The 144179-nt window shown below is 43.2% G+C and overlaps 3 protein-coding genes across 4 annotated transcripts; 2 read left to right on the plus strand and 1 right to left on the minus strand.

The window, feature by feature from the left end:
* Positions 1-7817: 7817 nt before the first annotated feature.
* LOC106585529 (frizzled-10) lies at positions 7818-13469 on the plus strand. The gene has a single exon (XM_014171840.3). The coding sequence runs from the start codon at positions 8887-8889 to the stop codon at positions 10621-10623; it is 1737 nt and encodes a 578-aa protein (XP_014027315.1). The 5' UTR covers positions 7818-8886; the 3' UTR covers positions 10624-13469.
* Positions 13470-41380: 27911 nt separating this feature from the next.
* piwil1 (piwi-like RNA-mediated gene silencing 1) lies at positions 41381-53697 on the plus strand. Of its 2 annotated transcripts, none has more exons than XM_014171837.3 (21): positions 41381-41585; positions 42219-42302; positions 42481-42580; positions 42744-42872; positions 43042-43256; positions 43680-43801; positions 43971-44051; positions 44155-44352; positions 48733-48841; positions 48929-49055; positions 49174-49291; positions 49366-49480; positions 49647-49834; positions 49969-50041; positions 50156-50356; positions 50473-50576; positions 50720-50790; positions 50993-51146; positions 51251-51376; positions 51466-51613; positions 51780-53697. In XM_014171837.3, the coding sequence occupies exons 2-21, from the start codon at positions 42234-42236 to the stop codon at positions 51894-51896; spliced, it is 2565 nt and encodes an 854-aa protein (XP_014027312.3). In that variant the 5' UTR covers positions 41381-41585; positions 42219-42233; the 3' UTR covers positions 51897-53697. The 2 variants fall into 2 exon arrangements, with proteins under 2 accessions (XP_014027312.3, XP_014027311.3); XM_014171836.3 differs by having other exon boundaries at positions 41381-41581.
* Positions 53698-54299: 602 nt separating this feature from the next.
* On the minus strand, positions 54300-110407 carry LOC106585527 (RIMS-binding protein 2). Its single transcript, XM_082968595.1, has 19 exons — positions 110290-110407; positions 106904-107008; positions 105853-105903; positions 101635-101845; positions 100671-100825; positions 100087-100166; positions 99291-99400; positions 83422-84489; positions 73014-73165; positions 72058-72717; positions 71708-71848; positions 69611-69763; positions 65629-65749; positions 63421-63620; positions 63062-63230; positions 62311-62414; positions 61037-61108; positions 60672-60815; positions 54300-56853 (listed from the first exon to the last, which is right to left on the minus strand). Exons 2-19 carry the CDS (start codon positions 107003-107005, stop codon positions 56659-56661), a joined length of 3888 nt encoding a protein of 1295 aa, XP_082824721.1. The 5' UTR covers positions 107006-107008; positions 110290-110407; the 3' UTR covers positions 54300-56658.
* Positions 110408-144179: the final 33772 nt, after the last annotated feature.

Below are 144179 nucleotides of genomic sequence, written 5' to 3' on the forward strand. Positions count from 1 at the left end.
TTCTATTAAGGTATCTTTACTTTTACTTAAGTATGACAACTGAGTACTTTTTCCACCACCTCTTTAATCATCCACCAACACAGTGGACACATACCACCATTGGGTTGGTTTTCCACTATGGGCTGTTCGACTCGCTGCATCCATGACACCACTGCACCAGTAGACTAGATTATATAACGATGGCTGCTTGTGACTGAGATTAGAGCAGCCTTTCATGGAGCTGAGCGAAGAGGAAGAGTGGAAAAACTTGCCCTCATTAATAAGTAATTTTTATTGAACTATTAAAACCATATGTGCAAAGAATCCTGGGGGCTTTGATGTTTTGCAGGGCTTTTAAATAATTAATTGCCGGATTCATAGGCATTTCCTCAAAACGTCTGACCCTTTACTAAAACTGATGCTCTTATTAAAGTGCTTGCACTTCAAATGGGAAAGAAAAAGGAATATTCTTGCAGACATTTATGGAATATTCTTAGTAAACTGGGCTACGGTTTCCCACTTATTGTTCTACCATCTAAAGTATATTCCTCTACATTTTCTGTTGTCATTCACACACTCTGGGTTGGACAGAAGCAATATTTGACCACCTTTCCGGAATAAACTTTTTTTTTAATAAGTTAATTATTACTTATGACTGACACGAAGTAATAACGGCCATTTATATTACAAACACCTGAGCCTTATTGGTAAAATATCCCCTGTACTATCTAACAACATACAGTGGGGTCTGAAATTATTGACACTGTTGATAAAGATGAGAAAAAGTTACTGTATAAAATACATCATTCAAATACCGAGCTTTATTGTATGCTAAAAAAAAATTGGGAAATGTATTTTATTTTATACTAATACAATTGTTCAGAGAGATTTTTTTCAAAATATTTTTTTTTAATAGTAAAAAATAATTCTCAAAAAGGTAAGAGTCAAAATTATTGACACCCCTGTTTTCAATACTTTTCAATGCCTCACTATGCGAGGATAACGGCATTGAGCCTTTTTCTAAAATGTTTTATAAGTTGGAGAACACATTGGGAGGGATCTTAGACCATCACTCCATACAGAATCCTGCCAGATTCTTCATATCCTTCGTCTGTGCTCATGGACTGCAGTCTTCAATTCAAACCACAGGTTTTCAATGGGTTTCAAGTCTGAAGACTGAGATGGCCATTGTAAAATGTTGATTTTGTGGCCAATAAACCATTTCTTTGTGGATTTTGATGTGTGCTTGTGGTTGTTGTCTTGCTGGAAGATCCACGTGTGGCTAAGTTTTAGGCTCCTGGCAACCAGGTTTTTGGCTAAAATATCCTAGTACTGGGTAAAGTTCATTATGCCGTTGACCTTAACAACGACTCCAGGGCAAGGGGAAGCAAAATAGCACCATAACATCAAAGATCCACCACCCTATTTTACAGTAGGTACAATATGGGGTGCTTTTCTGCTACTCAATTCTAATTTTGACCCCAAACCCTGGTGTGCATGGCCACCAGGGTTTCATTTCATCCAACAAATGTAAACGCCTGGAGTTTGCTAAACAGCATTGGCACTTGGATTGGAAACAGTGCTTTGGCCACGCACATCAGTGGTGGGTTTGGCGTCGAAATGAGAACGCATGAGCAGAAAAGAGCCCCATACCTACTGTAAAATATGGTGGTGAATCTTTGATGAACCTGGTTACCTCTGCCAGGAGGGTGAAAATTGGCCGCATGTGAATCTTCAAGCAAGACTACAACCCCAAGCACACATAAAATATCCCCAAATAAATGGTTAATTGGCCACAAAATCCAAATTTTACAATGACCATCTTAGTCTCGACACTTGAAACGCATTGAAAGCCAGTGGTTTGAATTGAAGAGGGCAGTCCATAAGTGCAGACAAAGGATATCAAGGATCTGAAAAGATTCTGTATGGAGGAATGGTCTCAAATCCCTCACAATGTGTTCTCCAACTCATAAAACATTTTAGAAAAATGCCGTTATCCTCGCCATGGTAGGTATTGAAATGTATTAAAAACAGGGGTGTCAATCCCCTAACTTTTTGAGAAAAATAAATATTACTTATTAAACAAAATCTCTTTATCTGAGCAATTGTATTAGTATATATAATACAATTTCCCCCAAAAATGTGCATACAATATAGCTCAGTATTTAAAAAAGAAAATGTATACAGAAATCTTGGCTCATTTATCAGGGTGTCAATAATTTCAGACCCCACTGTATATAATTGGAGCAGAATGAACTAAAAATCGAATGGTAAATAAATACATGTGATTGTGAGGGAGAACAGGAGCCCTGAACAATGCGCAAGGAATCTGGATAAACAGTGTCACCTCCAACAGAGAGGGTTGTTTCTTCTTATTGTGGGCCATGAATGAGGAGAAGAGGCCCTTGGTTAAGAAGATTATACCCCGACCCCACCCGTTCGTTTAATCAACATGCCCTTTCAGCTCTGCCAACAATACAAAACATGTCTAAAACGTCCCCCTCTCGCTCCCATGGCATACCTCTCTTATGTTGTAACAGGCTGGGCTACAACTTAACCACAAGTAATTAAGGCAGATATTTTGCTTTATATGGTTTGGTTGGATTTATGCCGTCATACCAGACAGTTGTATGAAACTGAATATCAGAAGAATGTTGGTGTCCAATTCAAAAGTATCACTATCATTCTGCCATACTCTATGCTCATCTTCCTATTTGAGACTTCATTAACAAAAAACATTAACTTAAATCATTTTATAAAATAGCTCATACGTTTTCCATTCATTTAAACTTATCAATATTCCCACAAGGACCCAAGGAGCTTTCTTTTTTCACCCTGTGCTTCTTTCATCCACAGTTAAATATGTAAATAAAATGTCTAAAGTCATTCTTCAAAAGGGAACAAAAGGAAAAAGGGAGCTGAGGGAAAAGACAGCCAGAAAATTCCTCCAATTCTCCATAACATTAGCCAGAGGGGGGCCAGCTTCTAGCCAGAGCCTAGCAGCAGGGGAGCCAGCTCGCTCCATAGAATCACACATCTTAAATCCCACACACAAAAAAATAAAATATCTTTTCAGCTCCAGCCATCAAAGGGCCCCTTTCACTTTATTAGTTACAGAATTATCTCACAGTTGCTGATTTCTCAGAGATGGAACTGCAATGCACTGCTTGTTTTATAGAGTTGTTGTGGTTGGAAAGATTGAGATAAAGTTGATTGTGTGTGCGTGCGTGCGTGCGTGCATACTGGGGTGGGGGAGAATCTATGAAAAGGAGAAGGGGGAGGTAGACAGGAAAAAGACAGAAATCACACATTAGTAGCTAGATAAAGATGATATAGATTGAACACTGATTCCTCCCCTTTGCTTCACATTTTCAAAGACATATCATCATGACCAGCAAAACAATCATGAGAAGAAAGAAGAGGGCAAGAATAAAGATGCCTGAATTACAACAAACCAGTAGACTGTGTATTCTTATTAGGCTATGTGACAAATGTTATCTTGTATGTTTCATTAAACAAGCCCAGATGGATAATAAGAGTGGACGTCTGCTTTAAAAATATGTCCTAAACCCAGATGTTCAGTAAACGGAGATCACAATTGCTTTGTCCCTGTGAATGCAATGCTATCTCTCCACATTGAAGTTGTCATCTTTTTAGACTATTAAGTATTGGTTACACAGTAAAAGTCCTTCTGAATGGGAGCGACTTATCAGGCATATCAGCTGTTGTCCTTGTAGGAGTTATTGTGACTGAGGAGGTACAGTGAGGGAAAAAAGTATTTGATCCCCTGCTGATTTTGTACGTTTGCCCACTGACAAAGAAATGATCAGTCTATAATTTTAATGGTAGGTTTATTTGAACAGTGAGAGACAGAATAACAACAAAAAAATCCAGAAAAACGCATGTAAAAAATGTTATAAATTGATTTGCATTTTAATGAGGGAAATAAGTATTTGACCCCTCTGCAAAACATGACTTAGTACTTGATGGCAAAACCCTTGTTGGCAATCACAGAGGTCAGACGTTTCTTGTAGTTGGCCACCAGGTTTGCACACATCTCAGAAGGGATTTTGTCCCACTCCTCTTTGCAGATCTTCTCCAAGCCATTAAGGTTTCGAGGCTGACGTTTGGCAACTCGAACCTTCAGCTCCCTCCACAGATATTCTATGGGATTAAGGTCTGGAGACTGGCTAGGCCACTTCAGGACCTTAATGTGCTTCTTCTTGAGCCACTCCTTTGTTGCCTTGGCCGTGTGTTTTGGGTCATTGTCATGCTGGAGTACCCATCCACGACCCATTTTCAATGCCCTGGCTGAGGGAAGGAGGTTCTCACCCAAGATTTGACAGTACATGGCCCCGTCCATCGTCCCTTTGATGCGGTGAAGTTGTCCTGTCCCCTTAGCAGAAAAACACCCCCAAAGCATGTTTCCACCTTCATGTTTGACGGTGGGGATGGTGTTCTTGGGGTCATAGGCAGCATTCCTCCTCCTCCAAACACGGCGAGTTGAGTTGATGCCAAAGAGCTCCATTTTGGTCTCATCTGACCACATCACTTTCACCCAGTTGTCCTCTGAATCATTCAGATGGTCATTGGCAAACTTCAGACGGGCATGTATACGTGCTTTCTTGAGGAGGGGGACCTTGCGGGCGCTGCAGGATTTCAGTCCTTCACAGCGTAGTGTGTTACCAATTGTTTTCTTGGTGACTATGGTCCCAGCTGCCTTGAGATCATTGACAAGATCCTCCCGTGTAGTTCTGGGCTGATTCCTCACCATTCTCATGATCATTGCAACTCCACGAAGTGAGATCTTGCATGGAGCCCCAGGCCGAGGGAGATTGACAGTTATTTTGTGTTTCTTCCATTTGCGAATAATCGCACCAACTGTTGTCCCCTTCTCACCAAGCTGCTTGGCGATGGTCTTGTAGCCCATTCCAGCCTTGTGTAGGTCTACAATCTTGTCCCTGACATCCTTGGAGAGCTCTTTGGTCTTGGCCATGGTGGAAAGTTTGGAATCTGATTGATTGATTGCTTCTGTGGACTGGTGTCTTTTATACAGGTAACAAGCTGAGAGTGCTCCTAATCTCAGCTTGTTACCTGTATAAAAGACACCTGGGAGCCAGAAATCTTTCTGATTGAGAGGGGGTCAAATACTTATTTCCCTCATTAAAATGCAAATCAATTTATAACATTTTTGACGTGCGTTTTTCAGGATTTTTTTGTTGTTGTTATTCTGTCTCTCACTGTTCAAATAAACCTACCATTAAAATTATAGACTGATAATTTCTTTGTCAGTGGGCAAACGTACAAAATCAGCAGGGGATCAAATACTTTTTTCCCTCACTGTATTTAATAAAAGTATTATAGATTCACATGTGTTAAGAAGAGGAGGACGTGTCCAGATCAGACACAGGCAAATGAAGTAACCATAGTTAGACGAGTAGAACCAGCTAACCTGCAGGTGGCACATAAGAAAGAGGGTATTATGTGTCCATAATGAAGTGTATTCAAAACCTGTATTTATGTTCCTGCTCCGTCCAGACATTGCGCACCAACAGCTGAAATGCCACCAGTGAGATATGCAGTGCTAAACCATTTAGGCACGCTGGTGCCATGTTTCTCCTCTTGCCCGAACACATTTTTTTAAAAGCACTGTTTACTTGGGATCTGGATTTCACCCTAGGTGGAAACCATGGGCAGACGAGGGTATAAATCTCCCAACTAAAGACTTTCACAAGGTAATGTGAGTTGAGCTATGAGGGATCTGGTGTCACAGACACTCTGGAGGGGCCCTCCATATCCTTCTCTCCCTGTCATGCCACCCTGCTGCAGAGGCCCTCGCCTCAACCATGGATCCATGCTAGACTACATGTGGTTCACTTTGAGGTCCATATCACCGCAGTAGGACCCAGTCTCCCAAACTAGCAGCACTGTCATAGTAGAATAGTCATAATCAGCGAGAAACATTAAGGAAATCTAAAATGTCTTCAAGGGCATATCCAACGGACATGGTTTCTCTATCATGTACAGTTACATGCCATAGGGGATTGCATGTAGTGATTGTAGTGGGTGTGAGAACAGGTGCTGAGATAATGCTAAGCTAACACTGTTCCATCCAGGCTCATAATAGCCCCCCCCCCCCCCCCCCCCCCCCTTTATTACCACAAACAGAGATGAGTAGCCTACATTGACTTCATAATCAGTTAATTAAAAAAGAGACATCGAAACTGAACTGAACCCAACAAAATCTCTTCTGAGATAACTTTAACGGGAGACATCATTAAAGCCTCACCAGACAGACTCTTCCCATCACTGCCTGTCTGAAACTAAAACAGACAAAGAGACAAATAACAGCCACCCTACGCTAATCATTGGCACTATGACACTACCAGAAGATGACTGCTGGGGTTAGGCCTGAACTGTGGTATGCACTGACAGCTCCTAGTGGTAACCCAGGCCTCTCCTCAGTGCCAAGATCAGATGCAGATGATGAATCAACTCCAACAAGACTGAAATGGCTTTGTATCAGTGTTTCTCCTTCAGGCGCTTTCCTTTCGTCATAATCCACCCATTTACAATTGAGAACTAAGATGTTCTCATAGGTCATTATAGAATGGTTATAACCGATTTTCAGACATCCTCTTTTATTGAAAGAATAAACAGTATTATTTTGTGAAATAAATGTGAAAATCAGTTTTGTTATGATAGGATTTTCTTACAGAAAGAAGACTGATTTAAAATCAATCATGATGTAAAAGCTCTAGGCCTATATATGGGGCAGCAGGTAGCTTAGTGGTTAGTGTTGGACTAGTAACCGAAAGGTTGTTAGATCGAATCCCTGAGCTGACAAGGTAAAAATCTGTTGTTCTTCCCCTGAACAAGGCAGTTAACCCACTGTTCCTAGGCTGTCATTGAAAATAAGAATTTGTTCTTAACTGACTTGCCTAGTTAAATAAAGGTTTAAAAAAAAAATTGATTATAAACACGGGAGAAAACCTTGAAACATTCTAGCATTTGTGTAAAGAAAAATAACTATAGGTCCAAGTGTGTGCTAATGGGTTTGAAAGTATCTTATAAAATGTTTTATGGTGGATTGTGTGTCTGGTAAAATGTATGAGGGCTGGAAATTAAATTAAGTGTTGTGAATGATTGAATATTAAATTGTGAAAAGGTTCTTACTTGGTTTGGAGGGAACAGGTCTGTTCAATGGAAGGTTGTGAGCAGCTTTTTGACTAGATTGGTCAAGTGGAAATATTACTGCACTTTGTGTGTCTGTCTCTTTTAAATGGACATACATGTGCAGACATTAAAGGCAGCAAAGATCCCTGAAGACTAATGTGAATATTTACATGTATGCCTGAAGGTGGGTATATGGAGAAATTATAAATAGATGTCTGAGTCACTAAAAGCCTACTTAATGCTAAACATGGAGTTCATTCTAAGTACCTCCTGAGCATAAGTCCCTTGTATACTGAATATGGATTTGACTGTAGTTCAAATTCCACACAAAACAATATAATCTATTCCTGAAACAATAACCAATGGGCTATTCGGTGATGAAATGGGGATCTCCATCGCCTACATCAGGTCATAGCCTATAATTATGTTGGAAATAGAAGGAAAACATTATTCACATTGTATAGGCTAGTGGTTGCTTTAGTGGTTTTTAACTTGTTGCTTTTTGTCAACATGTTAACGCACTACCCGACTCACAAAAGAGTTAAGGGGAATTGAGAGAGAAAAACTCTTCTCAGCCTCATTCTATTTTCCCACAATGCACGGACCGTGAAAATTGTCAGTTGTAGCAAAGAAAAGAACACGTCTATCTCGATTGGAAAGATACAGAAAGCCAGTTGGTTTCTCTTTGGGTATGTTTGGTGTCTGCATATACCTGCGCTGGAACGTGCTAAATTCTGACACTTTTCTATCTAAAGTTTTAGTCGGAAATGGGGCAAATGGCCAATGAGTAGTTTGCTGCGAACAAGCTCTAAAATGCTGTGATGGTTGGTCTACTCTACAGGCTGTTCCGCACCATTTGAAAAAAAATCACCGTGTCAGTTTCATCTTTCTTATGCAAAGTAGCTGTCTTTGAAGGCGGATCTTCTGGCAGGTTAGCCCAGGACAGTGGCAACGACAAGCTCAAACGAGAAATGCCACCAACCAGTCCAAACTGAATAGGTCTGTCTCTGGAGTGGTTAGTTAGGAATAGACCTCAACTCTGTTTTAGTTAATAAGGTTACTACACCGTTTGCGTGGATTTATCGTACGCACTTAGCCTACTCAAACGCCGTGCAAGAGGAAGAACAATTTAGTTGAGTTGGTAAATGACAGACTGGTTCCATTCGTGCTGCAGGACCTGATTTTAATGTCTATGTGCAGGACAGAGACAGGAGGATTCCGTCCTGACGTTGTTGAAACAGAGGAGTACTGTCCCTTAACGCACTTTTAGAAGCGCTGGAACGTTTGTTTGGATCGGAACACTTTTATCCAATCAGAAAAAGAACCAAGACAAACAGAAAAATAAATTGTGCAACGGACTAGGCACAACTACCGCAAATGCATTTAATCTCTTAACATGTTGGGTTTTTCTGGAACAAATTGATACAATTCCAGGCATGGACATTATGGTAAGCGACCATTATTTTAAAAGAAAACGATTTACACTTTTTTGGAATTGTCTCTGGAGTTAAATTGTAATCAAAGGAATTAGACTACACGTAAAAAGGGGAAACAATGGTCTTTTCATAGACAATTGTGAGTTTTCATCCACAGTTTTGCACCTTCATAAAAAAATAAGCTACACAAAGATTTTTAGTAGGCCTTTCCTGTATAGACGCAACTTCTTTTTTATCGTAAGTGACATTTTATATGACATTTTTTTGCCACTGAAAGGTTCAAAGAGGAGAGACTATGCATTCCACTGCTAAACTAAGCCTTATCAATGTGCTACTGGTCTGTCTGAGTAGTGACTGCTCAGCCATTAGCTCCATAGACCCAGACCGGCCAGGTGAAGGGAGATGTCAACAGATTGTCATCCCTCTATGTAAGGACATTGGCTACAACATGACAAGGATGCCCAATCTGATGGGCCATGAGGACCAGAATGAAGCAGCCATCAAGCTACATGAGTTTGCCCCTCTCATAGGGTTTGGATGCCACACTCACCTCAAGTTTTTTCTCTGTTCGCTGTATGCACCTATGTGCACGGAGCAGGTATCCACCCCAATCCCTGCCTGCAGAGTGATGTGTGAGCAGGCCAGGCAAAAGTGCTCCCCTATCATGGAGCAGTTCAATTTCCGCTGGCCTGACTCCCTGGACTGCTCCAGACTACCTACTAAAAATGACCCCAACAATCTCTGCATGGAGGCCCCCAACAACGGCTCAGACGAGCCCCCCAAAAGCTCCCACACCCAGCGTCCTGACTTCAGGCTTCAGCGGCCCATGAAGGAGACGGAGAGCAAGGAGACCTGCAGTAACCCAGGCAAGTTCCACTATGTGCAGAAGAGTGAGTCCTGCGCCCCCAAGTGCTACCCCAAAGTGGATGTGTACTGGAGTCAGGGAGATAAGCAGTTCTCTCTAGTGTGGATGGCTATCTGGTCCATCCTCTGCTTCATCTCCAGCTCATTCACTGTCCTCACCTTCCTCATCGACCCCCAGCGATTTAAATACCCCGAGAGGCCTATCATCTTCCTCTCCATGTCCTACTGTGTCTACTCTGTAGGCTACCTGATCCGTCTGTTTGTGGGGGCAGACAGTATCGCCTGTGACCGGGATAGTGGGGTCCAGTACATCATCCAGGAGGGACTGGAAAGCACGGGCTGCACCATCGTCTTCCTCATCCTCTACTACTTCGGCATGGCCAGCTCCCTCTGGTGGGTCATCCTCACACTCACCTGGTTCCTGGCTGCAGGGAAGAAGTGGGGCCACGAGGCCATCGAGGCCAACAGCAGCTACTTCCACCTGGCAGCCTGGGCCATCCCGGCCGTCAAGACCATCATGATCCTGGTGATGAGGAAGGTGGCAGGGGACGAGCTGACGGGGGTGTGCTACGTGGGCAGCATGGACGTGAAAGCTCTCACAGGCTTCGTGCTCATCCCACTCTCCTGCTACCTCATCATCGGCACCTCCTTCCTGCTGTCGGGCTTCGTGGCCCTGTTCCACATCCGCAAGATCATGAAGACGGAGGGGGAGAACACGGATAAACTGGAGAAGCTGATGGTACGGATTGGAGTGTTCTCGGTCCTCTACACTGTACCTGCCACCTGTGTTATCGCCTGCTACTTCTACGAGAGGCTCAACATGGACTACTGGAGGAGCCTGGCCGTGGAGCAGAAGTGTGTTGACAGCAGCAGGAACAATGCAGAGTCTGAAGAGTGTGGTATGAAGAGCTCCATCCCGGCCGTGGAGATCTTCATGGTTAAGATCTTCATGCTGTTAGTGGTGGGCATCACGAGTGGCATGTGGATCTGGACCTCAAAAACACTGCAGTCGTGGCAGAATGTGTTTAGCAGGAAGCTGAAGAAGAGGACTAGGAGGAAGGCTGCCAGTGTGTTCACAAGCAGTGGGCCTTACATCAAGCCTCACCCAGCACTCAAGGCGCACAACACAAAGTATGAGCCTACCAGGCCCCCTCCTACATGCGTATGAGCTGGCGCTCTCACAGACAGTCTGCGAAACCAAAATCCTTCTAAAGCCCTTACCTAAAACAGACTTTTTAATCAGAGTGCCAACAAGAGACAACAATGTTCATATTTATTTTAAGTATTTTTTTTGTTATCTTGATCCATCTCAAGCGACAAGGACAGCCTTTGTTTAAAATATCTGCTACTCCTGGAACCACTTATCCATTTAAGAACATGATAGAGGGAAAAAAAAACGTTTTGTTTCCAAGACAAAGAAATTGGAATAAACCATTTGGATGTGCAATAGATGTTTTCCTTAGTGGCAAAAAAGACAGTACTGTAGAAACAGATTAAAGACAATGAAAAGACTCTGACAAAGGGAGTGAATGGTCTGGGAGATCGAGACCCTTTAGTGTTGCGTTGTGTGGCTTTTTAATGGAAATCAAGGCAGTGTCACATGTTTGGACTGAAGTGAGAAAGCAGCTGTTGAAAAGGGCTCAGGATTGCATGGATTGCCTAGTGTGACACAAAATCATGCCACAAATAAATCAACAAGCACTGGACATCACAAAAGTTACTATTTGTACAGACAGTTTTCCTGTTGTTGTATCTTTGCTGTTTTATAGCACAAGGGAGCATTTGTATATATTTCTGGAAGTTCATATTTTATAAAAAAAATAATAAAACATTCCAGTTTTAAATGTCCTAAACTGGAACTGTATATTATAACTGTGTGGGTTTTATATGTCATGTGAATGAGTTCACAATGGGTTTTACAAAAAGCAGATTTCTCAATTACATTATTACTTTGGACATTTGAAGATAGTCATCACTAACCATTGATGTGAAGGTATGGAATATTTCAATCATCCACTGTAGTCTGAGTGTGTGTGTGTGTGAGAGAGAGAGAGCGCTTGTAGCCGTGCACACACTTGACTTACAGTAGCTCTCTTTTGAGAGGTTTATGCTTTTAATTACATAGACAAATTGGTGTTTGATGTTAGCGTTATGAATACTCAGACTTCTGTTGATACCTGATAGAATGGAGTGCGCTCTCAATGAAGTACATACAGGATGAAGAAACAATGGCATCTGTACACGTCTGTTTTAATTGTTGAAAAGGAAAGCATCATGGGTAATCCAGAGCCCGCTCCCTCCATAGCGCATTTATTAGAGATGACTAATAGAAAAAAGTTTGATGACATCAAAGAGATTATGAACAAAGCACTTTTATATTATTGTAGAGTCAAGCATTTTTGAAAGCAAGGCTTTCATATTCCGCTCCTATTAAAATGTTTCTGTTCACTTCCATGTTTCATACATAAGCTATAAGGAAACAAAGGCTTTTAAGTTTGTTTTGTTTTTGGTTCACAGTTTTTCCGTTTATTTGTAACATATGAAATCAGACAATTTTTATCTAGAGCCTTCGATTTATTTCATTGCAAGAAAAAAGGTGCTAAAATCGAAGACTAGATAAAAAGTGCCTGATTTCATGTTAGAAATAAACGGAAAAACTGTGAACCAAAAACAAAACAAATGTAATATGCAAATAAGGGTCTGATATGATCATCTCACAAATAACCTCTCACTCAAAGAACTCACTTAAGTCAGGCTTTGATTATGTTTCTGAGATAATCAGTCCACTGCTTTTAATGTTTTTTCTCGAATTACAGTTCTGCTCTGACTTCTTTAGGCCTATAGATGAACATCTATGCAGTTAAGTTCAGATAATGATTTTGTTTTTGTGCTATTTTGTCAGGCCACTGATTCAGTCACGTGTGTTTTCATGCGTGTGTGTTTTAGGGATGGGGATTATGCAATAATCCTACAGTCATTCAGGACAGGATTAGGCCGTTTGAAGGGTCTGGCTTTGAGAAGAGGACACTGCAAACAAAATACACAATATCTGTCATCTACCCTCCTCTTATCACCCAGGCATAGTGATATTTCTAAAGACACATCTGGCCTGGATTTCAGGCTATCGTTTTGACTGAGACTAATTTTCAATAGCATGGTAGGCTATTGACAAACTAATATATCTGTTAGCGTACTAATTTGGGTGGGGGTTAAATGCTCTCACACTGTAAACAATTATGTAAGCAGGCCGTCATTGTAAATAGGAATTTGTTCTTAAATGACTTGCCTGGTTAAATAAAGGTTAAATAAAATTCAGGCCACATCCCCTACAAACTACAAGTCCATTTTGGAGCGGAAACCACACTAATATGAGCTCAGCTACCCTCTGGGTTTTGTCTTTAGGATTTAGAGAGGTTACAGCACAAGACCAAGTGTGTAAATTGTCATTCTAATGTGAGGGTACTTTTTAGTCTATTAGACTTGAATACTCAACTACCAACACTGAATTGTCCAATTTCATTAGGTCATACCATAAGAGACAATTTCAGAAAACACCAAAAAACAAGGATCATTGTGCACCTTCATTTTAACTTTAAGGTTTTGTGGCTTTTAATATGCATGAGAAGATCTCCCAGACCCAGGTATAATAATGTTGCAGGTTGAGTGTAAATATGTGCTCTCCCCTGAGGGCATTCAAGTTCCAGCATCAGCCCAACCCGTTTTAACAGTGAAAAGCACATGACTCACTGGCTGAATCAAATTCAAGCAGTGTCTATTGATACTCCGTGTTGTGAAAAAGGTGAGTGTTTTCGAGGGTTTCAACAGAGGCCACCTGGATAACAGCCCCCAAGGTGTCTGGGAAAGCTGTAAATATGACAGTTACCAACCTCTTCCTCAGGAGCGTATGCTTCTAAGTTACTTCGGTGTTTCCCTTTGAAAAGAAAATAGTATGTGAGCAAGGGCACAGTAGTGTCAGCCCAAAATGTTTTGGAATAAACTACACATGCTTCTGAATTTCTCTGAGGTAGAGTTCTTGTTTTCAAGACACTGTATCACAGATGATTAGACCTGCTATTCCTCATTCCTGGCATTGTTTCCCCTAACAGTGCAAAGGCTTTATAGGTCTGGAGCTATGATTGAATCAACCAAGTGGCTCATGAGAGTGTGTGTGTCACATGGCCCCTCTCATAGCCCAGTTGTTGTCCCTAGTGATGGTGTGGTAGACAACATGTTTTGTTTGTCCCAGTGGGGAATCTGGCAGCCGGCATGTGACTGGGGCTAAGGGTCTTCAGATCACCATATCTCAAAGAATGACCATGGCCCCAATCTGAAAGGCCTCACTCACCCCCCACAGCCCCTATCACACTCACTCTCTCATTCTCTCACCCTTCGCTTCCTCGCAACTTTTCCTCTCAACAACTCTCCTGTTAATACGACACTCACATACTGTAGTTCTCTACAGCAGCAGTCTTTTGGGGGAAGTGTACAGTGTTTGACAAAAGTCTTCCCTGTAGCTCAGTTGGTAGAGCATGGTGTTTGCAATGCCAGGGTTGTGGGTTCGATTCCCACGGGGGGCCAGCACAGGAAGAAAAATGTATGAAATGTATGCATTCACTACTGTAAGTCGCTCTGGATAAGAGTGTCTGCTAAATGACTAAAATGTAAAAGAGACTAGAGCTTCTGCTTGTGATCAGCTTACCCACTGGGCACAAACTGTTTGAATCAATGTTGTTTCAACGTAATTTGTCAACGTGTTGTGACTTTAAACCTACGTGGAAAATACATTGGATTTGAAAAAAGTAATCAATGTTGATTTGAGGTTGAATTGAATTTTAAACCACAGGATTATGACATCATTTGTACCTTTAAAACATCATTAGATCTTCAACATTATTAATTTTACATGTACATTTTAGTCATTTAGCGACTTACAATTAGTACATTCATCTTAAGATAGCTAGGTGAGACAACACATCACAATCGCATCAAGTATCTTATGATGCAAAACACAACATCATATGATCCTAAATGCATCATACTGGCTGTAATTCTGCATTTTGCTGACATTCAAAACATTTTGGGACTATGTCAACAATGGGTAGTTTTCCTTTAAAAATACTCTTCAAAGAGCACCTCTGGAAAATTGCTTTATCTACCCTTTGGTCTCCCATCCAGGGTTTTAATCAAGCCAAGCACTGCTTACCTATGATATTTGTCACTGACTATTAACAATGTGCTATCATGAGAATGATTGTTGAGAGATCGCCACTTACAATTGAAGTCAGAAGTTTACAAACACCTTAGCCAAATACATGTAAACTCAGTTTTTCACAATTCCTGACATTTAATCAGAGTAAAAATTCCCCATCTTAGGTCAGTTAGAATCACCACTTTATTTTAAAAATGTGAAATGTCAGAATAATTGTAGAGAGAATAATTTATTTCAGCTTTCATCACATTCCCAGTGGGTCAGAAGTTTACATACACTCAATTAGTATTTGGTAGCGTTGCCTTTCAATTGTTTAACTTGGGTCAAACGTTTCGGGTAGCCTTCCACAAGCTTCCCACAATAAGTTGGGTGAATTTTGGCCCATTCCTCCTGACAGAGCTGGTGTAACTGAGTCAGGTTTGTAGGCCTCCTTGCTCAAACACACTTTTTCAGTTCTGCCCACACATTTTCTATAGGATTGAGTTCAGGGCTGTGATGGCCACTCTAAAACCTTGACTTTGTTGCCCTTCAGCAAATTTTGCCACAACTTTGGAAGTATGCTTGTGGTCATTGTCCATTTGGAAGACCCATTTGCGATCAAGCTTTAACTTCCTGACTGATGTCTTCAGATGTTGCTTCAATATATCCACATAATTTTCTATTCATGATGCCATCTATTTTGTGAAGTGCACCAGTCCCTCCTGCAGCAAAGCACCCCCACAACATGATGCTGCCACCCCCGTGCTTCACGGTTGGGATGGTGTTCTTCGGCTTGCAAGCCTCCCCCTTTTTCCTCCAAACATAACAATGGTCATTATGGCCAAACAGTTCTATTTTTGTTTCATCAGACGAGAGGACATTTCTCCAAAAAGTACGATCTTTGTCCCCATGTGCAGTTGCAAACCGTAGTCTGGCTTTTTTTGTGGTGGTTTTGGAGCAGTGGCTTCTTCTTTGCTGGGCGGTTTTTCAGGTTATGTCGATATAGGACTCGTTTTACTGTGGATATAGATACTTTTGTACCTGCTTCATCCAGCATCTTCACAAGGTCCTTTGCTGTTGTTCTGGAATTGATTTGCACTTTTCACACCAAAGTACGCGGCAGCGTAGCCTAGTGGTTAGAGCATTGGACTAGTAACCGAAAGGTTGCAAGATCAAATCCCCAAGGTACAAATCTGTTGTTCTGCCCCTGAACAAGGCAGTTAACCCTCTGTTCCTAGGCTGTTGTTGCAACTAAGAACAAATCCTTAACTGACTTGCCTAGTTAAATAAAGGTTAAAAAAAAATCTCCTCCCTGAGTGGTGTGAGGGCTGTGTGGTCCTATGGTGTTTGTACAGATGAACGTGGTACCTTCAGGCGTTTGGAAATTGCTCCCAAGGATGAACCAGACTTGTGGAGGTCTATAATTTGTTTTCTGAGGTCTTGGCTGATTTCTTTTGATTTTCCCCATGATGTCAAGGAAAGAGGCACTGAGTTTGAAGGTAGGCCTTGAAATACATCCACAGGTACACCCCCAATTGACTCAACTGATGTCAATTAGCCTATCAGAAGCTTCTAAAGCCATGACATCATTTTCTGGAATTTTCCAAGCTGTTTAAAGGCACAGTCAACTTGGTGTATGTAAACTTCTGACCCACTGGAATTGTGATACAGTGAATTATAAGTGAAATAATCTGTCTGTAAACAATTGTGGGAAAAATCACTTGTGTCATGCACAAAGTAGATGTCCTAACCGACTTGCCAAAACTATAGTTTGTTAACAAGAAATTTGTGGAGTGGTTGAAAAACTAGTTTAAATGACTCTAACCTAAGTGTATGTAAACTTCCGACTTCAACTGTAACTAAATACTGTTGCTATTGCAGTCATTCCAAAGGGTAGGTTTAACAGAGCAAATAAAATATTACCATACTTTAGTCAGTCATCAACAGCAATAGTTTCAATTCAACAAAAATAGACAATACAATAGGCCTAGGGTTTAATTTCAAATGTATGATATTTAGTGATATTGAATTGTGTTCGATTGCCATTGCAAGCAAATATCAACATTTGAAGAACATCTTCTGCTTGGATAGTTCCATCTGTGCCACTGACTTAGTCTGGCTTTAATTCCAATATATCTACAAATTAATAATGTATATGTTTGATTCATGTCTCCATCTCAACAAAGATCAAAGTTAAAGAATAGGACAAAATCAAATCCATGTAAAGTTTGATTTTATTTCATTTAGTCCTGTTCTTTAACTTAGATTTTTAGTTGAGATGGAGATATGAATTCAACATATCAATTATACATTTGTTGACAAAATGGAGTTAAAGCCAGACTAAGTCAGTGGCACAGATGGAACTATACAAGCTGAGGTAAATCTCCTTCAAATGTTGATTTTTGGTTGAATTGAAAACCTATCACAATTCAATATCACTTTTGTAATACAGTATATAACTTGTCCGCAAGTTAATAGGCTAACAAATTACATGTTGGCTACACATATCCAACTCAGCCAAAAATAAAAGTTAAAGAATGGGATTAAACCAGTGGCTCAGATGGAGCTATCCTAGCAGTAGATCCAGATCCTATATTTCTTTATATTTGGTTGCGTTGTCAACCAAACACAATTCAATACTACATTTGTAATACAGTAAATAACCTAAAGTTAAGGCTATCTTACAAACTAATGCAACATTCAACCTTTAAGTGAGTAACAAATCCATGGGCACATTTTGAGGTTATAGTTATATAACTATAAATGTATTCTTATGTAATCATAAAGCATGCATGTTCAAGATAGCCTGCATAGGTCATCGCAGGTATGTGGTGATCTTCACAATTGCTGTTTTAATGGCAGATTGACATTTATTGTCATGAGTCGTGTTCTGGAGGCAGACCTGAGCGTATTCCATTTAGATAGGCTAGCTGCAAAGTCATAATTGACTATATATATATATATATACTGCTCAAAAAAATAAAGGGAACACTTAAACAACACATCCTAGATCTGAATTAAATAAATTATCTTATTAAATACTTTTTTCTTTACATAGTTGAATGTGCTGACAACAAAATCACACAAAAATAATCAATGGAAATCCAATTTATCAACCCATGGAGGTCTGGATTTGGAGTCACACTCAAAATTAAAGTGGAAAACCACACTACAGGCTGATCCAACTTTGATGTAATGTCCTTAAAACAAGTCAAAATGAGGCTCAGTAGTGTGTGTGGTCTCCATGTGTCTGTATGACCTCCCTACAACGCCTGGGCATGCTCCTGATGAGGTGGCGGATGGTCTCCTGAGGGATCTCCTCCCAGACCTGGACTAAAGCATCCGCCAACTCCTGGACAGTCTGTGGTGCAACGTGGCGTTGGTGGATGGAGCGAGACATGATGTCCCAGATGTGCTCAATTGGATTCAGGTCTGGGGAACGGGCGGGCCAGTCCATAGCATCAATGCCTTCCTCTTGCAGGAACTGCTGACACACTCCAGCCACATGAGGTCTAGCATTGTCTTGCATTAGGAGGAACCCAGGGCCAACCGTACCAGCACATGGTCTCACAAGGGGCCTGAGGATCTCATCTCGGTACCTAATGGCAGTCAGGCTACCTCTGGCGAGCACATGGAGGGCTGTGCGGCCCCCCAAAGAAATGCCACCCCACGCCATGACTGACCCACCGCCAAACCGGTCATGCTGGAGGATGTTGCAGGCAGCAAAACGTTCTCCACGGCATCTCCAGACTCTGTCACGTCTGTCACGTGCTCAGTGTGAACCTGCTTTCATCTGTGAAGAGCACAGGGCGCCAGTGGCGAATTTGCCAATCTTGGTGTTCTCTGGCAAATGCCAAACGTCCTGCACGGTGTTGGGCTGTAAGCACAACCCCCACCTGTGAACGTCGGGCCCTCATACCACCCTCATGGAGTCTGTTTCTGACCGTTTGAGCAGACACATGCACATTTGTGGCCTGCAGTCTCCAGTATTTATGCTGCAGTAGTTTATGTGTCGGGGGGCTAGGGTCAGTCTGTTACATCTGGAGTATTTCTCTTGTCTTATCCGGTGTCCTGTGTGAATTTAAATATGCTCTCTCTAATTCTCTCTTTCTCTCTTTCTGTCTTTCTCGGAGGACCTGAGCCCTAGGACCATGCCTCAGGACTACCTGGCATGATGACTCCTTGCTGTCCCCAGTCCACCTGGCCGTGCTGCTGCTCCAGTTTCAACTGTTCTGCCTGCGGCTATGGAACCCTGACCTGTTCACCGGACGTGCTTGTTGCACCCTCGACAACTACTATGATTATTATTATTTGACCATGCTGGTCATTTGTGAACATTTTAACATCTTGACCATGTTCTGTTATAATATCCACCCTGCACAGCCAGAAGAGGACTGGCCACCCCTCATAGCCTGGTTCCTCTCTAGGTTTCTTTCTAGGTTTTTGGCCTTTCTAGGGAGTTTTTCCTAGGGAGTTTTTCCTAGCCACCGTGCTTCTTTCACATGCATTGCTTGCTGTTTGGGGTTTTAGGCTGGGTTTCTGTACAGCACTTTGAGATATCAGCTGATGTACGAAGGGCTATATAAATACATTTGATTTGATTTGATTTGCTGGGGGTCATTTTGCAGGGCTCTGGCAGCGCTTCTCCTGCTCTTCCTTGCAGAAAGGCGGAGGTAGCGGTCCTGCTGCTGGGTTGTTGCCCTCCTACGGCCTCCTCCACTTCTCCTGATGAACTGGCCTGTCTCCTGGTAGCGCCTCCATGCTCTGGACACTACGCTAACAGACACAGCAAGCCTTCTTGCCACAGCTCGCATTGATGTGCCATCCTGGATGAGCTGCACTACCTGAGCCACTTGTGTGGGTTGTAGACTCCGTCTCATGCTACCACTAGAGTGAAAGCACCGCCAGCATTCAAAAGTGACCAAAACATCAGCCAGGAAGCATAGTAGCTATTACAGTGAAATAATGTCATGCTATTGTTTGAGGAGAGTGCACAGTTTTGTAAATGAAAAGTTATTAATAAACAAATTAGGCATATTTCGGCAGTCTTGATACAACATTTTGAACAGAAATGCAATGGTTCATTAGATCAGTCTAAAACTTTGCACGTACACTGCTGCCATCTAGTGCCCAAAATATAAATTGCAGCTGGGCTGGAATAATACATTATGGCCTTTCTCTTGCATTTCAAAGATGATGGTACAAAAAATACAAAAGCAAAGTTGTTTTTTTCTTTGTATTATCTTTTACCAGATCTATTGTGTTATATTCTCCTACATTCCTTTCACATTTCCACAAACGTCAAAGTGTTTCCTTTCAAATGGTACCAAGAATATGCATATCCTTGCTTCAGGGCCTGAGCTACAGGCAGTTAGATTTGGGTATGACATTTTAGGCAAACATTTTAAAAAACTTATACACCTATAAAAACGATTGCCAAATTCCTATTCCCTTGCCCCTACGCTTATTGTGTAGCTTTCCTCCCATTGTATATGAAGGTGTGGTGGAACCAGAATTCTGCCTCTCTACTTGTGCATTGGCTGCTGCTGCTGCCAGCAGTCATAAAGTGCTCTGGCATGGTGACATAAATCAGGCTGTTTGGTTGACTGGCGGCTGAGACAGCTTTTATCAGGCTTTCTGAGGACGCCCCATGTCCTCATCATCAGTTGCCCAAGCAGCACCTGTTTACCAGTTCAGGCCTGTCTGTTGGGAGTGCAGTACTCGGCTCTTCTCTCTTTCTGTCTTAGACCCATTACACACACACACAAAGGAATTTGTCTCTAGCTAGGGGGGAGCTCTCCCAACATGAGCTCTCCCAACATGTAAGCTCCTGATGCACTAAAACAAATGTAAAGATTTGTTTTATCTTTGAGGAGTGAACCCTGGCACTTCTTCCACTTACTTAACAACGTCAACAAATATACATAATTTGCCACTTGTAGAGCTGACCTTCCATTGGCTTTGGAGGGAAAGAAAAGGAACAGTGTACAGAATAAAAGGGATCTTGTAAAAAATGTTTTGTCTTAATAAAGGTCCAGACATGGCTAGAAGTAGGATAAGGATATTTTTGCACAATGTCCTATTATCATTTTTCACATCCATAGGAAACACACACACACATACCTCTGTTTGCCTCTCCTACAGCCCAAATGCAATGTTCCCCTGACTATTGAAGGTGAGGGTAATTACATAAGAATATGGCAACAAAGTGAGCCTTCCCTGTAAGGTGGGTGAAGTCACCTTTTTAAAATGCATAATGATGTGCTTTTCAAGCCCTCTCCTGATCAAACAAGTGTTTGATAGTAGCTTTGGTTAGAAAGCGGTCTGAATATGTTTATTTGCATGTTTAGGAGTGAATGAAGTAGAGATCAGGTAGACACCATTATCCCAGAAATCCTAGACCCATTCCAATTTGCATACCGCCCAAACAGATCCACAGATGATGCAATCACTATTGCACTCCACACTGCCCTTTCCCACCTGGACAAAAGGAACACCTACGTGAGAATGCTGTTCATTGACTACAGCTCAGCATTCAACACCATAGTACCTCAAAGCTCATCACTAAGCTAAGGATCCTGGGACTAAACACCTACCTCTGCAACTGGATCCTGGACTTCCTGACGGGGCGCCCCCAGGTGGTGAGGGTAGGTAGCAACACATCTGCCACACATCCTCAACACTGGAGCCCCTCAGGGGTGCGTGCTCAGTCCCCTCCTGTACTCCCTGTTCACCAACGACTGTGTGGCCAGGCACGACTCCAACACCATCATTAAGTTTGCAGACGACACAACAGTGGTAGGCCTGATTACCGACAACGACGAGACAGCCTATAGGGAGGAGGTCAGAGACCTAGCCGGGTGGTGTCAGAATAACAACCTATCCCTCAACGTAACCAAGACTAAGGAGATGATTGTGGACTACAGGAAAAGGAGGACCGAGCACGCCCCCATCCTCATCGACGGGGCTTTAGTGGAGCAGGTTGAGAGCTTGAAGTTCATTGGTCTCGACATTACCAACAAACTAGAATGGTCCAAGCACACCAAGACAGTCGTGAAGAGGGCACGACAAAGCCTATTCCCCCTCAGGAAGCTAAAAAGATTTGGCATGGGTCCTCAGATCCTCAAAAGATTCTACAGCTGCAACATCGAGAGCATCCTGACAGGTTGCATCACTGCCTGGTATGGCAACTGCTCGGCCTCCGACCGCAAGGCACTAAAGAGGGTAGTGCGTACGGCCCAGTTAATCACTGGGGCCAAGCTGCCTGCTATCCAGGATCTCTACACCAGGTGGTGTCAGAGGAAGGCCCTAAAAATTGTCAAAGACCCCAGCCACCCCAGTCATAGACTGTTCTCTGTACTACCACATGGCAAGCAGTACCGGAGTGTCAAGTCTAGGACAAAAAGGCTTCTCAACAGTTTTTACCCCAAGCCATAAGACTCCTGAACAGGTAATCAAATGGCTACCCGGACTATTTGCATTGTGTGCCCCCCCCCCCCCCCCCCCCCACCCCTCTTTTACGCTGCTGCTACTCTGTTTATCATATATGCATAGTCACTTTAACTATACATTCATGTACATACCACCTCAATTAGCCCGACCAACCAGTGCCCCCGCACATTGGCTAACCGGGCTATCTGCATTGTGTCCCGCCACTCACCACCCGCCAACCCCTCTTTTACGCTACTGCTACTCTCTGTTTATCATGTATGCATAGTCACTTTTACCATATCTACATGCACATACTACCTCAATCAGCCCGACTAACTGGTGCCTGTATATAGCCTCACTACTGTTATAGCCTCGCTACTGTATATAGCCTCGCTACTGTTATTTTTCACTGTTTTTTTTACTTTTTATTTCTTACCTTACCTCTTGTTCACCTAATACCTTTTTTTTATGTTTAACTTAGAAATTGCACTGTTGGTTAGAGCCTGTAAGTAAGCATTTCACTGTAAGGTCTACACCTGTTGTATTCGGCGCACGTGACAAATAAACTTTGATTTGATTTGATTAGTGTTAACTGAGATGGACCTCTGCTGACAGCCTGGTCTCATAGACTAGACGTAACATAGTAAATGTAAATATGGGACACTCCAATTAAGGGAAAGTCTAAGGGGGATACAAATTAGTATGATATGTTACGTTTGGTATGGTTCCATAAAACAGATGGTTACTTAACCCTAACCTTAACCATTTTAGCTAACTCCTTCCCTAACCCTAACCATTTAACCTTACTCCTAAACTTAACCCCAACCTTAACTCCTAAACCTAGCCTAGCTAAATGCATAACATATTGTACGTTTTGCAAATTCATGACATATAACATGATTTGTAATTCGTAATATATTATACGAAATGGGTACTGGAGATCCACAAAAGAATACGTACTATATCATACTAATTGGAGCATCTCGGATTTACATACAGAATAATATGAAATTCTTTGAGACCAGGTTGCTGTTGAAAGCAGTCCCTGCAAAGTGCAAACAGACAGTCCTTCAGAGGTTTGTTAGCAGTGACCTTCTACAAGGGATGAAAATAACATCATTCGGGGAAAGAGAACCCTTGTTACAGATTGATTTGTTTTCTGTTTCTTTGTTTGGTTTGTTATTAACGGAAGGGGCATGCACCTGAGCAAGAGCAAACAACAGCAGAAAAAGTGACATCACATTTGTGAGCAAGTACAACAGAATATGATCACTCTACTCTAACACACAAATACTGACCTTTTTCATGCCTTAATGTATTTTCCCACTTGTTTTCATAACGTTATTCTGCAACCTCTGCATCATTTTCACATTCCATCATATTTGGATTCCTATCATAACAGACATCAGAACAGGGACTTAACTGTCATATACTGTAATACACAGTTACTGAAGCATATCAACATCCACCAGCCTGAACGGGAAGATCAATCCACATTATTGGGCTAACAGGCCTTGGCAAGGCCTCAGCATAGCACCACACATGTTTTATATGATGACAAAGGCACAGGGATATTAAACATTAAACTGAAATGTAGCGTCAAAAAATAAGGGGAGAAGTATAACTAATACTTGTGGCACCCATAAGCTGAAACGGAGCTGAATTTACAAAGGCGAGTGAGTGGAGATTGTGCATGGGGGAAGGGGGAGGAGGGGTGAATAGTCTGGTGTCAGCTGGAAGCAGCGTTTGCGCCATGGTGATTTAGCAGCGCTAGATTGTGACACTCTAATCTGCCACCTTCCTAATCTTCACAGCAAAGTGCTCAGATAATAAAACCCATCAGACTTCCAGCACCCAGAATCCCATTGTTGCCCGGTGAAGGGGATGGGTTCCCTCTCTCTGAACGCATTCCCTCTCACACACACACATACAGTTGAAGTCAGAAGTTTACATACACTTAGATTGGAGTCATTTAAATTTGTTTCTCAACCACTCCACAAATTTCTTGTTAACAAACTATAGTTTTAGCAAGTCGGTTAGGACATCTACTTTGTGCATGACACAAGTAATTTTTCCAACAATTGTTTATAGACAGATTATTTCACTTATAATTCACTGTATCACAATTCCAGTGGGTCAGAAGTTTACATACACTAAGTTGACTGTGCCTTTAAACAGCTTGGAAAATTCCAGAAAATTATGTAATGGCTTTAGAAGCTTCTGATAGGCTAATTGACATCATTTGAGTCAATTGGAGGTGTACCTGTGGATGTATTTCAAGGCCTACCTTCAAACTCAGTGCCTCTTTGCATGACATCATGGAAAAATCAAAAGAAATCAGCCAAGACCTCAGAAAAAAAATTGTAGACCTCCACAAGTCTGGTTCATCCTTGAGAGCAATTTCCAAATGCCTGAAGGTACCACGTTCATCTGTACACACAATAGTACGCAAGTATAAACACCATAGGACCTCGCAGCTGTCATACCGCTCAGGAAAGGGACGTTCTTTCTCCTAGAGATGAACGTACTTTGGTGCGAAAAGTGCAATTCAATTCCAGAACAACAGCAAAAGACCTTGTGAAGATGCTGGAGGAAACAGGTACAAAGTATCTATATCCACAGTAAAACGAGTCCTATATCGACATAACCTAAAAGGCCGCTCAGCAAGGAAGAAGCCACTGCTCCAAAACCACCATAAAAAAAGCCAGACTACGGTTTGCAACTGCACATGGGGACAAAGATCGTACTTTTTGGAGAAATGTCCTCTGGTCTGATGAAACAAAAATAGAACTGTTTGGCCATAATGACCATCGTTATGTTTGGAGGAAAAAGAGGTAGGCTTGCAACAACAAAGTCAAGGTATTGGGGTGGACATCACAAATCCCTGAACTCAATCCTATAGACAATTTGTGGGCAGAACTGAAAAAACGTGTTTGAGCAAGGAGGCCTACAAACCTGACTCAGTTACACCAGCTCTGTCAGGAGGAATGGGCCAAAATTCACCCAACTTATTGATGGGAAGCTTGTGGAAGGCTACCCGAAACGTTTGACCCAAGTTAAACAATTTAAAGGCAATGCTACCAAATACTAATTGAGTGTATGTAAACTTCTGACCCACTGGGAATGTGATGAATGAAATAAAAGCTGAAATAAATTATTCTCTCTACGATTATTCTGACATTTCACATTTTTTAAATAAAGTGGTGATCCTAACTGACCTACGACAGGGAATGTTTACTAGGATTAATTGTCAGAAATTGTGAAAAACTGAGTTTAAATGTGTTTGGCTAAGGTGTATGTAAACTTCCGACTTTAACTGTACACAAATACACACATATGCACATAGACACATACAGTCATATTGAATGTAATGGGGGTGCTATCTTGAATCTGCATTTTGTCTTTAGTGCATTGGTGCATTGGAATGTAGTCACTGTATGATGCCTATTGTGATTACTGAACAAATCCTTCCCCATGCAAACAATCAAGGAATGTGTGTGTGTGTGTGTGTCTGTGTCTGTGTCTGTGTCTGTGTGTGTGTGTGTGTGTGTGTGTGTGTGTGTGTGTGTGTGTGTGTGTGTGTGTGTGTGTGTGTGTGCGTGTGTGCGTGTGATGTTGGCAAGGCAGTGAGAGGATTGATGGCAAAAGATGCAGGGCTAGAGAGAGCAAGCACACCAGGAGACTCACTATGTTTGTGTTTGTGTGTGTGTGTACATTTGGGAGTGTTTGTGTGTGTATACATTTAGGAGTGTTTGTGTGTGTGTGTACATTTGGGAGTGTTTGTGTGTGAGAAAGATATAGGGAGAGAAAAGAGCGAGAGGGATGATGGTGGAACTGGCAGGGCTCAGGAACACCGCTGAGAGAGAATGCCTGTGGTTCAAAGACACTCTCAACAAACTTAACAAAGAAAGATGGCTCAGAGGGGGAGCATATGAAAGGAAACTACACAATCAACTGTCACATAAACTTGGGGAAAACATCTCGGCCTCACTACCAGAACATATACAGACATTCTACAACATTTTGAAAAACTGTACCAGTTCCAAAACAACATTATGTACAGCATATAACACATATAGGAATAAACGTGTTCTTGTCATTGTATATAACCATAAGTGTGCCAAATCCTGTTTACCGCCATGTGAAGTATTTATATTTTTACTCCATAACAACAAATGTATAGTCTACTGTAATTGGTCTGTTCTCATTTTCACCTTCCAGGTCTGGTACATGCAACATATGTGTTTCTGTCCACAGGGATTGTATTAAGTGGTGCAATCAGAACCTGCCTGTATCCCTGGGGTGTTCCTTTTTTTCTGGGGAAAGTAGTTAATTCAAACTGGCATGTACAACACATAACATGTGTTTCCCCTCAGAGGTTCCGTAGTTTACTCTAGGCAGTGACAGGACTGGAAGAAATTTAGGCCAAACACAGAACAACGACCAAGGAGTTGATAAATGGCTTTATTGTTTTGTTTCTTACTGTATCTGATACCAGATACATGTGTTCCTTTGAATAATCAAGCTAAAGCCTGGGAAGGGGATCTCAGTTTCCCAAACACTGAGGTTGGCCCAGATTGCATGGTCATGATAGTGGAAATGAGAGTGATGACAAGTGGGTAATCTGCAGAGAGAGGAGGTCAGGACCCACTTATCTGCCCCAAGTGGAAAATCCAGGCCCACTTAAAGTCTGTCTGGACGACAGCTGTCATAAGTAAGAGAGGCCCACAGTCGTACCCACTGCATTCTAGAACCCCAATGTACTGTAAACGCTCCATGAAAGCATGCAGTACACTCAACTTTAATCTCAATGTATACTTGTTTACAATATATACCATTTGCATATTGGTGTTTGTGGGTTCGCAAATACAAGCGACAATGGCCACCATTGAAGTGATGCGCTGAACATAGCTCTCAGCATTTGATCGCTATATCAGGGTATGGGCAACATTTTCAAACAAGGCTAGACACAAAACAACATGACAAACAGCCTCTGATTTAGTTCTTCAAAGGATAGAATAGTGTGCAGAGAAACTAAATCAAACTCTCAGTTGTTCTCCTGAAGGTGGGGATTGAAATGATGGAAGCAGAGATGAATGAGCTCTCATTAAGTGTTGTTTTACTTAAGAATATAGGTCTTGGAGTTGAGTTAACTAAGTGGCTGGAGCAGGTCAGCAAAGGTCAAGGAGGACAGAGAAGGGCTCCCGTGAGAGCCGGACACTTTTGAGGACTTCCACAAGGGGCACTGAGTCAGTTCATTGATATTCAAGGATTTGACCCGGTGACAACAGGGATGTCACTAAGGTTAAGACAGCCTTGCCTCTCCTTATTGTGACTCTGCCAAAAGCAGAGGGGTCTCCAAGTTCCCCCCCCCCCCCCCCTCACCCTCCACAAGGTTGCCATGGTGAGCAAAGCAAGCCTGCAGCACTTTGTCACAGTCATGTGGGCACATTCTCCCTTTCTTCCTCTTTTTCTTCCCTTTCCCGCTGTCATTCTTTCCTGCTGCCTCACCAAGGAGGTTTCTGTCCTCTGACAATTCTTACTGAGTCACAGACATCCACGTATGTACACAGACACACAGGCCATAGAGTTCCTAGATTACCCTCTCTACCAAAAGAACCCAGTAACACAAAACCATTTCTCTGAAACACCAACTAACACGTCATATATATTTCAGGAGAGAGGGACAGAATGTGTGTGGGTGAGATATCTAGGTGGTAGTCTCCAACAACAGGGGTTGCATGAGAAGACAAGTGATAGGGTGCCATGAAGTGCACATATACAGTATACCAGCCAATCAAATTCCTCATATTAATTGAGGAGGGGATATTATATCTGTGCTGATTATGTCCTGTGCCAAACAGACCATTGAATGTTCCAAGAGCAAATGTCAGGGAGATTAGGCTGAAGGGAAGATTGGAGCAGTGCTATTTAAGCTGAGGAGGAGCAGGTGGGAGCAGCTCCTCTCTCTCAGGTAATGGGGCATGTCTGTGCCTCAACCTGGCTGAATCTGTAGCTGTACCTGACTGCTGCGGCTGCTGCACTGTAATTATACGATCAGAAAGGGAGCGAGGCATCGTGGCCCAGGGGGCCCAGAAGGCCCCCACTGACAGGAGTCAGTCACCATCAGAGACAGAGACACTGTGCCCTCCTGCACTAACACCAAGCCAGCAGTCTCTTCACTTCACAACCTCCCCTGACCATGGGAGCTGTACAGGTGCCTGGCCCGCACCGGTCCAACAAGTTCAGCTCTCTCTCCCTCACAGCCAGTGCATACCACATGTGCATCCTGCACTCCAACATTCTGAACACTTTAAAGGAGTTATAGCGCCAGCTAACATGAAACAATGGTGGCAATTGCTGATGTGAACCAACACCATTCTTCTCTGTTTGCTCACGGCCCTATGGAGGAAAAGCTCTAAAACACTTGCTATGGCCAACCTGACAGAAGAACCCATGAAATAGAATATAGAGTGGAGCAGCCCCAGCCAAGGACAAATTGGGGGTAAAACACTATATACACTATACACATTATATACTATAATCACACACACTATAGACACTATACACACTATACACATTAGACAGTATTCACACTATTACCTATACACACTATACTATATAAACACTATACACTACACACACTATACACTACACACACTATACACACTATACACACTATACACTCTACACACTGTACAGTGTAGAGTGTATAGTGTATACACTATATACACTGTACACTATATACACTGTACACTATACACACGAAATGTCCCATGTGGCTCAGTTGGTAGAGCATGGTGCTTGCAACGCCAGTTGCAGGATCAATTCCCATGGGGGACCAGTATGAAAATGTATGCACTCACTACCTTAAGTCGTTCTGGTAATAGTGTCTGCTAAATGATGTAAAATATACACACTAAACTCTTGGAAGATTGGTCCAAATGAGGACTAAAAGACATCCTAGTCAAATCAAACTATACACACTATATCTGGTCCTGTGCGGCTCAGTTGATAGAGCATGGTGCTTGCAACACCAGGGTTGTAGGCTCAATTCCCATACAGTATACACACTATACTCTTGGACGATTAGTCTAAAAGAGATCCAAATCATACTATACTTGTTCCTGTGTGGCTCTGTTGGTAGAGCAAGGCACTTGCAACACCAGGGTGATGGGTTTGATTCCCAAGGGGGACAAGTATGAAAAATGTATGCACTAAGTTGCTCTGGATAAGAATGTTTACTAAAATGTACAATATACTACACAGTATGCATGCTATACACACCAACTCCACGGGGGCAGAGTTTTTCTTTATTCCTTGGGCTAATGCATAAAAATTGAGCAAACAGAGGGAAGCTAATGACAGTTCAAACAGGACATATGGAATGAATGAACATAACCGTAGCTGCCATAGCAGTTTCCATTTAAATGTCTTATTAACACTGAAATAAAGTGGCAGTGCTCTCAAGGTCAACATCCCTCACTGTAAAGATGTGTGTGTGTGACTAAGACAATCAGTTCTTACGGTTGCATTTTGTCCGATTTCAATGAGAACTACATAGGCTCCACTGAGCCATAAAATCATTGCAGAAGCTGCCGAGGAGCTTTTAACAGGTTCCAAGGACCATGGCTGACTTTTTAAATAAAACATAAACAAGAGAAAATATCAAACCCATTAATCTTTCATTAAGCTAGCCAGATAAAAAAGAATCGCTTAAAGTATCACTGGTTACCATCACTGCGAGTGCAAAAGCCCCCCGCTAACATCAAAGGCTTCTCAAAGAAACAGAGAGGGAGAGAGCAAGTCAGTAAACTGAATTTGGCTGAGAACCAGATTGTGGTTCAGTTTTAATTTCGTCTGACTTATACTGGCATCAAAGAGGAAATGGGGGCTATGGTGTTTTTTAGGAGTGGCATCAAGGCAGCAGGCCTTTCCAAACAAACACAGACATAAGCAATTCACTGCTGCTCTGATGGTTAAGTGGTTATAGACTGGGAGTACTGGCCGGGGATGAGTTCTAATACAGTAAGCCATAATTTTCAGCAAGCTTATAGGATCCCTGTGGCCAGAGACAGGCTGAACTGCACTCTTCTGTCCTCCCTGGCCCTGCACAGACACACAGGCATTCCTCACATGAAAGGGGAGGAGGGGTCGTGATGTTTGGGAAGGGTATGTAACAGGACATTGTAGGAACAGATGGATTTTGCCCTATATGGGTTGTGATGGAGACATTTCAGTTGTGTGGTACAGCACTATGTTTCAACCACCGTGTGCTACTGGTTAGTTTATCAGAAAAAGAAAATACAGTACCCGTCAAAAGTTTGGACACACCTACTCGTTCAAGGGTTTTTCTTTATTTGAACTATTTTCTACATTGTAGAATAATAGTGAAGACATCAAAGCTATGAAATAACACATATGGAATCATGTAGTAACCAAAAAAGTGTGAAACGAATCAAAATATATTTTATACTTGAGATTCTTCAAAGTAGCCACCCTTTGCCTTGATGACAGCTTTGCACACTCTTGGCATTCTCTCAACCAGCTTCATGAGGTAGTCACCTGGAATGCATTTCAATTAACAGTTGTGCCTTGTTAAAAGTTAATTTGTGGAATTTCTTTCCTTCTTAATGCATTTGAGCCAATCAGTTGTGTTGTGACAAGGTAGGGGTGGTATACAGAATATAGCCCTATTTGGTAAAAGACCAAGTCCATATTATGTCAAGAACAGCTCAAATAAGCAAAGAGAAATGACAGTCCATCATTACTTTAAAACATGAAAGTCAATCAATTCTGAAAATATCAAGAACTTTTAAAGTTTCTTCAAATCAAATCAAAATCAAAATGTATTTGTCGCATGCGCCGAATACAGCAGGTGTAGACCTTACAGTGAAATGCTTACTTACAAGCCCTTAACCAACGATGCAGTTTTAAGAAAATACCTAAAAAATAAGAATTTTTTAAAAGTAATTAAAGTGTAGCAGTGAATAACAATAGTGGGGCTATATACAGGGGGTATCGGTACAGAGTCAATGTGTCAATGAGCAGGGGCACCGATGTTGAGGTAATTGAGATAATTATGTACATACAGGTAGGGTTGTTAAAGTGGCTATGCATAGATAATAACAGAGAGTAGTAGCAGCGTGGTAGTAGCAGCAGCGTCTTCAAGTGCAGTTGCAAAAACCATCAAGCGCTATGATGAAACTGGCTCTCATGAGGACCGCCAGAAGAAAGAAAGACCCAGAGTTACCTCTGCTGCAGAGGATAAGTTCATTAGAGTTACCAGCCTAAATAAATGCTTCACAGAGTTCAAGTAACAGACACATCTCAACATCAGAGGAGACTGCTTGAATCAGGCCTTCATGCGTGAATTGCTGCAAAGAAACCACTATGAAAGGACACCAATAAGAAGAAGAGACTTGCTTGGGCCAAGGAAAAGCAGGCAACAAGTGCTCAGCATATGTGGGAACTCCTTCAAGACTGTTGGAAAAACATTCCAGGTGAAGCTGGTTGAGCGAATGCCAAGAGTGTGCAAAACTGTCATCAAGGCAAAGGGTGGCTACTTTGAAGAATCTCAAATAAAAAATGTATTTTGATTTGTTAAACACTTTTTTGGTTACTACATGATTCCATATGTGTTATTTCATAGCTTTGATGTCTTCACTATTATTCTACAATGTGGAAAATAGTTAAAATAAAGAAAAACCCTTGAATGAGTAGGTGTGTCCAAACTTTTGACTTGTACTGTAAGTCTAATTGACAGAAGATAACAGCTTTAAGTGATACTGTAGGTTAAGAATGGCGAGGACCTCATCTCATCACACCTGAGTAGGGCAGATATGAAACTCTTCAAGTGTTCTTTTTGTTGCTGTGACATGATGCAGATGTAGGTAAATGCAGGCAGGTGGGCAGGCAGGCAAGCAGCCGCGGCTGTGAAACTGTGGTAGTGCCATGATTCTGTAAGTAGTTTTCTTCTGAAGCTTGCTTTGACCTGGATCGATGTAGAGAAGCAACCACAGTGATGTCTTTTGGCTTACTCTCCTCCTTTTCTTGTCTTTTGAAAGAATTAAAACAGCTTGGCAGTGGTGTCAAGTAGGTTAATAACATGCAGTGGATTAAAGTTTCAGTACGGCTCTTCACTCTGCTCAATTGGAGTGGAACTGATTTACTAAGGGGTAAAATAACAACTAAAACCTATCCCAACACACATACCTCTCATATGGTGACCTGCATCTCAACAGTGGGATACAGAAGTCAGGAAAGTGGCTTCTAATATACTTCACAGGTCCAGTGAGCTACATGGGTTAGTCATGCCTCTGACTGAATTAAACACGGCAAGATTAGTTTAGTACTAAATCTAACCACTGCTATTGATACTTACCTGTTTCAAATATTTCCTTTGATACCGTGGACCTATGAGATTAAAATGTATCAGTTCGTCATCCTTTTCTAAAGGCTCGTGTAGCAAACATTCACTGAACCACATATTATGTAACTAATCGTCTATATCTTCTCAGATGGTATAAAATAAGATCCTTTCAACATACTCTCTGATAAAAGAAATCTTGTGGAGTTTTGTGGAGTGAAAATATTTGCATGCAACAGAAAATGCTTATGAAGGCGACTGAGCTCCCTACGCTTTCCCATCAAAATCAACACTATATCACAACGTGATATTATACAGCCCAAACTCTCAGAACAGGGATGATGGGTATTGAAGTAAGACCATTTGTTTGAAATAAGGTTGGTCTAACAGGAATTGCTTGATCATTTGTTTGTTTGTTCACAACAGGAGTGGGAAGGAGCAACTACTAGTTCTGATATTGATGATAGTTTCATTAACTTAGAGATGTTACAACCAATAATGTGTTTTGGTAGTTTGTACTGTACAACTCCCCTTTGTCAATGTGGAGTAGTTGTGATGTTTTGGGACAAACAGGGATGAAAGCCCAGGGTCCTGTGGCTAATGAGATACTGAGGCAGTAAGAATTATGCTTTTAATTACTGCCCAGCCATTGTCTAAAGGGGGGATTGCTGAAGAGCATGCTGTGTGTCTTAGGTTGGGAGTTCAGACCCATGCCAGTCATGCTGTGGCTTCCCGCCTTTGATGCTCACTTCCCTGGGATTTTCTTCCCCCCTCCTGCTTATTAGATTCTTGCAGCACGATGCTTCAGTGCACCTTTGTTCAAGCCCATGCTTTGGACAAAGAGAGGCATAACGACTGAAATCTCAACTTCAAACCCCCAGACAGTTTCAGCAGTGCAGATAACAACTTAATCTTTTGTGGAAATGAAATCAGTGGCACTCCCATTGTGTGACGGCTTTTGGCCGACTCCCGAGGAGGGGAGATGAGATAAATTGTGTCTGTTTGGGTGTAGGAGGAAATTCTCAAATCATTAGTGCTGGGTATTTGAAATGACAAAAAGATGATTGCTTCCTAGTAATGTCAGCATGTAACATGCAATTAACAAAAAACAATATCACTAAAAATAACTCCAAAATCCAACTGGCAAATAAGAACCTAGTGATAAGGTTCTTTATGAACAAAGAACCTAGTGAGAATCTAGTGAGTTGAGACACCCCTGTAAGAGAGGAATATACTGTACATGCAAAGGCAGGCAGGCAGGCAGGGAGGCCATGTGAATCCACCAACCCTCTCCTCTTCCAGAGCCCAGCAGGAGGGTGTTGCTAAGCGTCTGCTCTCTGTTCCCCTGAAGCCCAGCTGTGGCCCAGCACTTTGTTGACTTTTGAAAGATCACATGTCATCCTCTCTGAGGCTCGCTCCAAGGGGCACAACCTCTGTAGGACACTGCTCTGTTCAGCATGGGCTGGTCAGCATGAGCCCCCTCCTCCTACGGCCAAGCTGGCTAATGTTTACACATGTGGAGTTAAGCCAAAAACACAAGATTCCCTACAGCATATAGCTCCTGTTACTATCAGTTGTTTGGTATCTATGAAATGAGTCAGATACTTCCTTGTCTTTGGTGTCTGACTAGTAGCATGACTGGTGGGACAAACTAAATTAAAGAAGTGTGTGATGTTTATGAATTACTTGTCTAGGTTAGCCCATTTCCAAGACCAATGTGTCTCCAATAGTTGTAATCCCTATAATTTGAGCAATTCAAGTATTTTACCTACATGCTTAACACACAATGATGTTCTGGAAGGGGAATATCCATTGAAGTCAAGTAGCAGACTCCTTCTCCCTGACCTGGCTCTCACACCAAGCAAGTGCACAAACCTTAAAGGCTGGAGCTATAGCGTGTGTGCTCGCTGCAACCGGTTAACAACAAAAGACAGAGACACACAATCTCCCAGCCAATTAAACAGTCATGGTCTATTTTCTTCTATTTCCCCATTCCTGAACCATTTCGAAGTTAGGGATAATATGAGGATGGATGTGGGCTACAACCAACCTTTCTACTCAGTGCATGTCACGTCCTGACCAGTAGAGGGTGTAGTTGGGTCAGGACGTGGCAGAAGGGAGTAAGTGTTTTATTGTTTCATTTAATTTTGGCCGTGTGACTTCCAATCAAGCACAGCTGTAGAGGGTTGTGGTTGATTGGGAGTCACACATAAGTTGCCTACGTTTCCGTTGTGTGGTGTGGGTAATTGTGCTTGTCACTGTTGTTGCACCTGACAGGACTGTGTTGGCTGTCAGTTTTGTTGTTTTGTTAATTGCATAGTGTTCGTAACATTAAAAATGACGAACCCTAACTCCGCCGCATTTTGGTCCACTTCTTCCGTAGACAGCCGTTACAGAATTACCCACCAAACCAGGACCAAGCGGCGGAAGAGGAAGGAGCAGCAGGACTACTGCGTTATGGACAAATGGACATGGGAACAGATCCTGGACGGAGAGGGACCATGGACTCAGGCTGGGGATTATCGCCTCCCGCAGTGGGAGATTGAAGCGGCGAGAGCGGAGAGGCGATACTACGAGGAGAGAGAGCGCAACGAGCGCGAGAGGCAGCCCCAATATTTTTTTGGGGGGGGGCACACGGGACAGTCGGTGGAGCTGAGGTCGGAACCAGAGCCAGTCGGGATGACATTGGAGGTGAGCGAGGGCTATGAGACAGAGACTGTGACGGGGTTAATGGGAAAATTAGGAGAGAGAGAGATGAGAGAGCTGCTAGTGTGGTGCATAAAGTACGGCATTCGCCCTAATGAGCGTGTCGTGGGTATGATGTCACCTGAGGCAGCTCTCCATACTCGTCCTGAGGTGCGTGCTGGTTGTCTGGTAAAGACTGTGCCTGCGCCCAGAAACAGGCCTCCTCCATGTCTTCCCAGCCCTGCACATCCTGTACCTACGCCCAGAACCAAGCCTCCTGCATGTCTTCCTATCCTGGTCAAGCCCGTGCCTCCTCCACGGACCAGTACTCCAGTGGGTCTCTCTATCCTGGTCAAGCCCGTGTCTCCTCCACGGACCAGTCCTCCAGTGGGTCTCCCTATCCTGGTCAAACCCGTGTCTCCTCCACAGACCAGTCCTCCAGTGGGTCTCTCTATCCTGGTCAAGCCCGTGTCTCCTCCACGGACCAGTCCTCCAGTGGATCTCCCTATCCTGGTCAAGCCCGTGTCTCCTCCACGGACCGGTCCTCCAGTGGGTCTCTCCACCCTGGTCTCTCCTGTGCCACCTCCTCAAGCCAGGCCTCCGTTATGTCTCCCCAGCCTGGTGAATCCTGAGTCGGAGCTGCCCGCCAGTCAACAGTCGTCAGAGCTGCCCGCCAGTCAACAGTCGTCAGAGCTGCCCGCCAGTCAACAGTCGTCAGAGCTGCCCGCCAGTCAACAGTCGTCAGAGCTGCCCGCCAGTCAACAGTCGCCAGAGAGGTCAGACTGCCCTGAACTGCCGGAGTGGCCGGACTGCCCTGTTCTGCCGGAGTGGCCGGACTGCCCTGTTCTGCCGGAGTGGCCGGACTGCCCTGTTCTGCCGGAGTGGCCGGACTGCCCTGTTCTGCCGGAGTGGCCGGACTGCCCTGTTCTGCCGGAGTGGCCGGACTGCCCTGTTCTGCCGGAGTGGCCGGACTGCCCTGTTCTGCCGGAGTGGCCGGACTGCCCTGTTCTGCCGGAGTGGCCGGACTGCCCTGTTCTGCCGGAGTGGCCGGACTGCCCTGTTCTGCCGGAGTGGCCGCCTGCCCTGATCTGCCAGGGTGCCCGGCCTGTCAGGATCAGCCCGAGTGGTCCTCCTGCCCTCCGGTCCAGCCCGAGTGGCCCGCATGCCTTCCGGCCCAGCCCGAGTGGCCCGCATGCCTTCCGGCCCAGCCCGAGTGGCCCGCATGCCTTCCGGCCCAGCCCGAGTGGCCCGCATGCCTTCCGGCCCAGCCCGAGTGGCCCGCATGCCTTCCGGCCCAGCCCGAGTGGTCCGTCTGCCAGGGTCAGCCCGAGTGGCCCGTCTGCCCGGCGCAGCGATCGGCGCCAACAGAGTGGGCGACGCCGAAGGTGGAGCGAGGTCCACGTCCTGCACCTGAGCCACCTCCAGGATAGGTGGGTTGGGGAGGGAGGGTGTAGCACAGTGCCGTCGGTGACGGCAGCCACCCTCCCTTCCCTCCCTTATTGTTTAGGTGTTCCTTTTTGTTGGGGATTTTTTTTGTGTTTTCCTTTTTTTAGGTGCATCCCGGGGTCTGCACCTTGAGGGGGGGGGTACTGTCACGTCCTGACCAGTAGAGGGTGTAGTTGGGTCAGGACGTGGCAGAAGGGAGTAAGTGTTTTATTGTTTCATTTAATTTTGGCCGTGTGACTTCCAATCAAGCACAGCTGTAGAGGGTTGTGGTTGATTGGGAGTCACACATAAGTTGCCTACGTTTCCGTTGTGTGGTGTGGGTAATTGTGCTTGTCACTGTTGTTGCACCTGACAGGACTGTGTTGGCTGTCAGTTTTGTTGTTTTGTTAATTGCATAGTGTTCGTAACATTAAAAATGACGAACCCTAACTCCGCCGCATTTTGGTCCACTTCTTCCGTAGACAGCCGTTACAGTGCATAGCCAATCAGCATGTCATCCTGAGTGTGTGCTGATAGCTGAATTTTGTCATGACAGTTGAGTGTCACCCTAGCCTTCCAACTTGCATGGTAAACACTGGGCTCAATATCAGCCCCTCATAAACTGCCCTGTTATTAGACATGAGTCTTGCCCTTGTGGCTCTTATGCCATGTTAAGTATGATTAACAGCAGCACCATGTCAAAACAGAAAAATTGCCCCTATTTCCACATTCATTCACTCACTTCAAAGCCCCTCTTCATCTAGAAAAAAAGTGAATAGAATTTGACTCTTTGTAAGTGTGTCATACTGTATTTAATGATTAAATGTAACTCTGGGCATCTCCATGGCCCTCAGTCATAATGATCGCATGCGTCAGAAACTGTATTAGAATTAATCTGTGATCCCTTTGAGTATATATTGGTGAGAACAACTCAGAGATGTTTATCATCACAAGATGATGGATATGATAAGATTACAGCAAGTAGTAATAGTGGTGCTGCTTTTACTAATCTCTGACTGCTAGGGAAAAGAGAGTCTGTTCCTTCCCATTTCTCTTTGACGCCCTCATGCTTGTTCTCTTTGTTTTACAGTTGATATATTTGCCTTTGATATTTTGATTTACTGTTCCATTGGTTGCGATGTGTGGCACGGTTGCTGAATGGGACAACTTCAAACTAAATGTGTTGAGGGGGAAATGTAGAAAGAATGTCCATCACAGTTATCATCCTCTAGGGGATCTCTATCTTACTCTCCATTTGTTTCCACTTACTGGAGTTCAAAGAATGTTCCTACTTTTTGGTCAAGGCTGCATTTAATGGAGATAATGGTACAGTTTAGTAAAATTAAAGATTAAAGGCAGAAACATTTCAATCTATCAGAGAGCAAGAACCCTTTCCATGGATTTAACTCTTTTGGGGGAAGAAACCATCTTTCAGCAGTCTTCTACATGATGACTCAGCTTGACTGTGGCTTTGTAGAAGAACAGAGATAAAGAAGGATGGAGGATTCAAGACATATGTAAAGCCTTATATAGAGCTGGTTATAGTACCTTTTGTGGTGCGGTATACATACTATATGGTGCTATTTGATTATTCCATGGGTTTAGAGGACATGGGTGTGTGGGCAAGGGAAGTGAGGTCAAGTCAGGTAAACAATATTGTATTTTGCTCATCCTGCATCTCCATGATGTGAGAAACACACAGTGGTGTGTGTGTGTGTGTGTGTGTGTGTATACCATTTTACCGGGGGATCGCATTGATGCTGAGCAGATTAAGTTCCACAGCAGGCAATAGAGTAATCTAATTTCCTAGCCCGCTTACTGATATCATGCCACTGTATCCTTACTATTCAGAATCCCCTCTTGTTCTACATTTCCAATCAAGTGTAGGAGCTCAATAGGTCCACTGCTATTCCTACTAAGGCTTTGATCCTGCTTTGTTAGCATATTTTTGTCCAAATGGGACAGTAAGTTAGGGAGAAATAGTGCTAGCCATGATGTTTGGACAGACATACACAGCTATTGTACGTTTTGAGTCAGAAATACCCAAAATAACTATCACAATGATGATAATGATCACTATGATCATTTATTTTCAAACAACAAAATCAATTTGGTATGCAGTCCTAAAGTACTGTACATTCCGTGTTTCTCTTGGAGGAAGGCGCCTACTCATTTGCATTGGTCCTGGATAGTCTCTCTTAGTGGTTGATTAGTGTAAGTGTGGGATCCACACTGCTGGACCAGTTTGAAGCCTGAAGCGCATTTATCATCGTCCCTGGCAGGGTGTACCTTTCTCAGCCTCGCACTGCTCATCTTGCAGCTCGCTCTCAGCCTTGCTTTTCATCTTTTACCTTTCATTTTTGTTTCTTTTTTTGGCTTTGGCCTTTGTTGTTGTTGTTTAAGGGAAGGGGTGGTGTTTGAAGGAAACGTTTTCTTCCCGAAGAAGCCCTTAAAAGAATGTGTCTGATGTTTTATCATTGGAGTGAAAGGTGATATGATAGATATAAATATTTTCAGAAGCCACACCACTGTTCATCATTTGGAGCTACTGATAAAAATACATTCCATCTTCAATTTGAAGTCGTTTTTTCTGTCTCATGGTTGGCCAATCTAGCTACCCCAAATACCAAATAGAATTTGAGGGAAATCTGTATTTGCTTGTATAGCCTAATGCTCATTGAGAAGAAGGGCATTACTCCCTTCAGATGTAAGATGGGTGTGATTATGATCTTGTAATAATTTACTTTGTTACTCCATGTGAAGAAGTTCCAAAGACAAAAAAACTGCCGAACTGTCCTCTAAAAGAAAAGGGTCTTGTTGCTCTAAGGAGAAGGGAGTTTTATGACATCTTCCCAGAGGGGCCCACTTTACGTTTCCAGATGTTCAATTAGCACTATATATGGAGCATTTACCTCTCATTTGCATTTAACTGGCCCATCATCAACTTTTTACACATTACACATTGTCTTTTTAAAGACAAACACTATACAGAGTTATGTTTGTGTATTGTTTTTCTCTTGTTTGTTGTCCATTATGTGGTCCAGTGGCTTTTTTATTTATTTATAATAAGGGATTGACAAAAATAAGTTATAATACTTATGTAGGATAAAGCATAAAATTAATGTTGATGACATTGACGCACCCTCTCCCTCTTCTGTCTATCCTCTCTCTCCTTTCTTTCTCATCTAGTGCTAGAGGCGTCACAACAGACCCTGGTTCGATCCCGGGCTGTATCACAACCGGCCGTGATCGGGAGTACCATAGGGCGGCGGACAATTGGCCCAGTGTCGTCTAAGTTAGGGGAGGGTTTGGCCGGGGTAGGCCGTCATTGTAAATAAGAATTAGATTTTAACTGACTTGCCTAGTTAAATAAAAGTTAATTAAAACAAATAAAATCATCTCTCTCTCCCTTTTGTCAGGCAGGTAAACAGTGACTGGAGCGATTCCTCTCAGAATGGTCCCTCAGGTCTGAATCAGTAATCACTCTTAGATCTCAGACATGAAAGACTTGCGTACGTCTTCCTCAAAATGGCAACTTATTTTCTAATGGATAAAGGGTGAGACGGGAAAGGGGAGGAAGGGTCGGAGAAGAAATGTTGACTTATATTTTAGCCCCCTTGAAAGAACATGAAAGCTAAATAAAAGTGACTGTCACAGAATCATTAACATATTTTATCAATGTCAAGAGGAGCTCTGAAAGAAGAAAAGCCATGGTCCATCCCAGTCTTTAGGAAAGTTCTGGCCTCCAGTAACTATGGGTGAGTACTTAGTACATGATGGTCTGTTTGCCCACTAGTGCATGTAAAAACCAATGTAAGAAGGAAGTCATTAAACAAATTATGCACAGTAATGTTTGATAGAAGCAAGAGAGATTGCTCCTATGAAAAGAACAATGGGCATACAGAATTAGGAGGGATGACAGTGGCAAAGTTTAGGTATCACAGCTAGATGATTGGAGAGGCTGGGCTGCAAGGAAAAAAACTTCAGGCTCTGTTAAAAGTTTCACTATCCATGCTTCCTCATTATTCTTTGCTTACGAAAACAGCTCATCAAAAACTGAGATGATGCAAGCACAACACTAACATCAGCAGCAATTTATCAGAAAAATCGCACAACCCCTAGATCACTTTTCCTTTGAACATCCAGAGGAAATTAGATACATGTCCATCCAGAATCCATGTTGAGCAATGTGCTCCCCCCAAAACAGGCATTTCCCATTGATCTAGTCAACATCAAAACAAATCATGGTGATGAAACAGACCAAAGTGGCACAGTAGGGGGACTTCTACCAAGTATAATCTCTGACAGTATCAAAACAAATCTCTGAGTTTAAGGCTAGATTCTGATAAATAAATTAGGTATTTGCTATGGAATAAATTATAATTCCAGATTATTGGACTATGTTGGATACTTAATTTTGAATACCACAGCACATCCAAACACAATATATAATTTTAGATGTGTGTTCCTTGGGCTTTTGAATGACACCACCCTGTCTATTATGATGAAAAAAAATTGTTTTATGATGTCAACAAGATAAGAGTTTATTTTCTAGAAATTATACAATTATGTCTAGATTATAATCAGGTTTTCTACTAGGCCGATGTATAGACATGGGTTTATGTCGGTTTGTGTAGCTGTCAGGCCTGTACTTTATCTCCATCTGGTGGATATTTGTAAGATTGCAGCTGGCAGGTGCAAGAGGTATACTGAAAACTTTCAAGGTCATGAAGATCACTCCGCTTATTATCTTTCCATTCCAAAAATAGATATCCTTCTTTCCTCCGTTTTGCACATATGTATAGTTAGAATTTTTGGATTCATTTTTACTTGAAAACAAACACATTTTATCCAATTAGTGAAATATGTTTTAAAATAAGATGTTTCGCGTTGAACTGCTGTTCATTTCATTCGCATATTTGACGAGCGTAGTAATACTTTGAAGTGAGAAGACCTACACATACTGCGTTCAAGCAAGACAAAAATTTAATCGCTGCTGCTGATTCGTTCTTTGACTAGGTTGAGTTTGTAAGTAGGTAGAAATTTTGATAACATATTTACATAAATCACCAAAGATTCTGATAGAAATTAAGTGTATACATTAACTTCATGTGAAGAATGGAATCTTAATTTACATGAATTGAATTTTGTACGTTAAATGTTGTCAACTAATGTTAGCTGGCTAGCTAAACAACATTCTTGCTGTTTTTTTTTTTAGATATCACGAAAACTTATCGTGTTAGCTTGTTGAAAATAAGTTGTCATGAAACGTGTTTTTTTTCGTCAAGTTAATGGGCAAAGATAGTTAACTGTCACTCCAATGCTAACTAAACTAGCTTTAAGGGGCCATGTGCCTGCCATGCATTTTTTTACTTCATTGTGGAAGTAGCTAGCCAGCCACTTCCCAGCGCGTGCTTTTAACTTTGTCAACCAATTTCTCTTTTCACTATTTCTGGTTGAAATAATTCTAATAGTTGGCTACAGGTCCTGTTTTTGTTGGCCTAGCTAGGCTTTGGCAAGTAAATGTGTTGCAAGTGACTGTATGTGCTCAAACTTGGTTGACACTATTAGCGACCTAAACCAGCTACCAATTAGCTATCTTACAAGGAACATAGTTATCAAAATATTTTAGTAAATTCTTTGCAATAACACTGTCTTCTCCAAGTTTTAGAAGCTGAAAATGACTGGCCGTGCACGAGCACGATCAAGGGGCCGAGCGCGCGGTCAAGAGTCCGCGGCACCTGGCGTGGTTAGTCTACATGAGCAACTAGTTAATATGCTATCTGTTAACTATGGCCTAGAGTAGTCAATTTTAACACTTTCGTTTTGACGAAATAATTAAAGTACTTGAATCTTAAGGTGTTTGTTAATCAAATGTAAAAAAGTTACAGTTGTCTTATCTGATATGAGTCTGATCTTACCTGCAGACACCCTTTCAGGAGACGGCACGAGAAGCTCCCCCCTCTGAGGGTGAGCTTGTGGGTCGAGGAAGACAGAGAACTGCCCCAGGGGCTGTGTCCTCCGAAGGTGCAGTGCGCTTTTCCTCTGGATCATCTAATATGACATTAACTCCCAAAACAACTTTGATTATGGATAGCTGAATTGAATGGAAATGAAAAAATGCTGTGCATACATTTACAATGAACGATAAAAGGCTAACTTAAATCATTCGTGTTTTGTTTTTTCACAGCCGTTATTCAGATATCTGCAGGGTTTCAGCAGGTGAAGATCGGAGAGAGAGGTGGACGGCGTCGTGACTTTCATGATGCAGGAATCAACACCAGGCAGGCCATGGAGCATGTGAGAGAGTCCAAGTCTGGTGTGTAAATGGCTTATGACTACATGGTTTGACAGGAATTGCCATGATACATCTTTTTTTTCTTTTTTTTTTACACAAAGTGTTACTGAGCTAAATCATTTAGTAAAGATTTCAAACTTAAAATTGCCCTGGCTGCAGTCTGCAATGGTAACCTTTGATATTTCCTCAGGTTTCTCTGGCTCTCCCATTGAGCTGAAAGCCAACTTCTTCAAGATCCTGTCCCGCCCTCAGTGGGTGCTGTACCAGTACCATGTGGACTTCAAGCCCGTCATGGAGTCTCGGCGCCTACGTTCTGCCCTCATGTATCAGCATGAGGAGACACTAGGCAAAGCTCGCACCTTTGATGGAGCCCTCCTCTTCCTGCCTCACAAACTGCACAACACGGTACAGTACATTGGAGGGCACTATTCCTCTGGTGGCTTTATGTAGTGATGTAATTTAGTACTAACTTCCAGTGTAACATGGGATTTACATTTAAAGGTGTAATATGCAGAAATCGCTCTGCCATTTCCTGATTGCTAAAATTCTAATAGTTTGCTTAATTTCAGTTTGACAAAACAATAATCATTGTACCGTCTAAACCACTGTGAAATATTTTAAAATACCAAAATATTGTATTGTACAAAACTGAAACGAAAACTTTCTATGTGAATTTGGTTGGGGGCGCCCAAAAAGTTGCATATTGCAGCTTTAAGTTTCTGTTAAACAACATAGAAGGCTGTTTGGCACCTAGGTGCTTTTTAGACTTAAATGAATACATTATTCTAAATCTGCTGGGTCTTTAGATATACTTTTTTTTGTCTATAGGAGACTGTGCTGTACAGTGAGACCAGAATGGGTGAGAAAGTCCAGATCACTGTCACTCTGACCAATGAGCTGCCCCCCACTTCTCCAGTGTGCCTGCAGTTCTACAACATCATCTTCAGAAGGTCAGAACACCCACTGAAGGGTCATTGTCGTGTTCACAGCTTTGAGTTTCAAAACTCTAAAAATAATATTCCATATCTGTAAAATAGGGGACAGTGACATGTTAATACTAAATCCCTAGCCGTGGCTCTACTCCATCATTGCCTAACAGTTGTCTGTTCTTGTTTTCAGAGTGCTGAGGATGCTGAACATGCAGCAGATTGGACGCCATTACTACAACCCAACAGACCCACTCAATATCCCACAGCACAGGTCTGTATTTCACTAGCCTCAACAGTGGAATCTATGGAGACTAGAGAACCAGAATTAAGCAGTTTGATGTCTTTTGTCGTTTTTCGCTATGTGTGTTCTTCAGGCTGACCATCTGGCCCGGCTTTACTTCTACCATCCTCCAGTATGAGTCCAGCATCATGCTGTGCACGGACGTGAGCCACAAGGTGCTGCGCAGTGAGACGGTGCTCAGCTTCATGATGGGCCTCAGGCAGCAGAGTGGAGATCAGCGCTTCCCAGAGGCCTGCACCAAGGAGCTGGTGGGACTCATCGTCCTCACCAAGTAAGACCCATTACTATAGTGCCTTCAATACTGAACTACAGGAGTCTAATCAGATGAAATCCTAAATCTGTGAATCTTGGCATAGGGAACAACTGCTTGAAAAGTGTTATCCCTTTACACTTCTGGGAATTGGCCTATATGGATAGGGCTAAATTGACACTTTTCTTACAGAATAAATATGGATAACATATGCATAGCCATGGTAGCAATTGAAAGGGAACAGTTTAAAGATAATGGGGAAATTATTAGACCGAAGGTGAGTACACAACAGTTCACCTGACACAAGACTAAATCCAAACATTACACTGTTGATTTTACATTTTCTGTACTTTTCGCATTTGTTGATAACAATCTGAAAATACTCTGGATACATTCAGTAATATAAGACTATTCCTGGAAAATGTGGGGTAGGTGCGACATATGACCAACAAATTACAAGGGTTTGAGTGAGAGGACTAACTGGTGTCTCCAAGTAGCCACACACCGTTCCAAAGTGTGTACAGTTCCTAAGCAGCCACACACCGTTCCAAAGTGTGTACAGTTCCTAAGCAGCCACACACCGTTCCAAAGTGTGTACAGTTCCTAAGCAGTTTCAATGCACTTTTAGAACTTTAAAGTCATGGGTGAAGAGGGAGTACAGGAGGGTGCTGCGCATGCACCCGTGTGGAGCCTTTGTGTTAACCTCTTACATCTAGACGTTCCGCTAGTGGAACACCTGCTCCAATATCCAATGATAGGCGTGGCGCGAATTACAAATTCCTCTAAAATACAAAAACTTCCATTTTTCAAACCTATGACTATTTCACAGCATTTTAAAGACAAGACTCTCCTTTATCTAACCACACTGTCCGATTTCAAAAAGGCTTTACAGCGAAAGCAAAACATTAGATTATGTCAGCAGAGTACCAAGCCAGAAATAATCAGACACCCATTTTTCAAGCTAGCATATAATGTCACAAAAACCCAGAAGACAGCTAAATGCAGCACTAACCTTTGATGATCTTCATCAGATGACACACCTAGGACTTTATGTTATACAATACATGCATGTTTTGTTCAATCAAGTTCATATTTATATCAAAAAACGGCTTTTTACATTAGCATGTGACGTTCAGAACTAGCATACCCCCCGCAAACTTCCGGAGGAATTTGCTAATAATTTACTAAATTACTCACGATAAACGTTCACAAAAAGCATAACAATTATTTTAAGAATTATAGATATAGAACTCCTCTATGCACTCGATATGTCCGATTTTAAAATAGCTTTTTGGTGAAAGCACATTTTGCAATATTCTAAGTACATAGCCCAGCCATCACGGGCTAGCTATTTAGACACCCGGCAAGTTTAGCACTCACCGATATCAGATTTACTATTATAAAAGTTTGATTACCTTTTGTTGTCTTAGTCAGAATGCACTCCCAGGACTGCCACTTCAATAACAAATGTTGGTTTGGTCCAAAATAATCCATCGTTATATCCGAATAGCGGCGTTTTGTCCGTGCGTCCCAGACACTATCCGAAATGGTAAATAAGGGTCGTGCGCATGGCGCAATTCGTGACAAAAAAATGCTAAATATTCCATTACCGTACTTCGAAGCATGTCAACCGCTCTGTAAAATCCATTTTTATGCCATTTTTATCGTAGAAAAGCGATAATATTCCGACCGGGAATCTCCTTTTCGGCAAACAGAGGAAAAAATCACAAAGACGGGGGCGGCCAGGTCACGCGCCTAAGCCCACAGTCCCTTGATCGGCCACTTGAGAAAGGCGATAATGTGTTTCAGCCTGGGGCTGGGATGACGACATTCAGGTTTTTCCCGGGCTCTGAGCGCCCATGGACGACGTAGGAAGTGTCACGTTAGAGCAGAGATCCTTTGTAAAAGATAGAGATGGCAAAGAAGTTCCAGAAATGGTCAGACAGGCCACTTCCTGTAAAGGAATCTCTCAGGTTTTGACCTGCCATTTGAGTTCTGTTATACACAGACACCATTCAAACAGTTTTAGAAACTTTAGGGTGTTTTCTATCCATATATAATAAGTATATGCATATTCTAGTTACTGGGTAGGATTAGTAACCAGATTAAATCGGGTACATTTTTTATCCAGCCGTGAAAATACTGCCCCCCTAGCCATAAGAGGTTAAGCGAGGGCAGCAAGAAGCCAAGGTAAGTTGCTAGCTAGCATTAAACTTATCTTATAAAAAACTATCAATCTTAACATAATCACTAGTTAACTACACATGGTTGATGATATTACTAGTTTATCTAACGTGTCCTTCGTTGCATATAATCGATGCGGTGCCTGTTAATTTATCATTGAATCATAGCCTATTTCGCCAAACGGTGTTGATTTAACGAGCGCATTTGCGAAAAAAGCACTGTCGTTGCACCAATGTACCTAACCATAAACATCAATGCCTTTCTTTAAAATCAACAAACAAGTGTATATATTTTTAAACCTACATATTTAGTTAATATTGCCTGCCAACATGAAATTGTGTCACATCTCTAGCGTTCATTGCACGCAGAGTCAGGGTATATGCAACAGTTTGGGCCGCCTGGCTCGTTGCGAACTAATTTGCCAGAATTTTACGTAATTATGAAATAACATTGACATAACATAACTCGTAAGCATTCATTCAGACAGCACTTTCGTGTGTTTTGCCAGCAGCTCTTCGCTGTTTCAAGCTGTTTATGACGTCAAACTGGGTGGGTATAATTTGTGGAACGTTCCAACAGGAATCTATTCCAAAAACTTCGTAAATAACAAGGTTGCCAAAAAACAACGCATACAAAGTTGTATAGCGGAAGAATAAGATACCGGGTAGTGAGTGGTCTATTTCATTGCGTTTTTCACTCATCACGTTTATTCCGAAAAATGTCTATCCTCACTCTAGGTGCCTATAGACAAACATTAAGAATAAGCTACGTGGTGAGTTGGTGCCTATTCGGTAACTAGTTAGCTAGGTTTGTATGCGTTGCTACTTTGTATGCGTTGTTGGTTGGCAACCTTTTACTTTACGTTTTTTGGAACAGATTCCTGTTGGAGCGTTCCACAAATTATACCCACCCCTTCAAGCCTGTCAACTCCCAAGTTTAGGCTGGTGTAACCGATGTGAAATGGCTAGCTAGTTAGCGGGGTGCGCGCTAATAGCGTTTCAAACGTCACTCACTCTGAGACTTGGAGAAGTTGTTTCCCCTCCTCTGCATGGGTAACGCTGCTTCGAGGGTGGCTGTTGTCGATGTGTTCCTGGTTCAAGCCCAGGTAGGAGCAAGGAGAGGGACGGAAGCTATACTGTTACACTGGCAATACTAAAGTGCCTATAAGAACATCCAATAGTCAAAGGTATATGAAATACAAATCGTATAGAGAGAAATAGTCCTATAATTCCTATAATAACTACAACCTAAAACTTATCTGGGAATATTGAAGACTCATGTTAAAAGGAACCACCAGCTTTCATATGTTCCCATGTTCTGAGCAAGGAACTTAAACCTTAGCTTTTTTACATGGCACATATTGCACTTTTACATTCTTCTCCAACACTTTGTTTTGCATTATTTAAACCAAATTGAACATGTTTCATTATTTATTTGAGGCTAAATTGATTTTATTGATGTATTATATTAAGTTAAAATAAGTGTTCATTCAGTATTGTTGTAATTATCATTATTATAAATAAATAAATCGTCCGTTTAATCGGTATCGCCGGTTTTTGGTCATCCAATAATCGGCATCGGCAAAAAAAAAAAAAAATCATAATCGGTCGTCCTCTAGTCATGAGTGCATTCAGGTGCGTGTGTTTCGGGGAGTTTTCTTCACAATAAACAAACGAGCACATTCTGTTCAAAACAACCTAGTGTATGAAGCCATGTCATCTTGTAACTGTACATCAAACACAGTGATGTTAAACGTTAACACTGTATATGCACATTTGGACTCACAGTTGTTTGGCTGGCTTGTATGACATCAAAGCTGTGTTTATTATAATCCTCAATGTCTCATCTTTCAAAATACATAGTCATCAATTTACAGCATTTCCCTCACTCAAACAACAAAAAATGTTGGTCAGTTAACGGGAGGGATGGGGCAATTTCTTGTGTGAGGTGCTCAAGTTCAGAATCTTTGTCAGTCAAAACCCATACAGCGCCATAAAGCGGAGAGACAGAGCTCTGACGTCATGTATAGCATGTTAGTGGCCAACTCTGCCATTTTTCAACCCTGAGTACGAGTGTAAAGGGCTATGGTCTTTGCTTCCATGTATTTCACATAAGCACTATTGATAACATGTTAAGATTCTGCCATGGGTAACAATGACATGAATTAACAATGGAAAATTAGGCTTCATCCTAATGTAAATGCATAATTTCCCTTAGGTACAACAACAAAACCTACAGGATTGATGACATTGCGTGGGACCATACTCCCAACAACACATTCAAGAGGGGAGACTCTGAGATTTCTTTCAAAGACTACTACAAGGCAGTAGGTTTTGTCCCAAACACACGCATTTGAGCTGTTGTCACTTAATGGAACCTTGACTGAACTAACGGTTGTTTAATGTGTCTTCAGCAATATGGTCTGGACATCACCGACGGCAACCAGGTGCTTCTGATCAGCCATATGAAGAAGATGGGTCCTTCTGGAGGACCGCCCCAAGGGCCGGCCATGCTTGTCCCAGAGTTCTGCTACCTCACAGGTACCACTGACTATAACAAAACACTGCAAATGTTTTTTAAGTGTTAAATGTACTGTCGTGCCAAGTATTATGTGATCAAACCACAACTTTTGGCTTCTGTGTGTCTTTTCTTCAAAAGGCCTGACTGACAAGATGCGTGCTGACTTCAACATCATGAAGGACCTGTCCACCCACACCAGACTGACCCCAGAGCAGAGGGAGGGGCGGCTCAACCGCTTCGTTGGGAACATCCACCAGTAAGTTTAATGTCTGTGGTTTCTATTCCCCTGTTTTGATTGATTACAATACTGATCATCTCTTTATTTTGCAGGAACACGGAGGCCCAGACAGAGCTGAATACCTGGGGGCTCAACTTTGACAACAAACTCCTGAGCCTCACAGGCAGAGTCCTCCCTGCGGAAAGGATTGTGCAGGGATCCAGAACGGTATATAAACCAACACAAAATCAAAGTTTTAGTGTTGTTTATATCAGAATATGGGGGTGGGAGGTCTTCCTGCACTTTCCCGATTTAACAGGTTAACATTCAATGTTTGAAGTATGGTATTTTCAGCAGATGTAATGTAACTGCTATTTCTTGTATTTTCTCCTAGTATGAGTACAACCCCTGGCAAGCAGACTGGTCCAAGGAAATGAGAGGCATCCCACTGATCAGTTGCCGACCACTGGAGAACTGGTTAATGTTCTTCACCCGCAGGAACAATGATGTGGCCCAGGCCCTCCTGCAGACCCTCAACAAGGTCTCCACACCCCTGGGCATCCGCATGCAGAGGGCCATCATGTGAGTGCACACACACACAGAGAGTAAGATACAGAGAACTGCACTACCCAGTTGTATGGAATACCAAGTGAAGCCTTTCTCACCAGAGAAATGACTTGATGTCCCAGAGTTGACATAACATTGCAATCTTCCAGGGTGGAGTACGAGGACCGCCAGGAGTCTCTGCTCAGGGCCCTGCAGCAGAATGTTAAGAAAGAAACCCAGATGGTCAGTAGTCACTCAGCTAAAGTCTGGCTAAACATGACTGTCATGGTGTTATTATAAACATGTTGCAGCTATATGTCAGGAATCTATGTCAGTTGTGTTGGGTTCCTTCCTAAGGTGGTGGTGGTCCTGCCCAGCAACAGAAAGGACAAGTACGACAGTGTGAAGAAGTATCTGTGTGTGGACTGCCCCACACCCAGCCAGTGTGTGGTGGCCCGCACCCTCGCCAAACAACAGGCCCTCATGACTGTGGCCACCAAGATCGCCCTGCAGATTAACTGCAAGATGGGAGGAGAGCTGTGGAGCGTGGAGATCCCAGTAAGACACACGCACAAATCAAATGCATCCAATGCAATGTATTTCTATGGAAGAATGTGCCTATGCTAAGCCGTTACACTTGAAAGACATAACCACCTTACCTCCCTGTGTTACAGCTGAAGCAGCTGATGATTGTGGGCATTGACTGCTACCACGACACGGCTGCTGGCAAGAGATCAATTGGAGCTCTGGTGGCCAGTCTTAACCAGGGCATGTCCAGGTATGTGTCCTTATGGCCAGGAGGCATGCATGGACACTTTCCCATCAGGGTTTGTTGCCAAGCTAAGAGTGTGATGGCAGAAGCTGATATTATGATGAATGAGTTAACAATTAAACTAATGGGACATACCTCTGATTTCCCAGGTGGTTCTCAAAGTGTGTGTTGCAGAACCGTGGACAGGAGATCATGGACGGACTCAAGGTGGCGCTGCAAGGCATGTTCAGTCAAATCAAACACTTGTTACATAAAAGGAATTATTAAAAGCTCACTTCCAAGTGTTTTTCTATGATCTATTTGAGCCAATTTAGTGAGTCACCTTGTAACAGCTTTTTCAAAGTCTAGGGCTGAAAGGGTTTTATCCCTATTGAAGTTTGTGACCATGATCCCCAGTATCCTGACAGCAGGCTCTTTTCCAGGTGCCCTGAAGGCGTGGCTGAAGCACAACAACTGCCTGCCGTCACGTATCATTGTCTACAGAGACGGAGTGGGAGACGGGATGCTGCAGAGCGTGGTCAACTACGAGGTGCCACAGATCATGGAGTCCATCAAGACCATGGGACACGACTACGCGTAAGAGACAATCTATTCTAGAAACTCACCACTGTATTGACTCCATTTCAATCACCGGTAATTATTTTACTGATATTGTTCTTTCCTGTGTTACCCCCTCCTAGACCCAAACTCACCTTGGTGGTTGTGAAGAAGCGCATCAGTTCCAGGTTCTTTGCCCGCATCGATGGCAAGCTGACCAACCCTCCCCCTGGAACATGCATCGATACTGAGGTCACCCGCCCAGAATGGTACGATCACTGATAAATCAGTCAATGTCAATCATGGAAATGTAATCATGTGTGACTACGTATCCTTATTGTCTGTCTTTCCTTTTCAGGTACGACTTCTTCATTGTCAGCCAGGCCGTCCGCATGGGCAGTGTCTCCCCAACCCACTACAATGTGGTGTATGACAGCAGCGGACTGAAGCCTGACCACATGCAGCGACTGACCTACAAACTCTGCCACATGTACTACAACTGGCAGGTAGGCTGGATTATCGTGGCTGGTTGTATTGCAAACATTCCTAGCTGAAGACTACTGCTCTATCATATTGATTGCTATATTGTTGAGTATTGTTTATTTCAGACATGATAGTAAGTAGTATATTGTGGGTATGCATGTCATTGGTTTTCTGTGTGCTTATCTCCAGGGAATCATCAGAGTGCCTGCACCCTGTCAATATGCCCACAAATTGGCCTTCCTGGTGGGCCAGAGCATCCACAGAGAGCCCAACATGAACCTGGATGACTTCCTCTACTACCTGTAAGAGAGCACAAGCTACCTAAAGAGTACATTGGAGAACTTGGTTTCCTTGAAACTGTTTGATTTTTGTTCAGGAAATTGACTGAATTTACTTTGGGGTAAAGTGGTTCGGATATTCCCCAATTTACAGGAGAGTGAAACCATTTTTATTTTTTTATACTTCAGCAATTTGATTCTCTTCTGTTTTATGCTACTGTTTTATTTGAAAAAATATTTGTAGATGGTCATTGCAAAGTGTTTTATTTGTGTGACATGGTATGAGACTGTTTTGAGAAGTTTGCTACCTCAGCTTTTATTTTCGCTGTACAGTGCATTTGGAAAGTATTCAGACCCCTTGACTTTCTCCACATTTTGTTACGTTACAGCCATATTCTAAAAACTGATTAATTATTGCTGTTTTTCCTCATCAATTTACACACAATACCCAATAATGACAAAGCAAAAAATATGTAAGTATTCAGACTCTTTACTCAGTACTTTGTGGAAGCACCTTTGGCAGCAAGTACAACCTCGAGACTTCTTGTGTATGACGTTACAAGCTTGGCACACCTGTATTTGGGGAGTTTCTCCCATTCTTCTCTGCAGATCCTCTCAAGCTCTGTCAGGTTGGATGGGGAGCGTCACTGCACAGCTATTTTCAGGTCTCCAGAGATGTTCAACCAGGTTCAAGTCCGGGCTCTGGCTGGGCCACTCAAAGACAATCAGAGACTTGTCCCGAAGTCACACCTGCGTTGTCTTGGTTGTGTGCTTAGGGTCGTTGTCCTGTTGGAAGATGAACCTTCGCCCCAGTCTGAGGTCCTGAGCGCTTTGGAGCAAGTTTTTATTGAGGATCTCTGTTAATCTTTTTCCTCGATCCTGACTAGTCTCCCGGTCTCTGCCTCAGAAAAACATCCCCACAGCATGATGCTGCCACCATCATGCTTCACCATAGGGATGGTGCCAGGTTTCCTCCAGAGGTGAAGCTTGGCATTCAGGCCAAAGAGTTAAATCTTGGTATCATCAGACTAGAGGATGTTATTTCTCATGGTCCCAGAGTCCTTTAGGTGTCTTTTGGCAAACTCCAAGCGTCTGTCTTCTTTTACTGAGGAGTGGCTTCCATCTGGCATACCATAAAGACCTAATTGGTGGAGTGCTGCAGTGATGGTTGTCCTTCTGGAAGGTTCTCCCATCTCCACAGAGGAACTCTGGTCAATCTGACAGAGCTCCATCGGGTTCTTGGTCACCTCCGTGACCAAGGCCCTTCTCCCCTGATTGCTCAGTTTGGCCGGCCAGCTCTAGGAAGTGTCTTGGTGGTTCCAAACTATAAGGTCCCACATTGTCAACTGTGGGACCTTATATAGACAGGTGTGTGCCTTTCTGAATCATGTCCAATCAATTGAATTTACCACAGGTGGACTCCAATCAAGTTGTAGAAACATAATGCACCTGAGCTCAATTTCGAGTCTCATAGCAAAGGGTCTGAAAACGTATGTAAATAAGGTATTTCTGTTTTTTATTTTTAATACATTTGCAAAAATGTCTAAACCTGTTTTTGCTTTGTCATCATGGGGTATTGTGTGTAGATTGAGGGGAAAAAAATATTTTATCAATTTTAGAATAAGGCTGTAACATAACAAAATGTGGAAAAATGTGGTTTGATTACTTTCTGAATGCACTGTACCTCTTTGTTCAATATCACAGTGAACATTAAGGTTATTGTCTGGTTTGAAAAATTATTGTTTCAACTTTGGTGCAAAGTTGAACTTATGACATGTTTAAAAAAAAAAATGCAGTTAAATCAATTGATTAAAATAATTGTGGATCAAGTTTTGTTTAATTTGATAACTTTAACTGAAGGGTAAACTTTGTAGTACTGTTATTGCATTACTGTCTTGCATGCTCAAACTCAACTCTGGACCTCAAAACCAATTCCACTGTGTTTTTTCATTGTTCCTCTCTAATCAGGGACTGATTTAGACCTGTTACACCAGGTGGGTGCAATTAATTATCAGGTATAACAGAAAACCAGCAGGCTCAGAAAGTCGTAGGGCAAGAGTTGAATACCCCTGGTCTAGCAGTTAGTATTTGAAGTTGTGATAATTACACTTCCCTTTCCTTTTTCAGGCCTATGCCCTTTTTGGAGAAATTTGATTAAGTCAATACTCAGGACTTTGATATTAATGTTTATGGCTTGATTTAATCCGTAGTGCTGTAGACCTCCACTACATACAGCGCAATAGAAATTTAAAGACAATGTTCGCTGAGACCGCATTCACGGTAAGACTGTCCGCTCAATCGGAAATTACCTTTATATTTCAAATTGCTCTACATCTCTGAACGATTTGGATTGAGTCCTTAATCCTTTGACTTTGCTGTTGCACCATGGCATTTGGTGAATAAAACACAGCGCAAACAGCATTACAAAATATGAAATTTATTTGATAAATTTTTTTGCACATGCACACCCACACAATATTTTGTAACCACCAATATAGGCTGATATTTTTTGTCATAAAGCTAGCACACAATTGCAGACTTTTAAAACATTATGGTTTTGAAGACACCATGGGGAAAGCTTTGCACTGTTTGATTATAAATTTTAATGTACAAAAAAGGCAGTCTGAAAATCAAGTATAAACATTTAAAAACAATTTACAAATGGACAAAGTACAAAAAGAGCAACAGTCAAAACAATATATATAGAAGCAATGACCGACAATTGTACAAAAAGTTGTACAGAATGCTTTTCGTACATTCTTTTTTGGCAGTCTCAGTTCAAATCTCATGTAAGTAGTGTAGTCCAGAAAAAGCTGTGATATAAAGTGAATGGAAGGATGAAATGATTAACAAAATAGTGTAAGGGTTAACAGATGGAAGGTTTCATTTCACATATGAACTAGACCAGAGAACGCTGGACATCTGCATACTCCTAATGGATAGTTTTGATAAATAAAATGCATTGGCTTTCAATTAATCATACATTCACTACTCTGTGCTAGTTGGGTGCTGACACAAATACAGTACTTCTACCCTTTGCAAATATATGAAATGGAGAGTTGACTTCTGTGAACCTGTAGTCAAATTAGTTGAACTTATAGGGGTCATTATGGAGGTAGACTTGTCTTGTTGAAATCACAATTTCTATGTAACAACACTTGATATAGGGCTTTTATCTGATGGTTATTCAATCAAACCTAGTCTCTGTCATAAGTCAAACATTTTCCTGCTTCCGAGAATTGCAAGTTTGGAGTGTACTCTACAAAACTTAGTTTGAAACAAATAATACCAACTGCTGATTGCAACTTATCCTGGAAACAGTTAATTAAACTGGCCTTCAATTGCATTTCTTTCACATCCATTGTCTTGTACACAAATGTGTCAAAATGGGATTGTGAATGCTGTAAATACATTGCATGTATAACATGAAGAACAAAATAAAGTGCCTTATTTTTTTTGTCTTTTTGTGCCAAAATAGTGTGAAACATTAAAACGTAAATACACATTTACATTCCCCCTTACTTTTTTGTATTGAATTTTGTTTGAATGTCATTTTAATGCGCTGGTCCTCCAAAAATAATTCCTACAAGTAATAAACTGCACATCACTAGTCTTGATCAACATAATTTACAAATACATTTCATTTTTAGAAGTAAATCAATGACTTGAATGCATACAGGACATAACGCTCCACTCACTGGACAAAATACAAACCATTGTGCATTTATAAGGCAAATACATGGAGGTTGGTTTCAACTAGGCATTTCATGACAATTGAACAACAAAAATATACTGAATCTTGAAACCCTGTCCTATCTAATGTCCTTGTCCAGAGTTATTTCAGTGTGCCTGAAGAACTGACACTTGCTGTTAAGAATTGATACTTGCTTATCAAATTCTCTCCAGACCAATCTGACTCAAGTCTTTCTGGAGATTTTGCATATTTTACCACAGCACATATCGTGACTTCAGGTGCTAAGGTGGTGACTAGTCAAATGTGTACCTGGGCTCGAATTGAACTGAGTACGAATGTGACAATTAGGTTTGTATTGAATATTCTGTTTTAAGTAAACATTTTTTTTTTACTATTCATTTAGCAAATATTGCTCATACGGTATCATAAAAATGCACTGACAAAGCATGCAAATTGAGCCTTGAGTTCTGATAGAAAAGGCCATCAGTTAGCATGTGCTTTCAAAGGTTGGGTGGGAATTATTATTCTGGATGTGGTTTAGGTAAAACATGCAAACCTCCTATACAGTTCAAATGACCTCAGCTGCCTGACCCTAAAACTGCTCTTTTCCTTGCATCAATATGGGTACTACAATGTGAAGGTTTGGTTAAGGTGAGCCACCAGCAGTATTATCAAGTATGATGTTGACTGGCCATTCTGAGCCCTATCCTTTGATCTCAGACCAAAAGAGACTCTGGTATAAACTCCTCTTACTCTGAGGAACATTGTGGTCTACAGCATCATCAAACACACCTACGTACCTATTGGCCTTCAAAATAGAGAATATTTCAAATCATCCATCGTGTTGCAGTCTTCTGCTTCAGATAGCAAAACATAAATGACCAGAGGTTGGCTTATGACACTAAATGTCAAACTATGAGGTCCCTGAACCATATTCAAAATACATACTGAAATTTAAATAAGAAAATATGGTTTCTAGAATACAACAGATTTGTACATTTTGACCACTTTTTTTCTTCTCACAGGACTGAATTTACAGTAATGGAAGTGTTGGAGATGAATGTGGTTGGTAATATACTTCAAGTATTTGAAGGGGTTATTTTACAGCGCCAAGTCTTTTCAATAGTTTCTTCCCTTTGGAGAGCAGTCCCTTTTTCTTTTTGGAGGACAAGTCGCAGGGGCCCCTGATGGGACTGCCAGGCCCCACGGTAGCAGGGCCAGAGCCAGGGATGTGTTGGCGCACTGTGGGGGAGGCGGCTCTTCTGGGCGGACCCGATTTTTCCAATGGAACCTAATGGGAGACCCGTAAGGGACAGTTCAGCGGGGTTAAAAAGCCAACCCTCTTGCACCCCAGTCACTACTCCCTTCCACTTAGTCCTTTCTGTCTCAGCAGGGCCACCATACTTTTGGCTTCATCAGTCTATCTCCCTCATAGCGTAGCCCAGTTCAACTTGTAAATGTTAGGATATTGTATCTTTAGTCTACTGAGGTGCTGTATACCCCCCTCCCCCACTGCCATTTAGGTAGTCTTTCATCAAGCAGGTTTAAATGATAGACTTCAATGTCAAAGAATGTCCACATACTCTTTACCAATCACACATTTCTATGCTGAGATTCTCCAGAATGGCTATCAATGGCATAGGCCATGTCTTTCACACACACAAAAACAAGAGATACAATATTGTATTAACATTATGGGACAACATATGACAGCAGATTTTCTTTTTAAATATAAAGGGCATTCATATACAACTGGGTTACAGTAAACAATATTTAAATATTCCTTAATTGTAATCATGAGCTAAAAGGCTTCTTTTCAATTGCACTTAGGAAAGATGTATCCTTAAGATCCCATTAACATGAGACTAGTCTCTAGCACTAGTCTCTACAATAGATATAGTATTGTCTCTGGCACTAGTCTCTAGCACTAGTCTCTACAGTAGGTATAGTATAGTCTCTGGCACTAGTCTCTACAGTAGATATAGTATAGTCTCTGGCACTAGTCTCTACAGTAGATATAGTATTGTCTCTGGCACTAGTCTCTACAATAGATATAGTATTGTCTCTGGCACTAGTCTCTACAGTAGATATAGTATAGTCTCTAGCACTAGTCTCTACAGTAGATATAGTATAGTCTCTGGCACTAGTCTCTACAGTAGATATAGTATAGTCTCTGGCACTAGTCTCTACAATAGATATAGTATTGTCTCTGGCACTAGTCTCTACAGTAGATATAGTATAGTCTCTGGCACTAGTCTCTACAGTAGATATAGTATAGTCTCTGGCACTAGTCTCTACAATAGATATAGTATTGTCTCTGGCACTAGTCTCTACAGTAGATATAGTATAGTCTCTAGCACTAGTCTCTACAGTAGGTATAGTATAGTCTCTGGCACTAGTCTCTACAGTAGATATAGTATAGTCTCTGGCACTAGTCTCTACAGTAGATATAGTATTGTCTCTGGCACTAGTCTCTACAGTAGATATAGTATAGTCTCTGGCACTAGTCTCTACAGTAGATATAGTATAGTCTCTAGCACTAGTCTCTACAGTAGGTATAGTATAGTCTCTAGCACTAGTCTCTACAGTAGATATAGTATAGTCTCTAGCACTAGTCTCTACAGTAGATATAGTATAGTCTCTAGCACTAGTCTCTACAGTAGATATAGTATAGTCTCTAGCACTAGTCTCTACAGTAGATATAGTATAGTCTCTAGCACTAGTCTCTACAGTAGGTATAGTATAGTCTGGCACTAGTCTCTACAGTATATATAGTATAGTCTCTAGCACTAGTCTCTACAGTAGATATAGTATAGTCTCTAGCACTAGTCTCTACAGTAGATATAGTATAGTCTCTGGCACTAGTCTCTACAGTAGATATAGTATTGTCTCTGGCACTAGTCTCTACAGTAGATATAGTATAGTCTCTAGCACTAGTCTCTACAGTAGATATAGTATAGTCTCTGGCACTAGTCTCTACAGTAGGTATAGTATAGTCTCTAGCACTAGTCTCTACAGTAGATATAGTATAGTCTCTGGCACTAGTCTCTACAGTAGATATAGTATAGTCTCTAGCACTAGTCTCTACAGTAGATATAGTATAGTCTCTGGCACTAGTCTCTACAGTAGGTATAGTATATAACTATATATAGACACGTCCAGATAAATAAGAGGGTCATATTATTCTGCACATTGAACGTTCATAATTTATCATACGTCGAGAGGGGATAAGGGTTTCAATTTACCAGTTTTTGAAGCAATTAATCACTTTTCATCAAGGTAACTTCATCAAGGTTGTTGGAACCAATTTAACCTGCTTTAAAAAAAGTTGTATTTACAAATCTGATCACAAGCAACTTAAATATTTATACAAACTAAATAAAAAAGTGATTTTCAATTTCTCATGTTAATTAAAATAACTTTTTGAATTCGAATTGATGACACTTTCTATGAGGAAAAAATGTTAGTAGCTATTTTTGCCATTTTGCATAATTCCTTATGTGAGAGAAAAAGTGCACCCCACTAACAACTTAACAAAGGCATGTGGAGCGGACCACTATCTTGGGTATCTATGGGTAAAGTAATGCCAATTAAATGTTTATCTGATTGATTGGAAACCTCAACAAGGAGTTGCCTGTCTGGCAGACAGTTCATTACCACTGACTTGTTTCTAGCGGAGTTTGATTAGATTAAGCGTGGCAGGGTGCACTACTTCAAGGAGAGGGGAGGTTCTATCAGAATGTTAGCTATAGAGTCTGTTTGAATGTTACCACTAGTACTACAGGGAGGCAACCTAGGCGTGCAACAATGGCCTTTTAGCTTACCATGAGTTACAGCAGGAGACTTATCTTGAGAGAAGGACATTGTAATGTACAACACCCAGAGAAACAACTGAAGATACCATGCTTCTTGTCTAATGCATTGGCTAGGGTGGTCGTCCTTAAGTTAACACAACAACCTGAATGCTTTTACAATAAACTCACGTCAAATAAAAGCATGTACACTGGGATCACCCTGGTGTGTACCACAGTATTCTATAAATATTTACATCCATTGAAAAGGAATTAACTGAAATTTAAGCTGGCAAAATTATAGTCATATAAACGGAGTGTGTGTTGCGTACCGGAAACTAAGGGGAACCCATGTCATCTGCATTAGACGAGGGCTGCGTAACCTTGGTATCCTCAGTTGCTCACTTACGTGATGGAAACAGCCTTTAAGGTGTGAAATGAACACTCTTCTTCTGTTTTGCCAAGCGGTGAGGAAAGAAATCAAATAAAAAAATGCAGTGATGGCGTTTCAATAGGCACTATGAGAATGACAAATTATAAAACCAACCAAGAAACTTGAGATGAAATCTGCTCATATTCAAACATTAACTTGCAATTATTTGTTAAATACAGAATTATTGTAACATTATTTTACAGCTAGTTATAATTATAATGACATTTGAAATTATACTCTCAAAGAGCAACATAAGCTTCTTGATGCTATTATACAAGTAAGCAATATACAAAAACAAGGCTTTCAGGAGCAAATACAAAAGTTCTACTGTACTAGACTTATTGTTCACTATAAAAAGGTTCAAAGGGAAATCATGCATCTTAAAGAGAGAACATGCAGTGCTACAGTCTAGATATTTCATCCTCCAGTACATCAAAACTATTTCCTCTATTAGAAACACAGGTAATATTCATAAAGCATTTATTACAATACTAAATATGCATGTGCAAAAAAAACATTGCATGTTGTTGACTGCTATTTTTCAAGACATTACATGACAATAATTCTGCTTTTCTTTTATTATTTCGGTCTATTCTCTTTGAGAACGCTTTATGAATATGTCCACATATTTTACAATGCATGTCCCCCCCACCCCCACGGCAGTCAACATTGAAAATAAAAGTTCCTATGTCAAGTATTAATAGTTTTCTTTATATTTCTGAGACATCAACAACGTTACAGCATAATGCTCCAAAGTCTGAATTCCCATCATATGTTCAGGAATGAAACACAAGCACAGACGGAAAACTAAAGGAGTAAGGAGGTAAAGGGAACGGAAAAGAGTAAATGGATGACAGAGGGCTAGTACTGCGAGAGAGCATGTACCCTTTTGGTCTTTATCCGCGCTGCAGCGTCCTGCGGGTATCGAGAATCTCGAGACTGAGTGTCAGTGAGAAAAACCTCAACATCATCAGGCACTTCTTCTAGAAAGTTGGAGGGAACAAGACCTTTGTGTCCATTGAGCTCGCCCTGAGGGATCACAAACACACAGGGTGACTGGCATAGAATGTACTTTGCACTCAACAATATAGGAAACTAGACTAAAGGGATATTAAATTATAATTTTAAATTGTTTATCATACGGCTACTATTACTATCACTGTAATTTTTACTGTGTTTATTTGCACTAAGCTGGTTGAAGAAATATGAACTACTTTATATCAAGTGTAAGTCACATCTCACATACTTACATAATGAAACCCATCTTCATCAATTTCACCAAATACTGTTATGACGTCACCAGCACAGAATGTCAGTTCAGCCTGTCAAAACAGGTTTGAGTTCAGTTTGACCTGCTTTCTCTACATCAAAGCAGCTTGCATCTGTTGAAGATTCTCTCTATAACCCAACCACGTGGGACACTGTTAGGGTTTAATTTGTGTGAAATACTGTACTTCCTATTCCAATCACTGAGATGCATTGTAAATCTAGAAGTGTCAGTACAGTCTTGGCAGACTGCTGCAACTATCAAATGCATCAAGTGTTGGATATTTGAAGACAGGATTGCAACCAGTGATGTGTATAAACCCTGGATGACTGACAGGGGGCGCTGTAATGAAGCCGCCATACAGCCATCTTGGTACTCATCCTCCATTGTCAAAAAAGATTTTGGAGGCAATAGAAATGCATTTATTGACACATTTATTATATGACAGACACCTTAATACATACTTTTAAATTATATTATGTGAACTGAACATACATATAAAACATGAAAAAATATATAAAAACATTTTCCTTTTTTTATACTAATGTTATTGTCCCTACTACAACAAAAAAATACTTAAATACATGTAATTTTGTCCTTGAAACATTTCATTGAGATACTGTAGAATTCCATTAATTCCTATGGAGGAGTGCTCCTTCTGGGTAGTGCCAATATGGCTGACCGGTGGCTTCAAAGCCTCTCAATGGCCAACACATAGCATCAGCAATCCAAGGTTTGTATACATCATTGATTGCAGCACAGACAATAGGCATACCATACTACTATCTACTATCCACTTTTCCAGGCCTCTCCAAAACACACAAACCAAATGTAGGAGATGGCTCAACACACAGACCAAACTGAGGAAGGATGCCAGTGCAGGCAATGGGTGAGGGGCTGTGTTCATGAGAGGGGTATACTGTAGCCCCCTCCACCATGTGTCCACCTCTGAACACTCCAACAACAGTCAGGGAGAAAAACACACAGAGAGCGGACGCTCCTCTCACTCACCTCATTCAGCCTGTCTCTCCCATACTGTGTCTGGGGCCGTGCCAATAGAAAGGTGAGAGTGAGTGAAACCAGGGGGGAAGGGCCATAAGAACAACAGGAAAAGGTTAAGCTACTAATGGGGACCAGGTAATGGTAAAGATGGGGAGTAAGACTGGCTGGTGTATTGCTGCAATTTTGGCAAGGCAAGCAGGTACATCGTTAGTAGTAACAGGGTAGAACTACCTCTACACCTGACTCTAGCAGTACCTCCACATCCACGTTGGGGGAGCTCTCCCTGGGGTCGTAGTCATACAGGGCCACCATTCTACGTGTGGACGAGGGGTGCTGACGCCCACTCCGCCTGTTCCTCTCTGGACAGAGACACACAGACAGTCATCAATCAATAAGAATGACAAGTAACACACTAAACTAGAGATAATCACCTTACTAATCTCAGTTGTAAAATCACACACTAAAATGACAGTATGCAATGCCTTATGATCTCTCATGAATGACCGTCTATACCAGGCAAAGGCTGAATGAACATGGTGCATGAAGGTGAAAGCCATAATGAACACCCCCATTGATTTACTGAAGATGAGCATGTTAGTGACAATTCTGATAGAAAGTACCCATAATTCCCAACGAAAACACATAAGAAAAGTGAAGAAATGGTGGAAGAAGCAAAGCGTGAAGATGAAAGAAAATAGTGCAGAAAGAGTGCATCTAAAGAGAACACAGACCTCGCTTGGATTTTCGGGACCTGCGGTTTATTGAGCGGCCATCTTTGAAGCGGTTGCAGTTCACTTCACAGGAAAGCAGAGAGAAAAGGAAAGAACGAGGGAAACGATTGTAGAGACAGAGAAATGAGAGTACCATCAGCATTAGACATCAGTGTGTAAAGAAAGCAAGCGAGACAGGAAAAGAGGAAGGGAAGAGAAAATCAGGCCCAAATTAGAGTAAGAAAGAGTAGCGGAGAAAAGACAGAGAGCAAGTGGGAGTCCAGGTGCTGCCCTACCTAATTTCTCTACAGGAGTGTTGAGTGGGAGGAAGCCCTGTTTGAGTAGCTGGTCCATCATCCCATCATCCTCAGTCTGGATCTCTGACACCATGTTACAGGGGATCAGACCCGGGCGGTCACGGATCTCTGCCCTGTAGAACCCATCCGTGTCCTTATCCCCAAACACCTGACCAGCACAGAGAACAATGTTAGCAGGAGGGAGAAAGAGAGACAGCCACCACCACTACAGTTGTTTAATTGCAGCTTCACATGCACAACTACATCTAACCCACGAATGTAAGTCAACACGAGGCCCTTCTGTTGTTAGGATGAGGAAAGCAGACTGGACTACAGCACTGTGTGGATCAGGCTCCCACCTTGATGATCTGGCCCTCTTTGAAGGGCAGCTCCTCGTCAGCAGCATCAGGGTTGGGGGACATTGACAGGGGGTCGTAGTCAAACAGGGCCACAAATATACGCGCCAGGTCCTCTGGCTCCGACTCCTCGTAGTACACTGGCGACCGCCGCCCTCGGCCATGCCCGCGGCCTTGCCCGCGGCCTTGCCCACCATACTCATCTGAAACACAGAAGGCACTGCTGCAACTGCCAGCCTTGCTACTGCCAGCCCCCAGCACAGGATAGGCTGGGGTGCAGAGTGGAGTAGAGGGCAGCGGAACGAGAAGATGTCACTTTGTCAGAGCTGACAGACAGGGGAGAGGGCCATGAAACACACGTGTGTGAAAAAGAGCCCAAGATTTCAAGGGGGATTTAAAGAGGTTTTAAGATAGAATGGTCAGTCTGCACTATTGTGTCCATCATCCTCTCAAAGGGCACACCTCTAAAAACGTTGATAAGACCCTCCTGTAATTATATACTCTAGCAACATTTATGATTCCCAATTTATTAGAACATGTAAGCAGGACACTGTTTTTAGAAAAAAAAGTCTAAGCTATTTATAATTGACAGATAGCACAGATTGGAGGTTTTTTCACACATCTCTGAATGCTGGTAGGACAGACACCAAAACAACAAAGTACCTTTATAACATTCATAGATACAGTTAGACAGAGGTCAAGTAGGACAGACAGCAGCACATGTCAAGCCAGATGATGGGATGCAGGGGGAACTACATGCACATAACAAAGAAAGGAGGGAAACAGACTCAGACTGTTCATTGCTGTTTTACTTCACTGTCTCACGGAGCGTAAACAGGCATTCATGCGTTCCACTCTTCAAAATGAGGAAGTATGCTTCAATATCAATACAAGAGGGGTAAAACCATGCTCACATTAGAAATACAGCATTAAGCTAAAAGGGCAAATGAATATTCCTGCAAGAAATTATAACATCAAATGCCATAGCAGAAACCTGACTCATCGGGGGCATCAGGGACAGTGAGGGGAAAGGAATCCACCTTATATTCATTCACTAGTGGATTTCCTGGAACTCCATGTCCAACAAACCACATGTTTCAATATCACAATTCAGGGAAAATGTCTGTTAAATTATGTTTTAATGATACAATACTAATGTTCGGTTTAGATGACAGCAGTTTCATCAAGGTGCAATGGAGTGATACCAACAAGACATGAGTGCACTTACTCATCCAATGGTTTTCCTTCTCACTGTACTGAAAACAATCAGTCATGCAAAATCAACAGAGTCAACAGGGGGACTATATGCCCTGGAAGGAGAAGAGGAAGGGTGAAAAGAAGGGATGGGTGAGAGGGAAGGAAGAGGGGTCTCCAAGGGAGGCCTGGGATTAAGGCTGCAGAGAGCTATACAGGGAGGGGAGGGGACACTCATTCTTCAGCTACAGAAAAAGTGGCCATCTTGTCTTTCCCGGCAGCAGAGTGTATAATTCACACTTAAGCTTGAGACTACTATTCCTTTCTAATATCAAGTAAGGTTCTTAACACTGTCTTCTATGTACTTTTCATGGTTTATTCATGTTGTTCTAGAGAGAAGCTGGGCCACATACCATCGTCATGCCATATCCTCCGCCGAGCTACACTGCCATGATAGTAAACATCCTCCTTGCCAGGTGAGAGGTTTCCCTCACTCCCCTCACTGTTACTCTCCATCATGGTGATCTCTACAGAAGACACCAATCAGATCACAGCGTTACTGTCAGGGACCCCCCCCCACACTGCTCTACTTCACGGACCGGCCAATGCCTGGCTGGACATGCTGCTGGAGGGGGAGGGGCTGGGGGGATCAGGGGTCATGGGGAACAGGGGGTGGGATTAGGCAACAGGTCGTACTCTGGAGTTCTTCAATGTAAAACAGCAATGCTTTGCACTGTGTGAGACAAAGGGAAGGGTAAGAGCAGGTGAGCCCTTTATGCACACAGTATATAAAGTCTATAGTAAACAGTAGCAGTCCCTCCCCCTTAACTGCTTATGCACATTTAAAAAGCCAAGTCAGAGACACCGTAAAGAGGTAGGAGGTTGGTCAGAACTACAGTTGTAGGAGCACACCACCACTACAAAGAACTACATGGTTGTTTAAGGTCATGTGTCTATGGGAGAGATGTTCAGCTCAGGGGAGGACGGGGCATCCCATCATGTGGTGACCACACTAACCAATGGAAGGAACCATCATGGGTCGTCGCTGTGGGGGGTTGCCGCCATGGACAGGCCTCCTCCCTGAATGGTCCAGCCGGTCGCCATGGGAGCATCCATGGGAAGGGGAGTTCCCTATAATCTTTAGAGGGCGAGAAAAACACAGCGTAAGTTAAAACAAGCTGCCTTTTACACTGCCTCTCTCACATAACAAACCAGCCATTCAAAAGGATCGCAAAACCATAAGAGCAAATGATATCACTTCCATTTGTCCTTAAGGAGGCAAAATAAGAGTAATAAATAAACCCATAAAATAAAGAGACCAAACAAACCAAAAAAACATCAACAGAACCAAAGTAAATCAACTCCAGACACCACAACAGGATCAGATGTTTAGCTAAAGACCATTTGTTTTTTGTTCTGCTCATGTCAGCTCCTTGATGAGAAGAGGGAGTGAGCGAGTAGAGGAAAGAGAATAGAATGGAAAAAGGCATAGTTAGCTGAGCACAACCATAATGGCTTCAGCCTGGGGCCCAAACCAGAGAAAGAGAGACTGAGGCCCAAAGGCTTCTCATCCAGTTAGTCATACAGGATATATGGGACAGAGATGGGGATCGAGCAATAAGATGACCACTGCTGTGTGTAGTATAGGAGGAGGAGAGGAGATTCTGTTGAAAAGATTATGGAAGAGCATGAAGAGGGGAGAGCATATTGTCTGCAGAGCACTAACATAATGTAGATGGATATACGACTATGAGAGACTACCCTCCATGTAGTCCTACTAGAAAAGGCTTTATCTGTCAAGGACTACAGCCTTTATGCACAATGAGAAGCAGGACATGCTGGAATAGAGGTCCCCCTGTGGAAGGCAGTGCAATCAGGGTAAAGTCAGAGGTGGGATAGGATGGGCAAGACGTCTGTCATAGCTGCATATCAAACCCACTGGCTGGTAGAGAGAGGGGGAAGGCGGAGCAGAATAGGGATAGCGCATCCCCATGCAAACTATAATGGTCGCGCTGCCATTTTGTTTAAAAAAGGAATCTTTCTCCTCAGACACATCAGAAACAAAAACTTTCTGAAATGGCCTTTAGATAATCAAAAAAGCTTCACTTAAAAACTCACTGGACGTTCTAAGAACGAGCAAACTACACACATGAAAAACTACAAATAAGAATCACCATGAACATGTACTAATAACTTGCCAGAATTTTGCACAAAACAAAAATGAATCAATGTAAAGGTGGGAGACCCATAGAGAGAAAAAACACCAAGAAAAAAGGTATGGTTTTACTGCTTGCTGATGGAATGTACAGCAGGTAAGAGTCTGAGTCACACACACCGGCGGCTGGTCCGAGACCCTGTTGAGCCTGTTCACATAGCTGGCCCTAAGGTCCCTTTGATAAGGCCTGTCCAGCTGGTGGAGCCTGCCCTCGCTCAGGGCTCCGTCCCTGGGGTAGCGTCTGGGGCTGTGCCCTGGTTCCCTCTCCCACTCCCGGCCTGGCCCGTAGTGCACCTCCCTGTTCCTCAGGTCAGACAGGTGGCCCGTCTTAGGGCTGTCACAGTGGTCCTCATCCATGCTGCACTGCCGTGTCAGCTGCCTCTTCCTGCCTGCAGCCAGGGCCTGTCGCTCTACCGGCCCCTCACAGTGGATGTAGTGGACAGGACCCCGCATGGGGCTGCCGTGGGGGTAACCCCGGTACCCCAAAGAGCCCTCCTCCTCACTGCCACAGTCCAGGCCGCTGTCAGGGCTCTTGGTGGTCTGGCGGCTGGGCCGGTTCAGGCTGCGCTCCTCGAAATTACAGCCATAGCGGGGAGAGGAATGCTGGCGCTGCAGCAGGCGACGGTGGTTCTTGCTGGGGGAGAGGTGGTTGTGCTGGTGGGGGTCCTGCTGGTAGATACGGGGGCTCCTGCGGTGCATGCAGGGGGTACCAGGCCTGCCTTCGTCGTCAAAGCGCAGGCGCTGATGATGATGACCCATCCCATCCACTCCGTCAGGCTCGTCCTCGGCCACCTCAGGGATGCTGTGGAGGCGTTTACTACGCAGGGACTTCTGTCTCACCACCTCCCTCTGTAGGTCCCAGCAGTCCCTCTCCTCCCCCAGGTCCTGACGCCTGTAATACGCCTGTACGACCAGGACGGGACAGCCACGGTGCGGAGTGCAGGGTGGATTGGTTTGGCATTTCAATTAAGAGTTTTGTTTAAAATTTAGTTTTTGAAGGTGTTAGAACAGGCAGGAAACAACACAGTGTGTGAATAAAAAATTAAATGGGAAAAAAGACAAAATAAGAACAGAATTAGTTATTTGTGGCAGAATGGCCAGATGTAAGGCATGCAGTGTCATTCCGTGAGCTGGGGGAAATAGCATGCTCTGAACGGGAATCTGTGGGACGAAAGCAAAGGGAGTAATAGACAGTCACACTGAGGATGGGTCTGGGACAGGATTTAGATAGCCAGGACAGATTAGAAAAGGGTGCAACAAATCTGCCAAGGGAGAAATACTCACAGATAAATGAAACAGGTGACAAACTCACAAAACATATAAGTGAATTAACTCATAAAGAAAAGACTTAAAACACATTGCACCAAGCATAGCCTGGGCAAGTGAATAAGACCTACAGTATATACATTAACCAAGAGGAATGCGGCAGAAAACTAAGCAAAGCACTTGCATAAGCAAAATAAGACATTTAAAAAGTGTCTCAGTCTGTTCTAACATTTTCAGACATGACCCGAGGGCTGTTCTTATGACAGATTTAGAGTTTCCATCAATAATGACTATAGACTGAATCTCAGCTGTGTTGCTTCTGATATTTGACCCTGATTGCATGCACTACTGCATAGGACACTCCATTTCCAGAGCATAGTAAAAAGACACAAATACATACAGAACATGAATGAGACATACTTATTGGTGACATGATGAGGTACTATGGAAAACATAGGCAAATGCAGCAGATCAATACACCTAAAAAGACAGTTCTGTTGAGTACCGTATAGTGTGAGGAATCACATCTTGCTTACTCTTATCAACTTGATAAGTTAAAAGTTTCACAAGTATTCTCACAGCATTGCATGACTGTAAACATGTTTCTTTGGAAATGACCTGGGGACCTTTCATATCAACACTCCCAATGAATACAGATGACAATTTAACTTCTTGTTTATAATCAACACAGTAAATATAACCTATGTTTCACTGCTAATAATAATGTCACCCAGGAGAACTTGTTACATAATGATTATTGACCACACATCCACATGTGCCCGTTGAACATACTCAATGGAGACAGGTCCACACATCCACAAAAGGTAACCATCATCAACATCCAGAAAATAACTCAAACACAAAAGGTACAACATGAGACGGACACAACCCAAAGTGAATTATTCCATTTAAGTAGCCTAAACTCACTTAAATGAGATTCCCATATGCATTCGATATGCCATGACCCTTCTAGCTGATGGTACAGTACATTTTAAAAGATCAATGTTTGGTCATTGACATATTCCTTTACAACACATTTTTAACAGAGTATTCATGAACAGTAAGTCTACTAATTATCCAGTTTTTACAAAATATAGACATTCTTAAACTGTATATTAAAATGCATATTGAGACAAAACAACATTCCATGTTTCTATCAATACCAAGCTCATTTTAAACATGATTGTTCACCTCTCCTTATACAGTCCATGCTGGGTGTGTATAGTACAGCCATTCAGATGGGTTAGTTAAGACGTGGATGATGAAGCTGATATGCAGTGTGTTGTTCAGCTCAGAACAGGATGGAGCACTCAGCAGGCAAAGCCACAGTGGGCCTGCATGTAGAGCCAGACAGTGAGAGAAGGCAGCCGGGGCCACAGTAGATAGGATGGCCCTCCCTCCCCAACCCCCCTCCCTACCTCCCCAACCCCCTCCCTACCCGCCTCCCCAACCCCCCTCCCTACCCGCCTCCCCAACCTCCCCTGGACCCCCACTAGATGAGGTATATGTGTGCTGTACCTTGAGAGTGTTGTGAGAGTTGATGCTGCGCCGACGGCCCTCCTCCAGCTGCATCTCAGAGTACAGGTCCTCCTCGTCCTCCTCCATGATGTCAGACAGGTCTGACCCGCGGCTGCTCTCCGTCTGGTACTCCTCACTGTGGCTGTAGTGGTGCTGGGAGACAGGGGGGAGGACCGGCTTTAACATGGAACCACAGGAACAACAAGCCTGTGTCTGACTGGCTGAACTAGGAGACGGGGGAGGACCAGCTTTAACATGGAACCACAGGAACAACAAGCCTGTATCTGACTGGCTGAACTAGGAGACAGGGGGGGAGTTTCAAACAGGTCAATATTCACAAGGCCGCAGGGCCAGATGGATTACCAGGACGTGTACTCAGAACATGCGCTGACCAACTGGCAAGTCTCTTCACTGACATTTTCAACCTGTCCCTGACCGAGTCTGTAATACCAACATGTTTCAAGCAGACCACCATAGTCCCTGTGCCCAAGAACACCAAGGTGACCTGCCTAAATGACACCGAATCGTAGCACTCACATCTGTAACCATAAAACGCTTTGAAAGGCTGGTCATGGCTCACATCAACACCATCATCCCAGAAACCCTAGACCCACTCCAATTCGCACACCACCCCAACAGATCCACAGATGATGCTATTTCTATTGCACTCCACACTGCCTTTTCCCACCTGGACAAAAGGAACACCTACGCAAGAATGCTGTTCATTGACTACAGCTTAGCGTTCAACATAATTCCCTCAAAGCTGATCTCCCCTTTCTGCAACTGGATCCTGGACTTCCTGACGGGCCGCCCCCAGGTGGTAAGGGTAGGCAACAACACATCTGCCACGCTGATCCTCAACACGGGGGCCCCTCAGGGGTGTGTACTTAGTCCCCTCCTGTAATCCCTGTACACCCACAACTGCGTGGCCAAGCACGATTCCAACACCATCATTAAGTTTGCCGATGACACAACGGTGGTAGGCCTGATCAGCGACAATAATGAGACAGTCTATAGGGAGGAGATCAGAGACCTGGCAGTGTGGTGCCAGGACAACAACCTCTCCCTCAACATGATCAAGACAAAGGAGCTGATCGTGGACTTCAGGAAAAGAAGGGCCGATCACGCCCCCATTCTCATATACGCGGCTGTAGTGGAGCAGGTTGAGAGCTTAAAGTTCCTTGGTGTCCACATCACCAACAAACTATCATGGTCCAAACACACCAAGACAGTCTTGAAGAGGATATGACAACACCTATTCCCCCTCAGGAGACTGAAAAGATTTGGCATGGGTCTTCAGATACTACCAAAAGTTCTACAGCTGCACCATTGAGAGCATTCTGACTGGTTGCATCACTGTCTGGTATGGCAACTGCTCGGCCTCTGACCGCAGGGCGCAACAGAGGGTAGTGCGTACGGCCCAGTACATCACTGTGGCCAACCTTCCTGCCATCCAGGAACTCTATACTAGTCGGAGTCAGAGAAAGGCCCTTCAAATTGCCAGACTCCAACCACCCTAGTCATAGATTGTTCTCTCTGATACCGCATGGCAAGTGGTAACGGAGCGCCAAGTCTAGGTCCAAAAGGCTTCTCATCAGCTTCTACCCCCAAGCTATAAGACTGCTGAAAAGCTAAGCAAATGACTACCCGGACAATTTGCATTGACCCCCCCCTTTTTTTACGCTGCTGCTACTCGCTGTTTAATATCTATGCATTGTCACTTTACCACTACCTACATGCACATATTACCTCAATTACCTCGACTAACCTGTTACCCTGCACATTGACTCAGTACCGGTACCCCCTGTATATTGCCTCGTTATTGTAATTTTTAAATGTTTTACTTTAGTTTATTTAGTAAATATTTTCTTAAAACTGCATTATTGGTTAAGGGCTTGTAAGTAAGCATTTCACGGTAAGGTCTCCACCTGTTGTATTCAGCACATGTGACAAATAAAATGTGATTTAATTTCATTTAACATGGAGTTACAGGTTACAATCATATATTTTTCTTCATTTTCCCAGAGCGATGATTGGAACAGAAACAAACTGTATTATTCTGTATTTAAGCTGTGACGTGGTGTTGTTATGTATTACCCGTACATGTCTCCCCAGTTCAGAGCCTCTGAGGAATTCATCCACAGAGGCCCCTCTCCTCCTGGTGTGGGGAGAGACATAACCATCCTCCTCCTCATCAGAGTTCACGCTCCGCTCACTGAAGATGTTCCTCTTCTCCATCTGACACAGGAAAACACAGACAAGCAAACCTTGTACATGTATATAGCTGCAGATGCATCACACTATCACAATGATACATGATATTAGTTCTCTATAGTATTGACTCAATAGTACCCTGAGAGTCTGAGGCACTTGGTACACAAATCAAACTCTGTTTGCGTTGTACCGTGTGTCATCATGTCATAAGTAAATCTGAAGTGGCTGCTTACCCGGTTGTTCTCAGCGAACACTCTCTGTGCAGCTTCCCTGGCCATGGCCTTGGCGATGGTGTTGGGGATGGGGGCTCCCTGAGGCTGGGGCAGGATCCTCTGAGGAGAGGGTGAACGACGCCCCTGGAAGTGGGGCGGCTCCAAAGTGTGTCCACGCATGGTAGGAGGGAGGGGCGAAGGGGAGCGCTCCCAGGGCGGGCCAGGCCGCGAGCCCGCCTCATACTCTTTGGTTTCTGACTCTCTGGCACTTACTAAATTGGGCTTAGACCTGGGGTAGGGCTGGTGTTGGGGCTGGGGGTGAGGGGGTGGGTGGTGCAGCGGCTGACCATGAGGCAGGGTGTGGGCCTGGGATCGAGGCAAAGGGTGGACCTGAGGTTGGGGGTGGGATGGGGGGTAGGTCTGGGGGTATGGCGGGTGTGTTTGTGTGTGTGGCTGATGGTGCTGGGGTTGAGGCATAGGATGGGGGTGTGCAGGGGAGCGGTGGTGGGGTGAGTGATGGGGAGGCCTCAGGATATTGTGCGGTATGGTGGCCACGGGGGAGTCCTGAGACTCTCCTTGTGCTGATAACGTCCTGACAATGACCTCCCTGGCCTCCAGACACTGGATCCTATTCAGCTCCACTGTCACATAGTCAGCTGTTGGGTACATCACCTCCGCTATCTGGACACACACAGGGACAGGAACAAGACACTTCAATTCACATGTCTTAAGTAACAAACCCAATATATTATTTCTGAATTTCAGGCAAAATGGGGCCTGGTAAACCTCTGTTTTCAAACCACTGCATTACATAAGGCCTACAGAAACCATGGACTGAACGTCACATCACCACTCTCCAGCAGACGGCGGTAGAGTGTTACACACAAATCACAGCATTGAGGGTTAGCTGTTACACCACACACTCACTGTCACAGCATTAAACATCAGGTTCTGCATAATACATCATTCTAATGCACCTTTTGTCCCTTTGTGCACACGGCATAGCCAATCACGTTGGCTCCGTTGGAGGTTCCAGTGGGGGTGAGGATGGGGGGTTTCCATCGCACCTGCAGAACCCCGGGGTTCTGGCCCAACTGGACCTGCACCTCCTGGGGAGGAAAGGGAGGACCTACGGAGGACAGCAGACACACAGGAGTGTAAGGATATAAACACAATACACTACAACATTTAGAAAACAATACACTATCAGCTGAACAGTTTGTATGTTCCTTCAAAGGAAAATAATGTCTTGACCTGATTCCATACAATACCAGAGAGGCACTCAGATAGTTCATGTTGCATTAGATTGTTTTATGCAATCAAAAATGTGTGTAATGAGGCAATAAGAAAACAGTATGATTTGTACTATATGTATGTCAGTGGAGGCTCCTCAGTGGAGGACGGGGAGGACCATCCTCCTCAGTGAATTTTATAAAAATAAAAATAGTGAAACATTCAAAAGTTATCCTTTTTAGATAAAACTATACTAAATACAGTGCATTCGGAAAGTATTCAGACCCCTTGACTTTTTCCACATTTTGTTACGTTACAGCCTTATTCGAAAATGTATTACATTCTTTTTTTCCCCTCATCAATCAACACACAATACCCCATAAAGATAAAGAGAAAACAGGTTTTTAGAAATGTTTGCAAAAATTACATAACTATTCAGACCCTTTACTATGAGACTCAAAATTGAGCTCAGGTGCATCCTATTTCCATTGATCATCCTTGAGAAGTTTCTACGACTTGATTGGAGTCCATCTGTGGTAAATTCAATTGATTGGACATGATTTGGAAAGGCACACACCTGTCTATATAATGGTCCCACAGTTGACAGTGCATGTCAGAGCAAAAACCGAGGTCGAATGAATTGTCCGTAGAGCTCCGAAACAGGATTGTGTCGAGGCACAGATCTGGTGAAGGGTATCAAAAAAATTCTGCAGCATTGAAGGTCCCCAAGAACACAGTGGCCTCCATCATCACTTGGAGTTTGCCAAAAGGCACCTAAAGGACTCTGAGACTTCTGGTCTGATTAAACCAAGATTGAACTCTTTGGCCTGAATGCCAGGCACCATCCCTACAGTGAAGCATGGTGGTGGCAGCATCATGCTGTGGGGATGTTTTTCAGCAGCAGGGACTGGGAGACTAGTCAGGATCGAGGGAAAGATGAAGAGGAAAGTACATAGAAATTCATGATGAAAACCTGCTCCAGAGCGTTCAGGACTTCAGACTGCAGCGAAGGTTCACCTTCCAAACAGGACAATGACCCAAAGCACACAGCCAAGACAACGCAGGAGGGGCTTCCGGACAAGTCTCTGAATGTCCTTGAGTGGCCCAGTCAGAGCCCGAACCCAATTTCACATCTTTGGAGAGACCTGAAAATAGAGATGCAGCAATGCTCCCCATGGTGTAGCCGGAGGACAGCTAGTTTCCGTCCTCCTCTGGGTACATTGACTTCAATACAAAACCTACGAGGCTTGTGGTTCTCACCCCCTTCTATAGACTTACACAGTAATTATGACCACATCCGGAGGACGTCCTCCAACCTATCAAAGCTCTTGTAGCATGAACTGACATGTTGTCCACTCAATCAAAGGATCAGAGAATGAATCTAGTACTGAAAGCATAAGCTAGCACCGCAGAGCATACAATGTGGTGAGTAGCTGACTCAGATAGAGAAAGACCATAGTTGAATAGTTTTGAACAAATTCATTTCTTCAAAAATGAAGGAGAAGCAAGAGAGAGAAGGAGAGAGAGAGCTATATTTCGTTGTATTTTCTTTTCACTTTCACTTACTTAGCTAGCGAATGCAGCTCGCTAGTTTAGCCTAGTCAAACACCTGGCTCAAACAGAGAGGGATGCTGTGTTAGCTAGCTGGCTATGGCTATCCAACACAAACTCTTCTAAGTCAAGGTAAGCTTTCGGTTTAATTTATTTATTGCCACCGGGGCCCGCCGGTGTAACTGCTAAACTGCTTGCTAACTGTACCCTGTACAACATGATTGTAGCGGGTTTACTAATATGTTAGTTCTAGTAGCTATCTTGACTATGACTTTAGCTAATATGGTGACAATGTAGGCTGTGTGTAGCGGTTAGCAGGTATGATATGAAGGTTTTTGCTTGGAAAGGTTTTTTCGCCTGGCCACAGACAGCTGATGTGTTGTACACTATAGTCCACAAGCGAAGGGAAAAGGTGAGAGGAGGAGAGTGCGTAGATGCAAGGAATTATACAACGATCAAAGGGATCATGCTGTTTGTATGTGGATGCAATGAAAGTTAACCGTGTTTGCGTGGGATCAGGATACATTCTGCCGATTCTGTTGAAAAATGTTTCTTAAATGGAAGTAAATGGAACGAAACGGGGATAAACATACCTGAATTTGTCCAATAGAAAATCTCATTTGCAACTGTTGGACTAACAATTACACCCTAGATCAGCTAGACGCAGGCAAGCGTGTGCAAGGCGGTATTGAATGTGTCAATGTCTGTTACCTTGATTACTCAAATTTCTCTCGACCTGTGCAACTACGCTGTAACCTTTAATTCATAGGCTAGGTTGTAGCAACCTCAACCCATCCTCCCCCACCTTAATTGGGGAGGATGGGCTTGTACAGTATGTATGTATGTATGTATGTATGTATGTATGTATGTATGTATGTATGTATGTATGTATGTATGTATGTATGTATGTATGTATGTATGTATGTATGTATGTATGTATGTATGTATGTATGTATGTATGTATGTATGTATGTATGTATGTATGTATGTATGGCCCGGGTATCCTGGAAGGATATTGACCTCATCCCGTCAGTAGAGGATGCCTGGTCGTTCTTTAAAAGTAATTTCCTCACCATCTTAAATAAGCATGCCCCTTTCAAAAATGTAGAACTAAGAACAGATATAGCCCTTGGTTCACTCCAGACCTGACTGCCCTTGACCAACACGAAAACATCCTGTGGCGGACTGCACTAGCATCGAATAGCAGCGATATGTAACTTTTTAGGGAAGTCAGGAACCAAAACACGCAGTCAGTTAGGAAAGCAAAAGGCTAGCTTTTTCAAACAGAAATTTGCATCCTGTAACTCCAAAAGTTTTTGGGACACTGTAAAGTCCATGGAGAATTGGAGCACCTCCTCCCAGCTGCCCACTGCACTGAGGCTAGGAAACACTGTCACCACCGATACATCCACGAAAATCTAGAATTTCAATGGCTACCCCAACCCCAGCCAACTGCTCTGCATCCCCTGCAGTTACTTGCCCTGCAGCTATTTGCCCAAGCCTCCCCAGCTTCTCCTTCACCCAAATCCAGATAGCAGATGTTCTGAAAGAGCGACGAGTATGAAGCGAGGGCCAGCCAATGAGAGCGTACAGGTCACAGTGGTGGGTTGTATTTGGGGCTTTGGTGATGCACTGTGATAGACTGCATCCAGTTTATTGATTAGGGTATTGGAGGCTATTTTGTAAATGACACCGCCGAAGTCGAGGATCGGTAGGATGGTCAGTTTTACGAGGGTATGTTTGGCAGCATGAGTGAAGGATGCTTTGTTGCGAAATAGGAAGCCAATTCTAGATTTAACTTTGGATTGGAGATGTTTAACGTGAGTCTGGAAGGAGAGCATACAGTCTAACCAGACACCTAGGTATTTGTAGTTGTCCACATATTCTAAGTCAGAACCGTCCAGAGTAGTGATGCTGGACGGGTGGGCAGGTGCAGGCAGCAATCGGTTGAAGAGCATGCATTTAGTTTTACTTGTATTTAAGAGCAGTTGGAGGCCACGGAAGGAGAGTTGTATGGCATTGAAGCTCGTCTGGAGGGTTGTTAACACAGTGTCCAAAGAAGGGCCAGAAGTATACAGAATGGTGTCGTCTGCGTAGAGGTGGATCAGAGACTCACCAGCAGCAAGAGCGACATCATTGATGTATACAGAGAAAAGAGTTGGCCCAAGAATTGAACCCTGTGGCACCTCCATAGAGACTACCAGAGGCCCGGACAACAGGCCATCCGATTTGACACATTGAACTCTATCAGAGAAGTAGTTGGTGAACCAGGCAAGGCAATCATTTGAGAAACCAAGGCTATTGAGTCTGCCGATGAGGATGTGGTGATTGACAGAGTCGAAAGCCTTGGCCAGGTCAATGAATACGGCAGCACAGTATTGTTTCTTATCGATGGCGGTTACGATATCGTTTAGGACCTTGAGTGTGGCTGAGGTGCACCCATGACCAGCTCTGAAACCAGATTGCATAGCGGAGAAGGTGCGGTGGGATTCGAAATGGTCGGTAATCTGTTTGTTGACTTGGCTTTCGAAGACCTTAGAATGGCAGGGAAGGATAGATATAGGTCTGTAGCAGTTTGGGTCAAGAGTGTTCCCTCCTTTGAAGAGGGGGATGACAGCAGCTGCTTTCCAATCTTTGGGAATCTCAGACGACATGAAAGAGAGGCTGAACAGGCTAGTAATAGGGGTTGCAACAATTTCGGCAGATAATTTTAGAAAGAAAGGGTCCAGATTGTCTAGCCCGGCTGATTTGTAGGGGTCCAGATTTTGCAGCTCTTTCAGAACATCAGCTGACTGGATTTGGGAGAAGGAGAAATGGGGAAGGCTTGGGCGAGTAGCTGTGGGGGGTGCAGTGCTGTTGACCGCGGTAGGGGTAGCCAGGTGGAAAGCATGGCCAGCCCTAGAAAAATGCTTATTGAAATTCTCAATTATAGTGGATTTATCAGAGGTGACAGAGTTTCCTATCCTCAGTGCAGTGGGCAGCTGGGAGGAGGTGTTCTTATTCTCCATGGACTTTACAGTGTCCCAGAACTTTTTTCAGTCTGTGAGGCAGGAAGCAAATTTCTGCTTGAAAAAGCTAGCCTTGGCTTTTCTAACTGCCTGTGTATATTGGTTTCTAACTTCCCTGAAAAGTTGCATATCACGTGGGCTGTTCGATGCTAATGCAGAACGCCACAGGATGTTTTTGTTATGTTTAAGGACAGTCAGATCTGGAGAGAACCAAGGGCTATATCTGTTCCTGGTTCAACATTTCTTGAATGGGGCATGCTTATTTAAGATGGTGAGGAAGGCATTTGAAAAAAAGCCTCTACTGACGGGATGAGGTCAATATCCTTCCAGGATACCCGGGCCAGGTCGATTAGAAAGGCTTGCTCGCTGAAATGTTTCAGGGAGCGTTTGACAGTGATGAGTGGAGGTCGTTTGACCGCTGACCCATTACGGATGCAGGCAATGAGGCAGTGATCGCTGAGATCTTGGTTGAAAGCAAGCAGAGGTGTATTTAGAGGGCAAGTTGGTTAGGATGATATCTATGAAGGTGCCCGTGTTTACGGCTTTGGGGTGGTACCTTGTAGGTTCATTGATAATTTGTGTGAGATTGAGGGCATCAAGCTTAGATTGTAGGATGGCTGGGGTGCTAAGCATGTCCCAGTTTAGGTCACCTAGCAGCACGAGCTCTGAAGATAGATGGGGGGCAATCAGTTCACATATGGTGTCCATAGCACAGCTGGGGGCAGAGGGTGGTCTATAGCAGGCGGCAACGTTGAGAGACTTGTTTTTAGAGAGATGGATTTTTAAAAGTCGAAGTTCAAATTGTTTGGGTACAGACCTGGATAGTAGGATAGAACTCTGCAGGCTATCTCTGCAGTAGATTGCAACACGGCCTTTGGCCGTTCTATCTTGTCTAAAAATGTTGAAGTTAGGGATGAAGATTTCAGAGTTTTTGGTGGACTTCCTAAGCCAGGATTGAGACATGGCTAGCACATCCGGGTTGGGAGAGTGAGCTAAAGCAGTGAATAAAACAAACTTAGGGAGGAGGCTTCTAATGTTAACATGCATGAAACCAAGGCTATTAGGGTTACAGAAGTCATCAAAAGAGAGTGCCTGGGGAATAGGAGTGGAGCTAGGCACTGCAGGGCCTGAGTTCACCTCTACATCACCGGAGGAACAGAGGAGGAGTTGGTTAAGGGTACGGCTAAAAGCTATGAGAATTGGTCGTCTATGACGTCCGGAATATTGAGTAATAAGAACAGGTTTCTGGGGGCGATAAAATAGTTTCAAGGTATAATGTACAGACAACGGTATGGTAGGATGTGAATACAGTGGAGGTAAACCTAGGCATTGAGTGATGATGAGAGAGATATTGTCTCTAGAAACATCATTGAAACCAGAAGATGTCATAGCATGTGTGGGTGGTGGAACTGAAAGGTTGGATAAGGTATAATGAGCAGGGCTAGAGGCTCTACAGTGAAATAAACCAATAAACACTAACCAGAACAGCAATGGACAAGGCATATTGACATTAAGGAGAGGCATGCTTAGCCGAGTGATCATAAGGGTCCAGTGAGATTCAGACAGCTAGCCGGGCCAAGGTAGCAAGCTGGCAGAAGATGGAGGGAGGTCTGTTTTTAGCCACCTCGTGCGTTTCCGTCTGTAGATTAGTGGGGTTCCGTGTGGTAGAGGGGACCAGTTCAATTGGTAAAATAGTTATAGTTATAGTGGCCCAAGAAAATAGTCCGATAGACCTATTCAGATAGCAGCCGATAAGACAGCTAACGATTAGCGGGCCGCAGATGGGCGTTCAGGTTTACGTCGCGATGGAGGGGCCAGTTGGATAACTCCCTCGGGCAGATAACGTCGGTAGTCCAGTCGTGAAGGCCCGGTGGGGCTCCACATCAGCAGTAAAATGGGTCCGGATAGATGATTGTAGCCCAGGAGTGGCTGATGGAACTCTTCAGCTGGCTAGCTCCGGAATAATTGATGTTAGCTCCAGGACAGAAGTTAGCCAATAGTCACTCGGGTAGCAGCTAGCTAGCTGCAAGATCCAGGTGTAAATGTCCAGAGCCTGCGGTAGAAATCCGGGGATATGGAGAGAAAATAGGTCCGGTATGCTCTGGTCTGAGTCGCGCTGTACAAAACTGCCGATAGCTTTTCGAGCTAAGGGATAGCTGATGACCGCCAACCGTGGCTAGCTGAACTCCAACGTTAGCCAGTGAACTGGCCAACCTCTGGCTAACCTCTGGCTAGCTTCTGTTGTGGATTTCAGATTTGAGGTAAGTAATTATTTATTTTTTATTGGTGAGGCGGGTTGCAGGAGAGTGTTTTGAGGTTGAGTTTTTAGAAAAAAATATATAAAAAGATACGCTTAGAAAAGATGTAAATATATATATACACGAGACACGACAAGAGGAGGACAAAGGACGTCTGACTGCTATGCCATCTTGGAATGACATCTTGGTATGTATGTATGTATGTATGTATGTATGTATGTATGTATGTATGTATGTATGTATGTATGTATGTATGTATGTATGTATGTATGTATGTATGTATGTATGTATGTATGTAATGCTTCAGGTGTGGGTACCGTATGTACCATAGCCCGTGGTGTGTATGTTTGTGTCCACTACAGCATGTCTACATATGTATGTCTATGGGTGTAACATTATCATGCTGTCAGGATTTCTGTCCAAATATTCCTCAGAACAGCCAGAGACAGTCAGGTTGGTTTTTACAGTCCCTCTACCTCTGCTCTGCTGCGTGCTAAATCAACAGGACCCATCTGTGCTGAGCTGCCAGTGCCCCGCAGAGAGAGAGAGACACACACACACAGTCAGACATATAAACACACACACACACACACACACACACACACACACACACACACACACACACACACACACACACACACACACACACACACACAGTCATACAGAGGCAGCAGATGCAGTCAGCTGCCCATTCAGCATTATCTCTGAGCAGAGCAGTAAAGAGCAGAGTAGAGCAGTGAAAATCAGAGCAGAGCAGTGAAAATCAGAGCAGAGCAGTGAAGAGCAGAGCAGAGCAGTGAAGAGCAGAGAAAATCAGAGCAGAGCAGTGAAGAGCAGAGCAGAGCAGTGAAGAGCAGAGCAGAGCAGTGAAGAGCAGAGCAGAGCAGTGAAGAGCAGGAAAAATCAGAGCAGAGCAGTGAAAATCAGAGCAGAGCAGTGAAGATCAGAGCAGAGCAGTGAAGAGCAGAGCAGAGCAGTGAAGAGCAGAGCAGAGCAGTGAAGAGCAGAGCAGAGCAGTGAAGAGCAGAGCAGTGAAGAGCAGAGCAGAGCAGTGAAGGGCAGAGCAGTGAAGAGCAGAGCAGAGCAGAGCAGAGCAGTGAAGAGCAGAGCAGAGCAGAGCAGAGCGGAGTGAAGTGCAGAGCAGAGCAGAGCAGTGAAGAGCAGAGCAGAGCAGAGCAGTGAAGAGCAGAGCAGTGACGTTCAAAGCAGAGCAGTGAAGTTCAAAGCAGAGCAGTGAAGTTCAAAGCAGAGCAGTAAAGATCAGAGCAGAGCAGTGAAGTTCAAAGCAGAGCAGTGAAGCGCAGAGCAGTGAATCTCAGAGTAGAGCAGTAAAGATCAGAGTAGAGCAGTAAAGATCAGAGCAGAGCAGTGAAAATCAGAGCAGAGCAGTGAAGTTCAAAGCAGAGCAGTGAAGCGCAGAGCAGTGAATCTCAGAGTAGAGCAGTAAAGATCAGAGTAGAGCAGTAAAGATCAGAGCAGAGCAGTGAAAATCAGAGCAGAGCAGTGAAGTTCAAAGCAGGGCAGTGAAAATCATAGCAGAAGGCACCCAGAGCAGAGCAGTCTGAGAATGTGCATCAATACATCTTAAATCACATTTCACCACTAGATGAGTGTCAGCAGAGATATAGCTACTCCTTTCTGAAGAGGAGGATTCAGCAGTAGACATTCTGAGCACTCAGCTGTTTTAGTCATTCAACTATGAATATTATAAAGCATGAGTGTCAGTGAGGGCTCAAATGTGCATTTAAACCATCTCAGTGAAACCCTTCCATCTATGTACATTCATGCAGAGAAAAGCCAGTAGGAGTAACCCTTGTATGATGTTTAGGTTGCATGATACATCCAGTTATTTCTAACCATCTTTGTTCTCAACATGAGCAACATATTCCAGTCAACTGGACTGGAATAGCTCATGGCGCGGCGGAGGGCACGAAGTGGGTCATGTAATTGGTGACTTCATCCACAGGAACAAGATCAATTTCCAGTAATTGAAAGCATCTCAAATGCTGTCTTAACCTCACAATGCGATGGTGGTGCTTGATAAGATAAATGCCCAGTGTGTTCCCAGTAATAAGTCCCCTCCCTGTTGCTGCTGCCTAAACACATAAAGCTCCCAGTACAGCTGTCCTTCCTGTCCTGTTCTGTTCTGTCTCCTCCCTCTCACCTCTTCCTGACCTCTGCCCTTCCATTAGACTTGAGCAGTCACTCACACACAGCAGGGCTAGTCAGTACATTCAGGTCAGCTCAATTCATTTCAAGGTTGCGTAAATGTACAGTTGGAGTTCGCAAGCTTGTTCTTAAGTCATTATTAGACCCAAATTGATTTTCTTTTTTTATTAGGACTTATTACTAATGTCCAGACAACAGAGGGAAATCATTGGTAGTGTTCTTTATAAGTGGTTGAAAAGTTTAAGGGTGCTGGCAGACAGAGTCAGCTGTATGTACAGTAATGACTGTGCGGTCTCTTTCTCTTCTCTCCCTTCTCTCTCTCTCTCTTTCTCGTGGCGTGTAGAGCTGTATGGGGTCTCAGGGGAGACCAGTCACACAGAGCTACAGAACATACACTATTTACACACATTAGGCATCTAGAGTTTCTCTCTTTCTCCCCTACCGATTCGGTTTTCACTCTCATCCTCTGATAATATGCAGTCTTCTGCAGCAAACGCTCCCTGGATGTCTATTCATCACACTTCTTTTTTCCCTCCATCTTTAGCATGTGCCTCTCTTATCAAAGCCAGCACACACAAATCCTTGAAGGCAATCAAAAAAGTGACTGAGAAATATGAAAACGAGCCTTTAGATGTCTGTCAGGTACAAGGTTGTAAATATAATGGGCTCAAAGCTTGTCAGAGCTAAAGTAAATAGATTGCTGTGTTTATGCCAAACTGCCAAAAGCTTTTTAGCCAGAAATGGTTTTGAAAGCAGGAGAAGACAGTGTACGGCTGTGCAGACTGGATATACAAGAGGCAGCAGAAGCAGCAGGAACTAACTACAACTGCACTGCATGCTCAATGCACCCTGAAGAGACAAACAACCAGGCCAGTTATGCTGAGTACACCTCTTTGGGAGACCTGAAAGCATTTACAATTATGCAAAATGCCACCTGATGACTAAGTGTGTGTTTTAACCAGTGGAGGCCGCCAAGAGGAGGATGGCTCATAGTAATGGCTGGAACGGCATAAATGGAATGATATCAAACGCATCGAACACGTGGTTTACATGGGTTTGATAACATTCCATTCACTCCATTCCAGCCATTATTTTGAGCTGTCCTCCCCAGCAGCCTCCACTGGTTTTAATGATGTCGGAAAGGGAGAGATAGTTGGTGGGCTGACCTGCAGGCTGGGTGCAGAACTCCACAGAGATCTCCCTCTTGTCCCTGTGCTCCAGGGGCATCTGCCAAGGTATCTGGTGTGTCCGCGCCACGGCCTTCACCTTGTAAACGGTCATGGGCTTCAGTTGGAAGAACTGGTACTTGTAGGCCCCTGCCTTCACCATGTCATACTCAACATCGTTCAGGAAGATGGTGTGGCTGTAGTTGCTGTTGCTAGGCTGCCAGGAGAGCTCAGCAGAGACCTGTGTGATGTTGTCTACCCTCAGATAGTAAGGTGCCACCACCACATCCTTCCCCACCAGTAGAGTGCAGCGCAGCTCGTCAGACGGGCCCCGCTCTGTGATGCTCTGCACCGAGATGCGATAGGTATTGGTGGCCAGGTTAAGTTTCTCGATAAGCGACTTTGTCTTGCCCCCAAAGGGCACGCTCATCCTCACCTCCTTGTCCACCAGGACATTGTAGCCACTGATGGAGCCCCAGCCGGGCGGCACCACCGGAGGGTCCCAGCACACGATCACACTCTTGGCCAGCTGTTTGATCAGATTGATACGGCGAGGGTAAGGCACAATATTTTCACCAATCTCGTCAATGCTGACATCCAGGGTCCCTGTCCCGTTGCTGCAGGAACCCATGGAGCCCAGGAAGTCCATGCCCAGACTACTGCTGCCCAGACTGGTCAGAGTGCTGCTCAGACTGGAACCCAGTCCAGTGGAACCGTGACTGGAACCGTGAGTGGAACCCAGAGTGGAACCCATGTGGCTGCCCAGAGTGGAACCGTGAGTGGAACCCAGAGTGGAACTGAGGTTGCTCCCCAGGTTTCTCTCAAGGTTTCTCTCCAGGTTTCTATCTAGGCTAGGGCCCAGGTCCAGTTTACTGTCAGACAGCAGGCTGCTGATGCTGCTCAGACCCATGCTGCCCAGTCCTGTGGAGCCCAGGCTGCTGTGGTTACTACTGAGGTAGCCTGACTCTTTGGCCCCGTCCCTGTGCTGAGCAGAGGGCATCTTCTCATCCTTAACAAAGTCCACAAAGTTGGAAGGGACAAGTCCCTGCTGTCCATCCAGCAGCTCTCCTGAGAAACAGAGAGAAAGCAGTAAGTATTACTATTAACAACAACACTCATAGTGAAAAGCAGTAAATAGTATTAACAACAACACTCACAGTGAAGAGCAGTAAGTAGTATTAACAACAACACTCACAGTGAAGAGCAGTAAGTAACAACAACACTCACAGTGAAGAGCAGTAAGCAGTATTAACAACAACACTCACAGTGAAAAGCAGTAAGCAGTATTAACAACAACACTCACAGTGAAGAGCAGTAAGCAGTATTAACAACAACACTCACAGTGAGACGCAGTAAGTAGTATTAACAACAACACTCACAGTGAAGAGCAGTAAGCCGTATTAACAACAACACTCACAGTGAAGAGCAGTAAGTAGTATTAACAACACTCACAGTGAAGAGCAGTAAGTAGTATTAACAACACTCACAGTGAAGATCAGTAAGCAGTATTAACACCTCTCACAGTGAAGGGCAGTAAGTAGTATTAATAACAACACTCACAGTGAAGAGCAGTAATTAGTATTAACAACAACAACACTCAAAGTGAAGAGCAATAACTAGTATTAACAACAACTTTCACAGTGAAGAGCAGTAAGCAGTATTAACAACAACACTCACAGTGACGAGCAGTAAATAGTATTAACAACAACACTCACAGTGACGAGCAGTAAGTAGTATAAACAACGACTCTCACAGTGACGAGCATTAAGTAGTATTAACAACTCTCACAGTGACGAGCAGTTAGTATAAACAACTCTCACAGTGAAGAGCAGTAAGTAGTATTAACTACTCTCACAGTGACGAGCAGTAAGTAGTATTAACAACAACACTCACAGTGAAGAGCAAAAACTAGTATTAACAACTTTCACAGTGAAGAGCAGTAAGTAATATTAACAACAACACTCACAGTGACGAGCAGTAAGTAGTAATAACAGCAACTCTCATAGTGAAGGGCAGTAAGTAGTATTAACAACAACACTCACAGTGAAGAGCAGTAAGTAGTATTAACAACAACTCTCACAGTGAAGGGCAGCAAGTAGTATTAACAACAACACTCACAGTGAAGAGCAATAACTAGTATTAACAACAACTTTCACAGTGAAGAGCAGTAAGCAGTATTAACAACAACACTCACAGTGACGAGCAGTAAGTAGTATAAACAACAACTCTCACAGTGACGAGCATTAAGTAGTATAAACAACTCTCACAGTGATGCGCAGTAAGTAGTATAAACAACTCTCACAGTGAAGAGCAGTAAGTAGTAGTATAGACAACAACACTCACAGTGACGAGCAGTAAGTAGTAGTATAAACAACAACACTCACAGTGACGAGCAGTAAGTAGTATAAACAATAACTCTCACAGTGACAAGCAGTAAGCAGTATTAAGAACTCACAGTGACGAGCAGTAAGTAGTAATAACAACAACTCTCACAGTGACGAGCAGTAAGTAGTAATAACAACAACTTTCACAGTGAAGAGCAGTAAGTAGTAACAACAACAACTTTCACAGTGAAGAGCAGTAAGTAGTAACAACAACAACTCTCACAGTGAAGAGCAGTAAGTAGTATTAACAACAACTCTCACAGTGACGAGCAGTAAGTAGTATAAACAATAACTCTCACAGTGACAAGCAGTAAGCAATATTAAGAACTCACAGTGACGAGCAGTAAGTAGTAATAACAACAACTCTCACAGTGACGAGCAGTAAGTAGTAATAACAACAACTTTCACAGTGAAGAGCAGTAAGTAGTAACAACAACAACTTTCACAGTGAAGAGCAGTAAGTAGTAACAACAACAACTCTCACAGTGAAGAGCAGTAAGTAGTATTAACAACAACTCTCACAGTGACGAGCAGTAAGTAGTATTAACAGCAACTCTCACAGTGACGAGCAGTAAGTAGTATTAACATCAACTCTCACAGTGAAGAGCAGTAAGTAGTATTAACAACAACTTTCACAGTGCCGAGCAGTAAGTAGTAGTATAAACAACACTCACAGTGAAGATCAGTAAACAGTATTAACACTTCTCACAGTGACAGGCTGTTAGTAGTATTAACAACAACACTGACAGTGAAGAGCAGTAAGTAGTATTAACAACAACACTCACAGTGAAGAGCAGTAAGTAGTATTAAAAACAACAACACTCAAAGTGAAGAGCAATAACTAGTATTAACAACAACTTTCATAATGACGAGCAGTAAGCAGTATTAACAACAACACTCACAGTGAAGAGCAGTAAGTAGTATTAACAACAACTCTCACAGTGACGAGCAATAAATAGCATAAACAACTCTCACAGTGACGATCAGTAAGTAGTATAAACAACTCTTACAGTGAAGAGCAGTAAGTAGTATTAACAACAACAACTCACAGTGACGAGCAGTAAGTAGTAATAACAACAACACTCACAGTAAAGAGCAGTAAGTAGTATAAACAATAACTCTCACAGTGACGAGCAGTAAGTGGTATTAACAACAACAGTCAGTGAAGAGCAGTAAGCAGTATTAAGAACTCACAGTGACGAGCAGTAAGTAGTATTAACAACAACTTTCACAGTGACGAGCAGAAAGTAGTAGTATAAACAACAACACTCACAGTGAAGATCAGTAAACAGTATTAACACTTCTCACAGTGACAGGCTGTTAGTAGTATTAATAACAACACTCACAGTGAAGAGCAGTAAGTAGTATTAACAACAACAACACTCAAAGGGAAGAGCAATAACTAGTATTAACAACAACTTTCACAATGACGAGCAGTAAGCAGTATTAACAACAACACTCACAGTGAAGAGCAGTAAGTAGTATAAACAACAACTCTCACAGTGATGAGCAGTAAGTGGTATTAACAACAACACTCACAGTGAAGAGCAGTAAGTAGTATTAACAACAACAACACTCAAAGGGAAGAGCAATAACTAGTATTAACAACAACTTTCACAATGACGAGCAGTAAGCAGTATTAACAACAACACTCACAGTGAAGAGCAGTAAGTAGTATTAACAACAACAACACTCAAAGTGAAGAGCAAAAACTAGTATTAACAACAACTTTCACAATGACGAGCAGTAAGCAGTATTAACAACAACACTCACAGTGAAGAGCAGTAAGTAGTATTAACAACAACAATACTCACAGTGAAGAGCAGTAAGTAGTATTAACAACAACTCTCACAGTGACGAGCAGTAAGTAGTATAAACATCTCTCACAGTGACGATCAGTAAGTAGTATAAACAACTCTCACAGTGAAGAGCAGTAAGTAGTATTAACAACAACTCACAGTGACGAGCAGTAAGTAGTATAAACAACAACTCTCACAGTGACGAGCAGTAAGTGGTATTAACAACAACACTCACAGTGACGAGCAGTAAGTAGTTTTAACAATAACTCTCACAGTGAAGAGCAGTAAGTAGTATTAACAACAACACTCACAGTGAAGAGCAGTAATTAGTATTAACAACAACAACACTCAAAGTGAAGAGCAATAACTAGTATTAACAACAACTTTCACAGTGAAGAGCAGTAAGCAGTATTAACAACACTCACAGTGACGAGCAGTAAGTAGTATTAACAACACCACTCACAGTGACGAGCAGTAAGTAGTATAAACAACGACTCTCACAGTGACGAGCATTAAGTAGTATTAACAACTCTCACAGTGACGAGCAGTAAGTAGTATTAACAGCAACTCTCACAGTGAAGGGCAGTAAGTAGTATTAACAACAACTCTCACAGTGAAGGGCAGCAAGTAGTATTAACAACAACACTCACAGTGAAGAGCAATAACTAGTATAAACAATAACTCTCACAGTGAAGAGCAGTAAGTAGTATTAAGAACAACTTTCACAGTGAAGAGCAGTAAGTGGTATTAACAACAACACTCACAGTGACGAGCAGTAAGTAGTATAAACAACAACTCTCACAGTGACGAGCATTAAGTAGTATAAACAACTCTCACAGTGACGAGCAGTAAGTAGTATAAACAACTCTCACAGTGAAGAGCAGTAAGTAGTATAAACAACAACTCTCACAGTGACGAGCAGTAAGTAGTATAAACAACAACTCTCACAGTGACGAGCAGTAAGTAGTAGTATAGACAACAACACTCACAGTGACGAGCAGTAAGTAGTAGTATAAACAACAACACTCACAGTGACGAGCAGTAAGTAGTATAAACAATAACTCTCACAGTGACAAGCAGTAAGCAGTATTAAGAACTCACAGTGACGAGCAGTAAGTAGTAATAACAACAACTCTCACAGTGACGAGCAGTAAGTAGTAATAACAACAACTCTCACAGTGAAGAGCAATAACTAGTATTAACAACAACTTTCACAGTGACGAGCTGTAAGTAGTATTAACAACAACTTTCACAGTGAAGAGCAGTAAGTAGTAACAACAACAACTCTCACAGTGAAGAGCAGTAAGTAGTATTAACAACAACTCTCACAGTGACGAGCAGTAAGTAGTATTAACAGCAACTCTCACAGTGACGAGCAGTAAGTAGTATTAACATCAACTCTCACAGTGAAGAGCAGTAAGTAGTATTAACAACAACTTTCACAGTGCCGAGCAGTAAGTAGTAGTATAAACAACACTCACATTGAAGATCAGTAAACAGTATTAACACTTCTCACAGTGACAGGCTGTTAGTAGTATTAAAACCTGTTAGGGCTAGGGGGCAGTATTGACACGGCTGGATAAAAAACATACCCGATTTAATCTGGTTACCACTCCTACCCAGTAACTAGAATATGCATATACCTATTACATATGGATAGAAAACACCCTCAATTTTCTAAAACTGTTTGAATGGTGTCTGTGAGTATAACAGAACTCAAATTGCAGGTCAAAACCTGAGAGATTCCTTTACAGGAAGTGGCCTGTCTGACCATTTCTTGAACTTCTTTTCCATCTCTATCATTTACTAAGGATCTCTGCTCTAACGTGACACTTCCCACGTCGTCCATAGGCGCTCAGAGCCCGGGAAAAAACAGAATGTCGTCATTCCAGCCCCAGGCTGAAACACATTATCGCCTTTCTCAAGTGGCCGATCAAGGGACACTGGGTTTATGCGCGTGACCCCGACCGCCCCCGCCTTTGTGATTTTTTCCTCTGTTTGCCGAAAAGGAGATTCCCTGTCGGAATATTATCGCTTTTCTACGAGAAAAATGGCGTAAAAATTGATTTTAAACAGCGGTTGACATGCTTCGAAGTACGGTAATGGAATATTTAGAATTTTATTGTCACGAATTGCGCCATGCGCGCGACACTTCTTTACCATTTCGGATAGTGTCTGGAACGCACGAACAAAACGCCGCTATTCGGATATAACGATGGATTATTTTGGACCAAACCAACATTTGTTATTGAAGTAGACGTCCTGGGAGTGCATTCTGACGAAGACAACAAAAGGTAATCAAACTTTTATAATAGTAAATATGATTATGGTGAGTGCTAAACTTGCCGGGTGTCTAAATAGCGAGCCCGTGATGCCTGGGCTATGTACTTAGAATATTGCAAAATGTGCTTTCACCAAAAAGCTATTTTAAAATCGGACATATCGAGTGCATAGAGGAGTAATGTATCTATAATTCTTAAAATAATTGTTATGCTTTTTGTGAACGTTTATCGTGAGTAATTTAGTAAAATGTTAGCGAATTCCCCGGAAGTTTGCGGGGGGTATGCTAGTTCTGAACGTCACATGCTAATGTAAAAAGCTGGTTTTTGATATAAATATGAACTTGATTGAACAAAACATGCATGTATTGTATAACATAATGTCCTAGGGTTGTCATCTGATGAAGATCATCAAAGGTGAGTGCTGCATTTAGCTGTCTTCTGGGTTTTGGTGACATTATATGCTGGCTTGAAAAATGGGTGTCTGATTATTTCTGGCTTGGTACTCTGCTGACATAATCTAATGTTTTGCTTTCGTTGTAAAGCCTTTTTGAAATCGGACAGTGTGGTTAGATTAACGAGAGTCTTGTCTTTAAATAGCTGTAAAATAGTCATATGTTTGAGAAATTGAAGTAATAGGATTTTTAAGATTTTGAAAATCGCGCCACAGGCTGCAAGTCGCTGTTACGTAGGTGGGACGCCAGCGTCCCACCTTGCCCATAGAGGTTAACAACAACACTGACAGTGAATAGCAGTAAGTAGTATTAAAAACAACACTCACAGTGAAGAGCAGTAAGTAGTATTAACAACAACAACACTCAAAGTGAAGAGCAATAACTAGTATTAACAACAACTTTCACAATGACGAGCAGTAAGCAGTATTAACAACAACAATACTCACAGTGAAGAGCAGTAAGTAGTATTAACAACAACTCTCACAGTGACGATCAGTAAGTAGTATAAACAACTCTCACAGTGAAGAGCAGTAAGTAGTATTAACAACAACAAATCACAGTGACGAGCAGTAAGTAGTAATAACAACAACACTCACAGTGAAGAGCAGTAAGTAGTATAAACAACAACTGTCACAGTGATGAGCAGTAAGTGGTATTAACAACAACACTCACAGTGAAGAGCAGTAAGTAGTATAAACAATAACTCACAGTGACGAGCAATAAGTGGTATTAACAACAACACTCAGTGAAGAGCAGTAAGCAGTATTAACAACTCACAGTGACGAGCAGTAAGTAGTAATAACAACTCTCACAGTGACGAGCAGTAAGTAGTATTAACAACAACTCTCACAGTGAAGAGCAGTAAGTAGTATTAACAACAACTTTCACAGTGACGAGCAGTAAGTAGTAGTATAAACAACAACACTCATAGTGAAGATCAGTAAACAGTATTAACACTTCTCACAGTGACAGGCTGTTAGTAGTATTAATAACAACACTCACAGTGAAGAGCAGTAAGTAGTATTAACAACAACAACACTCAAAGGGAAGAGCAATAACTAGTATTAACAACAACTTTCACAATGACGAGCAGTAAGCAGTATTAAAAACAACACTCACAGTGAAGAGCAGTAAGTAGTATTAACAACAACAACACTCAAAGTGAAGAGCAATAACTAGTATTAACAACAACTTTCACAATGACGAGCAGTAAGCAGTATTAACAACAACACTCACAGTGAAGAGCAGTAAGTAGTATTAACAACAACAATACTCACAGTGAAGAGCAGTAAGTAGTATTAACAACAACTCTCACAGTGACGAGCAGTAAGTAGTATAAACATCTCTCACAGTGACGATCAGTAAGTAGTATAAACAACTCTCACAGTGAAGAGCAGTAAGTAGTATTAACAACAACTCACAGTGACGAGGAGTAAGTAGTATAAACAACAACTCTCACAGTGACGAGCAGTAAGTAGTTTTAACAATAACTCTCACAGTGAAGAGCAGTAAGCAGTATTAACAACTCACAGTGACGAGCAGTAAGTAGTAATAACAACAACTCTCACAGTGACGAGCAGTAAGTAGTATTAACAACAACTTTCACAGTGACGAGCAGTAAGTAGTATGAACAACAACTCTCACAGTGACGAGCAGTAAGTAGTATTAACAACAACACTCACAGTGACGAGCAGTAAGTAGTATTAACAACAACTTTCACAGTGACGAGCTGTAAGTAGTATTAACAACAACACTCACAGTGACGAGCAGTAAGTAGTTTTAACAACTGTCACAGTGAAGAGCAGTAAGCAGTATTAACAACTCACAGTGACGAGCAGTAAGTAGTAATAACAACAACTCTCACAGTGACGAGCAGTAAGTAGTATTAACAACAACTTTCACAGTGACGAGCAGCAAGTAGTATGAACAACAACTCTCACAGTGACGAGCAGTAAGTAGTATTAACAACAACACTCACAGTGACGAGCAGTAAGTAGTATTAACAACAACTTTCACAGTGACGAGCTGTAAGTAGTATTAACAACAACTTTCACAGTGACGAGCAGTAAGTAGTAATAACAACAACTCTCACAGTGACGAGCAGTAAGTAGTATTAACAACAACTTTCACAGTGACGAGCTGTAAGTAGTATTAACAACAACTTTCACAGTGAAGAGCAGTAAGTAGTATTAACAACAACTCTCACAGTGACGAGCAGTAAGTAGTATAAACATCTCTCACAGTGACGATTAGTAAGTAGTATAAACAACTCTCACAGTGAAGAGCAGTAAGTAGTATTAGCAACAACTCACAGTGACGAGCAGTAAGTAGTATAAACAACAACTCTCACAGTGACGAGCAGTAAGTGGTATTAACAACAACACTCACAGTGACGAGCAGTAAGTAGTTTTAACAATAACTCTCACAGTGAAGAGCAGTAAGCAGTATTAACAACTCACAGTGACGAGCAGTAAGTAGTAATAACAACAACTCTCACAGTGAAGAGCAGTAAGTAGTATTAACAACAACTTTCACAGTGCCGAGCAGTAAGTAGTATAAACAACACTCACAGTGAAGATCAGTAAACAGTATTAACACTTCTCACAGTGACAGGCTGTTAGTAGTATTAACAACAACACTGACAGTGAATAGCAGTAAGTAGTATTAACAACAACACTCACAGTGAAGAGCAGTAAGTAGTATTAACAACAACAACACTCAAAGTGAAGAGCAATAACTAGTATTAACAACAACTTTCACAATGACGAGCAGTAAGCTGTATTAACAACAACAATACTCACAGTGAAGAGCAGTAAGTAGTATAAACAACAACTGTCACAGTGATGAGCAGTAAGTGGTATTAACAACAACACTCACAGTGAAGAGCAGTACGTAGTATAAACAATAACTCTCACAGTGAAGAGCAGTAAGTAGTATTAACAACAACTTTCACAGTGAAGAGCAGTAAGTGGTATTAACAACAACACTCACAGTGACGAGCAGTAAGTAGTATAAACAACAACTCTCACAGTGACGAGCATTAAGTAGTATAAACAACTCTCACAGTGACGAGCAGTAAGTAGTATAAACAACTCTCACAGTGAAGAGCAGTAAGTAGTTTTAACAACAACTCTCACAGTGACGAGCAGAAAGTAGTATAAACAACAACTCTCACAGTGACGAGCAGTAAGTAGTAGTATAGACAACAACACTCACAGTGACGAGCAGTAAGTAGTAGTATAAACAACAACACTCACAGTGACGAGCAGTAAGTAGTATAAACAATAACTCTCACAGTGACAAGCAGTAAGCAGTATTAAGAACTCACAGTGACGAGCAGTAAGTAGTAATAACAACAACTCTCACAGTGACGAGCAGTAAGTAGTAAAAACAACAACTCTCACAGTGACGAGCAGTAAGTAGTAATAACAACAACTCTCACAGTGAAGAGCAATAACTAGTATTAACAACAACTTTCACAATGACGAGCAGTAAGCAGTATTAACAACAACAATACTCACAGTGAAGAGCAGTAAGTAGTATTAACAACAACTCTCACAGTGACGAGCAATAAATAGCATAAACAACTCTCACAGTGACGATCAGTAAGTAGTATAAACAACTCTCACAGTGAAGAGCAGTAAGTAGTATAAACAACAACTCTCACAGTGACGAGCAGTAAGTGGTATTAACAACAACACTCACAGTGACGAGCAGTAAGTAGTTTTAACAATAACTCTCACAGTGAAGAGCAGTAAGCAGTATTAACAACTCACAGTGACGAGCAGTAAGTAGTAATAACAACAACTCTCACAGTGACGAGCAGTAAGTAGTATTAACAACAACTTTCACAGTGACGAGCAGTAAGTAGTATGAACAACAACTCTCACAGTGACGAGCAGTAAGTAGTATTAACAACAACACTCACAGTGACGAGCAGTAAGTAGTATTAACAACAACTTTCACAGTGACGAGCTGTAAGTAGTATTAACAACAACTTTCACAGTGACGAGCAGTAAGTAGTAATAACAACAACTCTCACAGTGACGAGCAGTAAGTAGTATTAACAACAACTTTCACAGTGACGAGCTGTAAGTAGTATTAACAACAACTTTCACAGTGACGAGCAGTAAGTAGTATGAACAGCAACTCTCACAGTGACGAGCAGTAAGTAGTATAAACAACAACTCCCACAGTTAAGAGCAGTAAGTAGTATTAACAACAACACTCACAGTGAAGAGCAGTAAGTAGTATTAACAACACACAGTGAAGAGCAATAACTAGTAATAACAACTTTCACAGTGACGAGCTGTAAGTAGAATTATCAACAACACGCACAGTGAAGAGCAGTAAGTAGTAATAATAACAACTCTCACAGTGAAGAGCAGTAAGTAGTATTAACAACAACAACACTCAAAGTGAAGAGCAATAACTAGTATTAACAACAACTTTCACAATGACGAGCAGTAAGCAGTATTAACAACAACAATACTCACAGTGAAGAGCAGTAAGTAGTATTAACAACAACTCTCACAGTGACGATCAGTAAGTAGTATAAACAACTCTCACAGTGAAGAGCAGTAAGTAGTATTAACAACAACAAATCACAGTGACGAGCAGTAAGTAGTAATAACAACAACACTCACAGTGAAGAGCAGTAAGTAGTATAAACAACAACTGTCACAGTGATGAGCAGTAAGTGGTATTAACAACAACACTCACAGTGAAGAGCAGTAAGTAGTATAAACAATAACTCACAGTGACGAGCAATAAGTGGTATTAACAACAACACTCAGTGAAGAGCAGTAAGCAGTATTAACAACTCACAGTGACGAGCAGTAAGTAGTAATAACAACTCTCACAGTGACGAGCAGTAAGTAGTATTAACAACAACTCTCACAGTGAAGAGCAGTAAGTAGTATTAACAACAACTTTCACAGTGACGAGCAGTAAGTAGTAGTATAAACAACAACACTCATAGTGAAGATCAGTAAACAGTATTAACACTTCTCACAGTGACAGGCTGTTAGTAGTATTAATAACAACACTCACAGTGAAGAGCAGTAAGTAGTATTAACAACAACAACACTCAAAGGGAAGAGCAATAACTAGTATTAACAACAACTTTCACAATGACGAGCAGTAAGCAGTATTAAAAACAACACTCACAGTGAAGAGCAGTAAGTAGTATTAACAACAACAACACTCAAAGTGAAGAGCAATAACTAGTATTAACAACAACTTTCACAATGACGAGCAGTAAGCAGTATTAACAACAACACTCACAGTGAAGAGCAGTAAGTAGTATTAACAACAACAATACTCACAGTGAAGAGCAGTAAGTAGTATTAACAACAACTCTCACAGTGACGAGCAGTAAGTAGTATAAACATCTCTCACAGTGACGATCAGTAAGTAGTATAAACAACTCTCACAGTGAAGAGCAGTAAGTAGTATTAACAACAACTCACAGTGACGAGCAGTAAGTAGTATAAACAACAACTCTCACAGTGACGAGCAGTAAGTAGTTTTAACAATAACTCTCACAGTGAAGAGCAGTAAGCAGTATTAACAACTCACAGTGACGAGCAGTAAGTAGTAATAACAACAACTCTCACAGTGACGAGCAGTAAGTAGTATTAACAACAACTTTCACAGTGACGAGCAGTAAGTAGTATGAACAACAACTCTCACAGTGACGAGCAGTAAGTAGTATTAACAACAACACTCACAGTGACGAGCAGTAAGTAGTATTAACAACAACTTTCACAGTGACGAGCTGTAAGTAGTATTAACAACAACACTCACAGTGACGAGCAGTAAGTAGTTTTAACAACTGTCACAGTGAAGAGCAGTAAGCAGTATTAACAACTCACAGTGACGAGCAGTAAGTAGTAATAACAACAACTCTCACAGTGACGAGCAGTAAGTAGTATTAACAACAACTTTCACAGTGACGAGCAGCAAGTAGTATGAACAACAACTCTCACAGTGACGAGCAGTAAGTAGTATTAACAACAACACTCACAGTGACGAGCAGTAAGTAGTATTAACAACAACTTTCACAGTGACGAGCTGTAAGTAGTATTAACAACAACTTTCACAGTGACGAGCAGTAAGTAGTAATAACAACAACTCTCACAGTGACGAGCAGTAAGTAGTATTAACAACAACTTTCACAGTGACGAGCTGTAAGTAGTATTAACAACAACTTTCACAATGACGAGCAGTAAGCAGTATTAACAACAACACTCACAGTGAAGAGCACTAAGTAGTATTAACAACAACAATACTCACAGTGAAGAGCAGTAAGTAGTATTAACAACAACTCTCACAGTGACGAGCAGTAAGTAGTATAAACATCTCTCACAGTGACGATTAGTAAGTAGTATAAACAACTCTCACAGTGAAGAGCAGTAAGTAGTATTAGCAACAACTCACAGTGACGAGCAGTAAGTAGTATAAACAACAACTCTCACAGTGACGAGCAGTAAGTGGTATTAACAACAACACTCACAGTGACGAGCAGTAAGTAGTTTTAACAATAACTCTCACAGTGAAGAGCAGTAAGCAGTATTAACAACTCACAGTGACGAGCAGTAAGTAGTAATAACAACAACTCTCACAGTGAAGAGCAGTAAGTAGTATTAACAACAACTTTCACAGTGCCGAGCAGTAAGTAGTATAAACAACACTCACAGTGAAGATCAGTAAACAGTATTAACACTTCTCACAGTGACAGGCTGTTAGTAGTATTAACAACAACACTGACATTGAATAGCAGTAAGTAGTATTAACAACAACACTCACAGTGAAGAGCAGTAAGTAGTATTAACAACAACAACACTCAAAGTGAAGAGCAATAACTAGTATTAACAACAACTTTCACAATGACGAGCAGTAAGCTGTATTAACAACAACAATACTCACAGTGAAGAGCAGTAAGTAGTATAAACAACAACTGTCACAGTGATGAGCAGTAAGTGGTATTAACAACAACACTCACAGTGAAGAGCAGTACGTAGTATAAACAATAACTCTCACAGTGAAGAGCAGTAAGTAGTATTAACAACAACTTTCACAGTGAAGAGCAGTAAGTGGTATTAACAACAACACTCACAGTGACGAGCAGTAAGTAGTATAAACAACAACTCTCACAGTGACGAGCATTAAGTAGTATAAACAACTCTCACAGTGACGAGCAGTAAGTAGTATAAACAACTCTCACAGTGAAGAGCAGTAAGTAGTTTTAACAACAACTCTCACAGTGACGAGCAGAAAGTAGTATAAACAACAACTCTCACAGTGACGAGCAGTAAGTAGTAGTATAGACAACAACACTCACAGTGACGAGCAGTAAGTAGTAGTATAAACAACAACACTCACAGTGACGAGCAGTAAGTAGTATAAACAATAACTCTCACAGTGACAAGCAGTAAGCAGTATTAAGAACTCACAGTGACGAGCAGTAAGTAGTAATAACAACAACTCTCACAGTGACGAGCAGTAAGTAGTAAAAACAACAACTCTCACAGTGACGAGCAGTAAGTAGTAATAACAACAACTCTCACAGTGAAGAGCAATAACTAGTATTAACAACAACTTTCACAATGACGAGCAGTAAGCAGTATTAACAACAACAATACTCACAGTGAAGAGCAGTAAGTAGTATTAACAACAACTCTCACAGTGACGAGCAATAAATAGCATAAACAACTCTCACAGTGACGATCAGTAAGTAGTATAAACAACTCTCACAGTGAAGAGCAGTAAGTAGTATAAACAACAACTCTCACAGTGACGAGCAGTAAGTGGTATTAACAACAACACTCACAGTGACGAGCAGTAAGTAGTTTTAACAATAACTCTCACAGTGAAGAGCAGTAAGCAGTATTAACAACTCACAGTGACGAGCAGTAAGTAGTAATAACAACAACTCTCACAGTGACGAGCAGTAAGTAGTATTAACAACAACTTTCACAGTGACGAGCAGTAAGTAGTATGAACAACAACTCTCACAGTGACGAGCAGTAAGTAGTATTAACAACAACACTCACAGTGACGAGCAGTAAGTAGTATTAACAACAACTTTCACAGTGACGAGCTGTAAGTAGTATTAACAACAACTTTCACAGTGACGAGCAGTAAGTAGTAATAACAACAACTCTCACAGTGACGAGCAGTAAGTAGTATTAACAACAACTTTCACAGTGACGAGCTGTAAGTAGTATTAACAACAACTTTCACAGTGACGAGCAGTAAGTAGTATGAACAGCAACTCTCACAGTGACGAGCAGTAAGTAGTATAAACAACAACTCCCACAGTTAAGAGCAGTAAGTAGTATTAACAACAACACTCACAGTGAAGAGCAGTAAGTAGTATTAACAACACACAGTGAAGAGCAATAACTAGTAATAACAACTTTCACAGTGACGAGCTGTAAGTAGAATTATCAACAACACGCACAGTGAAGAGCAGTAAGTAGTAATAACAACAACTCTCACAGTGAAGAGCAGTAAGTAGTATTAACAACACACATTGAAGAGCAATAACTAGTAATAACAACTTTCACAGTGACGAGCTGTATGTAGAATTATCAACAACACGCACAGTGAAGAGCAGTAAGTAGTATTAACAACATCACTCACAGTGACGAGCAGTAAGTAGTATTAACAACACTCACAGTGACGAGCAGTAAGTAGTATAAACAACAACTCTCCAAGTACAGAACAGTGAAGACTAGAGAGGACAATCGTAAAAGCCACATTAGCACTGATTGATCCACAACTGCCTAATCCTCGTCTCATCTAATGCCCATACAGTAAATACATCCCATAATCCATGCTGTCTCTTAGCAGCAACATTTATTCTGCTCTGAAATAATAATTATTTTTAACTCATGTGAATTGGTTTTTAAGAGAGAGAGGGTAAAATACAGTGAGATATCAGACCTTCATAGAAGCCGTCATCATCCATGGTCCCGTACACGTAGAGGTACTTCCCTGCCACCAGGGGGAGCTCTGCCTCAGGATGCTCATTGGGCCCATTACAGGGGTTATAACTGGGGGAAAGAAAGTGTAGAGTACAATAGAATCAAGCTGATGAACTCGCTGCTTTGCTCCTCTGAACCCAACAGAAGTGGAAATGTGCCCAATTATCTCAGGCTAGATGATGAATTCAGGTTCAAAAAGGTTCAAAACCTAGGATCAAAATGAGACAATTATCAAACACAATATTAGGAACTGTGTATGGACAATTAGCTTCTGTCAAAACTTGATGACATTGTAATGGGAAAGCACAGTAGCCTAGCTAAATAGTATCCGAGCAATTCCAAACAAATCCAAGCAAGGTTACATTTTTGCCACAAACACTGCAGTAGCAGTACCCTTATGTAACTCTGTGATAGGGGAATTGCTGAGTGCTGCAATAAAAAACTAATATAAAATATAAAATTTTCCAACAGGCTAAATTTTCCAACAGGCTAAATGACATAGAAAAAAAACAGTGCGGGTGGACAGCACTGGGTTCCATTCATGTATTTGCCTTTGTTCTAGGGGATTCCAATTATTTCAGCTGACAGTTCATTTTATTTGGTGAGAGCATAGCACTGCATCATTATTAAGAGGTGAGTTCAAACCTCAGTGGGACAATGTGGGTGGAAAACACTTCTGAAAAGTGCTGTGCAGGGATGCATTTTTAATATAACACTGTAGTGTAAGGCATCTCAAAGCTGCTCACTCCTCTCACCTGTACCGGGCGATGCACAGACGGACCTTGCCTGTGAACCTCTTCTTGGTCCTAGTCATTGAGCTTAGTTCTTTGTCCATCTGATGAGAGAGAACAAACCTTGAGAGATGTAACAACCAAATTACATTTATTTTTGTTTTCATGGTGGACATTTCTATGGTGGAAATCAGTGGGATGGTAGCAGAGCCTATAAACTTATCCTATACACACTTGGTAAACCTGCCAAACCTCCCAGCAGAGGAGAGTAAAAGGAAACAGATAGGCCTTTTCACACCCCATCCTTTCTGCCTCACTGTGTTTCCTCAGTCCTACATCTCCACCTGAGTGGGACTTCAGCTTAGACTTACAAAACAGGAAGCAATTTTGCAATCATGTAATAAATGCTGTAATTATGTAACAGTGTAATTAATGCTTTACCATTTTCTGAGGAGTTTTTTGAAAGGGCAATCAAGCTATTTAGGTCCATCTTCATTAGGCTTATACAATCAGGGCTAGAGTGGAGGGAGGCAGGGAGGGAGGGAGGGAGGGAGGGAGGGAGGGAGGGAGGGAGGGAGGGAGGGAGGGAGAAACCTAGTAGGACTCACCTCAGTGAGGAGGGCACGTTGAGAGCTGCCAGCCCGGCTGCTGCTGCGGGTGAGGAATGTTGGCTTTACAGACACGAGCTCCGGCTTGTCCCCACAGATCTGGAGCGGTCGGATGAACTCAGAAATCACAGATCTGCTCAGCGGACTCTCATTGCCTGCGGGCAAAACAAAGGAAGAGCTAAGATCTGAAATATGACTGTGCCTGCTGAAATCATATTTCTATCTGTGCGTAACACTAATGTCCAAAATGAAGTGCAATATATCACATTCTATTATTTATCCATTTCATCATGTGATCGTCATTCATCGTTATTATCACCATTCATCACCATCATCTTCATCATCCTCCATACCTCATTTGATTAGATACCATTAAAAGTAATACATAACATTGTAAGAACCAACAGCACAAACAACAGATGGATACAACTCATTAACAATTAGGAAAATAAGAATCCTAATTGCATTAGTGTTAAAAAACATACATATCCTTATGTAATCAGAAGGAGAGTTAGATTCCAGGCACAGGCCCAATGTAAACGTCAGTATTATTGGCATGTATTTATTTATTTATTTAAGTCAACAACAAGAATGTGCCAAGCAGTGGTAAAGGCTATGTCATACAGTACCCTGATTGATTATTTCATTAGGCTACTTGCTCTATGTTGAGCCACGTACGTCACAAGCGCTGCTTTCCAGATCTCCAATTTCAGGAGCAGCTGCACGTTTGTCTTTCCATCCTCATAATACTGAATTGTTCATTTCAAATGTATTTTGGCATCATTTTGCTCGACTAAAGCTTTCCACCGCTTCCACTGTCTGATTTAACAGTTCAAACGTCCACATACAGCTCACAGGTGACTGAAATAACATTATTATGAATATTCTTGTCTGAGCTATGGTCTACGGCGTACATAATATACACAGACAAGCTAAAACAAAGCTCTTCTGCGATTCCTCTAACCTTTCCCTGTGGGGGCGGCCAGCCCGTTGAAGAGCTGGGAGAGGGATTTGTTTGGCGATCCAGGGGATTCACACACAGTTAAGGGATCGGTGCCACTGCCAAGGGTATCAAACTTTCCAGTCTGTAGCCGGAACTTCTCCAGCTCTTTGGACAGGAGGTTGAACTGCTCACTTTGTGTCCGACATTTTTCCTCCAGCTCTCGGACTTTGGCCTGGCGACAGATAGCGAGTGAGAGAGAACGACAGAGAGAGGGAGAAAGGAAGGAAGAAGTAGAGAGACAAAAGAGAAGAAAGTAACAGAAGGAAATAAAGTGAAAGAAAGAGAAAATCTGAAACCCAAAACTGTATACTTGTATAAATACACACACAAAATTAGTTAGGATGAGATATTGGACTTTAAATTACAGAGAAAAGGGAGTTGACACCTTAAATTTCCTATCAGGTAAAATACAGTCCAGTCATAAACACCTAAACTAGTCACAGTACGCAGATCACATGCAGGACTACAGTTAATGCACATTATTCTATAGAGCAGCCTCTTGTTAAGAGGAAGTATGCATACCAAAAACTGCACTGTGTTCAAAGCGCGGGGAATGCTCCTCAACTTCATTGCACAGAGATAGTAAAATAAAGGCAAGAGTCATCATCATGAGTTACGAAGCCGACAAAAGAGGGGCAACAGCAATTAAAACATCATAGAACCATGCAATCAAATCCTTGGCTTTCTACAGTGAAATACTGTCTGTTCTCCACACTGGCCCATTGATAGGAGACTACGGTACAGTGGGAGAATAGGCAGGCCTAGCAGAAACCCCAGGGGTGCCCAGCTCAAGATCTTTCCTTGGGCAGGAGTAAGTGTTGAGTGGTAAGCATCAAATGGAGACAGACAACCCCTCTTCACATAAACCCAAATCAGCCCCTTCATCAGACCACCCTGAGAGCATTGCTGAAGCTACCATGTCATTTGCTGCACACTTTCCCCAAAGCACAGTGATGCCTAATGTCTGTGGCGTTTTATTCAGCTGAATGACTTTCATGCAGACAAGTTATTGTTTGTCAGCACGTGAACATGCTGTTAGAGTAGGAGTAGCACTTGCAATCACTGCATATGATTCAATGGGTTGATGCATTAACACAGAGGGTGGTTAGCCTTTCACCATCTTAAAGCGCTCCCCTGGGTGTATGACCAGTCCTGTAGTAGCCTTGTGAAACATGCTGCCCTGCATGCAACTCCAACCAGAATGAACGGTTACAATGTCCTCATAGCATCAATTGTTTCCATTGTGCCAGCATCTAAACACAATTCCTCAGACATTAGAATGATGCCCTAACTAAAATGGAGGCATAACTCAAATTAGAGATGATGAGAGCGATTTTCTGATGGCCTCTCCTATGTCCCAGTCAGGCCTTCTGTCTTGTTGTGTCCTGTCCTGTGACAACCCCTTCCCCAGTGACTGTCCAGTAAGCAGAGCGGGCTCTGAGCCTAGTGGAGTGTGGATGCCTGCACATGCATTGATGACAAGCTGAATGGAGGATGCGAGTGTGAACCATCATTGTATGGACAGGACAGCCTTGCTTTTGGAAAGCACACATTCAACAACTGAAACATGTTTCTGTCTGCACAGATACAACAATACAACTATGCATCTTTTTGTAAATAATAATTTGTTCTTAATTGACTTGCCGGGTTAAATAAACATTAAATAAAAATAAAATGAACAGCAGCTAGCTACAAAAACAAAACCTTAGCAATTAATTAATGAGAGGCCATTGTTTCACCTCAGTATATGACATTGTTCAGCTCTTGAATCTTATGTTTCAAAATGAAAATACAGGGCATTTGGAAAGTAATCAGACCACTTGACAATTTACAAATGTTGTTACGTCACAACCTTATTCTAAAATGGATTAAATAGTTTTCAATCAATCAATCTACACACAATACCACATAACGACGAAGCAAAAACAGGTTTTTAGAAATGTTTGCAAGTTTCTTAAAAAAAATACAAATGAAATATCACATTTACATAAGTATTCACACCTCTTCTTGGGTATGACGCTACAAGCTTGGCACACATGTATTCGGGGAGTTTCTCCCATTCTTCTCTGCAGATCCTCTCAAGCTCTGTCAGGTTGGATGGGGAGCATTACTGCACAGCTATTTTCAGGTCTCTTCAGAGATGTTCGGGCCACTCAAGGACATTCAGAGACTTGTCCCGAAGCCACTCCTGCATTGTCTTGGCTGTGTGCTTAGGGTCGTTGTCCTGTTGGAAGGTGAACCTTTTCCCCAGTCTGAGATCCTGAGCACTCTGGAGCAGGTTTTCATCAAGGATCTCTCTGTACTTTGTTCCGTCCATCTTTCCCTCGATCCTGACTAGTCTCTCAGTCCCTGCCGCTGAAAAACATCCCCATAGCATGATGCTGCCACCACCATGCTTCACCGTAGGGATGGTGCCAGGTTTCCTCCAGACGTGACGCTTGGTATTCAGGCTAAAGAGTTCAATCTGGGTTTCATCAGACCAGAGAATCTTGTTTCTCATGGTCTGAGAGTCCTTTAGGTGCCTTTTGGCAAACTCCAAGCGGGCTGTCATGTGCCTTTTACTGAGGAGTGGCTTCCGTCTGGTCAATCTACCATAAAGGCCTGATTGGTGGAGTGCTGCAGAGATGGTTGTCCTTCGGAAGGTTCTCCCATCTCCACATTGGAACTCTGGAGCTCTATCAGAGTGACCATCGGGTTCTTGGTCACCTCCTGACCATGGCCCTTCTCCCCCGATTGCTCAGTCTGCCCGGGCGGCCAGCTCTAGGAAGAGTCTTGGTGGTTCCAAACTTCTTCCATTTAAGAATGATGGAGGCCACTGTGTTCTTGGGGACCTTCAATGCTGCTGACATTTTTAGGTACCCTTCCCCAGATCTGTGCCTCGACACAATCCTGTCTCAGAGCTCTACGGACAATTCCTTCAACCTCATGGCTTGGTTTTTGCTCTGACATGCACTGTCAACTGTGGAACCTTATACAGACAGGTGTGTGACATTCCAAATCATGTCCAATCAATTGAATTTACCACAGGTGGACTCCAATCAAGTTGTAGAAACAGCTCAAGGATGATCAATGGAAACAGGATGCACCTGAGCTCAATTTCGAGTCTCATAGCAAAGGGACTGAATACTTATGTAAATAAGCTATTTATGTTTTTTATTTTTTACAAATTTGCTAAAATTGTGTAGATTCGTGAGGACGTTTTTTATTTAATCCATTTCAGAATAAGGCTGTAATGTAACAAAATGTGGAAAAAGTCAAGGGGTCTGAATACTTTCCGAATGCACCGTAAATCTAACGCAATATCTCCCGTCAAAATCAGATTATGAAAATGACCTCTTGATGGACTGCCACTTTGGTGTGGTGTATGCTTAAAATGTGACTATCAATTGAATCCCCAAAACAGTGCCCTTCCAATTCTGAAATGTAATTCCATCTTGATTTACTTTGAAAGAGCCAAAAACTAGAGGGATATATCCCTGATGTATATTGTATTGTACAGGCAGAGATGGAAATATCAAGTAAATAAAAACTATTCTGAAATACCTGCATGCTGTCCAAGTGGTTCTGTATATGCATAAAACACACACCAATAACACAGTGAAAAAAAGATGTAGGAAAGAAATTAAGCACAATATGAACAGTCATACACATGAACATATGAACAGTCATACACACCTTGAAATCAAAACAGAAGATTTTCTGTGGCACTCATGCTAAATTATTTGTTAATAATAAACAACCACACATTTTAAATAATATAATGATCAATAACGATGTATGTCGATATAATACTGTTTGTATATACTGGATACACATTTACAAAAACACAATAGCTAATGTGTCATATCAAAAGCACTCTTCCATTCTTATTTCTGCACTGCTAGTTACAGTTTAGACTTTAAAAATCATCAAAATAAAGTCATCATGGGCAAGAATCTATTATTTCATTTGGCCTTAGTCTTTATGCATGCCACATTCACAACCTTCAACAGAGTGCACAGGGTCTCACAGGCAGAGCCAGTAGAAAATGACCCTGGGCTCACACATGTCCGACTGGCAGGCTGAGCCGTACACACACACACACTCCAAAAGCAGACACACACGCACACACAACATGGCCAGCCAACCTCCTGTCACCCCCCCCCCCCCCCCCCCCCCCCCCAGTGCTCAGACACTCACCTCTAACAGATGGACGGCTCCCTCATGCTCCTTCTTAGCCTCAACCTGAGCCTGTAAAACATAACATCTGTGTTACATTCAAAACACATACAACCCATTACCTCAACAATTGGACAACTGGACCATTGGGAACAGGCTGGACAGCACGCAAAAAACACTCAACAAAATGCTATGTTTGAGCTGTTATGAAGGCCATCTATGAAAACAATAGTGTGTAAACATTCAAACAATTAATAATGTATCTTCAATATACTTCTCTCTTGAAACTAGATTGCGGGGCTCTTCTAGAAGATTCATCTTTGTTTGATATAAACCCACTGTAGTGTATAATAAACATAAAATAATGCATGCTAGTTTACTTCATATGACTGGGAACATCTGTTGAGAAAACTAACGTTCCACATGAATAGGAGAACATCTGCAGACTTTCCAATTTCATGAATCCACTTCGGAGGCAATTCATTGTAGAGAATGCAGAAAGCAGCCAGTGTCTCTATAGAAAGATAACACTGTAATGAGCTCCTTTTGCTAATGAGAGAAAACAGAGCGTATTTATGGCCAACTCTAAAATAAGTAGCACAGGCAGTGAGTGAGAGAGAGTTAAACGGAGAGAGAGAGTGTGAGAGAGAGAGCAAGAGAGGCTGATGATTCCAGATGAGGTGTTGCTTGACATCAGCTCCTCTCATCAGAGGCGGCAGGGACTACGTCAAATCATCCGGACCAGCCTTTTAGCAAGCCAACAAAAAACGTCAAGTCTGATCCAACTTTAAAGTTTTATTGTGCTAATCTGCCCCCTGTAGCAGGGTAAGAGCTTGTTACTGAGTTACTTGGTTCCAGCACTCTCTCTCTCTCTCTCTCTCTCTCTCTCTCGCCCCACAGCCTGGGGGCTGGCAGACAGACAGACAGACAGACAGCTGAAGGATTTAAGAGGATACGGCGAAGCTGTAGCAGTGCTCAACACAAAGCTCTTTGACCTCTGACCCAGCACTGGTCTGGGCTAACAAGAGTGATGGCCCTCCCTGTGCAGCTAGCGCTGGCATGGTGAACTTACCTGCTGCAGAAGGTCAATCTCCTGCTGCTTTGCATTGAGTACAGCCAAGGCTTGTTCATGCTCCAACTCTAGCTGCTGCCTCCGCTCTGCAGCCTCACGCATATGCTGTCCTCAGAGGGCGGGGGGAGGTGGGAGACAGAAGGAGGGTGGTTTGGGGCATAGAGAGGGCTGCTGTTAGTAGAACTAAAAACTCCTGACCTCAGGCTACCACAAGTCACCACTCATCTGTCCTCAACAAACTGCTGGCTTATATGTTACAAATACTGAGCTTGATAACACTTATTGGACCTCCAAGTCTTACACACTTTTGACAGAGGTTATGTCAAAACACCAATGTGACCAATGTCAATGACCAATGTCAATGACCAATGTCAATGACTAATGTCAATTTACAGTTTGTATCAAATTATCTAAATTAGAGAGATCCCCCAAAGCCTGGATCTTAACTTCAAAATCCATACTAGAAGGAATGTTTGAACATGTTTGGATGAGAACTGGAGAAGCTTTGCTGTGCATGATCAACCAATCATCAATCAACTGTTCTCAGTTTGCTGCACCCTTTGGGTAACAATACCTGTGTGTGATGTCTCACTACAGAAGAGCTGTCCTAAGCAATGATGTGTTTGCATGATCAATACAGGGTTTTTAGTTACATCAAAAGGGTGCGCAAACTCCAAGGTGTGCTCACTTGTACGTGGTCATCATTAACAACAAAATAAGTCATACAAAACAAAGGCTAAATGCAAGGCCTTCCTCAACCATTATATCAAAGTGTCATCTAGTCATCTTATTGCTTTCGTTTAAATGGTAAGAATCAGAAAACATTTTCATTACATTTTCATGCCGTCCAATATACATCTATCCCCTGTGTTATTTCATGTCATGAAGCCTGTGGGTGATATTGTCATCATGAACAGTGATACCCAACCCCAGCTCTCCCCTCTCCCACCCCTTCCACATATTCACTGAACTCATAGACGCGCCTCATCATGCACAACCACATTCCACAGCGCGCTGGATTGGTCCAAGCCAGGTGCCCATTCCTCCTGGACTGGTCTTAGCCAGGTGCCCATTCATACTGGACTGGTCCAAGCCAGGTGCCCATTCATACTGGACTGGTCTTAGCCAGGTGCCCATTCATACTGGACTGGTCTTAGCCAGGTGCCCATTCATACTGGACTGGTCCAAGCCAGGTGCCCATTCATACTGGATTGGTCTTAGCCAGGTGCCCATTCATACTGGATTGGTCTTAGCCAGGTGCCCATTCCTCCTGGACTGGTCTTAACCAGGTGCCCATTACTACTGGACTGGTCCAAGCCAGGTGCCCATTCATACTGGACTGGTCTTAGCCAGGTGTCCATTCATACTGGATTGGTCTTAGCCAGGTGCCCATTCATACTGGATTGGTCTTAGCCAGGTGCCCATTCATACTGGACTGGTCTTAGCCAGGTGCCCATTCATACTGGACTGGTCCAAGCCAGGTGTCCATTCATACTGGACTGGTCTTAGCCAAGTGCCCATTCCTCCTGGACTGGTCTTAGCCAGGTGCCCATTCATACTGGATTGGTCTTAGCCAGGTGCCCATTCCTCCTGGACTGGTCCAAGCCAGGTGCCCATTCATACTGGACTGGTCTTAGCCAGGTGCCCATTCATACTGGACTGGTCTTAGCCAGGTGCCCATTCATACTGAATTGGTCTTAGCCAGGTGCCCATTCATACTGGATTGGTCTTAGCCAGGTGCCCATTCATACTGGACTGGTCTTAGCCAGGTGCCCATTCATACTGGACTGGTCTTAGCCAAGTGCCCACTCCTCCTGGACTGGTCTTAGCCAGGTGCCCATTCATACTGGACTGGTCTTAGCCAAGTGCCCGTTCCTCCTGGACTGGTCTTAGCCAGGTGCCCATTCATACTGGACTGGTCTTAGCCAAGTACCCATTCCTCCTGGACTGGTCGAAGCCAGGTGCCCATTCATACTGGACTGGTCTTAGCCAGGTGCCCATTCGTACTGGACTGGTCTTAGCCAAGTACCCATTCCTCCTGGACTGGTCGAAGCCAGGTGCCCATTCATACTGGACTGGTCTTAGCCAGGTGCCCATTCCTCCTGGACTGGTCTTAGCCAGGTGCCCATTCGTACTGGACTGGTCTTAGCCAAGTACCCATTCCTCCTGGACTGGTCGAAGCCAGGTGTCCATTCATACTGGACTGGTCTTAGCCAGGTGCCCGTTCCTCCTGGACTGGTCGAAGCCAGGTGTCCATTCATACTGGACTGGTCCAAGCCAGGTGCCCATTCATACTGGACTGGTCTTAGCCAAGTACCCATTCCTCCTGGACTGGTCGAAGCCAGGTGTCCATTCATACTGGACTGGTCTTAGCCAGGTGCCCGTTCCTCCTGGACTGGTCGAAGCCAGGTGTCCATTCATACTGGACTGGTCCAAGCCAGGTGCCCATTCATACTGGACTGGTCTTGCCAGGTGCCCATTCCTCCTGGACTGGTCTTAGTCAGGTGCCCATTCGTACTGGACTGGTCTTAGCCAGGTGCCCATTCATACTGGACTGGTCCTAGCCAGGTGCCCATTCCTACTGGACTGGTCCTAGCCAGGTGCCCATTCGTACTGGACTGGTCTTAGCCAGGTGCCCATTCCTACTGGACTGGTCCTAGCCAGGTGCCCATTCCTACTGGACTGGTCCTAGCCAGGTGGCCTTTCGTGTCATAGGAAAGCAGCCCATACAAATAGGGAGAGCTAGCATGGCCAGTGGGGTAAAGAAAAGCATTCAAAATGGGGCTAGAGTGGGCTGCTCCCCATGCAAATGGACATAGCAGTGATACCTGATCAATCTAGTGGGGGAGAGAGGGGGTGGAGGGGTAGGGGATGGAGGGGTAGGTGGTAGGATGGGGTAGGGGATGGAGGGGTAGGGGATGGAGGGGTAAGCGTGGGGAGGACAGACTGCTCCAAGCTTCCTAGTCTTTCACAGCTTCTGGTCAAGCTTCCTCCCACATCGGCACTGGAAGGCAACAGACAGGTCAGTGATATTAGAGAATGAGAGAGAGAGAGAGAGAGGAGAGGGAGAGAGATAGATAGAGAGGGGTGAGGGAAGGGTAGAGGCTGGCATAGGGTCAGGCTCTGTAAAACAACCTGAGCTAGGGATATGATTCTTATTAATCACAGACATACAGTAGACATACAGTAGACATACAGTAGAGATGCAGTAGACATACAGTAGACATACAGTTGACATACAGTAGAGATACAGTAGAGATGCAGTAGAGATACAGTAGAGATGCAGTAGAGATGCAGTAGACATACAGTAGAGATACAGTAGACATACAGTAGCGATACAGTAGATATAAAATACGGTTCTCTACAGTGCGTCTCCAGACTCTCACCTTTAGCACCTGCTCTAGGTTCTCCAGTTTGCCTTGGAGCTGGGTCTTCTCCCGCAGGGCTGAATCTCTCTCCTGAGTCACAGCACCGAGGGTCTCTTTGAGCTGCTCATACTCTGACTTCACCTGCACACACAGAGCACAACACAGGTGTTTATCAAAAACGACTGATTTCAGCACTCAAAGAATAGCCCGCAATTACACAGAACATTTTTCTGAATGGCTGACTGGCTGGCTGGCTGGCTGACTGGCTGGCTGGCTGACTGGCTGCCTGACTGGCTGCTGGCTGGCTGACTGGCTGGCTGGCTGGCTGGCTGGCTGGCTGGCTGGCTGGCTGGCTGGCTGGCTGACTGGATAATGACAGCTACAGTATAATAATGGTGGACTAACAGAACATGTTTTCACTGTCATAGATGTGTATTGTAGCATGAAACTGGGTCTGGGATCAACTACTGTATACATTTGTAATTCTTCGTTCTTGTTCAAAAAGGAAACCTGAACAGAGTTAAGCGAATGAAGCTGTATTTTGTAATGTACTACTATAGCTACTGCTACTGTAAAATACAATTAGAAATAGGAAGGCTGCCATGTAATCACACCATTTATACTATGACTCACACAGGGAGGAAGGAGGCTGTTACACCAACAACACACAGAACTACTTCAGAGTCAGTGGTCCATCTCCACAGTGGTGGTGGGGTGGGGTGGGGTGGGGGGCGGGGGGGATCTGTCTGTAGTGTGATGTGTCTGTTGTGTCTCAGCTAAGTTGGCCGGATAGGACTGAACAGTATGGTGGGAGTGCAGATGGGAGGTGCCGTTATATTACCTCCGCCCCTTCTCACTAGTCTTCTCGTCACTCTAAGAGACGATGATAAGGAACACAAAGGTGCAGGCGAGGCGATGGAAGGTCTAATATCCGCCCATGCACCCTGTAGAGTGCTTCCCTCATATCCGCCTCAGTGATAACTCTGACGGATGGCTGTCTTGTCTGAGAGCCTAGTGTCCTGATAAGACATTAATAACCAGTATCCCCTCCTCAACTCCCTCCACACGCAACAGCTACCTGACAATCAACTCCTGCAGGAAATTGCCTTAGTGTCGATACAGAGGACTTACGATGATTGATACAGAGGACCCCTGTCTTGGTGTTATCAGCTGGGCAGGAAGGAAGGTCTGAGGTGTGAGGAGCTCACAGGAAGTGCTCTAATACGATCAGAGGCTCAGGGTTCTAGCCATGTTACAGATGAGACTGGAGACACTAGCAGCTTCAACATCAGCACTACGCTTAAGGAAAATAAACACATTCATTTATATAACAGGAGAGAGAGAGGCCAGGGCAGCTCTGGCAGTATGCCACTGTGATGCAAACAGCCCTCTGATAAGACAGGAAGTGTAAAGACAGAGCCCAAGCACGCCGCCTTTTATTATGAAAACCCCTGATCATTTAATCCAGGGATCATCAACTAGATTCAGCCGCGGGCCGATTTTTTTATGGCAGTTTTGGAGCAGTGGCTTCTTCCTTGCTGAGCGGTCTTTAAGGTTAAGTCGACATAGGACTCGTTTTACTGTGGATATAGATACTTTTGTACCGGTTTCCTCCAGCATCTTCACAAGGCCCTTTGCTGTTGTTCTGGGATTGATTTGCACTTTTCGCACCAAAATACGTTAATCTCTAGGAGACAGAAAGCGTCTCCTTCCTGAGCGGTATGACGGCTGCGTGGTCACATGGTGTTTATACTTGCGTACTATTGTTTATACAGATGAACGTGGTACCTTCAGGTGTTTGGAAATTGCTCCCAAGGATGAACCAGACTTGTGGAGATCTACAATTTCTTTTCTGAGGTCATGGCTGATTTATTTTGATTTTCCCATGATGTCAAGCAAAGAGGCACTGAGTTTGAAGGTAGGCCTTGAAATACATCCACAGGTACACCTCCAATTGACTCAAATGATGTCAATTAGCCTATCAGAAGAATCTAAAGCCATGATTTTCTGTAATTTTCCAATCTGTAGTGTATGTAAACTTCTCACCCACTGGAATTGTGATACAGTGAATTATAAGTTAAATAATCTGTCTGTATACAATTGTTGGAAAAATTACTTGTGTCATGCACAACGTAGATGTCCTAACCGACTTGCCAGAACTATAGTTTATTAACAACAAATTTGTGGAGTGGTTGAAAAACTAGTTTTAATGACTCCAACCTAAGTGTATGTAAACCTCCGACTTCAACTGTTTATATGATCACGTCATGTCTCTCTACTTGGGAATAGATTTCTTAAATCTTGGAGCTGATTTCCTGTTGTTTTTTTTTTTACAGTATTTTATGTCTTTTAATTTATGAAAGAAAAGACAAATAAATAAATAAATAAATAAATAAATAAAGGGGGAAAAATGAGGGGGGGGCTACAGAAAACTTGGGGGCCAAATAAAACCACCCGCGGGGCCGCCAGTAGGGGAACCCTGATTTAGTCCCAGTCACATTTAGTCCCAGTCCCAGAGAGTGGAATGGAGTGAACCCCTGAGACGGTGTGTGCGGAGGTTTCATTGTGTAGTCATAAATCATAGCAGCACATTGTAGCCACACGGAGCCCTGCTGATCCGTCCGCTGATGTAACTGCACAAGGAGGCCACAACAGAATTTCCTCCGTCGCGTCGCCCCTCTAAGGCCTTTCTGTTTCTGCCTGAAGCCACGCACTGGACTCTTATGATCACCCGGCTACGCATGCCTCTCCCTAACGTCACTATGCCTTGTCCATTGCTGTTTTGTTTTGGAACTATTGTTTTATTTCACCATAGAGCCTCTAGCACTGCTCAAAACGCGTCGGCTAACAATTTAGTTCCACCTCCCACACACGCAGTGACTTCACCTGGTTTAAATGCTATTTCTAGAGACAATATCTCTTTCATTATCACTATATGCACAGGTTTACCCCCACTGTATTCAAATCCTACTTTACCTTTGTCTGTACATTATGCTTTGAATATATTCTACCGTGCCCAGAGATCTGCTCCTTTTACTCTCTGTTCTGAACATGCTAGATGTCCAGTTCTGTTAGCCTTTAGCCGTACCCTTATCCTACACCTCCTCTGCTCTTCTGGTGATGTAGAAGTTAATCCAGGCCCTGCAGTGTCTAGCCCCACTCCTATCCCCCAGGCTCTCTCATTTGTTGACTTCTGCAACCGTAAAAGTCTTGGTTTCATGCATGTTAACATCAGATGCCTCCTCCCTAAGTTTGTTTTATTCACTGCCCTAGCACACTCCACCAATCCGGATGTCCTAGCCGTGTCTGAATCCTGGCTTAGGAAGACCACCAAAAACCTTGATATTTCCATTCCTAACTATAACATTTTCTGACAAGATAGAACTGCCAAAGGGGGCGGTGTTGCAATCTACTGCAAAGATAACCTGCAGAGTTCTGTCTTACTATCCAGGTCTGTACCCAAACAATTCGAGCTCCTACTTCTAAAAATGTACCTTTCCAGAAATAAGTCTCTCACCGTTGCCGCTTGCTATAGACCACCCTCCGCTCCCAGCTGTGCCCTCGACACGATATGTAATCTGATTGCCCCCCATCTATCTTCTGAGCTCGTGCTGCTAGGTGACCTAAACTAGGACATGCTTAACACCCCAGCCATCCTACAATCTAAGCTTGAGGCCCTCAACCTCACAGAACTTATCAATGAACCTACCAGATATAACCCCAAAACCGTAAACACGGGCACCCTCATAGATATCATCCTAACTAACTCGCCCTCCAAATACACCTCTGCTGTTTTCAACCAGGATCTCAGCGATCACTGCCTCATTGCCTGCATCCGTAATGGGTCTGCGATCAAACGACCACCCCTCATCACTGTCAAACGCTCCCTAAAACACTTCTGCGAGCAGGCCTTTCTAATCGACCTGGCCGGGGTATCCTGGAATGACATTGACCTCATCCCGACAGTAGAGGATGCCTGGTTGTTCTTTAAAAATGCCTTCCTAACGATCTTAAATAAGCATGCCCCATTCAAAAAAATGTAGATCCAGGAATAGATATAGCCCTTGATTCACTCCAGACCTGTCTGCCCTTGACCAGCACAAAAATATCCTGTGGCGTTCTGCATTAGCATCGAATAGCCCCCGTGATATGCAACTTTTTAGGGAAGTTAGGAACCAATATACACAGGCAGTCAGGAAAGCTAAGGCTAGCTTTTTTAAACAGAAATTTGCATCCTGCAGTACAAACTCCAAAAAGTTCTGGGACACTGTAAAGTCCATGGAGAATGAGAGCACCTCCTCCCAGCTACCCACTGCTCTGAGGCTAGGAAACACTGTTACAACCGATAAATCCACGATAATTGAGAATTTCAATGAGAATTTCTCTACGGCTGGCCATGCTTTCCACCTGGCTACCCCTACCCCGGTCAACTGCCCGGCACCCTCCACAGCAACCCGCCCAAGCCCCCACCATTTCTCCTTCACCCATATCCAGATAGCTGATGCTCTGAAAGAGCTGCAAAATCTGGACACCTACAAATCAGCCGGGCTAGACGATCTGGACCCTCTCTTTCTAAAATTATCTGCCGAAATTGTTGCAACCCCTATTACTAGCCTGTTCAACCTCTCTTTCGTATCGTCTGAGATTCCCAAAGATTGGAAAGCTGCTGCGGTCATCCCCCTCTTCAAAGGGGGAGACACTCTAGACCAAAACTGCTACAGACCTATATCTATCCTACACGGCATCTCTAAGGTCTTCGAAAGCCAAGTTAACAAACAGATTACCGACCATTTTGAATCAAACCGTACCTTCTCCGCTATGCAATCTGGTTTCAGAGCTGGTCATGGGTGCACCTCAGCCACGCTCAAGGTCCTAAACGATATCATAACCGCCATCGATAAGAGACATTACTGTGCAGCTGTATTCATTGACCTGGCCAAGACTTTCGACTCTGTCAATCACCACATTCTTATTGGCAGACTCAACAGCCTTGGTTTCTCAAATGATTGCCTTGCCTGGTTCACCAACTACTTCTCTGATTGAGTTCAGTGTGTCAAATCGGAGGGCCTGTTGTCCAGACCTCTGGCAGTCTCTATGGGGGTGCCACAGGGTTCAATTCTTGGGCCGACTCTCTTCTCTGTATACATCAATGATGTCACTCTTGCTGCTGGTGATTCTCTGATCCACCTCTACGCAGATGACACCATTCTGTATACTTCTGGCCCTTCCTTGGACACTGTGTTAACTAACCTCCAGACGAGCTTCAATGCCATACAACTCTCCTTCCGTGGCCTCCAACTGCTCTTAAACGCAAATAAAACTAAATGCATGCTATTCAACCGATCATTGCCCGCATCTGCCCGCCCATCCAGCATCACTACTCTGGACGGCTCTGACTTAGAATACGTGGATAACTACAAATACCTGGGTGTCTGGCTAGACTGTAAACTCTCCTTCCAGACTCATATTAAGTATCTCCAATCCAAAATGAAATCTAGAATCGGCTTCCTATTTCGCAACAAAGCGTCCTTCACTCATTCTGCCAAACATACCCTCGTAAAACTGACCATCCTACCGATCCTCGACTTCAGCGATGTCATCTATAAAATAGCCTCCAACACTCTACTCAACAAACAGGATGCAGTCTATCACAGTGCCATCCGTTTTGTCACCAAAGCCCCATACACTACCCACCACTGCGACCTATATGCTCTCGTTGGCTGGCCCTCACTTCATACTCGTCGCCAAACCCACTGGCTACAGGTTATCTACAAGTCTCTGCTAGGTAAAGCCCCGCCTTATCTCAGGTCGCTGGTCACGATAGCAGCACCCACTCGTAGCACGCGCTCCAGCAGGTATATCTCACTGGTCACCCTCAAAGCCAATTCCTCCTTTGGTCGCCTTTCCTTCCAGTTCTCTGCTGCCAATGACTGGAATGAACTACAAAAATCTCTGAAGCTGGAGATTCCCATCTCTCTCACTAGCTTTAAGCACCAGCTGTCAGAGCAGCTCACAGATCACTGCACCTGTACATAGCCCATCTGTATACAGCCCATCTATCTACCTCATCCCCATACTGTATTTATTTATTTATTCTGCTCCTTTTGCACCCCAGTATCTCTACTTGCACATTCCATCTTTTGCACATCTACCATTCCAGTGTTTAATTGCCATACTGTAATTACTTTGCCACCATGGCCTATTTATTGCCTTAATTCCCTTATTTTACCTAATTTGCACACACTGTATATAGACTTTTTGTTTTCTTTTTTCTTCTGTATTATTGACTGTATGTTTCGTTCATTCCATATGTAATTCTGTGTTGTATGTGTCTAACTGCTATGCTTTATCTTGGCCAGGTCACAGTTGCAAATGAGACCTTGTTCTCAACTAGCCTACCTGGTTAAATAAAGGTGAAAAAAATAGAACAAAGAGCCAGATATTTCACTGGATGTTTAAATCTAAAGCATCCGGTTGGCATTTCCCCTCACCACCAAATATGGTGATGAGAGGAAGACGAGTGGCCGGCAGTGAGAGAAGATTAAACATTTGATCTCAATATAGTTTTCTGTTCCCAAAACTAGAATGTTACGAACAGAGTGGACTAAGTTTTGTAGACTTTACCCTTCGCCAAAGTAAAAAAAATGGTGTTGTTTAAGTTTTAAAAAATGGTGTTGTTTGGAAGGAGTGCAAGGGCGGATTTAGTTATTGCACACACGCAAATCACAGAGTAAGTGTTCCCTAATGGAAATATACAAATATATGCAGAACACGTAAATATGATATCACTAGCTCATGCTGTGCTCTGCCCAAATCCTTCCTTGTTCTGCCCGCTATGATTAATTTGCTCCATTGGAAACGACAGGCTGTGGTTTATATTGGGTTAGTTATTGTCTTTTTATTATTAGTTAGACTGTCTTGTACACATTCACAGCTAAAAGCAGAATTGCAGTATACAGACAAAAAGAAAAAAGGTGAAAAAAGTGGGGATGAAGTCTAGTCTTGACAGGTTCAGATGGTGCCTGCTCTTGGTGATGTCTCTAGTCTTGACAGGTTCAGATGGTGCCTGCTCTTGGTGATGTCTCTAGTCTTGACAGGTTCAGATGGTGCCTGCTCTTGGCGATGTCTCTAGTCTTGACAGGTTCAGATGGTGCCTGCTCTTGGCGATGTCTCTAGTCTTGACAGGTTCAGATGGTGCCTGCTCATGGTTAAGGTGATTCTGCTGGCAGCCCAGTTGGATGGTACAAAGGAAGGACAAGTTTGATGATGATGGTGGTGCTTGAGTTAAGCTAGCTGGTCCTGATGTTGTTTGCAGTCCTCAGCGCTCTGTAGCAACTGTACGACTCCTCCACTAGCAATGTGTAGCACCAACTTGGGTGATGCTTCTTCTTCTGATGCTGATACAGGCACTAAAAGCTCACCAAACATCAGTCCAGTATATAAAGTCACCCTCATACTATGAGGGAGCGCTCTCTGCCATCTCCACACTGCAGTTCTCTCACTTTGGTTGAAAATAGAAGCCGGTGCCGTGCATCTCTTGAATGCAGTGGACAGTTAGCTATAGAGCTGGTTTAGCAAACCAAACAAATCCATCTGCCATAAATTCTGCCACTCTGTTGGTCAAGGCAACTAAATATATTCGATCAAAATTCAATGAGTTATCAAACAAATAATTAAACAAATAATTTAAAAACACTTAAATCCGCTAAATATGTACAATGTTTACAGGATCTCTCAGACTACGCTGCCATTACAGCGCCATGGCAACCATCTTTGGTGTGGCTGTCTCTCCTACAGTACCTACCTGCTCATTTTGGACTGCCTTCTTGCTATTGTTGTACAAGTGGTGACTCAAGTGCTTTTTCTCCTTGAGAACATCTTGAAGCTCATTCTCCTGGAGAGTGAGGGAAGACAGAGAACAGATAGAGAACAGTTTTAGATCTCAGAGGAGAGGAGCTCCTGATTATGCCAGTAGAGTAAGCTGCTGCTGTACTCAACAGAGCAGACGTGTTGCAGCTATAGGTGCTGCATTATTCATCCACTGGTGGTTTGCTCATCTGTCCTAGGAAGCATCCCACTGGGCACGCACTGGTTGAATCAACGTTGCTTCCACATTACTTAAATGAAATGACGTAGAACCAACGTGGAATAGACATTGAACTGACGTTTGTGCCCAGTGGGATGACTAAAGGAACAACATGCCTTCATGAAAAACCAACATTTTCATGGCAGTTTACATAAAAACACAAACGCCAGATCTTACTGCAATGCGTTAAATGTAGTTGGTGGGAAGAGAAACAGCTAGAAAAAATGGCATATTTAACCAAGTAATGCTTCCACTGACACCGAATGCAAATAAGATTTGCATTTTTATACCCACTCTAGACACCCATGGCATCCTCCCCCACCCTTCTTCCCACTAAGTGTGTCAGGGGGAGATTAAAAAACATCCATTCATTGCAGAGGAGGAAAACGTAATTAGATTCAATCAACAGCCATGAGGGTGCCGCAGATGCAATTTGGAGTGTCAACTGGAGAACTTCTCTCTTTTGTGATGTGCAGTTCACTTTAACTACAGCGGCAGGCAAAGCAAAGGCAGTGTTCTTCTGCAAGGATCTAAGAAGCCTTCGCCGCTCATGCACGATAGATTTACCTTAAGTACAGTGTGTCTTTTAATGGCTATTGACAGTGCACTGTGTTGCCCTGGAATCTTCTGGTGTTTTACTTATGAAGGTCAGACATGTTGGTATAGAGGACAAATGTGAACTGTAAAGACACTCACATACCAGCACAGAGGCACAAACGCGTGCACACACACACACACACACACACACACACACACACACACACACACACACACACACACACACACACTAACAGGTATCACACCCTAGAGCTCTCAAACTCAACTCTGGACCTCGAAGCCAGTTCCACAATGTTTTTTTCATTCTACCCCTCTAATCAGGGACTGATTTAGACCTGGGACACCAGGTGGGTGCAAATAATTATCAAGTAGAACAGAAAACCAGCAGGCTTCAGACCTCGTAAGGTAAGAGTTGAAAACCCCTGCCCTAGAACATAACACATAAGACAGCAGAAATTGTCATCTCAGTGCAGAGGGGGAACACTTTAAAGAGACGTGTGACACCACTTTGTTCTGCAGAAGTCTGGTTGTACTTCCATTCATTTCAATTCCCTCTCATCAAAAAACATTGGCGTTTCAAACTGCATCAATTCATTCAAGTCAAGTCCAATCTTTCCAGTATAAGCACGTTTGCATTGGCATTTCAATACACGTATATCGACCCCTTCAACTCAGAGCTGGTGTAGGTTGGCTTTCTGAAGGACACAGGTCCAAGTGTACATGTATATGAAGTGAGACCAACAGAGACCAAGTGAAAACAAAACAGAGATGCTGCTGCATCATTAATACTGAGTGAGGAGTCATCATAACAATAAGAGACACTGTATGCTCTGTATGCACAACATGCACTAGCTCCATCTCTGCCAAGCTGAGGCTAGCAACACCAGAGAGATTGGCAGAGTGAGATGTTCTAGCTACACCCAATACTCTGATTATTCATTTCACTGAATGATTTGCAATGCTTGTAGATTGTTTGAAAAATACCGTAGTGAACAGGCAAACCAGACAATAGCTGGAATTCCCAGTCTTGTCACAATGTTTGGATGTAATTTGCAATGGGGAGGCCGACCAGTTATCAATCTTCCATAAACTTTGGCTTGACTAATAACTATATAAAATGACAAAGAGCAAATATAAATGAAGACAATGACGCCGGGTATATCTGTGCCACAAAATAAATAGTGTATTTGAAGCTTTGCCAATGGGGAGGTCATAAAAATGTATTATATTAATTCTTCAGGGTGGATTCAAGGAAGCCTTGTGAATAATGTATTTAGACTAAGGCTCAGAGGGTAATTAGGCACATGTGCGGAATAACTGAATCTGCCCTACTGTTAAAAGACTATCAGAGAGGAGCCAGCCATCCAGCCGACCATGTGTGTAACCAGACAGAGACAGTGGCTGGGTCTGGGCTGAGGCTGGATCTGGGCTGGGTGGACACTGTTTTGGGTGGCTAATTAGACCAGGGCTGAGGAATGGATTCTCTCTCTCTCTGTCTCTCCACCAAGCAGCCAAGCAGGCACCACTGACCTTTCTAAGAGGGGAACTGTCCTCCTCCTGTGTTCTCATTCAGATGACTGTTCATGGGCAATTCCATGGTAACGGAATTAGCTGAGACCAACTTTCCCTCTAAACTGGAGGCGCAGTCAGTGGCGGTTCTAGACCATTTCAACTGGGGGGGCCAAGCTGGGGCCAGTTGTACTATTAGAGGGGCCAGTTACATTAGACGTTATTGTTGTCATATAGTTTTCTTCACTGCATTGCAGGCATTAGCAGGCAAAAGACCATGTTCATAATCATCATCGTTGCCACTGTCTAATAACGGATGTAGAAAAAGAACGATAGCAAAAATTTGTTATGTAAAAACTATTTTATACTCCACATTTAGAGGGGCCACAAGGGGGTTCAAAATTGTTGTCACAGGGGCACTGCCCCCCCCCCAGAACCGCTAGTGAGCGCAGTAGCGCGAGATTACCGTGCAGCTCCCCAAACAGCCGCACAGAAGACATATCAGCCCACAGAAATAAGCACGAGATTGAACATCACTCAACTTTCTAGAGCTGTGGTCACCAACCAGTCAATCGCGATCAACTGGTCGATCTCCAAGGCATTCCTCGTCGATCGACAAAACATTTCAGTAAAAAAACCATCAATAAAACCTTAGGTGCACCTGATTATGCTGGCGAAGTGTTGCCATTTTGAACTATTTCATGTGTCTGAAGGTAAACTCTACCTTCCCGGCAGGCCCAGAGAGCATATCAAGTGCACTATAGGCCTACCGCTGGCCAATCGGATGGCTCAGATTACCGTGTCGGCAGTAATGTAGCAGGCATAAAAGAAAGATAAGAGCTGCTGTTTTTATGAGTGAGCTCATGTTTAAATTCTTACTCAGCACTGTCAACACTTTGTATTCAACACTTTTATAAGCCATAAAATGCCCGTTCTTCCTATTTTCCCTCAGCGCTGCAACAAGCACTGCAGCAGTTAAAGGCGTTGCCTGGTCACTCTGACGTCTGCCTTTATCCGTGCAGCATATATGGTGATTCGGCCTCTGCAGAAATCAGGGCATTCATACTTCTAGCGCTTCACGGAGCAGCGCAGAGCTGTTGTCAAGGAAGTGAGTTTATACAGGACTTTCCGGCCTCAACTACCGTCAACCAATCATGCGGAGCTACAGTGGGAAGAAAAAGTATGTGAACCCTTCCGAATTACCTGGATTTCTGCATAAATTGGTCATAAAACGTCATCTGATCTTTATCTAAGTGACAACAATAGACAAACACAGTCTGCTTAAACTAATAACACACAAACAATTATAATGTTCCATGTCTTTAATGAACACACCGTGTAAATATTCACAGTGCTGGTTGGAAAAAGTATGTGAACCCATGGATTTAATAACAGGTTGACCCTCCTTTGGCAGCAATAACCTCAACCAAACGTTTTCTGTAGTTGCGGATCAGACCTGCACAACGGTCAGGAGGAATTTTGGACCATTCCTCTTTACAAAACTGTTTCAGTTACACAATATTCTTGGGATGTCTGGTGTGAACCACTCTCTTGAGGTCCTGCCACAGCATCTCAATCGGGTTGAGTTCAGGACTGACTGGGCCACTCCAGAAGGCGTATTTTCTTCTCTTCAAGCCATTCTGATGATTTGCTTCTGTCTTTTGGGTTGTTGTCCTGTTGCATAACCTAACTTCTGTTGAGCTTCAATTGGCTAACAGATAGCCTTACATTCTCCTGCAAAATGTCTTTATAAACTTGGGAATTCATTTTTCCGTCGATGATAGCAAGCTATCCAGGCCCCGAGGCAGCCCCAAACCATGATGCTCCCTCCACCATACTTTACAGTTGGGATGAGGTTTTGATGTTGGTGTGCTGTGCCTTTTTTTCTCCACCCATAGTGTTGTGTGTTCCTTCCAAACAACACAACTTTAGTTTAATCTGTCCACAGAATATTTTGCCAGTAGCGCTGTGGAACATCCAGGTGCTCTTTTGCAAACTTCAGATGTGCAGCAATGTTTTTTTTGGACAGCAGTGGCTTCTTCCGTGGTGTCCTCCAATGAACACCATTCTTGTTTAGTGTTTTACGTATTGTAGACTCGTCAACAGAGATGTTAGTTTCTTCCAGAGATTTCTGTAAGTCTTTAGCTGACACTCTAGGATTCTTCTTAACCTCATTGAGCATTCTGCACTGTGCTCTTGCAGTCATCTTTGCAGGATGGCCACTCCTAGGGAGAGTAGCAACAGTGCTGAAATTTCACAATTTATAGACAATTTGTCTCACCGTGGACTGACTTTTACAGATATTTTTGTAACCCTTTTTCTAGCTTTATGCAAGGCAACAATTCATCTTAGGTCTTCTGAGATCTCTTTTGTTTGAGGCATGGTTCAGATCAGGCAATGCTTCTTGTGAATGGCAAACTCAAATTTTGTGAGTGTTTTTCATGGGGCAGGGCAGCTCTAACCAACATCTCCAATCTCATCTCATTGATTCAACTCCAGGTTAGTTGACTCCTGACTTGAATTAGCTTTTGAAGAAATAATTAGCCTAGGGGTTCACATACTTTTTCCAACCTACACTGTGAATGTTTAAATGATGCATTCAATATAGACAAGAAAAATACAATAATTTGTGTGTTATTAGTTTAAGCACACTGTGTTTGTCTATTGTTGTGACTTAGATAAAATAAAGATCAGATCAAATTTTATGTCACATTTATGCAGAAATCCAGGTAATTCCAAAGGGTTCACATACTTTTTCTTGCCACTGTATATGGAGCACTCTGCATTGTTACAACATTTGAGAGCCGGACAGCGATGCGGTACAGAGCTCAAATTGGACTCTGCGTGCCTCCGGAGGCTATTGCGTCACACCATCCATATGGCGCCTCCGACCACATTGTCGGATCAAGCATACAGTAAACTGGCTGTTATGAATGAACAGGAAAGTATATCTATTGGCTTGCGTTGTTATTATTGGTGGCTTGGGTCTTTTTAACATCAAGGAATATTTCACTTTCTCTGTTCATAGGAGTAACAAAATTAATGTGTTCATGAGGCAGAAATAATGCAGTGCAACGTGAGTTTTGCCATAAGCTGGAAGACGGTGTCCCTTCTTGGTCAGTGTCAGTGGAGGAAAGGGAGAGCGGAGGGATGTTGAGAGGCAGCCCCTCAGTCTGCTGAGACTGACCATCAGATGCAGGCAACATCAGCCCAGTAAAATAAAAATAAAAAGCAAATTATTTAAATGTATACTCACTCAGCTGTGCCTCACAAGTAAAACAACAACGGATGTATTACCAGTGTGATCATATAGCCTACCTCAAATAGTGAAATGTTTTTTTTAAATGGCCCAAACAACAATGCTTTGACAGGGCAATTCAAGCAAAGCCAATATGCGGTGATAATGTATTGGGCTTATAGCTTACTGCACAAACATTGTTCTTTGCTTTTGTAAACCATTCCTGAAAAGTGGTGTTCAGATGTAATATAGCCTTCATGACCACAGAAACATGCTGCATTTCACACTTCAACATATCAGTTCATCTGTGAGAGAGAAATACACACATCAACATATCAGGTCATCTGTGAAAGAGAAATACACACATCAACATATCAGTTCATCTGTGAGAGAGAAACACACACATCAACATATCAGCTCATCTGTGAGAGAGAAATACGCACAACATATCAGCTCATCTGTGAGAGAGAAATACACACATCAACATATCAGTTCATCTGTGAGAGAGAAATACACACATCAACATATCAGCTCATCTGTGAGAGAGAAATACACACATCAACATATCAGTTCATCTGTGAGAGAGAAATACACACATCAACATATCAGCTCATCTGTGAGAGAGAAATACACACATCAACATATCAGTGAGAGAGAAATACACACATCAACATATCAGCTCATCTGTGAGAGAGAAATACACACAACATATCAGCTCATCTGTGAGAGAGAAATACACACATCAACATATCAGTTCATCTGTGAGAGAGAAATACACACATCAACATATCAGCTCATCTGTGAGAGAGAAATACACACATCAACATATCAGCTCATCTGTGAGAGAGAAATACACACATCAACATATCAGTGAGAGAGAAATACACACACACCCCTAGGAGAAATCATATCAACAACCATGCCGCTAACAAATTCCTCTGTTTCCCATCTGTATGCTGTATGCCAAACCATGGTGACATTACAAACCCTTACCAAGAAGATTACTATGAGGCCAATAGCTGGATTAAGTAAAATGATAAAATTGTATTAGTCACATACACATGGTTAGCAGATGTTATTGCAAGTGTAGCGAAATGCTTGTGCTTCTAGTTCCGACAGTGCAGCAATAATCTAACAATTCCACAACAAATACCTAATACACAGACATCTAAGTAAAGTAATGGAAAATAATATTTACATATAAATATATGGATGAACAATGACTGAGGCTTAGGCAAGATGCAATAGATGGTATAAAATACAGTATATACATATGAGATGAGTAATGCAAGATAGGTAAACATTAAAGTGATATTAATAAAGTGGCATTATCAAATCAAATGTTATAGGTCACATACACATGTTTAGCAGATGTTATTGCGAGTGTAGCGAAATGCTTGTGCTTCTAGCTCCAACAGTGCAGTAATATCTAAAAAGTAGTATCCAACAGTCTCACAACATATACCCAAAAAACACGTAAATCTAAGTAAGGAATGGATTAAGAATATATATATATATATATATATATATATATCATATATATATATATATATATATATATATATATATACATACATATATGTCAGAGCGGCATTAGACTAAGTTACAGTGGCATAGTATAGAGTACAGTATATCCATATGAGATGCAATATTTACACACAATTAAAGTGACTAAGACACCGTAGAATAGTATAGAGTACAGTTTACACATATGAGATGAGTAATGCAAGATACAGAGACATTATTAAAGTGGCTAGTGTTTCATTTCCTTAAAGTGGCCAGTGATTCCTAATCTATGTCTATAGGCAGCAGCCTCTAGACATAGGGCCAGCCAATGAGAGCATACAGGTCGCAGTGGTGGGTAGTATATGGGGCTTTGGTGACAAAACAGATGGCACTGTGATAGACTGCATCCAATTTGCTGAGTAGAGTGTTGGAGGCTATTTTGTAAATGACATCGCCGAAGTCAAGGATCGGTAGGATAGTCAGTTTTACGAGGTTATGTTTGGCAGAATGAGTGAAGGATGCTTTGTTGTGAAATAGATTCTAGATTTAATTTTGGATTGGAGATGCTTAATGTGAGTCTGGAAGGAACGTTTACAGTCTAAACAGATACCTAGGTATTTGCAGTTGTCCACATATTCTAAGTCAGAACCGTCCAGAGTAGTGATGCTGGACGGGCGGGCAGGTGCGAGCAGCGATCGTTTGAAGAGAATGTATTTAGTTTTACTTGCATTTAAGAGCAGTTGGAGGCCATGGAAGGAGAGTTGTATGGCATTGAAGCTCGTCTGGAGGTTAGTTAACACAGTGGTCCAAAGAAGGGCCAGAATGGTGTCAGTGAATGGTGTATACAGAATGGTGTCGTCTGCGTAGAGGTGGATCAGAGAATCACCAGCAGCAAGAGCGACATCATTGATGTATACAGAGAAAAGAGTCAGCCAGAGAATTGAACCCTGTGGCACCCCCATAGAGACTGCCAGAGGTCCGGACAACAGGCCCTCTGATTTGACACACTGAACTCTGTCTGAGAAGTAGTTGGTGAACCAGGCAAGGCAATCATTTGAGAAACCAATGCTGTTGAATCTGCCGATAAGATAGTGGTGATTGACAGACTCGAATGTCTTGGCCAGGTCGATGAATACGGCTGCACAGTATTGTCTTTTATGGATGGAGGTTATGATATCGTTTAGGACCTTGAGCGTGGCTGAGGTGCACCCATGACCAGCTCGGAAACCAGATTGCATAGCGGAGAAGGTACGGCGGGATTCGAAATGGTCGGTGATCTGTTTGTTATTAACTTGGCTGTCGAAGATCTTAGAAAGGCAGGGTAGGATAGATATAGGTCTGTAACAGTTTGGGTCTAGAGTGTCTCCCCCTTTGAAGAGGGGGATGACCGCGGCAGCTTTCCAATCTTTGGGGATCTCAGACGATACGAAAGAGAGGTTGAACAGGCTACTAATAGGGGTCGCAACAATTGCGGCAGATCATTTTAGAAAGAGAGGGTCCAAATTGTCTAGCCCAGCTGATTCGTAGGGTCCAGATTTTGCAGCTCTTTCAGAACATCTGCTATCTGGTTTTGGGTGAAGGAGAAATGGGGAAGGCTTGGGCAAGTTGCTGTGGGGAGTGCAGGGCTGTTTACCGGGGTAGGGGTAGCCAGGTGGAAAGCATGGCCAGCCGTAGAAAAATGCTTATTGAAATTCTCAATTATCGTGGATTTATCGGTGGTGACAGTGTTTCCTAGCCTCAGTGCAGTGGGCAGCTGGGAGGAGGTGCTCTTATTTTCCATGGACTTTACAGTGTCCCAGAACTTTTTGGAGTTTGTGCTACAGGATGCAAAATTATGTTTGAAAAAGCTAGCCTTTGTTTTCCTAACTACCTATGTATATTGGTTCCTAAATTCCCTGAAAAGTTGCATATCGCAGGGGCTATTCGATGCTAATGCAGTACGCCACGGGATGTTTTTGTGCTGGTCATGGGCAGTCAGGTCTGGAGTGAACCAAGGGCTATATCTGTTCCTGGTTAAAAAAAAATTTAATGGGGCATGCTTATTTAAGATGGTGAGGAAAGCACGTTTAAAGAATAACCAGGCATCCTCTACTGACGGAATGAGGTCAATGTCATTCCAGGATACCCAGGCCAGGTCAATTAGAAAGGCCTGCTCGCTGAAGTGTTTTAGGGAGCGTTTGACAGTGATAAGGGGTGGTCGTTTGACCGCAGACCCATTACGGACGCAGGCAATGAGGCAGTGATCGCTGAGATCCTGGTTGAAGACAGCAGAGGTGTATTTGGAGGGCAGGTTAGTCAGGATGATATCTATGAGGGTGCCCATGTTTACGAATTTGGGGTTGTACCTGGTAGGTTCCTTGATAATTTGTGTGAGATTGAGGGCATCTAGCTCAGATTGTAGGATGGTCAGGGTGCTAAGCATGTCCCAGTTTAGGTCACCTAACAGTACAAGCTCTGAAGATAGATGGGGGGCAATTAATTCACATATGGTGTCCAGAGCACAGCTGGGGGCTGAAGGTGGTCTATAGCAAGCGGCAACGGTGAGAGACTTGTTTCTGGAAAGGTGGATTTTTAGAAGTAGAAGTTCGAATTGTTTGGGCACAAACCTGGATAGTAATGACAGAACTCTGCAGGCTCTCTCTGCAGTAGATTGCAACTCCGCCCCCTTTGGCAGTTCTATCTTGTCAGAAAATGTTATAGTTAGGGATGGACATTTCAGGATTTTTTGTGGCCATCCTAAGCCAGGATTCAGACACGGCTAGGACATCCGGTTTGGCAGAGTGTCCTAAAGCAGTGAATAAAACAAACTTAGGGAGGAGGCTTCTGATGTTAATATGCATGAAACCAAGGCTTTAACGGTTACAGAAGTCAACAAATGAGAGTGCCTCGGGAATGGGAGTGGAGCTAGGTGCTGCAGGGCCTGGATTAACTTCTACATCACCAGAGGAACAGAAGGGGAGTAGGATAAGGGTACGGCTAAAGGCTATACGAACTGGTCGTCTAGTGCGTTCAGAACAGAGAGTAAAAGGAGCAGATTTCTGGGCGCGGAAGAATAGATTCAATGCTTAATGTACAGGGGTATGGTAGGATGTGAATACAGTGGAGATAAACCTAGGCATTGAGTGACAATGAGAGAGGTTTTGTCTCTAGAGACACCATTTAAACTAGGTGAGGTCACCGCATGTGTGGGAGGTGGAACAAATGGGCTAGCTAAGGCATATTGAGCAGGGCTGGAGGCTCTACAGTGAAATAAGACAATAATCACTAACCAAAACCGCAATGGACAAGGCATATTGACATTAGGGAGAGGCATGCGTAGCCGAGTGATCATAGGGTCCAGTGAGTAGCTAGGCGGGCTGGAGACACGGCGTTTCAGACAGCTAGCGGGCCGGGGCTTGCAGAAGGGCCTTAGGGGGACGTCGCGACGGAAGAGTCTGTTGTAGCCCCCTCGGACGGTTACGTTGGCAGACCAGTCGTGAAGGATCGGCAGGGCTCCATGTAGGCAGTAAAAGGGTCCAGGCCAATTGGCAAAATAGGTATTGAAGCCCAAGAAATTGGCAGATGGACCTTTTCAGCTAACAGTCCGTAATACTCTAGACAGCTAGTGTGCCGCGGCTAGCAGATGGACCTTCAGGGGACGTCGCGACGGAGGAGCCTGTTGAAACCCCCTCGGGCGGATTACGTCAGTAGACCAGTCGTGATGGATCGGCGGGGCTCCGAGTCGGCAGTAAAAGGGTTCCAGGCCAATTGGCAAAATCGGTATTGTAGCCGATGGAGTGGCTGATGGACCTCTTCAGCTAGCCGGGAGATGGGCCTAGCACTAGGCTAGCTCCAGGCTAACTGGTGCTTTCTTCGGGACAGAGACGTAGTATAGAATACATTACAGTATATACTGTACATATGAAATGGGTGATGCAATATGTAAACACAATTTAAAAGTGACTAAGATATCGTAGAATACTGTGGAGTGCAGTTTATACATATGAGAGGAGTAATGCCAGATACGGAAACATTATTAAAGTGGCTAATGATCAATTTCTAAAAGTGGCCAGTGATCCCTAATCTATGTCTATAGGCAGCAGCCTCTGATGTGCTAGTGATGGCTGTTTAGCAGTCTGATGGCCTTGAGATAGAAGCTGTTTTTCATTCTCTCGGTCCCAGCTTTGATGCACCTGTACTGACCTCGCCTTCTGTATGATAGCGGGGTGAACAGGCCGTGGCTCGGGTGGTTGATGTCCTTGATGATCTTTTTGGCCTTCCTATGGCATCGTGTGCTGTAGGTGTCCAGGAAGGCGGGAAGTTTGCCACCGGTAATGCGTTGGGCAGACCACACCACCCTCTGGAGAGCTTTGCGGTTGTGGGTGGTGTAGTTGCCATACCAGGCGGTGATACAGCACAACAGGATGTTCTCAATTGTGCATCTGTAAAAGTTTGTGAGGGTTTTAGGTGTTAAGCCAAATTTCTTTAGCCTCCTGAGGTTGAAGAGGCGCTGTTGCGCCTTCTTCACCACACTGTCAGCCTGATACCTCACAAATTCCCTTAGTTTACTGAGCAAATGGCTATATTATTGTTTATTTCAGTTGAACTAAATGAAGTCTAGTGTTTTGACTTGATAAGACAAGCTGCCTCATAGATCAGGTTGTTTTAACAGCCTTCTGTACTATGTGTGCAGAGATGAATATTGGGATGGTGTTAGTATGGCTAATGACCATCACCAAGGTGACTGTCCTTATGGGCTGTGACATGCTTTATTCCACATCAGTGAACAGGGTGGCAGTAAAATACTCTGTCCCTGGGTACTACTGGGTAGGATGAGGTGTCAGATCGCCCTGCCACTAAACACTGTCACTCACTATACTACACATTCTACTACACACTCCAACATCGAGTGTTTGGTTTTTACTCAAATGTGTGCTATGTTAATAGCAAAATATAGTTTAGGCAGTCTTTAATTTCATACTGGGATATGCTAACATCCCAGTAAAAAACCACCAGAGAGATACAGTATCTTATCAAACTGATACTCTGCAATACAAAAAAAAACTTTTCTCAGATAAAGAGAAGTGAGGCTGGCATGGTCTGACGAGTGCACTGAAATGACCCTGGCTCTGCATCTACATTCATCTGGAGAGGAACACAGAGAGGTTGGCCAGCATAGACCAAACAGACTGACACTAATGCCTGCCCCCCCCATCTCCTCTACTCTCACATGGACTGCTTGCCTCTGGTCGTGTCTCTGTGTCTGCCCAGCTGGGTTTCTGTTACTCTGTAAATTTAGTCTATGAGGATATAAGAGCAGCTCTGAAGTCTCTGTAAAGGCTAGCCTGCCTGCCATTTATGTACGTCATTTGGGGACAGTTTCTCCTCTGGGTAATTCCCAGGGACTGAGGAGGTTGACATTGGGGGCAGACAGGACAGGACAGGAAAGGGAGCAGCGTGGTGGAGTGGAATGCTGCTGTGCTTGTGAGGAGGGAACATACTGTAAGTAGGAGCATGCAGAGCACACAGCCTTAATGGAGTGTTTATTTGGGGCAGAGCACCACACACAAAGTCAGGCCCACTAAAGAGGAGGGCCTTGGGGCAGCGAGCAGTGAATTCTAATGGTCCAGCTGCAAACAGGCAGCACCATTTAGCTTACTGATGGAACCTTACCCTACAGCACTCTGCAGACCTCCACAGGAAAATAATGCACACAAAGTGTTGCTTAAATCAGTCCATCTACATTATTCTGGGCTTACTTTCTAAACAGGTTGGCATGAATAATATACTGCTCAAAAAAATAAAGGGAACACTTAAACAACACATCCTAGATCTGAATGAAAGAAATAATCTTATTAAATACCTTTTTCTTTACATAGTTGAATGTGCTGACAACAAAATCACACAAAAATAATCAATGGAAATCCAATTTATCAACCCATGGAGGTCTGGATTTGGAGTCACACTCAAAATTAAAGTGGAAAACCCCACTACAGGCTGATCCAACTTTGATGTAATGTCCTTAAAACAAGTCAAAATGAGGCTCAGTAGTGTGTGTGGCCTCCACGTGCCTGTATGACCTCCCTACAACGCCTGGGCATGCTCCTGATGAGGTGGCGGATGGTCTCCTGAGGGATCTCCTCCCAGACCTGGACTAAAGCATCCGCCAACTCCTGGACAGTCTGTGGTGCAACGTGGCGTTGGTGGATGGAGCGAGACATGATGTCCCAGATGTGCTCAATTGGATTCAGGTCTGGGGAACGGGCGGGCCAGTCCATAGCATCAATGCCTTCCTCTTGCAGGAACTGCTGACACACTCCAGCCACATGAGGTCTAGCATTGTCTTGCATTAGGAGGAACCCAGGGCCAACCGCACCAGCATATGGTCTCACAAGGGGTCTGAGGATCTCATCTCGGTACCTAATGGCAGTCAGGCTACCTCTGGCGAGCACATGGAGGGCTGTGCGGCCCCCCAAAGAAATGCCACCCCACACCATGACTGACCCACCGCCAAACCGGTCATACTGGAGGATGTTGCAGGCAGCAGAACGTTCTCCACGGCGTCTCCAGACTCTGTCACGTCTGTCACGTGCTCAGTGTGAACCTGCTTTCATCTGTGAAGAGCACAGGGCGCCAGTGGCGAATTTGCCAATCTTGGTGTTCTCTGGCAAATGCCAAACGTCCTGCACGGTGTTAGGCTGTAAGCACAATCCCCACCTGTGGACGTCCGGCCCTCATACCACCCTCATGGAGTCTGTTTCTGACCGTTTGAGCAGACACATGCACATTTGTGGCCTGCTGGAGGTCATTTTGCAGGGCTCTGGCAGTGCTTCTCCTGCTCCTCCTTGCACAAAGGCGGAGGTAGCGGTCCTGCTGCTGGGTTGTTGCCCTCCTACGGCCTCCTCCATGTCTCCTGATGTACTGGCCTGTCTCCTGGTAGCGCCTCCATGCTCTGGACACTACGCTGACAGACACAGCAAACCTTCTTGCCACAGCTCGCATTGATGTGCCATCCTGGATGAGCTGCACTACCTGAGCCACTTGTGTGGGTTGTAGACTCCGTCTCATGCTACCACTAGAGTGAAAGCACCGCCAGCATTCAAAAGTGACCAAAACATCAGCCAGGAAGCATAGGAACTGAGAAGTGGTCTGTGGTCCCCACCTGCCGAACCACTCCTTTATTGGGGGTGTCTTGCTAATTGCCTATAATTTCCACCTGTTGTCTATTCCATTTGCACAACAGCATGTGAAATGTATTGTCAATCAGTGTTGCTTCCTAAGTGGACAGTTTGATTTCACAGAAGTGTGATTGACTTGGAGTTACATTGTGTTGTTTAAGTGTTCCCTTTATTTTTTTGAGCAGTGTATATCCGACAATGACAAAACTATGCATATACAATTACTATAGAATAATATGAATAATAAATACAATGACAGTACAAATGTCATGCTTAAACTAGTCTCTTGTGACAGACTTAACAGAAATGTAAACAAATGTCATCAAATCGAGTAGCTAGCTAGCGCACACAACAGTTGGTTCTGGGTTAAGAAATTATGCTTAAACTGATATGATGAGACATGAGCTGTAGTCAGACATGCACTCAGTTGCACCTGACAACAGCTGAAATAAGTCTTTCTATATACAGTATGTTCTCTATTGAAAGAGAATATTCAACACTCAAGCTTCCCTCCTCATAATAGGCCCTTTAAAACTGGCAGATTTCTCATTTCAATTCCACTGTGTTGGATATTGGGGCTGAAAGGGGACTCAGCTCAGTTGGAGTGATTACCTACTGTAGATCCATCTAGGCCCCCCTGTAGTTCTGATGGGGAAACCCCACCACCACACACATACCAATAGCTGTGCTGTGACGCACTGTTCTCCTGCAGTGAAGGGCAGGATGGGTTGGGGACATACTGACGGCTCCTCATGGCTTCCTTCATATCTGAGATATGTGTGTTAGACTCACGCAATTTAAAACAATACAACACAATGAGACATAGATACATCTCTAGAAAATGTTAATGCGCTATATCTAGATTTCACAGCTTATTCTATAGCACAAAAACCTACTATGTTATTACATGTGAAATATGCAGAAGGAACTGTTCTATGAATGATATGAGAGAGCGAGAGAGAAAAAGAGAAAGAGAAAGAAAGAGAGAGAGCGAAAGAGAGAGAGAGAAAGAGAGTGAGTGAGAGCGAGAGAGAAAAGAGAGAGAGAAAGCGTTTTAAATAGCCCCAGCAAAAGCCCCCACTATCCATCCTGATGAAATACTGTATATGTTTGAAAATGTCAAGGTTAGGGAGAAAGGCTCCTCTTTAAATGCCTTCCAGAGTAGTCAGAGTGGATTACTCTCTCAGCACTGGCTGCTTTCTGCCTTGTCCTTTCTTCCCTCCCTGACCCTTTGCATAGAGTCAAGGCCAGCCCAGAAGGCACACTGACATTTCTGCTACTTTCTGAGAAACGTTCCTGGGGGTGCAGAGGCAGCAGAGGAGAAAGGCAGAGAGAGAGGAAGAGGAGAGAGGCAGAGAGAGAGGCATATAGGGAGGAAGAGGAGAGAGGCAGAGAAGAGAGGCAGAGAGAGAGGCAGAGGAGAGAGGCAGGGGAGAGAGGCAGAGAGCAGCACATGGGAGCAGAGGGCTTGTTTCTGTAACACACCACTGACGACCTCCTGTGAACAACCATGACATCTACACAGCATGAACTGTACACATCAGTGCCAACATATCCAGGGCCCATCTTACTAGCTAAGTGTACAGTATATCTCTATAATGTATTATAGCTAGTACAATATAAAAACAGTGTGGAAATTGTCATCTGTGCAAAGAGCAGAATAAACACGAATGCATAGTGTACATCCTCGCATTATCAGAATGCAGCACTGTGTTAATTTGTTTATGCTACACATGCAAATCCCATTAATGTGAGCCTATTTTTTCATTTCTATAATCACCACTAGAATGCCAGCAGTGTGACACACACCACAGTACAGCACAGCTCATCTTCTCTGGGGAGCTCTGTGTGTACGTGATGATATGGGGCAAAGCTGTCTCGCGCTCCCTCTCTCAGGTACAAATCAATTGGACTGAGACTCTTGGCATTTCAGCGAGTGAGATCGAGAGGTATTTTTAGAGCACTTACTAAAGCCTGACATGTTTGATTCTGTTTCTTCACCCCCTCAGAGCTTCACACTCCTCCCTTTTCCTGCTGATCTCAGTCTCCTGAGAAGAATAAAATACTAGCTGTGTGTGGCTTCTCTGTTTTGACAGGGACAATGACTTTAATTTAGTCATGCCACGGTATGACAACAGTGTCCTGAGAGAAAACAGTGAGTAAGACAGTGAGACTAGTCAGTGGACGACAGAGCCTTTCATTTATTCAGTGCTGTGTGTGTGTAAGCATATGTGTGTGTGTGCATGTGAAAGGGGGCAAGAGAGATAGAGGGAGGGAGGGAGGGAGGGAGGGAGGGAGGGAGGGAGGGAGGGAGGGAGGGAGGGAGGGAGGGAGGGAGGGAGGGAGGGAGGGAGGGAGGGAGGGTCCATTCAACTCCTTTCTTCTTCATCCACATGCCATCATAAAGGTGTCAACCACCTGCCTCTCAAGTCTGTGAGACTCAACCTTTACACCGAATGTCCAACATAAGCAAGGAAAGACATCAAATAGCTTGGCCCTTCAGAGAGGTCTGGGTTATAATACCATGCTCTCTGCAGAGTCCCTCCTTTGAAACACAGTGAGATACAAGCTCAGACAAAGCCTCCATTCCCAGCAGCCCCTCTGCCACCAGGCCAGGCAGCGTCCACCTGATAGCTGCTAATACTCCTTCCCCACATGAGGTGTGTTTCCCAGTCAAGCCCCTGGGGTCTTTCAAAGCTGGTTTTCACACCACCCATCTATCGATCAGCTGTATAATTGAGTTGTCAATTGAACGACAATACGTAGTTTCACCGAACGACAATACGTAGTTACAGAGAACGACAATATGTAGTTACAGAGAACGACAATACGTAGTTACAGAGAACGGCAATACGTAGTTACAGAGAACGACAATACGTAGTTACAGAGAACGACAATACGTAGTTACAGAGAACGACAATACGTAGGTACAGAGAACGACAATACGTAGGTACAGAGAACGACAATACGTAGTTACAGAGAACGACAATACGTAGTTACAGAGAACGACAATACGTAGTTACAGAGAACGACAATACGTAGTTACAGAGAACGACAATACGTAGTTACAGAGAACGACAATACGTAGTTACAGAGAACAACAATACGTAGTTACAGAGAACGACAATACGTAGGTACAGAAAACAGGTGGCGTGAAAGCCAGCCTCTCATAAGTGGTCCAGCAGCAGCTGAAAAATGAGCTCCTACAAATATTGAAATTTACATGGTTTTTAGAGTGAAGTACATCGGAAAAAAGCAAAAGAAAACTGCAAGACTGAAGAGGAGAAAAAACAAGCAACAAACAAAGAAGATAGGCTTTTGAAAAATAACTATTTTTCATAAAATTGTAGTTATCTTAGCAAGCTGAATTGTTTACCAGTTGCTAAGCAGTTGCTAGGGACTCTTTTGGAAGAAGCTAGCTAGCTAACGAAGAACAACAAAGAATATCTAGTTAACAGAAGAAAAGAAAGAGAAAATCAGGACAGAAGAAAAAGGATATCAAAGTGAAACAGTTCTCTAAAGACACAAGAGACAATAATACAAGAAACAACACTTCTGTAGCTTGTCAACTATGTGTCTGTCTATCCCTGTTCTCTCCCCTCTGCACAGGCCATACAAACGCTTCACACCGCGTGGCCGCTGCCACTCTAACTTGGTGGTCCCAGCGCGCACGACCCACGTGGAGTTACAGGTCTCCGGCAGCCTCTGGAACTGCCGGTCTGCAGCCAACAAGGCTGAGTTCATCTCAGCCTATGCTACCCTCCAGTCCCTAGACTTTCTGGCGCTGACGGAAACATGGATTACCACAGATAACACTGCTACTCCTACTGCTCTCTCTTCGTCTGCCCACGTGTTCTCGCATACCCCTAGAGCATCGAGTCAGCGGGGTGGTGGCACTGGAATCCTCATCTCTCCCAAGTGGACATTCTCTCTTTCTCCCCTGACCCATCTGTTTATCTCCTCATTTGAATTCCATGCTGTCACAGTTACCAGCCCTTTCAAGCTTAACATCCTTATCATTTATCGCCCTCCAGGTTCCCTTGGAGAGTTCATCAATGAGCTTGACGCCTTGATAAGTTCCTTTCCTGAAGATGGCTCACCTCTCACAGTTCTGGGTGACTTTAACCTCCCCACGTCTACCTTTGACTCATTCCTCTCTGCCTCCTTCTTTCCACTCCTCTCCTCTTTTGACCTCACCCTCTCACCTTCCCCCCCTACTCACAAGGCAGGCAATACGCTTGACCTCATCTTTACTAGATGCTGTTCTTCCACTAATCTCATTGCAACTCCCCTCCAAATCTCCGACCACTACCTTGTATCCTTTTCCCTCTTGCTCTCATCCAACACTTCTCACTCTGCCCCTACTCGGATGGTATTGCGCCGTCCCAACCTTCGCTCTCTCTCTCCCGCTACTCTCTCCTCTTCCATCCTATCATCTCTTCCCTCTGCTCAAACCTTCTCCAACCTATCTCCTGATTCTGCCTCCTCAACCCTCCTCTCCTCCCTTTCTGCATCCTTTGATTTTCTCTGTCCCCTATCCTCCAGGCCGGCTCGGTCCTCCCCTCCTGCTCCGTGGCTCGACGACTCACTATGAGCTCACAGAACAGGGCTCCGGGCAGCCGAGCGGAAATGGAGGAAAACTCACCTCCCTGCGGACCTGGCATCCTTTCACTCCCTCCTCTCTACATTCTCCTCTTCTGTCTCTGCTGCTAAAGCCACTTTCTACCACTCTAAATTCCAAGCATCTGCCTCTAACCCTAGGAAGCTCTTTGCTACCTTCTCCTCCCTCCTGAATCCTCCTCCCCCTCCCCCCCCTCCTCCCTCTCTGCGGATGACTTCGTCAACCATTTTGAAAAGAAGGTTGACGATATCCGATCCTCGTTTGCTAAGTCAAACGACACCGCTGGTCCTGCTCACACTGCCCTACCCTGTGCTTTGACCTCTTTCTCCCCTCTCTCTCCAGATGAAATCTCGCGTCTTGTGACGGCCGGCCGCCCAACAACCTGCCCACTTGACCCTATCCCCTCCTCTCTTCTCCAGACCATTTCCGGAGACCTTCTCCCCTACCTCACCTCGCTCATCAACTCATCCTTGACCGCTGGCTATGTCCCTTCCGTCTTCAAGAGAGCGAGAGTTGCACCCCTTCTGAAAAAACCTACACTCGATCCCTCCGATGTCAACAACTACAGACCAGTATCCCTTCTTTCTTTTCTCTCCAAAACTCTTGAACGTGCCGTCCTTGGCCAGCTCTCCTGCTATCTCTCTCAGAATTACCTTCTTGATCCTAATCAGTCAGGTTTCAAGACTGGGCATTCAACTGAGACTGCTCTTCTCTGTGTCACGGAGGCTCTCCGCACTGCTAAAGCTAACTCTCTCTCCTCTGCTCTCATCCTTCTAGACCTATCTGCTGCCTTTGATACTGTGAACCATCAGATCCTCCTCTCCACCCTCTCCGAGTTGGGCATCTCCGGCGCGGCCCACGCTTGGATTGCGTCCTACCTGACAGGTCGCTTCTACCAGGTGGCGTGGCGAGAATCTGTCTCCGCACCATGCGCTCTCACCACTGGTGTCCCCCAGGGCTCTGTTCTAGGCCCTCTCCTATTCTCGCTATACACCAAGTCACTTGGCTCTGTCATATCCTCACATGGTCTCTCCTATCATTGCTATGCAGACGACACACAATTAATCTTCTCCTTTCCCCCTTCTGATAACCAGGCAGCGAATCGCATCTCTGCATGTCTGTCAGACATATCAGTGTGGATGACGGATCACTACCTCAAGCTGAACCTCGGCAAGACGGAGCTGCTCTTCCTCCCGGGGAAGGACTGCCCGTTCCATGATCTCGCCATCACGGTTGACAACTCCCTTGTGTCCTCCTCCCAGAGTGCTAAGAACCTTGGCGTGATCCTGGACAACACCCTGTCGTTCTCCACTAACATCAAGGCGGTGACCCGATCCTGTAGGTTCATGCTCTACAACATTCGCAGAGTACGACCCTGCCTCACACAGGAAGCGGCGCAGGTCCTAATCCAGGCACTTGTCATCTCCCGTCTGGATTACTGCAACTCGCTGTTGGCTGGGCTCCCTGCCTGTGCCATTAAACCCCTACAACTCATCCAGAACGCCGCAGCCCGTCTGGTGTTCAACCTTCCCAAGTTCTCTCACATCACCCCGCTCCTCCGCTCTCTCCACTGGCTTCCAGTTGAAGCTCGCATCCGCTACAAGACCATGGTGATTGCCTACGGAGCTGTGAAGGGAACGGCGCCTCCATACCTTCAGGCTCTGATCAGGCCCTACACCCAAACAAGGGCACTGCGTTCATCCACCTCTGGCCTGCTGGCCCCCCTACCTCTGAGGAAGCACAGTTCCCGCTCAGCCCAGTCAAAACTGTTCGCTGCTCTGGCACCCCAATGGTGGAACAAGCTCCCTCACGACGCCAGGACAGCGGAGTCAATCACCACCTTCCGGAGACACCTGAAACCCCACCTCTTTAAGGAATACCTAGGATAGGATAAAGTAATCCTTCTAACCCCCCCCCCCCCCCCCCCTTAAAAGATTTAGATGCACTATTGTAAAGTGGTTGTTCCACTGGATATCATAAGGTGAATGCACCAATTTGTAAATCGCTCTGGATAAGAGCGTCTGCTAAATGACTTAAATGTAATGTAAATGTAAATGGTCCCATGATTCACAGTGGGAAAATATGCTGCAATGTTGCATACAGTGCATTCTGAAAGTATTCAGACCCATTGACTTTTTCCAAATTTTGTTACATTACAGCGTTATTCTAAAATGGATTTAAAAAAAAAATCCCTCATCAATCTACACACAATACCCCATAATGACAAAGCGAAAATAGGTTTTTAGAAAATAAAAAATAAATACCTTATTTACAGAAGTATTCAGACCCTTTGTTATGACACTCGAAATTGAGCTCAGGTTCATCCTGTTTCCATTTATCATCTTTGAGATGTTTCTACAACTTAATTGGAGTCCACCTGTGGTAAATTCAATTGATTGGACATGATTTGGAAAGGCATACTCCTGTCTATTTAAGGTCCCACAGTTGACAGTGCATGTCAGAGCAAAAACCAAGCCATGAGGTTGAAGGAATTGTCCGTAGAGCTCCGAGGCAGGATTGTTTCGAGGCACAAATCTGGGGAAGGGTAACAAAACATTCTGCAGCATTGAAGGTCCCCAAGAACACAGTGGCCTCCATCATTCTTAAATGGAAGAAGTTTGGAACCACCAAGACTCTTTCTAGAGCTGGCCGGCCAAACTGAGCAATCGGGGGAGAAGGGCCTTGGTCAGGGAGGTGACCAAGAACCTGATGGTCACTCTGACAGAGCTCCAGAGTCCTCTGTGGAGATGGGAGAACCTTCCAGAAGGACAACCATCTCTGCAGTGCTCCACAAATCAGGCCTTTATGGTAGAGTGGCCAGACAGAAGCCTGGCACCATCTTTACGGTGATGCATGGTGATGGTGGCATCATACTGGGGGAATGTTTTTCAGCAGCAGGGACTGGGAGACTGGTCAGGATCGAGGGATGAACAGAGCAAAGTACAGAGAGATCCTTGATGAAAACCTGCTTCAGAGCGCTCAGGACCTCAGACTGGGGCGAAGGTTCACCTTCCAACAGGACAATGACACTAAGTACACAGCCAAGACAATGCAGGAGTGGCTTTGGGACAAGTCTCTGAATGTCATTGAGTTGCCAAGCCAGAGGCCGGACTTGAACCCAATCTAACATCTCTGGAGAGATGTGAAAATAGCTGTGCAGTGGTGCTCCCCATCCAACCTGACAGAGCTTGAGAGGATCTGCAGAGAAAAATGGGAGAAACTCCCCAAATACAGGTTGCCAAGCTTGTAGCGTCATACCCACAAGACTCGAGGCTGTAATCGCTGCAAAAGGTGCTTCAACAAAGTACTGAGTAAAGGGTCTGAATACTTATGTAAATGTGATATTTCAGTTATGAATCTTTTATAAATTTGCAAAAATGTATAAAAACCTATTTTTGCTTTGTCATTATGGGGTATTGTGTGTAGACTGATGGGGGGGGGGACAATTTGTTCCATATTAGAATAAGGCTGTAACGTTACAAAATGTGGTAAAAGTCAAGGGGTCTGAATACTTTACGAATGCACTATACGTACGTGTGCCATTCAGAGGGTGAATGGGCAAGTCAAAATATTGAAGTGAGAATTAATCCATTGCTTCTGCCTGGCACCTACTAGGGTATGGTAGTAGGTGCCAGGCAGAAGCAATGGATTCATTCTCAGCTGGACTGCCTGGTACAACATAAAAAACGTATATCAGCATTGACCTTTTACTAGGTCCAAGTGTCACCTCCAAATAAGTCCCCATCAAACAAATAAGGACAAATTGAAAGCCCTAGTGTTGTTATTTCTAGCTGCAACGTTAATACAATCCAGAGCTACCATTTCAATGTATCGACACATTTGATAGGCTTGAAGACATCAAAACTCATGCCCTAACTGTGAACAGCTAATGGCCTATGTCAATACTGTTTCCTTCTGGTCTTCAGGAGATTGAGCTCCAGCTAACTGATTGCTGTGAAGTGTTAATGAGGAATGTGCTTGCTACTGTAGGCATGATGGGATTGAAAGGGTGCAGAGGAAGTGCAGCTGGATATTCTAAGATTAGTGTGTAGAACTAAAATGGATTTTAACTGTGTCAATGTGTTCCACTACTGTACACTCCCTGGTGGAATGGAGCTAGATCCCTAGACAGGACTACAATAAACATTAGTAAAGCACCCAGAAGACCACAGCACATAAAGCATATAAAAACACATTCATTTGCACATCATTCATTTCAACCTGAGATTTTCCCTATATTTCAGAAAAATGCATATACTGTCACTTTGTAATAGAAAGTTACTTGTTTAATCTACCTGGTTTGTATGAATGGTTATCTAAAAAAAATGGATTTTTATGGAATAGGATTCTATGTTGGTTGTGCTTTTGAGTTGGCACAGGGCTTCTCTAGCAACATGTCTGAGGCAAAGAGGAAGGGTACCAAAAAGTAGTGACTAAAATACTTGTCTCAAACACCTATTTTTCAGTGGCAATTGATGAGACTATAATTTACTAAATATACCCAGAAAAAATTGAAATAAACCAAATAATTTTTCATTTCATTTGACTTAAATGAGACGAGGCAATCTGACTACTAAGTGGACTGGAAAATAGTTTTTGGAGAGATTGAGAGTTTTTCAGCGATAAACCCATTAATATTAGCAGCGCCGTTCTGTGTAGCAGTAGGAAGGTCGCACCACACCCGGCACTCATCAGCTGCGTGGGAGCAAGTGACGAATGTAGGCAGACAGCTGTCCTGCTCCGCCTCTAAACATCGTGCGGGCAACTTTCACGCTTCTCCGTAGGTAACCAGTCATCCCCCAGCCTTCTAGTTAGCTACCCTTTGCCTGGTTAAGAAACACAAGCTGGTCTATGAAATTAAAAACAATAGCTGCATTGAGTTTAATAGTAAAGCAACAGTCTAGCTATGTTTTTCTTTCCCGTGAGTGTAGAAAAGTAGCCCGTCTTTGAATTTGTAGTCTCACTCAACCCTCCCACTTTACCCACTGCAATTCATAGCCAGGTTCTGTAGCTAACGTAGCCAAGTCTCCATCTTTTCCTCTGAGAAAATGGCTTGAGAGACTGCCGTTCAAAAGATATGACCCATCATTTATTTCTATCGTGCATTGCCGGGAGGCATTTTACATTCATCAAGCATATCGCGGGCCGTTCTAAAACTAGGATACTAGCTAACAACCAGCGGCATGTCCGGCAGGACGCAACGTTTTTTTAACTTTCAGATAGAAATATGCTATATAGAACAAAAAGGCCTCTGACATGTTCAGTTAAGCAATAAGGCACGAGGGGGTGTGGTATATGGCCAACATACCATGGCTAAGGGCTGTTCTTATGCACAACGCATCGCGGAGTGCCTGGACACCGCCCTTTAGCCTTGGTATATTGGCCATATACCACAAACCCACGAGCTGCCTTATTGCTATTATAAACTGGTTACCAACGTAATTAAAGCAATAAAAATAAAAGTTTTATCATACCCGTGATATATATACGGTCTGATATACCACGGCTGTCATCCAATCAACATCCAGGGCTCGAACCACCTAGTTTATAATATGGAATAACATTGTCACTATTCATGGAATTTTCTATCTGCAACATTCAAGAACGTTTTGCAACCGAACGTGGCCCTGGTAACATTACCAGTAGCATACAGCCAAAGCAAGGCTGGAATTGCTTCAGAACAAGAATGTGAAAGTCCTTGAGTGGCCCAGACTTGAATCCCATTGAAAATCTGTGGAAAGACTTGAAGATTGCTGTTCACCACCGCTCCCCATTTAACTTAACAGAGCTTGAGAAAATCTGCAAGGAAGAATGGGAGAAAAGCCGACTCAAAGCTGTAATCACCACCAAAGGTGCTTCTACAAACTATTGACTCAGGGGTGTGAATACTTATGTAAATTAGATATTTCTATTGCTCATTTCTAATACATTTGCAAAAATGTGTAAAAACATGCTTTCACTTTGTCATTATGAGGTAATTCATTTTGAATTCACGCTGTAACACAACAAAATGTGGAATAAGGCAAAAGGTATGAATACTTTCTGAAGGCACTATAGCTTAATGAGGCAATACAAATGTGATGTGACTAAAATTAAAGGGCATTTAGTTGACTAAAGTGGCCCACCCTTTTTGTCATTTTGACAATAATTTGACTAAATCATTGTTAAAATAACAAAAATGTGACTAAGAGTTAATGATATTTTAGTCTAGACCAAAACATTTTTTATAGTGCCACTGCTTTGACCCATACATGCTCTTTAACCTTGTGTTGCTTACCCCAGGCAACTGACAGTTGCTATGACTGCATCCTTAACCACCCCTATCCGTCACAACCAGTCTACCAAGTTTAATTATGCATGTGTGCATGCATGCATGAGGTGTGTGTGTGTGTGTGTGTGTGTGTGTGTGTACGTACATGTGTGTCTGTGTGTGCGTATGTGTATGTGTGCATACTGTATGTGGTTATGAGTAGAGAGGGTTGCATTCTTTCATTTCTGTCATTTCCATCTACATTATTAACTATGAGTGAATCACACACGCCCACCGCAATCAGCTCTGTCTCTGTGTCCCTGGACTGCCACTATAATGTGTGCAGTGTTTATAACCAGACGGCTTGACATCGGGCTAAGCGCTAGGAATATTTCTCACACACACACACGCACACGCACATTCCCGCAGCTCAGGCCCATTTGTTTGGAACACACCAGCCAATGTTCAATTAAACATCCCTCCAATAAAAGACTCAAATGGCTGCCGTTGAGTAATGAGCTCCAAGATAAAGTGTAGAGGCGTTTACTGCACATTAAATGAAGACAGATGAGGGAGACGAACCCGCTTAAGCTGGATCTATTGTTGAGGCCACAATGACATTAATATAAATACATACACAACAGAGGATAAACAGTATAGTGAAATATTTCCTCTGTGTCCGCCCACATGTACTATGTGTTTTCCAGACTGTGACCGTGTGTGACCGTTTGTTAGTGTGTGACCGTGTGTTAGTGTGCGACTGTGTGTTAGTGTGTGACTGTGTGTTAGTGTGTGACTGTGTGTTAGTGTGTTAGTGTGTGACTGTGTGTTAGTGTGTGACCATGTGTTAATGTGTGACCGTGTGTTAGTGTGTGACCGCTTGTTAGTGTGTGACTGTGTGTTAGTGTGTGACTGTGTGTTAGTGTGTGACTGTGTGTTAGTGTGTGACTGTGTGCCCGTTTGTTAGTGTGTGACTGTGTGTT

The sequence above is a fragment of the Salmo salar genome, chromosome 24 (assembly GCF_965601325.2).
Source record: "Salmo salar chromosome 24, fSalSal1, whole genome shotgun sequence".
In the NCBI taxonomy this organism is placed as follows: domain Eukaryota; kingdom Metazoa; phylum Chordata; class Actinopteri; order Salmoniformes; family Salmonidae; genus Salmo; species Salmo salar.

Bases quoted from the DNA above. Each gene is read 5' to 3' on its own strand.
- LOC106585529 (XM_014171840.3), top strand. From the start codon at position 8,887: ATGCATTCCACTGCTAAACTAAGCCTTATCAATGTGCTACTGGTCTGT.
- piwil1 (XM_014171837.3), top strand. From the start codon at position 42,234: ATGACTGGCCGTGCACGAGCACGATCAAGGGGCCGAGCGCGCGGTCAA. The intron at 43,802-43,970 runs GTCAGAACACCC...TCTTGTTTTCAG, and splicing joins TACAACATCATCTTCAGAAG to AGTGCTGAGGATGCTGAACA. The intron at 51,377-51,465 runs GTACGATCACTG...TTTCCTTTTCAG, and splicing joins GAGGTCACCCGCCCAGAATG to GTACGACTTCTTCATTGTCA.
- LOC106585527 (XM_082968595.1), bottom strand. From the start codon at position 107,005: ATGCGTGAGGCTGCAGAGCGGAGGCAGCAGCTAGAGTTGGAGCATGAA. The intron at 99,401-100,086 runs GTGAGAGGAGTG...TCTTTCCCCCAG, and splicing joins CTGTGCATCGCCCGGTACAG to TTATAACCCCTGTAATGGGC. The intron at 73,166-83,421 runs GTCAGCCCACCA...TGTCCTCCGTAG, and splicing joins GTTCTGCACCCAGCCTGCAG to GTCCTCCCTTTCCTCCCCAG.